Source organism: Tyto alba, unplaced genomic scaffold, assembly GCF_018691265.1.
Source record: "Tyto alba isolate M040663 unplaced genomic scaffold, T.alba_DEE_v4.0 Super-Scaffold_2, whole genome shotgun sequence".
Classification (NCBI taxonomy): Eukaryota; Metazoa; Chordata; class Aves; order Strigiformes; family Tytonidae; genus Tyto; species Tyto alba.
The window spans coordinates 78,499,661-78,643,839 of record NW_024881282.1 but is presented as its reverse complement, the minus strand read 5'-3'; the positions used below and the strand labels follow the sequence as shown (position 1 = coordinate 78,643,839).

Here is a 144,179-nt window from a genome sequence, read left to right as displayed (position 1 = left end):
GCAGGCTACAGTCACAATTGTTTTTTAAAGCCAACTCTTCCCATTGCACATTTGCTTTCAGAAATATGCTGTCTGGATATCACATCTAACATTTTGCATTGCCTCACGACACCCTCAGTGAAATGGGTGTGTAATTTAAGTGAACCAGGTCTCCCTCTGGACCTCTGCTGAGGAACTTCTTCCTGTGCAAACGCATGGAAATTAAATGCTTATACCAGGACTGAAGTCACCGCTGTCCTCCCTCTGTTGTGGCCGTGGCTGTAAGGAGGAAAATTTAAGACTTTATGCTTAAATTTGGTTCCTGTGTTAGGTTCACTGTGTCCTTTCCCATCGCTCAACTTCTCTCTTTTCCAGGCTGCTAACTCTATGCACACTGATGAAAAGTTGGCATGCATTAAAGGGGCACTGAAAAAAATATCCCATGGGCTCCCTTCTGACAGTAAGCCCCAGTGGATTGCCCAGATGAGAGAGAGGATACCAGTTTCCTTGGGTTCCCTAATGATAAAGCTTTCCATCTCTGTTCTTTTACACAGGTTATACTGAGACTTAAGGAAGACACAAGTAGGATTTTCCCTGAAATTACAACATCCTTTTTAAATGTACATGTCCAACTATGAAAACAATCTCTACAGTTCATTTAATTCAATATTTTAAGTCCCTTATTAGTCACTTGAATTCTCTGAACAGAGTACTAGGATTAACACTCATATGTCCTATGACACAACACAGCCAGCAACTCTCTTTCACATAAAGCCTAATCCAAATACCACAAGATACGATCACAACATTAACATCATTTTTAAGGGCTTTGTTTTCAGCCGCCAGTGCCCTGCCAAGTCCCACATCATCTCCCTTTGCTTTTCTGATTTGGGAAAGATCATCTTGCCAGTTCCTCGAGGGTTGCACAAGACTTGAGCTGAATTTGGTGAGATTTTATTCTCCTCTGGTGCATCAGAGAAGCTGAAGAACCAGAGCCAAACAACTTCTTTAAGTGAGAGATTACCTCTATGATTCAGAGATTGTAGCTGTTTTGTCATGACTGTCTACCTATGTCTGATCTACACACAGAATTACTTAAAAATAACTATTTTGCTTCAGTTCATGTTTTCCTGTGATCAAGAGAAGTAGACACTCTTCCAGTTAGATTTTGCTTTTGGTGGTGTGATTCTTGTGATCTGAGAAACTTTTTGACTCAGCTAGCTCATCCTGCCTGTTTCCACCACTGAGCACATCTTGGGTTTGAGTGGCTGAACTCCCTCACTGGTCCTCTGGAGAGGCTCTTGCCTTCACCCTTTAGCGACCCTAGCCCTGAGCAAGAGGTGCATTCAGAGCATAACTTGGCATTGCTGAGGGTGAGCTACAGGATTCTCCTCTGTTGCATTTACATGTTGAGGGAATGTCCTGGGTTTGAGTGAGTGGTGGGGCTTTTTTTTTTTTTAGCAGGGGAGAGGGCTACAGCAGTTCCTCCTGTGAGAAGCTTCTCAGAGCTCTTCTGGCTCCAAGTCAGACACACCTCTGGCCAGGGCCAAGACAATCAGCTGCACTTCTGCAATAATATATTTAAGAAGGGACCTGGAAGGAGGAGTCAGACTTGTGAGGAGGAGTTGCATCAGCTGTGTGAACACTAAGGTCAGTGGAGGAACGGAGGAAGAAAGGAGGGGGGGAGGTGTGCCGGAACAGAGACCTCCCTGTATCTTGTGTGAGACAACAGGGCAGCCCCCCCTGCCACCCATGAAGATCTACAGTGGAGCAGACACTGATATACAGACTGTGGGGAGCCCCACACAACAAATTAAAGTGGCTGCACCCAAAGGCAGCCAAGATCCTGTGGGAAGAATTAGTCTCCGCTGTTGTAGTTCAACACTGGGAGGATTGCAGCATGCGGGGGTGTCCCACACAGGAGCAGCTCAGGAAACGCTGCAGCCCATGGGAGGGACTCCAGTTGGGGAAAAGTTGTGGAGGACTGTCTCCTGTGAGAGGCAGACCTCGCTGGAACAGGAGGAAGAAGTTTCAGAAGTTCCCCCCTCAAAGATGGAAAAAGTGGCAGCACAGACTGCACCCCCCATTCCCTGCCCCCTGTGCTGCTGGGGGAGGAGGTAGAGATATCGGGAGCAGAGCTGAGCCTGGGAAAAAGGGAGGGATAGGGGCGAAGGTGTTTTCAAGATGTGGTAATGTTTCTCACTGTCCTACTCTGTTTGTTAAGTGTTGTTGTTAGTGTCTGTAATAAATTTATGTTCTTTTTTTCTTCCCCTAACAAGCCTGCCTTTTGTCTGTGACCATAATGGGTGAGTCATCCCTCACTGTCCTTATCTCAAATCCTAAGTCTTTTGCTTTATTTTCTCCTCAGCACTGTGGGTGAAGGGGAGAATGAGCAGCTGCATGGTGCTCTGTTGCCCTCTGAGCTCAAACCATGACAGGGAATCAGGAATTGCAAAATACAACCACTTCCTTTTTCAATTGCTTCTCCCTGTAGATTTATTCTTCCTTTGGTAACAGGCCAGGAATTCCTATATGTGAAACAGAACAATAATCCTGCTGTCACTAATTTACTGTCACAGCTCATATTAAATTAAGCTCTGTGCTTCGAGTCTTGGCACGTGGGTGTTCAAGCCACAGACTGAGTTTTCCATGCTATCTTCTCTGTCTAAGCACTGTTATCTGCATAAAAGAGATGCACCACACCAACGTTCAGATATGGCATCCAATTTACTGTCTATAGGCAATTATAGCAAGTACAAGACAGAGGACAAATTTGAACTAGATCATTTTAATGTGACTAGCATTTGAAGATTCATCAATACAATTTACCTCCTGGAAAGCTTCACAGAATTCCCTGAGGAATCTGTCTGGATGAATTAACGTAGGAAAAAAGCTATCTTCAGGCTATTGATCAATCATCCAGTCCTGTATTTCTCTGTCAAGTTATGTTTTGGCTGCAATTTTCAGGACACTAAAGAGAAAGGTCATTGCAAAACATCGTCTTTTTCAAGCTGCTATTTCACCTTCCTACTTTTCAATCCCTCATTTGAAATCCAGGAGGCATTCTCCACTGAATGAAAAATATACTTGAGCCACAATGGCCCATTAGTAGAACAAGAATGTGGGGCTGGCTAAGACATTTTGGAAAAAAATTTTCACTGAAAATTGGAATTTTATTAAAACATACTGTTTTCAGTATGCTAAGAGAATTTCCTTTGGCTGTGGCAACCTCAGGTCAGAGCCTGCTGGGAAACAGAAGCGCTAGTGTTAGGGGCTTGTCCCTGCAAGTGTAGTATGGAAGTGATCCTTTCCTAAACTTCCATAAGAAATACTCCACTTAATATTAATTATTAAACATTAATTAGGTAATGGAGCAATGCTCTGCAGTCTCTAGGGCACTTTTTACACTTGGCAAAACAAAATCTAGAAGTACTTTTTAGCAGGTCACTTAAACCCCAGGAAAATCCCTGCCTACAAGGAGATGGCAGGGTCTTCTCTCATATCTGTCTCCCAAAACAAATTACAAAGCCTCCCACAAAAAAACATGGATGGGTTGTGCCCAGGCAGGAGATAATAATTCGGATGCAGCTGGAACCAGCTTGTGAGCTACATCACAAAAGCTTGAGGAAACATTTTTTTTCTGTGTTTCTTACAGTCAGAAGTTGGATTTTGTTGATGAATAACTAGCAAATGTGAGCCAAAACTTAGTGAGAAACAGTATACTTGGATACTTCAGGGAACAACATGAGTTACAGATAAGAGTAGGTAACAAAAGGGGCATCATAGCTCTGGAAACCATGTTTCTGACAAGTTCTCATAGCTATTTCATTTATTTCCATGCAGCATTTTAAATTTTCTATGCTTTTTTACTTCTCTTCATGTGTGGTTTTCTGGTGAACATAGGAGAAGGTGAGAGATGTCAAACTGATGCTGACAGGGATACAATCCTATATTTATCTTTAACTGGCTATAGTCTCCCTGCTCCCTACCCATCCTTACTCAGAGAAAAATCCCACCGCCATTTTCCAAGTAAGGCATGCATTTTTGGACCAGAAATAGCATTGAGAGTGATCACCTCCTTCCACTGCCCTCTCATGATGCTTCATGGCAATGTGGGTGACAAACAGGTACTGGTGTCTCTGCACCATGAGGCTCTTCGTTACGTGTCAAAAAAGTGCCAGAAGCAGTGGAATTTGTCTCATTAAATGCAGGTATCCATAGTGTGGAGCCAATCATTTGGGTGGTTTAGCTCATGAAGAGAAAGACACTTTTGGAACAGCCTAATAAAGATAAAATAGACCAGGTGACTTACAATAAAGATGCCTACTTTTTTCCTTTGGTTTTAACAGGAGCTCCAAGGATGACTAGCTCTGATGGAAGCAGCTATACTGAAGACAACTAGAGTAAGAGGATACTAATCATATTCCTCTTCATAGTAATTTGAGATGAATCATAGTTTTCTCCTCTCCCATCAAATACCTGTGACTTACCTGAGCTCAGTTTGAACAGTGGCTTAGGAAAAGATTGGTATTTAAAGTTAAGTCACCTTTGTTGTGGGATGTGCTGAGTCTGTGTGTGTGGCAGGGGTTTTGATAGCAGAGGAGGAGGTTACAGTGGTGGGTCCTGTGAAAAGCTTCTTGAAGCTCCCCCTGCTCCAAGTCAGACCCACCTCTGGCCAAGGCCAAGCCAATTAGTGATGGTGGCTGCACATCTGTGATAACATATTTAAGAAGGGGAACCTGGGAGGAGGAATTGGCATTGTGAGGAGGAGTTGCCATATGTATGTGAACACCAAAGTCAGTGGAAGAATGGAAGAGGAAGAGAGGGAAGTGCACCAGTGCAGAGACTTCCCTTTATCTCATGGTGAGACAGCAGGGACCATCCCCCCATGCCACCTATGGAGGTTCACTGTGGAGCAGATGCTGATCTGTGACATGTGGGGCACCCCACACTGGAGCAGGTGACTGCGCCCAAAGGATGCCAGGACTCTGTGAGGAGAAGAAGCCCTCACTGTCATGGTTCAACACTGGGAGGATTGCAACATGTGGGGGTGTCCCATGCCGGAGCAACTCAGGAAGGGCTGCATCCCATGGGAAGGACTTATGTCAGGGAAAGTTTGTGGAGGACTGTCTTCTGTGAGAGGGGAACAATGAGGGAGCAGGGGAAGAATGCGAGAAGTTCCCCCAACCCTGAGAAGGAAGAAGTGGCAGGACTGACCATAACCCCCATTCTCTGCACCCCTGTGTCATTGCAGGGAGGAGGTAGAGAAACTAGGAGCAAAGCTGAGCCTGGGAAGAAGGGAGGTATGGAGGAAGATGTTTCTAAGATGTGGTAATGCTTCTCACTGTCGTACTCTGTCTGCTAAGTGGTTAGTGTCTGTTTAAATTTATGTACTTTTTCTTCCCCTAATGACTCTGACTTGTGCCTGTGACCGTAATGGGTAAGCCATCCCTTCCTGTCTTTATCTCACTTCCTAAGCCTTTTGCTTTATTTTCTCCTTCCTAGAGCTGGAGAAGAGGGGGGAGTGAGGAGTTTTGTGGTGCTCAGTTGCCCTCTGAACTCAAACCATGACATGGGAACATTTTGAGGAAAGGATGTGGGAAAAGATGTGGAAGCCCTCTCCTCTGTTCATTCCTCTCTATTGAATATTTAATTCCTCAAATAGGGGAGGTAGCAGCTGGGGTAATAGCAATTGTCAACAGAGAACTGCACTCGGGTTCAGGCAACTCACTGGAAAAGGCCTTGGGAGTAAAGTAAGAACTTGGCAGGAGCACATATGGTTGTTATGTCTGACTGCTGGCACATGGCCCTTTGCAGACCTCTAACAACGGCTGAAGTAGGACAGCAGGAGGTCTGTCTGGACTTCTCTGATATCAGCAAATTAGGACTCTTGTTTTGATGCTCTGAAGCTGCTCCTGTTCTGTCACCCAGTCATAGCACATCAGAGAGAAGCTGAGATTTGAGATTTTTTTTCTTAACCCATCATGGTGTATTAGAAATCAGTATCAGACAAAATGAAATGGGGAAGGAAACATTATAAAACAGATAGGATCATGAAAGATTTGGGCAGGTCTCTATATAGTTGGCACTCTGCAGGTTCTTTCAAAGCCCACGTCGTCTTTCAGGAGCAATAAGTTTCAAGACATAAATTTGGATTTGAAATCATGGTCCAGCACATTACTAAAGCAGATTTTCTACCTTCTGACAGTTAATCTTATTTATGTCAAAAGGCTTGGAAGTTTGTTTTACTTCCATTTTGCGAGTCTGCTTCTAATCTGCTGCCATAGTTATTGTAGCTATTTACAACAAACAAAATATTCCAGTCCTTTCTCAAAGCATGTCCATTAAATTCCAGTTTTATCTTTAAAAATGTTTTAATAATCAAAACAATTCTGTGTAGCACTGCCAGTGTCTCAAAGTCTGAAAACAACATTTCCATAGCAAAGGTCCCCAGTTGCCCCAGTAACAAAACCATAAAGTGCAAACAGTAAAACTGAATTTGGCTAACTTTCTCAGCCACTGTGAAATACGACATAATTTGCAAGTGTGACTGAAAAGACATGTGAAGAATCAGATATTTTGTGTGCAGAATTCTCCATATTTGTACAGGTATATTGCAGCGGGCTCGGCATCACTCAGTGAGATGAAAACCTGAATCCCAAGTAAGCTGCGAGAGTCTATTGCTGATCTCATGGACAAAGATTTCATCCTTCACTGGTGCATGTAAATGCATTACTGAAGGCTTTAGCAGAGACATGTGCACCACATCTATTTTTATAAACACACCACAACTATATTGCAAGTGAGCTCAAAAGGTGGCATCTTCTGAAAGAGGACAGGTCTGTGTGTGAAATATGTGTTATCCATACTTTTTTACAAATCAAGATAAGACTTAATCTTTAAACTGTAGCTTGGAAAACACTGAGAATACCTTAATCTTTAATAATCTAGACTTGGTTAATTTTGAAAATGGCAATAGGTGCCTTTGAAATACCAAAATGTTATAAGTCCTGATTAACCTTGTTCCTTTCCTCATGTCTTAAAGGGTACTGGCTCTCTTTGCATCCACAAAGACCAATCCAATACCCATAAGAGTCCTTCCCAAAAAAGGTAGTCTTTTTACTGACTTTGTGAGAGGTTTGAAAAGCCCTAGTAATTTTAATAGCTACTTTTACAGGTCTCTGAGTAAAATAATCCTCTCCTCTATCTTCTTCCCAGCCTTGCCCTCGTTTCAACTGATGCAGCCCAAAGCAACCACAGTTTAGGATAGTGCTGGGGACAGAGCAGCTCCCTGTGTTCTGGCTGCCTTCATAGAACGTTATGAAAGATAAGTTTCCTCAAGTCAGGATACAGCAATTTTCATCTCAGTGTGCTATAAAGAAGAGGTCAAAGTAATTGTAGTAACCTGCTCCACAAGTGAAAATCTTGTGCCATCATGAATGTTGTTTCATCATCTTCTCCAGAGTACCACTGCTATATCATCTCTGTACTGAATTGGTCACTAGCTGGCATTTACTTAAAAAAAAAAAAATTAACAAAATCAAAGCTATAAGATCTTGCTGATACGTTTGCCTGTTTGGGAAGTGTCTTTCTGTAAAAGACAGGAACCCACTCTCACGCTGACTCATGACCACCTTCATATTTGGTGTTTACATTCTCGAGGCAATCATCAGAAAACATGTTGAAAAATGGACTCCATAGAAAAGGACAAAGATCTCTCTACAAAATTATCTGGGTTAAAATTATCAGCCTCAAAACTGCATGATTTATTTCCAAGCTACTGTGCCAGCTCTCAGCCTGGAGACATAAATATTTTATACTTTTAATTTAATAACTTCCCGTGCACTGCATTGACATAATACTCCATCTCTCTGTAGGCTCAGTATTAGCAACGGTAGCAGAATCATTAATTAATACTTCCAAATAAGATTTAATTTATATTTTTGTGCCTTTGGAATGAATAAATAAATGTTTCTCATTATTATTACCTTATTATTATTAATCTTGTCTCTTAATATAATTTACTACATAATTAACAATGTCATATCTTCTTAAAGGCATTCATTTATTAAAATTATTATCTTTGGGTCAAAATTCTGAAAAAACATGGAAAAGAGCTATTATAGCACAAGTAAAAATTAAATAAGGGACAAGAAGCTTTTCAGCTTCTGGAAATGCTCCTGAAATGCAATAAATTCATTATATCTCTAACAAGTTCACAATTAGTGGTCCCTGAAAGTGAAGATTTTGAGAACTGTGAGACCCAAAGAATGAAATTATGATGAAATATCTGTACAAACAGGAAACATTCTGGTTCCCCTTCTGGTTATTTTTATTCTCAAAGAAATAATTACATCCCCAGAGATGTTTTCTTAAATGCTCTTATGCAGATGGTCTCATCACTTTCTTCTTTCCTTTAACAGAAGTAATGGTTGGAAGAAATGCAAAAGGCAATAAAACTGAGCTTCAATAAAGGATCTTATGTAGTACATGAGCTTTATGTGGAAGAATCTTGAAGATGGATCATCAGTGTAGTAATAAACATACATCCGTTTCTTCATTGTTCCATTGTGTAAAAGTGGATGCTGACTTGTGGAGAGCTTGTGTTTTAACTTGTAAAACTGGATTATGTAATGGATGGGCATTAGGACACTACAAACAAAGCGTGAAAGCAGAAAATTAACCACCATGGAAGCAAATCTTAAGTGGGAACAACTTCCATAAATGACTGCAAGATGAGGTACTGCAAAAGAAAATATGTAGGCAATATTCCATGAATCACATGCTGGTTTTATGCAAACAGTTCGTAAAAAGACTAAATTAGATTTGAGGGCATGCAGCTCATTCTTCTCCCCAAATCTGTGAACTAGTCTGCACGAGATTAGGGTGGGCTGAGGAAACCCCTCAGAAATGCTGGAGCGTATGGCCATCATGTTGTTTGAGAACACTTGTGGGGTTTAAGGATATGGCACACCTTAAGAAACCCGGAGTCGACTAGTGGGATTTCTACAAAGCCTATCTTTTCACTTTGCCCAGCCCCAATAATTTCTAAGAGAAGAGTGTCCTGGCATGAGGAGACCCAGAGAGCAGAGAAAGGCCACCATGGTGAGGAAGGCCCTGCCAGGGACTGGCTAGGAGGGATGTGGCTTACATGTGCTCTCCTGAGGGACCACAACATGTAAGACAAGCATCTACCTCTGCCGGAGGGATGAAGGTTCAGTGACTTCTACCATCATCTTTCTCAGAAGAGCTTCTTGTTCACCGACAGCCATAAAAAGCAATCCCTAACATTAGTTCACAGCAGTTTGAGTGGTTTTGGGGGCAGAAGATTGAAACATACTCCTGACTTAGCAGCTACTGTCAGAGAGGAGGTTCCCTCTGTGCTTCTGTGTGTAGATGGTGGTAGTCAACAAGGCAGGTGCTTCTAGGACTTGTCAAAGTGTGTTTGTCTGCATGGAACAGGAACACTGCCAAAGGGACACAGCTGTACTGTTAAAAATGTGAAGACCTAGGAGTTCATGATGGCAAATGCTTTGTGAATGATGCTTGTAGTCAAAGACACCCTGATCTCCCTTCTGAGCCTAAAGCTGGGCTGCTTTCACGAGTGGCATGTATGTAATAATGAACAGATACTCAAAAATTCCCATGAAGTGCCTTTCAGTGAACTCCATCCCTGAGGTTTTGGCAGGACACTGAACCTATACGCTCATCCCTCAATGTCAGAGCCTGCTGTTCCCTGTGATTTCTGCTTAGTCACAGCAACTTTGCTTTCAGATTATTCCCGTAGCTTTCTGGTGGGTATGGAGGGGGCCAAGGTGTATTTTGTTACGGGACTGTGTCACCAGCTCGTACTGTTAGGATAAACTCCCTCAAACTAGAGTCAGATGATGTACAGAGTGAGTAGGAATACAAAAGACTTGAGTCAGTGTTTGTCACAGTTATTGGTTACAGGCAAGCAGTGAATCTCATAAGATTTAAACCACAAAAATATGTCTAAGCATTAGACATTGAGCACCAGAAATAGCAATAACAATAAGCTGAAATCATGAATGTGGAGTAATAATTCAGCTGTATTAACACTTCAGGCAAATAAAAAAATGTAAGTAAAGTGATAATTAAGAATAATTGACTTTTTGTGTCTGCCAGAAGAGAGTTGTTTTGCAGTATATGATTTTTATGAATAAATTCTGGACTTTTCCTGTGCCCTCAAGGACCTTGTCCAAAATGTCACACATTTTTCTTCTGATTCCACAATAAAACTGATGGAAACCATGTGTATAAATTGGATTCACTGGAGAAAGTCACACCGATTTGCAGTTCTGGATTTGTCCCTTAAATTGGACAAACTGTTTCACTAGCTTTTCAGCCCCACTTCCTGTCACTCATATTTCAGGGTTTGTGACTTCACTTTTAATTTTTTATAATGAAAATGCCCTGGCTCTTATGAACATAGAAAAGGGCCTAGAAACTCAGAAGACAAATCAAAATGTGTAGTGAGCTGAGAAGTACTGGTATCACACAGAGTCTTCAATGTGTGATTTCATATAAATAAGCTATGTCTGTGGACACCTTATTTTCTGTACCTGTTTTTATTTTCATATAAGTAAGCTATGTCTGTGGACACCTTTATTTTCTGTCCCTCTGATGGACACTTATGAAATCCTACTGATGGAGCCAGAAGCCTTTAGTCCTTCAGTTACTGCAGAGACCTAAGTAATATTTTGAGAGAGACAAGTAAGTTGTGTATCATCTGAGCTATTTTGAAGTAGGCAATTTCTTTTGCAGTTATGCCTCTATTTGAGTGCTTCCTACCTGCCTATCCATTTGTACAGGTCCCTTTTCAACCAGCCACACTGTTGAGCACCTTGTCCATGTAACAAAACACTCTAACCAAATGGGTTCAGTGCATTTCTTCAAGGAATTTGCAAGTCCCATAGTGGGCCTTCTGCACTTTAGGGGGCAACAGACCTCTGAGAGAGCCCGCATCTATATTTAGACTCATAGCCTTCAGGAAACCATCATGTCTGTGCCATTTCTGCATATTTTCTGTTTTAGAAACTATTTTTTTCTTTATGAGCAATGATACCAAAGGTTAAGAACATGAATATTTGTAGCTAACATATCCATTTTATTTTCATGCTTTTGTCAAAGGTTTCCTGCTTGCGGTTCCAGCATGGTATAATGCTTTCTGGTATTATCTATGTACCGAACAATAGCTGCAGGGACAAGCCCTTTTACAGAGGGACCTATTTATTCGATAGCTTTAAACATATGAAGCAAAAACACCTGCTCTAAAATTAAAACTTCTTTTCTTCAGGCACTGGTTTCTTGAGAGGTAAATGAAGTCAAGAAGATGATGTAGTGTGTGTGAATTTAACAAGGCAGAACCTGGCAGAATAACTCATCAAGCCTGAATCACTGAGTGCTGCCATATCTTTGGCCTGGATACAAACTTTACATGAAAGAAAATCAAGGGATTTTTCTACAAAAAAACCCACAACAGTGTATTTAAAAATAGGCCAGCATGCCATGTGCAATTCATAATGCTTATCACCTTAAGTATTCCTCAGGACTTGACCCTTAAATGTGAAAGGAAGAAAAAACTCTATTGGGAAAGAAAAGAACCTATACCTGATGCATTTTCCTAACCTTCAATTTTAGCCTTATCCCCACATCACATCAGTGCATAATGCTAAAAAATACAGGGATACACTGAAAGGCCGGAATTCTTGGAGGTAAAAGGGATATCAAATAATTATTTAAAAAAAAAAAAAAAAAAAAGTAAATTTTTATTGTGATGAACACGTAAACATAACTGTTTGTCTTTTATCAGTGTTGTGAAAACAGGGGAAATGTGCTTTCTCTGAATTAGTAGGTATCTAGACAGTCCTGAGGTTAACAAATAAGAAGTTGCAGACAGAATGAATGAGCTTATGAAAGGTAAGCTAAAGTGTAATTTCTCCATTTTATACCATTGCTGTTCCTTTTCTGTGGGTACTCAGATGACTGTGATTTTTGTACATACTCATGTTTGAGAAGGGTTTTTTGCTCATACAACTATGAATAATCATGTTTTAAAAATCTGTTCAGAGAGCATATGCTGTCCAGATACTTTACATATGACTCATGAAGAGTACTAAGGACACAACTGAAGATTCCAAATTGAATACAGAAAACATAGGAAGTAATCGTAATAAGGTAAAGACACAAAGAACCTTCTTACTGTGTACACAATATTAGATAATCTTAATTATATAATCCTATGGTATTTTTTCCCACAGATGTTCCAGATACCCATGTTACAAGAGCTCAAAATGCCCTTGTTTTGTTTTATCATAAATTTATTTCTGCTTAGGGCAATTTTTTGTTTTGTAGTTGAGATTCTCTGTATTTCTGAAATACATTTGCAAGAAGAAGGTTACAGCCCTCACTATATAGACCAATCCAGAATAATCCGTTGAAGAATCTGTGTTCTTATTTTATAAGTGGAAACGTCCATTTGTCGCAACAGTCTGTCAGCTAACCCTGTATCCCGTGGGTTTGCAGAGGAGGACCCATGACATCTGCACAGCGTTCAGGAATGAAGACACAAAACCTTCTCCCTGGCCACAGTGGGATGGGGGCCAGGCCAGAGCTCAGCCCTTTGGGAGCCCTCAGGAGCCCGCATGCGGGACCAGATGATCTCGCCTGCTTTCTGTAAAAAGTGGCCAAGCTTTTCCTTTTGAGCTTTGCACACAGGAAGGAGTGTTTTAAACATTTATTTATGGTATGTAAACAGTGGAACAGAAGCAGTTCTTCACAGCAGAACATGTGATTTCAGTTCAGAATGAAACTAACTGATTTCCAAAATAACACATCCACTAAGGCTTTTTGATACCAACTAGGGTAATTTTTTTACTTGCATGCAGTTAGGATATAAATCCTGAGCCATATAAATGTTTAAAAGTGCTGTCAGCCCAAGGGAGGGCTAACAAAAGTCTGCTTGGTGACAAGAGATATATCTTAATCTCAATTTGTTTTATAGGTGCTGTTGAAATGTGTAAGACTTTGTTCAGATCCAATAAACAGAAAGATACAATTCAGACTTCTGCCATAGTTTCTAAAGATTTACAACAAATGAATCTTTTGCCAAAGGTAATTCTTCTTGAAAAAACTCTAGTAGTTTAATGGAGAAAAAAAAAATAGTAGAATGCTTATTTTGTATGCTTCAAGAGGTCAAATGTCTGCTGCTATTTGTGTGTGGAGGTTGGGGGGGTGTAGGCAGTTTTCAGTACATCCTGTTTTATTCAGATATGAGATCAAAAGGAGAGAAAATTTAAGCACTGTGTATCATATGACTAGTTCAGGAGGAACACATATTGTAAATTATTTTATTAAAATAAAATAATTCATATTTCTATTGTCCATATGAGATAATCTCTCTGCTGAAATAAGGTCAAAACCTGTCCCTTTCCCTTTCCTTCCAGGAAAACGTGGTGTCAGTTTAAAGAAGAGAAAATGGAGAGAGAAAAGTTAAATGATTTGCCCAAGGTCACACAAAAAAGCTAGTAGTGGAATCAGAAATGGAACCTACATTATCTGATTCCCTGAGACATTTAGGTACAAATGTGTTCATTTTTCCTATATTTTACTTTTTTCTCCTCTTTTGTGTTTGATATTTCAGGCAGCGTATTTCTACGGCTTTTCTTTGTTAATCCTCAGAAACTTTATAAAGTCACAATAACAAGACACACACCATATCAAATATCTGCCATGTAAGAAATAATAGCTGCTCTCACACAGAGCCCAGAGTTAGGCAAGAATAAATGGGCACCATGTCCAGTGATTAGCTATTTTCTGCCATTTGATGTAATCTATAGTTCAGCTGTATAGCTGAAGGCTAATTGGTAATCAAGCCTCAAAACTTTAAATACAAATAATGGCAACACAACTTTTTTTGTTGCTGTTTCAAAATCTTTAGTACTTATAGGGTGGGGTTTTTTCCCTCTTGTGGCTTTTCAGCAGACAATCAGCTAACTGGATTTGTTAGAAGCAGCCAGTCTCAAACAGCTCCCAGACCACTAAGTATAAAGGAATGGGAAAAGCTCATAGCTACATGAGACAAGAAAAAGGGACCTCAGTTTTAATCTTATCTTTCAAACCTTTCAACATGACAGGCAGTGTGACAGTCTCATTGACCTAAGTGTACAAATGAATGCAACAGCGGAACTCGCTTATAATTCGGCATGGCAATTAAGGATGCACTTGGGAGCTTTGCTGAGCTGTGACTGTTTAGCTCAGGTATTTGGAGCCCTTTGCAGCAGGATGGCCCAAATTGTCCTGCCTGTTGCCAGTGAGTGCAGTGAACTGGAAAGGAAGAGGTGCATTGCATGCTCAGGCAGGCAGATGCCCCATGTTGCAAAGTCCAACATGGGATGGTCTTCAGTATGAGACCTCACCAGAGGACCTGCTGTAGCCAGTGGAGAGCATCTGGCCCCCCAAACTCTGTGACACATAATGGGTGTTAAAAGCCTGATCAAAATCTCAGCCAAAGCAGGACTCCTACCAGCTCCTGTAGGATTCATAAACTCTGTAGCTTTCCTCAACCAAAGAGGATCTGGGCACCATAAGTTTAGTAGGTCTGGTCTAGAAATACAAAATGAAAGCCTCAAAAAGAGCATTGAAAATCTGTATGGTATAGGAGTAATTCTTGACTTATCTTCCATGCTTCTGATTTGCTCCTTAAAAATTAAAAATCCATAATACCGACTAAAAGAACCATTATTTAGACATTTGTAGGTGTATCACTTTCCACATGCTTAATAAAATGAAGCCTGCTGCACAGACGAAACATTTTTTATGAGTGTTTCAGCATATTATATTCCACCTTGGTGTTTATATAAGGTATAAACCACCTTGAGGTTTCCCTCAAGATAGAGATTGATTTCAATATTTCGTCTCCACAGAGCAGTGCTATTTCAATTTGTGATTTATGTATAATTGCAGTTTGCCTGAATTATACTGTAATTACAGCCTAGAACCTAGAACTCTGCATCCATTTCAACTTTCTGGGATTTTTTATTGTTAAGTTTTAATTTCTAAATTTTCAGGTTCATTTACTCTGAGTAGAAAAACAGATGGAGCTTTCCGAAGCTATGTGTGTGATTTAGGTCATAATGGAAAAATATGTCAACTTTATCAGAAGTTCTTCTCAGATCTTACAACAAAACATGGCAAGCTGATTTCTTTGCTCTCTTTAAAACATAAATTGTCTTGGTTTATTTTAATACAGACAAACAAAGACCTTGTACTTTATATAGGGTGCTTCATCCTTGCAATCTCAGAGCACTTTATAAATAGATAGGAGACATCAAAGAAGGAAAAGAGTGCTCAAGGGCAGAAGCATCACACCATGGCTCTTATTAAGGTAGTAAACCATCCTTTACTTAAAGGGACCGTCCTTATATCTTTTATTTGTTAATAGGGTTATTGTGTCCTCCAATTTAACTCTTATGTCTTGGGAGAAGGAGGAAGGCTGAATCAATCATTGAATCCCTCACACAGCAGAAGAAAATTATTTGTCTTGATTAATCTGCTTTTCATTGTAGAATTCCACCTTGAGAGTCTTTTAACAAACAAACAAAAAAAATCACTAACAAAAACTTCTCTTTCCCCACTAAAACAAATCACCAGGTCTCAGCCAAAGTCTATTCTGAAATATAGATTCAAGATGGAGATTTTGCAAGCTGTAGGTCCGAGCAGGATTTGGTATCTGATATTTTCCCTATGTTTAGCTACCAGGTTAAATGAAATTCATACTTCTAGATTATTAACTTTATCCCAGTCCAAGAAAAATCTAATATTCCTCAATAATAAAGTGAAATCTGAGTATTATGTAATAGTTTTACATTCAAAACATGCTTTTCTGAATAACTTCTCTGCTGAAAAGCAAACTCCTATCACTAAGAGACATGGTACTGTGCTGCTCACCAGCACACACCCGTTAAAACAGCTGCAAAGAAAGTCTTAAAGATAAGATAGCAGAGGAGTGTTGATATGCACTTTGTAATTACCCTCATTGGAACATGATCTAAATTACACAGCATCAACATCTTTATTCCTGCAAAACTTCACTGGTTGTCCAGTATCCATGTGTAACTAAGACTGTTGACCGTCAAAAATCTATGTATCAAAAAATCTGTTCTTTAAATAAACTAAATTCTGTCTATTTTAAGTGATTGCTTTCCATAAAACTTCACATCAAATGATAGGCTGTACTCTTATAATTCAGAAATGCTGGTGTGGTGCTTTGTGGGAACATCAGTTTGGACTACTCCTGTTTCTGGTGCCACCAGGGTCAGACCTCTCCTGCTGTAGAAGGGCAGGATGTCAGGAGCTGGAAGTGTGGTGGGGAGGGTTTCATCCTTTATACAAACCATGGTCATGGGCTGCCTCTAACTCTCAGAGAACCATGTAGCATTTTCTAATCAAAATTTTCCACTTTTCAATCAAAATATATTGTTATGGCTGCAAGGTCAGTGGAGTTTTCTTTCTTTTCCAGTCACAGTTTTAGTCAAAAGAGAAGGAAGTGGTAGATGAAACTAGCCTGATCATTCTGGTGATTATCTTCTGTGCTGAATAATTTTATCAGGATCATCAAATTTCCGTGAAACCTGTGTTTATGCTTGTTGTGCTGATGTTAACAAAAACACTGGCCACAAACAGACGTGTGGGTAGAGAAGAGAGGTTTCTGAACTGCACTCAGAAATTGCTTAGCTCAGAGCAGTGACATTCTTACTGAAAGTTGATCTCAACATTTGCCAGATGTGCCACGTATGAGGAGGCTTTTTCTGGCTTCTTGTGGGGTGCCCTGGAGGATGGACGCTCTGGCAGAAGAGAGATTTCCGCCTCCATTGCAGGGAGCTTTGTGCTCAGCAGCTCCTTTCCGAAGCAGGGGCTGTGGAGCTGCTGCATGTCTTGGGGTGGTCATCCTTATTCTGCCAGACATATTATGCTTGTTCAGCCATGGGACACTTCAAGACACTTTAAAAAACAAAAACAAAAACAAAAACAAAAACAAAAACAAAAACAAAAACAAAAACAAACAAAAACAAAAACAAAAACAAAAACAAAAACAAAAACAAAAACAAAAACAAAAACAAAAACAAAAACAAAAACAAAAACAAAAACAAAAACAAACAATTCCTTGAAAATCATCTAACCGCAAAAGTTAAGAAAATAGGTTTTTAAGAAGTCTGATCAGATTTACACTTAAGCTACTGCATTAGGAAGAAAGTAAATATTTGTGGCCACATCTGAAAAATGCATGACAGTCCCATAATCTGGTTGCCAAGCCTGAATGGCAGCTTTTCAGTGCCTGGCCCTTTTGCTGCCTCTGCTAACAGCTGATGAGGGCTCTCTCAGAGCAAATATTTGAGGCTTAGCAAGAATATGCTGCTCTCCCTTCGCTTCCTGGATGACATGTTTGCTCTGAATGAGCTCTTGGAGCATCAGGGTAGTATGCAAACCTCTCGGGATAAGATCTCATCCAGGATCTATGCAGGATCCAGTGACTACTTCCTTGAATGCTTAAGAAAGTGGGAGGGTTTTTTCTGCTAGACAAGTTTATCTAGCTGACATATCTGGTTACTAATTCTATTATGAAGATAAACAAAACTATTCACCCTGCAGGCTATTCTTTTCACTATTAGAAGTGAGGAACTCAAATATACCAGATAAGAGGACAAAGTGGAGGAAAGACAAGGTAATAAATTATAGCAAGGACACAATACTGAGTTTTATTAACAGTGATCTCAATTAAAAAAAAAAAAAAAAAAACAACCAAACCATGTGTGACCCTGAACTCTAAGCAGAGGCACTTATCAAAGGCTATGCAAGGAATCTCGAGTTTATGTCAGAGCACTTCAGTAACAGTCATCAGTGAAATCTAATCAATAGTTGCCTTCTGAGTAATACAGGTTAATGACTTGGTCTGTCAGCCATGCAGGGTCTCACGTAGCATTATATGGGTTGGCAAGGGCTGTTGTGTTTGGTTTTTTTTTTTAATAACTCTTGTAACTTACATATTATGAATATAATTATCTACTCTACTGCATCGAAAGATGTGTCATGATTTTCACTGACAAATTAAATGTAATGAGATTTGCCAGTGGGAATCCCGAACCATCTTTTTAGTACAGTAGAATGCATATCTATATTTCAATAATAGCACTTATCATCGCCTGCTTCAGGATAGTTTATTCACACACATTCCAGCAACATTAGTGTTAAAAATCAATAGGCAGAATCTGAAGATTTGTAAAGAACATTTGAAAGATAAGTAGTTTCAAACCTGGGTGGTGGCACGGTCTTGCAACCATCACATTTTCATATAGGCCTATTTATAGACCTTACCCATGGGTGGCATGGAGCAGCTTAGACCTGCTAACAGAAACAGGGCTGCACAAATGGATTTAGAGGAGAAAAGAGAGGTATTGTTCTTTTACTAATAAAAAATCCTGACTAAAACTGCCAATCCAAGCTTTTGAATTCCACTACATTTTTAAATAAGGGCATATTTATCCTGTCTGGGGAGCCCGGGATAGGGATTTCTGAAGGAAGTCTCAGCAAGCTGGGGCATCGGAGCAGCCCTGGTTGCAGAGGCCACAAAAGCCTTTTGGTTACGTGAATGAAGAGTTGCACCAGAGCTGTTCCACCAGAGTCCAGTGTTGCAGCAGGGCTGAGGGGACTAACGAGGCTGACATGTAGCTCCAGGGCCAGCTGGGGCACAGGAAGCTTGGGCTGTTTTCAGAAATCACTGTATGATACAGACAGACCCCAACTGTTAAAATTGCTACTATTTTGAGTTGTCTTGGTTAACCTGTCCTTACAAGACTGTTACAGATGTTAATAACTTTACCAAATGTTACCCAAACGAACAAAGTATCATAGGGGTCTTACTGTGATGGTGGTCTGTTTTCTGATTTCAGGAAATAATTATATTTAGCACATAGGACTTAATCGCCACAATTCAGAAACTTCAATCTGAATGTGAAAAGTACCAATTAAGTTATCAGATTGATTAAGACAAGGCTGAAAGCATAAGCCTTCAGCTCCATCCTGCTCACCTAATCCAAGCAATGATTTCACTAAAGCCTGTGGTTCAGCTCAGGAGAAGGAAAAATGGAGCCGTGTCTCAAACCCTACAGGGCTGGAGGAGTGTGACGTTGCAAACACTGGAGTCTGGCTTATAGGGTCCCACTGGAGCAATTGGGTTTTAATACTATAGTTCATCACCAACTTCACTTGAGATTTGAGATCTGACCAATACTGAACCCTTCTATTTTACTCAGCAGAGTTCAGCTTAACAGGGGGAATTCTAACAGGCCCATTAAAAATAGGAAAAAAAGCAGAACTTGAAGTCTCATGACCTTAAGCCAAATAATCTTGTGACATTTAATGCATCTAGAAAGAATAGCATGTGGAAACATGTGATTAGGGATAGAACAAAACGAGGAAGAGTGGAAAGGAAGAAAGAGGGAGACAGGCGAGCAGAGAGGCAGAAATTTATGCAGACACAGTGGGCAACCCAGCTGTCAGGACACCTGGGCTGGGATGTGGAGTCTGCATCCTGTCTGCCTCATTCAGAAGGAAAAAAAAAAAAAAAAAACATAAAGCCTTTCCCACCAAGCACTAATTAGAAGACATCCTCAGATTTCATTTAAGTTTGGTCTTTATTTTCTACAGAGTAAGCTCAGTATCAGTATTCTTAAAATGGGGAAAAAAAGAACAAGGCTTTCTGCTTGTAAAAGTCTCATGATTTTAATCTAACCCATTTTATCTTTTTAGCATTTATGTTAACTATACTAGGAGTTGAGTTAACTATACGAAAATATGTAATGGCAAGACTCATTGTTGAATCATTACATGTGCTATAATGTGCAACCCAGCAGATTTTGCATTATTTCAGTGAATTTAGCTCTGTTGATTGCAAGGATTCACCTTCCTTGACAAATTTAGCTTGGAACACTGCCCAGCTTTCAGGCTGTAATTAAAAGCAGGAGCAGCAGGTCTATGATTTCTAGTTTTATTATAAACAAATTCAGTAATTGCATTTTGAAACAGAAGACAAGGCTACAAAATGTTCTTAATGTGTCATTGCTGGGTTTACTGCTGTCATTCACTGTGGTCTCTGCAGAAAATATCTGAAATTATACTGCTTGGTATCCATGAAAATTGTATGTATTTCTTCATAACCACAAAAATTGTTTAACATCCAGTGCCTAATTTTATATTTACTCTCTGGTGTTTACTGTATGTTGTGAAGACATCCCCTCCTCCCCTTTTATAAATGAAAACATGGCTTTGCACAGAAATCACTAAGTTTGATGCTTATATTGGTTCTTACTCAACTAACATCTTCTAAATTTTAACACCCTCCTTTATCTTGCTGCATGATTTTCTGTTTGTGCTTTCAATAAGGTAAAATATCTTTCATGTAGGGAATTCATTCCTAGTGAGGTAGGTTCTTCAAGGGACTGGTGTAGAGAAACAAATCTCCCAGGCTCAGTGCTGACCTTTGGGTTTGCAGGTGTGGAGCCCTGAGTTTATATACTGACAAATTAGGAAAGCAAAGAATTTAAGAGGAAAGCTTTTATTTTTTGTAATGGGGATTCTTGCAAGTGATTGAAGCACTGAGACAGTTCTTTGTAAACTGGTAGAGCCTTATCTGCAACAAGCACAATTTGAGCTCAACTCATGGTAGGCTTATTATTGCCGTTACTTTTACTATTCTGCTAAGCTACCAATGGACAAAGAGGATAAACTTAATCACACTGATCTAGCAAAACAATCAAATAATTTAAAGTAGATGCTGATTGTAGATAAGTAAAATAGAGTGTTTTTTGCTGCGGTGTGAATAAGAGCAGCTGGGAGCTCTGGCATCTGCCAACCAGACACTGAGGGCAGCCAAAAACCAGTGAGTACTGAAAGCACCAGGTCCATGACCTCGATGGCTTAAAAAGTATGCTGGCCAGAAAGTCTCCAGGCTTTGCTGCAGAGTGTCTGTATATAATTGCTTGAAGAATACATACTGTAAATTCAGTTTCTAAGCACAGAGTATGCGAAGCTTTCCTTGAAGTACTTATTATTACTCATAATTCCCACGCAAATCAAGTGAAACATGGGGCCTCATTTCCCATAATATCCATTTAATCATGCCTACCTTTTCCATTTCGTCCATTACAGAGCTTTTATTCTTTAGCTGCATAAACTGTGGTAGAAATTTCTTTTCTAAAGGACCTTTTTTCTAAAAATGGTTTGAAGCTTTTTGCAGTTTGTCAGTACCTGATTTTGCTTGTGCTTAAAATCTGACAAGTAGCTTACTTTTCTGCATTATTATTTATCTTTGGTTTTGAGCAGACTGACAAGTATATACTGATGGCAGACCTAGTTATAAAAAGCTAAATTATTCTTTTTTTCCTGTTTCATTTTTTGAAATTTCTGGAAATCATCTGTCATTCAAAGTTGTTAGAAAGGAAAAATATTCTATCTGGAATTATTTTAGCCTTCTGTTTTAAGAAGAAAATCGAGATATTAACTGTATGTAATGAATAAAGGATATGACTGAAGTCTATTAGGGAAAAGTGAGTCTAGGCCAAGTCACTGTCAAAGTGACTTGTAGGCAAGGCTTGGGATTTAAATCCTGAGTTTAATCAGTGAAAATTTAGTGAAATATATTGGAGGAGTGGCAATGAAAAGTCTTACCCATGGCTTCAGGATATGTATTTAAAATTAAGAACTACTGGCCAAGAGTAAGAATTCTGTTGATATATCTATGCTGCCTCACTGTATGATTGTCAACACTGCAAAACCTTGGTTGAAACGCAACAAGTAGCAAGGTTAAATATTACAGTGACCAGGAAAGGAGAAGATGCTAGGAGAAGGAAGGCAGAAGTAGAAAGCAGGATAATCGTATGCTGCTGAACATTGCTCAGTCATGAGCTCAGAGCAATGGCCTTTTTCCTGACAGAAAGGAGTAAAGGTTAAGTACCAACTGTGCCTCAGCCAGCACGGGCTTTTCAGTGTGATGCAGTTGCTAAGCTCTCCACAATAGTCATTCAAACACATGCATTTAGAAAGCAACATGAATCATACTGGAATAATGATAACTGAAGAGACATAAGGAATAAAACAAGCAGTCAAAACTCTGTGAGGCGACCTTAAACTTCGTTTGGGAAAGAAAAAAAAAAAAAAAAAAAACATCCACCCTCAAGTTTCTAAAAATAGTCACAGAAAAGTACTGCTTCAGATGCAGAGAAACACTTCGCTTCCTCAGGCCTGTGTAAGAGGATGCCTGCTGATAAAACACACTCAGGTTGCAAGAGGACAGATACATTTGACTTTGTACATCAAGAATTTCATGGTTGCATTTGTAAGGCTCATAGATGATACAAGCTCTGAAGTCATGCTTTCATCTAGTGGAGCTGTACGGCATCATTTACAGTCCAGGGGAAAAGAGTCAGAGAAAACATCTCTCTTTTTCAATAATGCCTTTTATGTTCAAGCCAGTCTGTGGCTTGAGCTAAATCTGCTGTGAATATTTTGTATATTTTTTCCTGGTAAGACAAGCTGGTCTGTGAGAGACCTTGCTGGTTAGGAAAACAATACAGAGCTATCTCCCAGCAAGAGTTCAATCAGCTCAGAAACTCACAGCTGATTTAAAAGGAGGGACATAAAAGCAGGAGGTAAAGTTCAGAGCAGCAAAGCATAGTAAGAGGTGAACGGGACAGGATGAAACATAATAGATGAATGAATGACACAAGACGTTGGAATCCACTCTGATAATGGCAGCCAAAGCAGGACACCCTGCATGAGTCAGGGAAGCCAGCTCAGTGCTGCTGTTGGGTTGCACATTTGTTGTGTGATGTAGAATTCAATCCCTTGAAACATTGACATTCAGGACATTCTTCTGTCAGGAAACTTTGGGATTAATGGGTTTGACCAGGATTCTCAGGAGTAACTGACATGTAAGAAGAGGCTGAAAATGGCAAGCATCAAAAGTGACTCTTGCCATTTTTCCTTCCACCTTACCTGGGGTTTTATACTGAACAGAAGCTGTTAGAAGCTGTGGAAGTCCTACAGAAACCCTGAGTAAAAGCAATATCCCATAGCAGAGTATCGTGGTTTGATCCTGGTCAGCAGCCAACCACCACGCAGCCACTCTCTCTCTATTCTCTTCTGGCAATAAGAAGGGACAGAGAGCCAGGCTTGGGGTTCGAGATAGGACTGGGATGGGGAAAAAATTACCCTTTATGGTCATGAGCAAAAAGCAGACTTGTTAGGAGAAGAAAAAAAGAGAACATATATTTATTACAGACACTAACAACACTTAACAGAATAGGACAGTGAGAAGCATTGCCACATCTTGAGAACACTTTCCCCCCACCCCTCCCTTCTTTCCGGGCTCAGTTCTGCTCCCAATATCTCTACCTCCTCTCCCAGTGGCGCAGGGGCAGGGAATAGGGGGTGCAGTCAGTGCTCCCACCTTCTTCCATCTTCAGGGGGGGGAGTTTCTGGAACTTCTTCCCCCTGCTCCATCGTGGTCTCTCTCTCACAGGAGGCAGTCCTCCACAAACTTTCTCCAACATGAGTTCCTCCCATGGGCTGCAGCGTTCCCCACACTGATCCGTCGTTTTTCACCAACTTTCTCCAACTGGATTCCCTCCCACAGCTGCAGCCCTTTCCGAGCTGCTCCTGCGTGGGACACCCCCACATGCTGCAATCCTCCCAGCACTGAATTACAGCAGCGGGGATACCTTTTCCCACAAGACCCCGGCCTTCTTCGGGCACAGAACCTTGATTATTTCAGGCGGAAACCACAGGCCATAAATCAGTGTCTGCTCCACTGTAGATCCTCATGGGTGGCAGGGGGCGCCGCCCTGCCGTCTCATCACAGGATACAGGGGGGTCTCTGCTCTGTCACACCTCCCCCCTCCTTTCTTCCTCCATTCCTCCACTGACCTTGGTGTTCATGCAGCTGCAGCAACTCCTCCTCACAAGTCCCACTGCACGTCACCACGTCCCTTCTTAAATATATTATTGCAGAGGCGCAGCTGATTGGCTCAGTTTTCCAAACAGAAGTGGAGCTGTCTTGGAGCTCGGGGAGCTTCAAGAAGCTCCTCACAGGGGGCCGCCCCTATAGCCCCCTCCCCTGCCACCAAAAAAAAAACCTACCACTCACTCAACCCAGGACACAGATTGGAAGATGCATTCACAATTTTTGCGTCTTCCCCCTCCAGAGAAGCTGGGTGGAAGCACTGCCTTATAAGGTCTAACAAAGGAGAGGTCTGGAGGAAAGATCTTTGAAAAGTATTTTTAAGTAATATAACTAAAAATATGTCTGTTGAAACCAGTGTGCAAAATCTGTGGCGAATTTATTTTGCTGAATTTGCCCAATAGGATAATCTTAGTCAAGATGAAACTTCTGAGACAAGCATATTTTTGATACCTGATAATTTTGACTTTTTTCCCCCCATGGAAAAAAATTAAGAGAGTTCCATAAACCTGTGAAAAATTTACTTTATCAGCAGCTCATCAGGAAAAGAGTAGAGCAGAAAAGTGAAAATCAAAGTGATAGAAGACATCAGACTTATAGCCCAGATGACCTAGTACTCCTATTAAGTAATTTCAGTACTGGTCTCAAGGAGTGCCATCCATGGAAGAGGATTTATTATTTTCTCAGCTAAATATGACAGTATAATAAGCATTATACAGATTAAAGAGTAAGGATCAGACTAAAACACAGATTTCAGATGTTACACATGCATTTTTAGGGCTGTGCAGAAGGACAGTGACATTCAGTAGTATTCTCTGAGGACATAGACCTCAGAGAAAACAAATAAATGCATTGAAATTAGTTTGAAAGATGCTAACAGCAGAATTATTTGTTTGTTTGCATACCAAAGTCCAAGGATTTTATCTAATAGTTCCTGCAGTTGGTGTGTAGATCCTGAAGGCATGAGAAAATACATGAGAGCTGTGGCTTCAAATATAAACAACACATGCAGATTAAACCTTCCTGCTCACTAGAAAAATTATGGAGAAGCTCCCAAATCCTAAAACAGGCTATAGCGTTTGGGACCATTCTGTCAAACTTGGTGCTGTTTTTATTAGAGTGGAAATGCTAAGAGAATCACTCATGATACCTATGTTTGTGTGAAATAAGTGCTGCATTTCATTACAGTTATTTTAATCATAAGCCTGCACACTGATGAAGCATTAAACATAGAAAGGCAATTGCATATTCATTCACTACAGATAAGGAAGATAGGAATGGTGGCACCCATATATTCTCTGCAAAAAAGTGGGCATCTACCCACTTTTGAAAATGTTTAAATTCAGGCGTTTCCTGTACCCAACTAAATATTTTCATGAAAATTATGGGAACACCTGAGACACCCATGTTCCTGTTGAATTTGGTGAAAAACAGCAGATCAAAAAATATTTGTGAGAGAGGAAAGGGGGAAAGGCAGATCGTACAAACAAACTGAATCATCACACATCTACTACTTAGAAAAACAGGTCAAAAATTGTAAATCTGCTGTCTTAGTCCTCACCACAAAGCCATTCAGTGTTGACTCCCTTGTTTTCTAATACTCCTTAAAGTTAAGAACAGGATTTACAGTCCTAAGGGGGATTCTTAACATTTCATAAACTTTTCTACATCTCTATTCCCCTTTGATAGAAGTTTAATACTGTTTTTCCCAGATTTCTAACACTTTGAAATGCTTCCTAATTCCAAAGAGCCACTATGGAATAATTCCTCTGCCGCCATGCATGGTCTGCTTAGCATCAAGTGGGAAAAAACAGAAAGAAACAAGCAAAGGGATAAAGGTGAAAGAAAGGAAAATGAAAATGGGAAAAAAAGACTGATAGAGGAGAATGACGTGAAAGAGTAGACAGAAGAATTACAGCATTTAGACTGTTTCAGAACTGCTTTAGGCTGTCAGAAAAAAAAAAAAAAAAAAAAAAAAAAAAAAAAGATAATGTTTTAAAGTAATTTCTAATTTTATGCCCCTATGAAAGCTGGGAATCAATGTGAAAATTTTCAGTGCTTTGAGTCTTAGGTCTCAAGTACTTATTCCTACTCCAGAACAACTTCCAGTAGACCATAAGTAAGTGATGCACTTCTGTTAAATCTAATATATATTATGTACCTCATATTTCTTTGAGAAGCAATAGCAGAAAGTGAGGAGATCAAGTGGCTGGGCTGCAGATGTAGCAACTTGGGTTCAATAGGCAGAGCAGAGACTGTATCTGGAAATCTCTTTTGGTTTGTTTGCTTATTTTATTAGAAATGTTCTGTGAATCTTTAGCAATTCATTAGGGACACTGGTTTTAATTAAGAGGTTTATAGAATTAAAGAAAACAGTATTTTCTACATGTAAAATCTAATTCTATTATAAAATGAGTGGAGGAGCATGGTCACATCCCTATTGAACTGTACTGGAGTGTTCCATGTGCAAATCCTCCAGGTTTTCAGAACATGAGATGAAATTCAAAGCAAAGTCATGCAGTGGCCAAGAAACTTACTCTATTTAGGGTTATCCAACTACACCCCAATTTTAAGTCACTAACCCGATCTTGTTTTTTTTTTTTTAAAACTCAGGGGAGGGAAAAATAGACAGGCAATCAACAGAGAACTGTCTGTCTGTATGACCAGAACTGATTGAGCTAAAAATTGTCCTAATCAAAAGTAAACTGCAATATACTGACTACATGAACCTTAGTACTGTGATAATTGAATGAGTAAGGAAAGTGTATGGAGGTTGTGGCCAACCTCTAAATGAAACTGAAATGAACTTCATATGGATTAACTGACAGTGCAGCTAAACCTTCATGTTATCTACTCCCATCTCTGAACACACAGCCGAACAGAAGAAGCTTATGTTTTCTCTTTCATAAGCTCCAGGTCTTAGCCTCAACTGCCATGTCTAACAGGCAGGAATAGAGGAACTTGTGATGTTCATTCATATGGTCTGAGAGATCCTATCAGCAAAGAGAGGGATGGATCTGTGCCTACTTTGAAGCCTGATCTCACCCTGTGACTCACATAATTTTCCTCTAAACTAAGGTCAACTTAACCCTCTTTGTGCATAAGCTTTCAAATGCCATGGACCTGGAACAGCCAAAAAGGGTGGAAATCAGATCAGCTTTTAGCATACTTCAGACTAGGAAATATATGCATATTTCAATAAAGAATATTCCATCTAGCAAAAATGAAAATTTAAGATTTAAGGGCACGTCCAAAGAAATAAAAATAGTACACTGAAAATCAACTTTGTGTAGCATCGCCTCTCAAGTTTCTACATTTTACCATCCCCAGCAACAAAATGTCCACTCAGTTTTTGCAACAAGTACACAGAGACATTGACATCTTAGAAACATTTAAGTAACTTATAAACAAAGCAGAAGTTGATGAGTAATATGTTTCATAGATACCAACAACAGTATCTTTGTTCTCTTCTGTGAGGAATACCTTATTTGAAAGAATACATTTGCAGCTTTGCATTAGTGTAGCCCTAGTGATTACAGAAACACACAAGTAGCCATTTGGTACCATGCAGAAGGTTTGCTCAGGAGAGATACTGGAGCATCACTAGCGTATCTGGGGCAGGAGGAGCGGGGGCATGGAGAAGGAGAATTTAGGCTTCCACAAAAAGTACTATTCCACTTTGTCAATGCTGTAGGTTTTCCTTCACTGTAGGAAGCAGGAAAAGAACAAGGTGCCAAAATGGAACCTAAATATGAGTGTGAGTATAATTTTCACTGAAAACAGTATCAAATTCCAACAGCTGTATAACTTTAACCAACAATAATACAGTATACTCCAGGCAACTCATGGGTCTGTAACAGTTTATATCTGCTAAAACATTGGCCTTTGAGTCTCAGACCTCATTCTGGTGGATGTCTACATATCACTCTGACACCCCATTCCCAAATATTAATTATTCTGGTCTTGTCCTTTTTATACCACATGCACCAATTATTTACACATTTTACACCTTACTTGCACAGTGGAGGTTAGAGATTTTTTAGGAGAGAATAAAGAGATATTTCTTTGGGTGTTTTTTTTTTTTTCTATATTTAGTGAAATATATAAATGCAAAAAAGAATTAAATCCTACTCCTGCTTCCAGCTGCAGACATTAAACTTGTTGCATTGTCTCTCTTGACACAAAAGTTGGTTTATATGCACTAGTTTATTTTTCCAAGCTTATTTTAAAAAGGAAAAAATAGCTGAACCATGATGAAACCTGGGAAATTTGTTGGCATTGAGAATTTCTGTTTACCAAGCCGAAGAAGAACTATGTGCCTTGTGGGACTTCAAAACAAGTCAGCTACATTAGAGAAAGGAAGGTCACATTCAAGTATTTCCCTTATAGGAATTCCTACACAGAAGAAAACTAGAATCAATCCAAAGCTTTGAGATTTAATTTTTTTTCAGCTGTGGGATTGGAAGTTGTCATGAAGCATTAACACTAAGCAGGAAATAACTAAGCAGCCTTGTTTCTGCAGGGTCAGGGATTGTTTTTCCCAGCCAGAAGTTTTGGCTGGTGTCACTCCCCAACTCAGATGAAGAAGGAGCTGCTTGTGAAGACAAGCACTTTGGCAAAAAAAAAAAAAATTTAGAAGTGCACTAAATCCAGAAATCGATTACTGCTACGTATACCAAGTGCCTCACCATATATAGGATGAGCTGTGTGATGATCTAGTTACTGCTTCATTCACTCCTTTTAATTAACATGTTCACATTTTTTAGCAGCACAGAAGGGAGAAAAGAGGGCAGGAAAGGGCAAGAATCTGTAAATGGCATCCTCAGTTTTATTTGCCAGCATCTTCCCAATGCAGTTTGTCAGCTTTGGCTCCATGTCATATGTTGGCTAATTGTCAGGTCTTTGGACATGCATTAAATCAGAAATTTAGATGGTAATTATGGTTAATATGAAAATATATCTAGATAACATAATGATACAGGGCCAGACCCTGTAGACATGATTGTTCTGTATAAAAATTGCCTGTAAGACTGGAAGAAGTCCTAAATAAAGAGTCAGGTTTTACTATCCTGAAATCAATGGGACAGAAATGATGCATTTTGGAATAATATAATATAATAAGTTGGGGTGGGAGGTGAAACATGACAACAAATAATCCTCTAATATCTTTGTGGTCATTAATAGATGATTGATAGCAGATGTGGTGATACTCACATGATTAAATAGATTCCAGAACTTAGTGAGAACATGGATTACTTCAGTTAGTAAATAATTGCTGAGCTGCGGTGCACCACGTTTCCTCCCTTTACTTTCTACTCATTCCAAGTACTGTGTTTTAAAATCAATAAACAGCAATCTTTTTTGATGTTTCACCATGTTTGTAATACTTGTTTGCTGCTGGTGAGTTACTTAATGGTCCTGATTCTGTCCTTGATATCATCACGTAATTGCTTACTACTGAGCAACATTGAAAATATGATCAAAACTGATAAAAACCTAGATGAGTTTAGTTTATGGTTAGAGGATGGTTCGTTGTTTAGAGGGGTTACCTTCCTCAGGCAAGAAATACAAGTGGAATGGAGAGTAAAGGCATCAGATCCTGAAGTGGGGCATCAGCTCTGACGTGTAGTAGGTGAGCTCCATCTTAGCATCATGTTAGTGCTGCTGTGAACTCCCCACATAAATGCCCCATACTGCCTCCAGCTTAGATACCCTTCTGTTCACACCAGAAACTTTTAGCTCTTCCTACAAACACCTTGTGAGTCAAGCTACAGGACCTCAGTGTGCTCAGTATCCAATGGCATTAACAATATTTCAAAAGAAACCCAGAAATACCATTCCTGACAGCTGCACCAAAGTACATAGCTCAAGGGCAGTGCTGCTAGTTGATTGTAAATATTGAAAGCTGAAGATGTTTTCTGGAGGCAAACATATTTTGAGGGCATTTAGATCTACATTCATTTCCAAATTCGGGATAAAAGAAACAGGACCAGTGTAGCAATTAATTATTTAAGTTAATTATACATAAAATTTCTCATCAAGTGACCATAAATATAAAAAGTCTGATTTACAAAAAAAGTTTCAATAATGTCCATTCAAGAAAGATTATCTTCTTTTACATTTATACTGAAAGCAAAATTCAGATATTGAACATAGTAACTTTTCTATACACCACTTATTCGCAAGCACTTTTAAATTACCATGAAGAGTAAATTATCCTTTTCCATTTTCCTCCCCAACAACCACCTGAAGATGACACATAAGGTGAAAGGATCTTCTCAATAATTACTGAATAATTTACAACCAAATAAATTTGTAGACATCACCAATTTAATAACCAACCAAGAGGTGACAGTATAAAAAGATTTGTGGAGGTAACCTCATACCTGAGAGTGGTCAATGACATATTAAATTAAAGATCTCTCTCTTGTGTAAGCCAACTAAAAGCCTAAGGAAAGGATTTATTAACTCATTCATCATTAAACCCAGCATTTTCTCAATGCACTAGAATTACTGGAAAGTTCATATAGCCAAATATGAAAGGGGTCAAAGTATTCCAGTCTCGTAAATGAGGTTATGACCGTCCTCCTCTTTTTGCAGACAGATGCCCTAAGAATTAGGTTTCCTGTGATCCTTTCTGCTGTCTCAGCCCTACAAATGCTTGTAAATTACAGCAAAAATACTATTGAAATGACTGCAGAATTTGTCACCAGCACAGTAGCAGTATTTGTCATCACAAGAAGACAGACATATACATTCCCAAATTGTGAGTAACATGGGAATACAAATGGTCTGACACAGCTTCCACTACAGTGACTGGCAACAGCTCTAATAACTAACTATATAGAGGAAAAAAAAAAAAAAAAAAAAGATGTTTGATGAGCTGATATTTGACAATATTTCCATTTTTAGGTTGTGGTCAAGCATAAAAATGTCAGTATAGTTTAAGGAAAAAGTGATCTTGCTATAGAAGATGATAACTCCTACTGGTCTTGGTAAGAGTTGGGTCAGCTTATACTAAGCTCAGACTGGTGCAAACTGTGCATTTCCAGATGCCTCCTTTGTAAAATTATTGTATATTTCATTATCTTAGGATATTCATTATTGCTATAATTTTTATTAAAACTCATTATGTTACAGTAGATCCTTATTTGTGAAAATGGACGATTGATTTCAGTTAGCATGTTTGTACATGTGGTGGTTTTAAGTCTGCCCCATGGAACAAATAGAGGAACCTTTTGGAAACGTCCTTGACAGATGCCTGGCATAGTTTTTTTGACATTCCCAGAAAGTGCATTTAAGTAAGATGATCAGCTTGTGCACATCCCTATTTGAAACCTTTTTTCTCTCATGTATTTTAGGAAGGTGGGATAGCCACAGGGTCACTGAGGTGGGAATTTGAAGTGCTGAATGTAGTTGGAGGCCCCGAAGAAAGCAGAGGGCACAGTTCAAGAAGGGGAATTGCTGCTGTGATGCCTCTGAACAGTGCAATTTGAGGTAGACACCTCAGAGGGTGAGGTCCTGTGAAGGTATGATCAGCTCCTTAGTCTGAAACTCATGCATTGTAGCATGACCTAAAGCCAACTGAAAACAGACTTTAAAGTGGGTCCTTTTTTGTAATGTAAGGACATATCATACAATTTTAAGCAAATTTCCTCTGTTTCATATGTAAACAACAGCTGCTAAACAAACAGAGCCTTCTAAGAACTATTTGTTTCCAAGTTTCCCAGTTTAGAATTAATTTTTCTGGGAAATAGTTATAATGTCACAGCCAAAACATTTTTGCCCCATGATACTTATTTTGAAAAATGAAAACCAAGTTACAGCTTTAAGAGGCAATGAGCACATCAACTACTTAACAATTTGTTCTTGGCAGGATCTGACCATGTCCCAATACCCTACAAGATTAATGTTTTTATAAAGGAAAAATGCAGTATTCAGCAGGGAAATAGATTATTACTGGCTGGAGTGCAAAGCAGAACATTGCTTCCTCTGTTCACTTCTAGCACAGTATCTCTCCTTGAAACTCGGCTATCCCACCTCTTCAAGAAACCTGCATCGCAGGCACCCCTTTGAACAGCAGATATTCCAATTGCCATCTTGGAAAAACCTTTATAGGAAGGATTCTGCACAGTTTTACTTGTGAACTGTATTGTAGGCTCCCTGTGCAGGACAGAGGAAAATGTGCATCTTTGCCTTCTATCAGCTCAGCTCACTCAACCATTACTTCAGGACTTTGACCCTTCCCACATGCTGGCTATCAGAGCCAAAGCAAGCATGGACGAGTAAGGTTTTCACGCTCTGCCAAGTTTGACGATGTGTCTTTTCTCCATGGGAAGAATGATAGCAATTCACAGAACAGACAAATGAAGGGACTTAATAAGGCAACTCCTGGATCTGGTCCCACTTCTCTCTGTTGCTGGATAGTCCATGTCAGTGGCTTTCCAGCATCCCTCCTCCCTAGTTGGGTCACCACTCCGGCAGCAAGACCTGATGCAAATCCTATTATATGTCAGGACGATGTATACGGGGTGAGAGACTCTGTCTCTGCACTGAAGCACAGGGTACCAGACAGAAATTCATCAGGTCTACTCTGCTGCAGTGCAGGCTGTGGACCACAAGCAGTCCTCTTATAACTTTGCAGATTACCTTGATCCAGGGTCATAGTGTGGGAACCATTATTCAAGATGTTAAGCAATAAAATAGTAGGTTAAAAAAAAAAAGAAAAAAAAAAAAATCTCATTCCACATATACTACCATAAGGCATTACCTTCTGCTGCAGTGCTGCCCCAGCAGATAATATTGAGCCTATGGCTCCCTCCTGGGAAATTAAATCAAGTAATTGATCAATACACATCAGATTTTTTGTCACAGGTTAAGAATTTGTTACAATTATTTCATTAGTTTACATTTATACAGAGAGAAAGATGAGAAGATCATTTTCCATCTGTACTTCAAGTACAGAGAAAGGAAAGCAAAGACATTTTAATATGTTTCTGGATTTATTTACATTTTAAAATTCACCCAGAGTAAAATTTCCATGACCCTGCTTCAGACCTCCCTAGACTGATGCACCGCAGACCACTAACCCCTGCAATAGAAACGCTAGTTTCATGGAGATGAACCAAAGCAGTGTTAGCCCCTTGCTGATCAGATAACTGAAGAGAAGTATTTTGAGGCAGAGTTACGTAGACAGATAAAGTGCCCAGTAGGGAATACACAGAAAGATTTGGAAGTGCTTAGATTAAGACAGCTTGACTTTATCTACAAGATAGGGTAAAGTAATTACAGCCGAGGTTTTAAACCTGTTCACAACAAGTAAGGTACTTACTATTGATTACAAGAAAATCAAACTGGACCTTGCACACGCTGATGGTAAGAGTGACAAGGAACAGGTATTTCTGTGAGCTGCCCATTTAACACACAGACGCTTGTCACGTCAGTATCAAAACTGCCTCATTTTTCAAACTATGGGGTTATCTCTGCTTAATATACTTCATATTGATAAAATGGTTACTGTTCATACACACTTGCACTTGCAGTATCTACAGGAATGGTATCAGGAATAAAATCCACCAAGAGTACAGATAAGGTTAGTTAACCTTGAAGGTTATTGCCCTCTCAGAGTGAGAAACATCTGACTATCTTCAAAATATTTTCTTTTTTTTTAATATTAAACATGGACAGAGTAGTACCAAAACTGTGTTGAATGGTAAAAAGCCACACTTTAGAAACAGCAGCACTATCATACTTCTAAACAGAGATTTATGTGACCTCTGTCTATGCTGTGCAAGAAAGGGTTGTTAAGATGGCAAGGCTGGATTTTCAACAGCCTTCAGGCTACAGTCTGTGCTGCAGTTTATGTCCATCATTCAGCAGCAAGAAATATCGAGAGGAATTAATAATGAAGTAGAGGGCTGTGGTTGCCCTTAGGTCTTCCAGGAAATGTGCTCGGGAGCAGAATTTGCACTGAAGCTCTCAATATACTTTGGACGTATTTCATGAAAGCTCTACTGATCCATGCCAGAGTGACAGCAATGTCTCTTCTTATTTCAGTTTTGGACAGTCATTCCCTATGAAAGATGTCAGCAAGGCATAATTCTACATAGCAGAATGTTGTCTTTTCTTGGGACACCTAGATCTTCCCTGGTTTCTGATGTTTTCCACTTCTAAGAATGCCAGAAATTCCCTAAAAATCTTAGTTAAAGGGGGTTTTAATTTTTCTGGTTCTACAGAAATATTAAAAACCCCATGGTCCCTACAAAGAATAAGGGAAGATCTGTGCATATCTGTGGTGATGCCACTGAAATCACTGAAGTTGACGTGTGTTTGTGGACCACATGTTCCTTTTGTTTTATAGCATTGCCAATTAAAAAACCTTGGCTAAACTTAATTAATCTCCTTCTTAATTCTAGAAATACAAGACTTAATTGACGCAGGAAAAAATATCATGAAGAATCGTATTTTACAACATATTCTCTAATGCTTCTTTAATAAGCAATTTTTTTTTCAGTTTGTGGTTTTCATTTCCTCACAAAAACCCTGGCAGAACAGATCTTCTCAATCAAATGCATTATTGGCCCTGCTCCACTTTCCCATTAACTGTGAATCATAAGCTAGCACTGAAAAATAAACTTGATTTGCTTTAAGTAGAAAGAGAACAGAAAATAAAAGTAGCTGAAATATTTCAGGTGCTGAAAAAGGTGGCTGAAAAATTGAATTTTAATCCTGAGTAAGTGATCTGGAGCACAGCTAGTGCATGTTCCTAAATATCACGGTGCTTGCTGTGCAAAGGCTTTCTGCTCCTAGTTTAATGCATATGACAGCTCCACTGATGGGCCCTCCTAGGTGTCTAATGCTGTGCTTTGGATTTAATGCTCCAAACAGTTTGAAATAAAAAAAAAAAAAAAAAAATAAAAAAAAAAAGCTTTCCCTTAAGTGTTAATTATAAGGCTCTCAGGAGTTAATTGATTACAGCCTCCCATTCTTCATTATCCAAGGCATTACACCTGTAGCTCTAACTGCAGTGCTTATGACTCTATCCAACAGATAGCTGCCTGCCCCAAGCTCCAGGGAAGCTCTGCCTGTACCCAAAAGTACTTATGTCATGTACTACAAAACGACAATGAGCAGAGAGCTGCTAACTCCTCAGTGAGCTGAGGACAAACAGACCCTGAAGTAAAGCAAAGTCCAGCTTGTGGAGAGGAAGGAGGAGGCAAGCTCAAGGGTGCAGACTTTGAAAGGTGACAGCCAGACAGGTACACTCACTTCCCTACCAGCAGGGTTAAAGCTGTGCAGGAAGCAATCAGGGTGTAATGAAAACATGAAAACAAGTTTACCCAACATATTCTAGGTGGACACAGCATATTACATGATGAAAAAATAGCCTTATGTTTATGAATATTTAACAACTATCTCTAACAAGCCCCTCTGAGATGATGGGTATATCAGTTTAGCTGTGGCACAGACATGAAATTTGGTGAACAGGCTCTTTCCATGAAGGAGAGCAGACAACACACTGCCCCTATATAAAGTATAAATACATCTTGAAAGAATGTCTCCTGTTTGTTCTACTGACACTGCTACAGCCACTGGAGGTACTAGAGTAGTAACCATATGAAAACAGGAGAAAAATTTATCTTCCTGGGCCACTTTAACATGCGCTTAAACAGATGGGCTTTATTTAGGGCTTTGAAGTCCTAAAACGAACATCCAAATCAAAGACATCTAGCACAGGCAGAGGAGCAGAAGGTTATTGACTCAGACAAATTGTGCTTGACAAGCAGGGGGCTGAATGCTACAGCAGCTGCTGTTTCAGAATGGGTTTTATCAAACTTACAAGATCAGATTCACCCCCACACAAGCAGTGCAGGTGTACACAAGAGAGGCGTGTGCTTTTGGGTTGAGCTGTTTGAGTTAACACAGTGTTTTCCACTTTCAGTGAGACCCAGTATATGCAGGAAGCAGAAACGGCAACACCTCTTGCATCCTTACAACTCTTAATAAAGCCCACTGAAGAGAAAGGTGACCTTTCCTATCCCACAAACTTCAACTTTCCTCAGCTCCGGCAGAGCTAGCAAAACATGGGCAATAGCAACACAGTCTGAACCACTGGGAATTTCTGTGGTTTTCTGGTTATTATTATTTTTGTTATCTTGTGGCTGTTTTCATTCATCCTTAAATATAACATGGAGGTTTGCCCAATTACCATTAGCCAAAATTTCATTGACTCAAAAAAGGGCAAGTTCCAACCCGAGACAGAAAAATGACCAAAATATGACAGGAAAAGACATAAATGTAGCAGATAAAAGGGAAAATAATCATGTCCTAATTTTAAGTTGCAGCTTTTACCTTATCTACTACTCCTCCTTCCTCTCAGTGTTTGTTGAGCAATGTAACTAAATCATGTATTTAAGTTTATAAAAGTCCCTTCCTTCTGCAGACAGTGGCAACTTCTCTGCGACAATTCAGAGTAAACAATTTAAAAGATACTTTAGCTGGTATTTGTAATAGGAATGTTCATATAGAAAAATTAACATAATTTTAAAGGAAAAAATTAGTAACTTGTGGTAGCCTGAGGGCAGAAGGAACAGACATGATGTTATTGCATGCTTTATGCCCATGCAATATTAATGCAATCGCCATGACAACTGTGACATCCTCTGAAATTATACACCTTTACAATTACAGAACATCTTCTGAAGGAAAAACACATCTGCAGCTAGCAGAAAGGCTGCTGTAATCTAAAATCTACCTCCTGTTTTTGTAAGAATTCAAATATTTCTTCAACAATTCTTTCTTCTAAAGGCTATGATGCTAAAACAGTTTCTAATTTGAGTATGGCGTAAGCTTAACCATGGCTGTCTTCTTTTTTTCCATAGTGAAAACTAAATATGTGCTTTAAATTTACACAATTATTGTTGTTTGAAGGCAACTAGTCATACAAGAAAAAAAAAAAAAAAGTCTGCATGAAAAAGCTGACTAAAGTCTTACAAAAATTAAAAGGTTCAATATATCACAATCAGTCATGGCTATATCCACCAGCCACCTTGCTTAATCAGGAGCTAAGACAGGATGCATCATTTACATTTCTATAGTGTTAGTACAGTGTTTTCAGTGAACAAATAATCTGAATCGCATTAAGAATACGGGAAACTATATGATCTGGGGGCCTGAATATCAGTCATCAAGTAATTGCTCAGTAAAGTAATGTAAAGGCCACCAGACACTGTGTCATGAGAATGTTGTCCTTTTCATAATGTATTCAGAAAAATCAAAATGACGTAAGCAGACTTTAGTAACGATGTCTCACTTCTAGCAAAATGCCTCATGTGGATTACATACACTGCAGTCCTCTTCTTTTTATAGTCTCATTACAATTCCTTTCAAATTGAAACCAGGCTATGATTCAAGTGCCCATTCCTCCACTCTTTTCCATATGAAGTGAAAGCACCCGGTACCCCAGGTTTTTTAGAAAGAAAACAGAGACTTATGAAACAAGAAATAGTGAAAAGCAAGTGATTGGTGTCCTGCCCCCAGGATAAACTGGGGTGGAGGTTCAAGGTACTTACTTTTATTGTCCTGTTAATGAGGGAAGATGCAATGGATGGTGTTGAAGGGATATCAGATTCACTTTGTGCAATAGCTGATAGTTCTTATCCAACAAAAATAAGTTAAGAGAATTTAAAAGTTTCCATGTCCCTGTTTATCTTCATAAACTGCAGATACAGAAGAAAATAAGACAAAGAGAGGATCCCTTGGTCCATTGAAATAGAGTTCAAAAGTCTAAATCCTTTCACTGGGTGAGAGACTGGTTTTAGACTTTTCTGTAGTGTTTGTCTTCACCATGTCCTGGTTGGACACCCACAGACCTTTACCTTTATTCCCACCTGCTCAGCCTGTTTTATAAACTACTCCAGCATAAACACAGTGTATTCAGAACTTACACTAAAACGCACTGATGTTAATCATAAAAGACACTCTAACACATTGACAAAGTAATCCTGCATGTCTTGTGAACAAAGTTAAAACCATATGAGATAGGCTCTATGCAACTATGTGACCCTAGTTAGGGGAATACAGAAAACACTGCCTTTCAATAAATTCCTGCTGTCACGGGGCTTACAGCAGATGTGAAATTGGCCCAATGAAACAAATTCTTGAACACAACATAGGTCTTTTCCTGACAGTGTCTGACTAATGCAGTATGGGGTAGGAGATGCTAAGGAGAGAGGGGGAACCTTGGAGAGAGATACTCGCCATATGGCTCAAACCTCTGCATGCTTTGCCACAGTAAGAGTAGCACCATAGCGTAAGTGATCAACTATAGTCTAAGCGTAAAGGAAAGCAACAGTCTTGCACTTTCTGGTAACAAATTATAAAACCAGCATAACTAACCAAGAAATGTAGAACAGTCCAAATGCTTCTTGCTACAATTCTTCCCCCCAAAAAAACTATATAAATAAAAAAGTCAAAGTAAATTAAATCTGAAAATCCTTAGGACACATTTTATCCTACATTTTGTTAAAATATTATATAGGTGTATATGTCAAAAGGACCTGGAGAAGTTGTATAACCACTTTCTTTGGAAAATACTATAATCTGTGAAATATCAGATTTATGCAAAGCTCAGTTCCAGTGACACCATGATTTTATTTATGACACTAACTTCTGTGATTATGCTCGCAGGAATCATCAACACTGTAATAAATATTAGATCATTTTGTTCTTGAATATGCATTTATGTACCTTAACTAAAATGAAACCACTTCTGAAGCAGGAGAACAAACAGAAGATACTTTTAGTGTGTATTTCAGCCAAGCCTGCTCAAACTTGTAGGAGCATCTAAAGCAAATGTTCCTAAATCTTGACGTCTCTATGGAGCAAATCAGGCTACAGCCCCATCTGAAGGATTGAGAGATCACAGTGGGCAACCCCCTAACTCACAACTCCCCACAGCACTCAAAACCCCCTTCTGGAATCCTGACACAAACACCAGGCTTCAGTCATTAAATCATGCCTCTCCAACTTACAGTTTACCCTGGAACTTTTTCCATTATTATCATTTGGATTATCATAACATCAGGAAACACCATGAAGAACAGGATCAATAGTACTTCAAAAACATACAACAAGATGCACACCATAATCTTGAGGAAATTCTATAGCCTCAGCACAAAGCAAGAGTCAAGAGATTAAACATTCTGGCATAAAAGAGCAATGAAACAATATTGGTCAGCATGCCTAGCAAGGATCCCAGCATGCCAGTGGGCTAACTATTAGGAATTAAGCCAGTGGAACTGCTCTGATTTACTAGGAAAACATCCTGTCAAGTTTCTGTTATGCTTAACTGCTGCTTCATATTTAATTATAAAAATCTTAAACCAGCACAAAAGCCTGCAGCAACAAAGTCAGCGCCTGCTGTGCACCCACTGTCTGCAGTGACAGAGCATGATGGACAGCCCCAGACTTTGGGGGGTCTAAGGACTAAAGCAGCCCCTCAGCAACCAAAAATACTGGCTTCTTCATGCATCACAACCTTTGTTGCAAGAATACTTTCCCACTGTGCCGATTTCCATCACTGGAAAATAATTATTGTCATCGAGACTGATCCTGTTTTCATTTACTTCAGTGGGAGGAAAAACACTACAAGAAAGGAATTATGGGGCCGGAATTTTAATCCTAACCCATCTTTTGGGAAAACTGAAGCACAAACTCCCCAGATTTTTCCAGCTTTGCCCTCTGGATGGGCAGAGCCTGGTACCCCAGCCCAGGGATTTGCTCCAGGACTCTACCAGGGATCAGACTGCAGCATGCACAAGTGCCAGGGCCACCCACGGCACCGCTCCCAGGAGCCCAGGCAGCACTGACACAGGCACATCATGTCCTCGCCACACAGATGTTGAGGAAATAAACACATACAGCAGGCAGAAATCCTTCTTTTCAGGGGTGGGGGGGGTGGGGGTGGGGAGAGGTGGGAAGCATGACAACAACCTGGTGTATGACAACAACCTGATATATAAGCAAGAGCTCATGGTTGGTTGGGGAGAGAGCTGGACAGTTTCCTCGAGGACTCAAATTCACCCCTGGATTTGTGTTTTTGGAGCACAGAAAAAAAATCTAGAATGATATTTTTGTCTCCTGGACAAATGCAGTGAGTCTATTTCAGCAAATTGCTGTCATTAAATGCATCTGAAAGCAGCTGTAAGTAGGGGAAAAACCAAAGATAGTCATACATAAAATCACACTGCCAGAACTACGACAAGTGTAATTAATATTTTAGAGGAGGTTGGAAGAAACTTATAATAATGCTAAATTATGAAATAACCAAGTCAGAAGATATTTTTCTTTCTGCCTTCCGCTGCTGAAGATTAATTCCCAAAATGCAAGTCGCAAAGGATGTTCCCTCCCCTCTTCAGTCCCCATCCTCTCCCAAAAGAAGGAAAAAAAAAAGGCTTCCAGTTTTCTGTGCAGAAAGAGTCTGAGATCAAAGGAGATTAACTTAATAGTATTAAGGGGGTCCAACCCAGAATATCACTTGTAACTTGTTCATTTTATTTCCAGCCTCCCCTTCAGGTGTTTATCACTTTTTCCATATGTTTCAAGAGAGGCTCTCTATGATTTCTGAAAATCAGACGTGCTAAAATCATGCTAAAAATACTTCAATTGCAAAATACGATGCTTCATAAAATACCAGAAGCCCAGAAATAATTCACAGGGAAGCTTTCAAAATGCTTCAAGAACAATTTTGTATAAAATTACATGCTGAATCATAAAAACCCTAGGAGAGAGAGGACTCTCCAAAGACATTTAAAGCTAACTGAAACTTTTTGTACATTAACATTTAGAAATTTGGAGAAAAGGGAGGAAAAACATTGAAGGCATTTTAAAATATACTTTCTAATACATAGAGGTCTCTGAGTGGATGTTCACATATCCAGTTCATATCTTTAATTTATACATTTTCAGATAAAAGTGAGAAATTTCACGTAGGTTTTTAAGGAACTTGTAACACATGCTACCAGAGTAAACACAATAATAACAGGTTGTTAGGGTGTCACCACTTGTCTGCAGAGCCAGGTAAGATGACTCTGTGCTACTCCGATGACATTGTAAAGTAAAGCATATTAACTGAAAGCACCTTGAAAGTTGACTTTGCATTTACCCTTGACTGGGAGCACACACATGGTTAATCCTGTAGCTCAGCTGACAGTGGTAACTTATGTTAGACAAGCTGCTCCAGTGACTACATGTGGATGTGTGAAAGGCCAGTTTCTATTCTGTCTCAACCAATTTCTTGACTCATTGTTATTTTGCAAAAATACCCAGTACTTCGGTTTCTGACTAATTCCCTAAATCATAATCTGTATGCTTTAACACGTTAATTCCTCAATGTCTTTGGAGCAAGCTACATTTTTCACCTGAAATTAAGATTGAAATCCAGTAGTAGATTTTAGTTATCAAGTCACATGTATTTTGCAACATAATTTCACAAAGCCAGGAAGAGGTCTAGTGTTCCTCCTCCTGAAGCAGGGCAGTGAGGCAATATTACAAATGATCTTGTAAAATACACTTCAACGTGCTATGTTTAAACTGCTCCAGAGCCAGCTCTGATAGATATTGCAAAACCAAGAAAATCATGTGCCAAGAAAGATTTCTGGCAGGCAAGAAACCAAGATCCATTAAACCCACTGTAGATTGTATTTTTTTCAATCATTTATTCCTGACTCAGTAATAATACTCTCTCCACTGCTTTTCTTCTGCTGCATGTTATTTTAAATGACAACACATAAACAGTATTGTACTGCAAGACTCAATATGATAACAGATTTTCAGCCAAATTCTTGGCTTATGGGACCTACTAAATATGCAATTACTTAGTGTAACCAGACCAAATTACCTGGCTGAGCAACTTGGCTCTCCACGTATTTAAAAGACCCACAATGATGAGCATAAAGTTCAAATTTGTAATTTTAATCACTTGCTACAGAATACACCAGTAATTCTGCACAATCGTATATACCTCCCCAGGAAGCAAGCTGTCAGTATCATGAACACATTTAAATAGTGTTTCTGAAATCAAGTTGATTTAAACCGAAGAAAAATATAACAACTCACTAGCCTTCACTACCGGCCACCTGTGTGTTAGCATTGCAGAATGACTTTTTCCCTTCAGCCTTTCTAGGTGGGAAACTCCAAACTTCCCACTCCAAACTTTCTACATGTAGCCGGTAACAGATATTACAATGCCAAGCAAATGCACATTACCAAAAGACTTCTCAGTGTTTGTTTCTGATAACTCTACTGCCATCCATACTGTTATTCAGCTAAATCATCTACAGTGGGCTTCTGTAATTCATAATAAAGCACAACAATAACAGGATTGTCTGTGGATAATCATCAGTGAGAACTGCTGGCAGAATGGCACAAGAAAAGAGTCTCCAATATGTTAAATCCATCTTGGAGGAGCCCAAAAAGAGGGGAAGTGCAGACCCATGGCCCTGGGATGCTTTCAGAGCACCCTACCATGCTGCAGGAAACATCCTTCCTCAACTTTCCAAAGCTCTGACATGCCCAGGTAGGGCCACCCAGCAGGGCCAAAGACAGCCTGTTGTCCTCTTACAGCAATTCTGTTTGTTGGAGGCAGTTCTGTTTGTTGGAGACTGTCTACATAATAAAAAACCCAGAAAGGCAGAAAGGATTGGATTCCACCCCCTAGCCCACCAGACTCCTCTGGTGGACTCACTTCCACAAAGCAAAGGATGAGGGCACAAAATACCACCAACATTATGGAGGTCGCTTGGCTTATTGCAAGAACCTGTATTGTTCCAGGAGCATCGATAGGAACAGTATGGTTAGATCTACAGGACAACCTTTGTTGTTTGTAACTCTCTCACTCATCTTCAGTACCATTTCTCTAGCCTCCAGCAAAGTGAGAGGTTCCATATCCCACACTGTTGCTTTGAAGAATTTTTAAAATAGATGTTGCTTTACAGGTGTGTGGATTACTCAAAGCAGAAAGGAAGTCTGTCATGAATAAATACATCAGATAAGAACAAAAAAAGAAAAACAAAAAACTTCAATTTCCTTTGTTGTTTTCTTTGGTGCAATTGTACCATTTTGCTTCTGCCACGTTTGTTGTTGCAGTGAAATAGAATATTGATTGGACAAATCAGAAAGAAAGCATTCACAAAAGCCTGAAACATCAAAATTGGTAAGTAAACCACGACATATGCCAATTTTGGGGAACATCTAATCTAGAATATTCCAAAGAGCATTTGATCTTTGCTTTTTTTCCCACTCATCCACAGAAATAAGCAGCTGCAAATCTAGGTTTGTAAAAATAAGTGATCAGTTACTCAAATAAAAAGATGTTAACCTTAGAAATTGTTTCATGTCTCTAATTGTTGACTGCATGGTAAATATTTGCTTAGAGCATTTACTTTTACATTGTTAGAGTATAAGTCCTACTGATAATGTACTCTACCTGCTTTATACTACCCCAAAGATGAAAAGCAGATATAAACTCTGTGGAAAAAACTTGATTATGCTTGCTTTGTATGCACAGAATGAAATAAAGCAGCAAGAATACACTAGTCAGTGTAGACATAAAAATATCTCTCCACTGGTAATAGACAATTTGCGTTCCTAAAATGCTCAGTTTTAAATGGAAAATGTGTCTCTTGACTACTGGTGTAATTTCCTTCTTTCCTATAATATTGAGATATGTCTTAAAAACTACATATTCTGATAGTAGTCAATGTGTTTCAAAGGTCACTTATATCACATTTCCAAATCTGTTGTCAATTGAGCTTAAACATCAGGGAAATGATTCTTGTAATGGCTTTGTCTGTTCAGTGTCTATTTCTCTCTACTTCCTGAAGGAAATCAAATCATGAGGAATATTTAAGTCCCTGGTCAGATATGTGAATGTTTCATAAGCAACTTCTGTATTTATTTTTCTACAAGAAAAAGGATTCACCACCTCTGAATTATTCTGCTTATATAGCGTTACACTGAAAGCATACAAGAGTCAATTCAAGTCTCCTGAAAAAAGTAAGTAGGTTCAACATCAAGACTCAAAGTTGTTTATTGGAGAACAAAGGTATCCCTGTGTACCTTGGTTTTTAGACTGAAATCCATTAAACTTGTTCATTATGAATATTTTAATGATTTGAACATTATTTGTTGTACTTTGAACTGCAGATACATATTAAAAAGGTTTTAGAAGGCCATTTCCTCATTTTATTCTCACCTCCCTTACTGTTACACATTGTAACTCAAAGAGACTGTCAGGCATATATACAGCAAACCTAGGTAGTACACACAAAATCTGTATGTTATTCAGCTGTTTTCTTTACAGCTTGTAGCACTTCTTAATGGAACTGTCTGTGTACTACCTCAGAAGATCAAAAAGCATCGGTAGGTACAAGAGCTGTCTACTGGTTGTCTTTCCCTCTCTGCTAGATCATCTCTATTTTCTCAGGAAATAGAGGATGAAAAGTTCTCAAAATTCTGTCTGTGATTTGGTATATTCATCTTTCAAAAAACATAACAGTTCATAGATCTTAGTAATAATTATTACTGCAGTTTTGAGGTTTAGCTAGAATCCCCCTTTAATGAAAGTCCTACAAGATTGTAAAAGGTTTTGGGGTTTTTTAATTACTCTTGAGATTAAAAAAAAAAAACATATTTTATTCCTCTCCCAACAGATAAATTATTTCATATTGCTTTCAAGATAGTGCTGTCTTTAGGAAACAGAAGACCACCCGCTTGCATTGTTCAAACAACAGAAATATGTTGTTGGGATCCCTTCTTGCTGGACTTTGGTTGTGATGACTATTTAGTTACATGATTCAGTCATGTAATATCCCCCTTTGGACTCATCTGAAAACAGCAATATAATATTTGAAGGACAGAATTATAAGCAAACCTACCTGAAGATAGTAAGGATGCCTGTCAGTGAAGAGCACATGTATTTACATCACCCTTGAAAGTAGCTGAAAATATTAGGCTGCAAAGAGTGAAGAAAGTTAAATGCTCATTTGCTTTTGACACTCAGAGCCAATGTAGCTTAATAAACAAGATGAATAGAGTTGGTGTTAGACATCCAGAAGCTCTTAGAGTCCTAGTGTTAGGCAGAAGAAAGTCAGAGCTTCATTGCCTACTCCTTTTAAAGTCATAAAGGAAATAATATTGCATAAAATGACACCTAATCATATTCAACATGGCAAGACACAGATAACATCATGAATAGCACAAGTAACCAAAATACAAAATGTAGATGTAAGCCCTCCTAAAGAGGGAGTCATACACATATAGGTACTTCAGGTTTTGGCTTTTTGCCCTGCAAACTTGCCATTATCTACAGGATTTTTCTCTTTTGAGTAGAACAGTGACAGCCCTTAATATTTGAACATATTATTTTTGCCTATGGATGATGGATTCACCCTATGTGGTAAGAACATATAGCACCCATGTGGAATGTATGGAATGCATTGAAATAGAATTCTGAAAACAGGACAATCTTTCTGATTTTAACAGTAGGCTGATGCGTTACCTCAGTGACTCTTTTCACTTTCCTGTTCAGTTTCCCACTCATAGGAAGAGAATAACTGTATTGACTTTTTGGAATAAAGCACCTTGAATGAATATTAATATATTCATAAGAATAAATTCTGTAACGCTGCACTATGAATATTTTCTGTAACATAAGAATTGTAACTTATTTATTTATAATGAACTTAAGGATGCCATTCATATGAATGTTGATGAAATGTTTTCACTAAGGTAAAACACTTCACAAAAGTGTTAAAAAGCACGATGCAAATGTGGCTGAAAATTATTAATGCAATGAGGACAATCCCTCCTCTTAGTGCTATTGTAATCATGAAAAACAAAATCTTCCAACTCTAACAAAAATTTCTATCACTTGAAAAAAGGAAGCGAGATAAAACATGGGATTCTTCAGCACTGAAATTTAATCACTTCTGAGATTAGATTCCTGCTAGGAGCCTAGTATGTTGCCATTAACACATTAAATAGACTTAACCACCGGGGGAGCGGGGACGGGGCGGGGGGGAGGAACAAAAAACAAACAACAGAAAATATACCCCAAACCAGGAAAAGTAAGAAAACTCAATGAAAATTGGAATACAGGTTATAATTGCAAATCTTTCTCCTAACATAAAAATACTGTTTTTTTTATGTTAAGATGGCTGTTAAAGTGAACCACTTCAAATAGGTTCATGAGTTACAAGTTTCACTTGAAACCAATAGATTTAGCTTGAGTCAAGTTACTTCAAAAGAAAGTTTTCATCTGCTAAAACCATTATCACTGTTTTCTAGACAATAGGAGTGTACTTAATTGAACAGACCTTGCCCTTCCTTTACTGGGACAATAACTCCCAATTGGGAGTAAATTTTCTTCTTCTTTTTGTTGTTGTTTGGTTGGTTTTGTCATTTTTAAGCAACAAATTCTCATAGCCCAAATCAAGTGTTAACTTCTGTCACTCACATTACCACATGATTTCATTAACTGGAGAAATGAAGGGAATAAGGACCTGCAAAACCACCATTTCAGTAACTGTATTGGCATAAGGAACACAATATTAAATACATGAGTTTTATCACTGGTTTTATCACTTAAGGAAAACGTTTATATGAATTTATATACTTTTTTCCAAGATGACAATAGGTGCCCCAGAAGAAAGCTCAAATGACCCTGCCTTCCTATTCTTAACTGCATATTGGCTCAGCCAGCTAGCTAACCAGAGATCATTTCATTTAAGCATAGAATTGTGGAACAAAGAAAATTACTACTTTTGTTCTCTTGACCCAACCCTTGTTTTAGAAAGGCAACATCATTACCAAGCACTAGTAGACTGAAATAAGACTGAGCTGATTTCCTGTTACTTTGCGTACCTCCCTTAAAGATGCGTTTTACAGTCCGTGTTCACAGCCTTTCAGGAAGAGGATGCTTATTTTTATCAACATCCTTGAATGTTTCTACCAGTGAGCAGCTCTATAAGTAAACAATACAATTACTAAATCTCATTGATCCAACTGTTTTTTTGTTACCAAAGAACAAAGTTAAATAGACTGCAGTGGTGGATTTATAGCATGTAATCAAGCACCAAAGACTGGAAAGAACAATATAGTCATCTTATATTATTTTTTAAAAATTTAACATTTTAATTAAAAAAAAAAAACACACCCAAAAAAAGAAAAAAAAAAAAAAAAAAAAAAAAACCAAACCTCAAAGTGAGGTCACAGCTTGTTTTTCCAAACAGAATGATTCACATCTACAGTTATGAAAACATTACAAAATTCAGACCATCCAATCGAGTCCTGTGGTAGAGATACAGATCAACTTCAAAAGATGTGAATTTGGAAATCTCCAGCAGCAAACCTTCCCTTTTTATTTTCTTCCTTGCTAACAGCATGGTTTTGCCATATTACCTGCCATAAAATTCCTGACAGGAATTCTACACCATTTCACTGGATTTTTCTTCACCCCAGTCCATTCTAAAACAATATTTCTTGAATCAAGACAAGGACAAAAGTTGCAGATCCTCAGGTTTGCTGTTTTGGCATCTCAGAGTATCAGAATCCACATCTACGTGGTATCTTTCCTAGTATTTAGGAAATTCCAAGTATTCTATAACTGTACAGACTCACTACCCTTGATGGTGCTAAGAACATAGAAGGCCTTAATTACAACATCTTCACCCACCCTTCTGCCTCAACCATAACCAACTCAACCCCAGATCCTTTACGGTAAGACAAAATGCAGAAGCAGCCCTGCTGCATTACTTTGCTTTGATTGTGCTTGCTTGGGGCAGGAGGAAATGCCAACACAAGCTGCATACTGTGGACATATGGTATGTTCTGAAAGCAAGTAGCTGTTGGCACCTAGGAGATGGGCATCACAAAACATGTATCATCCAGTACGGAAGAAGCCCTGATTACTATTCCACTCCCCTTTTCCTTGTCCTCCACGCTCCACATTCTTCCACAAGACCACTCCAAGATCCTAAGGCTGCTTGTCCTCTATCAGGAAAACCTGTCCGTGATAAGGATCTCAAATGTTGACCTCCTCAGGAGAAGGAACATCAGCAGATTTCCCTGCAGTGCCCACTCCAGGTATTTTGCCACCAAGAAGAGCAGCAGATGACATAGTCTCAGTCCCAGATCTGCTGAGAAGCATCAAGACTAAGAGCAACTCTCAGAAGAAAAGAATGTTTCCCCAAAGGATGATGTGGCTATTGTGGTTAATGGTGGGGCAAATCCTTGCAACAGTGCAAAGGGATTGATCCAATCCCTCTAGACCAGGTAATGAGGGAAAAACAGGGATGGGCCATTAGTTTCAAACCCTTCTCACAGCAGACCCAGATCAATGGTCTCAAGGAAGTTTGGTTTTCTTTTTTTTTTTTTTTTTGTTTGTTTGTTTGTTTGTGTTTGGTTGTTTTTTTTTTTTTTTTTTTTTTTGGTTGGTGTTGGTTTTTTTGTTTTTGTTTTTTTTTTTAATGATCATCACACTGAAGATTCTTACCAAAAACTGTTTTTGAGGTCCCGGTAAGCTATGTACAGATATGGGCAACAGCGTGTGTCTTCAGACTAAAACAGTTCCTCACCATGAATACATCTGAGAATTTAGCCTTATCTGTTCCCAGGCTGGCACACACAATTCAGTGTGGGCCATGCAGCAGTAGTTTGAGTGTCAAAATGTTGCAAACGAGAAGGAACAGAAAAACAGTTTGCCTCATGTGCTGCAACCAAAGGAAGGTCATGGATACCAAGAAAAGAGCAGTTCCTTGATCATGTTCTCTAATCTGAGCCTCCAACCCAGAAGATGCCATGGCAGGGCGCTTCTCTGGCCCCAGAGAAATAGTGGGTGCCCAGGAAGCAGCTGCCCTGGCAGAGGCCAAGTAGTTGCCACCAAGACAGTTGGCAATCTATTCCCAGTCTCCTCCCCACACACAGGCTGGCTGGATCCTTACCAAAATTGTAAAAATAAACCTTAAAAATTTGTTTGTTTCAATGTTTTTTTGGGAGCCTTTTCTGCTCCTACTCCTCTCCCAAACAGAAAGCTTTTGCCAAGAAGGCAGCCCACATAGAAGAGCTGATACAGAAATCCAAGCTGCTAGACAGGAAAGATTATGGAGGAACACTTTATCTCTATAAATAAAAGGCTGGCAGCAATAAGGAGGAATGCTCAGAAGCCTATAGAGGTTTGGTGGTAGCTAAAGAGCAGCCTTCCAGCATACATGCCCGAGAGTTTTTCACAAAAATGTTCCTAGCCCTGTAGAGTAGGTATGACCCTTATGAGGATTAATGGTCTGAATAAAAAGCAACATACTGCTTATGCTTTGTATTATACAAGTATCCTTGTAAGTGCCCTTATACAGTATAGGGCATTTTGTGCATATAGCATGTTTTCTCTATGGAGAAAAGATCAGTGCTTTAGGCAGGGAAACAGGAACAATACTGATGAGTGCAATGTCTAGTTGTGCTAGAAGGGAATCATGGACATTAGGAGAAAGGCTGCCTGGGACAAGGCTGAGCCTGCTGACCCCTGCCCTGCCGAAGAATTCACTCGGGTATGCCACAGCTCACAGCTCTCTGTTCCCTGCACAGTGATTTCAAACATTTTGCACTACTGGGAGAATGGCTGTCCCACAGCATTCTTCTCCTCAGTGAGACGGCAGAAAGCACACTGCATGTAAACACTAAGGAGTTAGGACCCTCTCAAAGCAAGTGCATGTGCCTCTTGGTCTCCTGGTAGAGCTGAATGGTAATGAAGAGTGTGGAATAATATACTGGTACCCTGGAGGATGAGGTTTTATTTGAGAAGAAATGCATCTTCAGTGGAAAAAGGCTGATGTATAAAGCCAATTTGTGATGTAAGCTGTTGCTGCAGACTCACAAAACCACTGATCTTCCACAATGGTATACAGGGCCTGTAAAATGGCAGAATGATAATTATTAGTTGACACAATCATAATTGTATTATGAAAGCTGTGTACAGGGATGTGTACTCCTTTTCAGTTGAGAGATCTGTGATAACACCACCAATACTGATTAACCTCAGGTATGCAACCATTATGGACCAAACTACACTCAAGGTGAAATATAGTATCACAAGCTTAGGCCACCAGCAGATGGTCACCTTACTTTAAATTGATTCCTCACTGACCAATGCAAGGGAAAGATTTCCAAGATCCAGAGGGCAATGGCAAGGCTCTGTTCCAGAGGAATGTGTTCCCAGGAGACTGTATGTCCCTTCAGCAGAAATAAGAGCACTGGGCATGGCAACTGTAGACAGGTTGCTGCCTGCTTCTATACCAGTGATACAGGGGCTGAGCATCTGTGCATAGACTCTTACATACAGTGAATAGCATAAGGTGTGTCTACATTAGATTTAGTTTTCATCAGGAATGTGCTTCCAAAGCAGATTTCCTACTCGTCTTCACTGGTTTCCACAGTGGACAAGTTCTGCAACATCTGAAATGGATGTGCACCTATCACGTTCCAGCTGCTAAGGGGCACTTGGTCCAAAAGAGCAGTAACACCCCCTGAAACGCAGAGAGCTTGGGCACTGCATCCTTAGCAACAGGCACTTTACTTGAACAAATCTGCTTCGATCGGTCTGCGCTGCTTGCTAACAGGTACAGCCAACGTGCGTGTGAGACGAGTGACCCACGAGCACAGGTAACAGTAGAGACACAGTCCTGAAGAAGTAACAGCTTGTGCTGCAGTTGAACCATGGAACAGCCCAGGGAGGCCACTGTAGAGCACAGCAAGAGAGAACAATATTGTCACAAGTCAATCTGCAACACCCAGAGGAAGGACTTAACTGCATTCCCTGATAACGCCTATTAAAGTTAGCATAGACACAACTTTCCTCAGCTTCTTTCTATACTCAAGGCGTGTTTGTGGTGTTCTGTTTTTTCTGTAATGGTTATAAAAAGCACATCAGGCTGGAACAGGTCTGGTGATTTCAGTTTCAGCTACAAACTGGTTTTAGTATCAATTTTTATGAATCCTTGAAAAGAGGTTGTTTTACTCTAATAGAAGTGCTGACAGATCATATAGCAAACAGTGTTAGTCCCTAACATTTACTTACAACTGGATTTGAGAAGTACACAAAATGTGAAGAGAAGCTGTGAAATATATTTCCAAGAAGTTAATTTCACTCTGAAGTCAGCTATTTTTTACATCAGAGAAAACATGAATAAACAGACTAAGATAAGGTTCAAGTAAACATGCTTTCTAAAAGGACATAAACATACATTTTCCAAGAAAAAGGTTATATACTCAGTTTCTAATGTAGTGTTTTACTCTGTCTCTTTGGAACGTTTAGACTACTTTTCTAACCTGTACCTTCAAAGAAGGGCTTGGTACTTTTTCAGGCCATAAGGATACTTAAGTATGAAATAAATTGTCTGTATTCAGACAATCACTGCAGCCCAGAGAACTAGACCTCAGAAATGACTGAGGGATAATAGTGCAGTTTTGGAGACATCCTAGAGAGTAAAGCAGACTATGATTATCTCATATTCACTTGTTCTGCCACAGACTTCACATGCAACTTAGAACCAGAAACTTACTATAATGAATTAGGTATGCCAGGAAATTGTCTTTAATTCTACTGAAGCCAGTTTTGGCCTTTGTTTTCAGTAATAGAGTAATACCCCGTGTTGCGGAAACTCTCAAATAAACTAATAAAGAATTAAAAATAAAACTTATTTTTAAACACTCTGCAAACATACAAACAGCAGGTTCAAATGTCCATGAGAGGAGAACAAACTATCACCACACAAACTTCTAGGGTTTAACAACAACCCAAAACTCTCTCTATCGATTTAACGACAATCCAAAACGCTCGCTCACTCACCTAATAAAAGGTAAGGACTCTCAACCTCGAGGAACATCTTAGGGCAGTATCCCAACCCATAGGAACCCCGAGGAGTTTCCTCGGGCGGTGTCCCAACCCAGGGGCAGAGTCCCTACCTGCAGCACGCTGCTCCTGGCAGGACGAGCTCAAAATGACCCCCCCCAGGGACTCCATCTATACTCGAGCCAAATCTGACCTGTGGTCAGTACCAGCCCCCCTTGGCTGAGGGCCCCAACCACCACTAAACCCTGAAAACAAGGGGACAGGAGAAGTTCAACAGCCAGGAAGCCACATTTTCATTGGGCAGGTGCACCTGCCACACCCCGTGTTATTTCCATCAGTGGAAAAGAACTTCCAGTTTGTTCTCACGGAAAATATCTTAAACACAAGTCAGCACATTACAATATGCACAGGGTCTGTTTTACAGGTACAAGAACCATTCTTGCCTGTACTGTACATGGTATTGTTTATATAAGCATACATAATAAATAAAAAGCAATTAAATTAAGAATAAAAGTGGGATTTAATAGTATATAGTAGAATTATTTACATTCATTAAAACATAGTATTAACACAGGAATTCTTGTTTTTAGTTATTATATGATGCTACTGTTTATGACAGTGTTTGGATCTAATTGCATCAGACTAAACAGAGATGATCTTAAATGCCCGCTGGATGCCAAATGTCTTGCTAAGAAGTACTGCTACTAAGCTATTATGCATCAGAAAACATCCATTAAAAGTTCCACCATGTTGGAAGGTGGTTGTTCACCTGACTTACTAGCCTGCATGGGCCTTTGTGGTCATCACAGGTAAATCAGCTGGCTATCCTCTAACCTTAGTGGAAGCAGAATTCAGTTACGGGGAATGGACAATGTTTAACGCAAAACTCCCATCCATGTTGGCAGTAAAGCAATGAGCAGCACTGTCAGGTACATTTTACTGTTGCATCCTAGTACCAACAACTTCTGCTATTGGCTTGAGAGAAATTCCCTACTTCTGATGCTTTTTGAGGGATGAAGTGTGATAAGTGCAGTGCTTGGGTTTCTTTTTCTAAAGAGGATTCATATCCCTCTCGAGACCAGGGTAGGTAATCCAAGTTTATTTACTGCAGTAAAATCCTATCTGACTGGTAAATTGCGATGACATCCACACACGCTTCAAGCTCCTTCATCTGCAATTCACTTTGTGGGATGACTTCTTATGTGTCCCAAATAATTGTGGATAATTGAATCTTAGCCATGTCTTATTTCCATGAAATACTATTCCAAATAGTTCACCTCAAATGATCATCTATGGAAACAAAGCCAAAAGGATTTTGCATTCTTGGTTACAGCAGGTAATTTGTGTAGGAAATGAGACATCTTCCAATTCAGGACGAGCCTGTACACTTTAAATGGGAAAGATTTAGAAAGTCTGGTTTTGGCAGTCCTCTAAATCCTCTTGTACCATCACTGCTTCATCCCTGATTCAGCATGGCTTCATACTTAGCACCCCACTGCCTTGGATCAGACTGACCAGCTGTGACTACCGCCATTAAAACAGCAGCCAGTCAGGAGTTCTTTTTTTCCCTCCATCAGCAGGGTAACAGTGACCAAGAACTGCACTTTTAGAAGTACCAACCCCAATGCACACACAATATAGTTGATAGTTGTGCACAAAGCACTTAAAAAGACAACACAGCAAATGCTCAGAAACACATGCCAAAACCTCCTTTGATTGTACATATGGCACGGAGAGACAGCCAGAGGCTGCGTGTCCATATGATCATCGTATAGAGACTGTTACAGAAGAGAGATCTATTCGTAAGGATTATATATTGCTTTAAAAGGGCTTATTCTTTATCTTTCCACGTTGTGCTGATCTGATAGTCTCTATCCATCTGCTTCCTCTCCAAAACATTAAAAATAGCATTCACAACAGAGACGTTAAAGTCTTATTTTTCTGCTGTAACAAAACCCACAGCCACTGGCATCCCCAGCTGCTTCCTCTTCCCCCAGATCCACTTACTGCTTTTCCTGTTACCTCCCTCTGCTACTAAAAATCCCCCTAAATCAATGAATTACTTGGCAACTACATTTATTTTAGCCACAGATAAGTAACTAGAGGGAAAAAAAAATGGTAAGTAGAAAGGAACACTGGTTCATAGCTTCATTAAACTACTCAGCTTTTCCCAAAGTGTTTCATGAGCTAATGGCCCAAGTTAGGCTACAGAGAGATTTCAGGCAGCCTACACTAAAATGTAATTTGAAAAAGCACTCAAGCCTTCAAGTGGAGTCCTAAAACAGAAAAAGATAACATGCATGACATTTCTAAACTGTGGAGGAAACATTTAATCATTGTGGTCCACAATAATCATTACATTACCAAGAATGTAAGTACCTCTGTTGGGTTTTTTTTCTCAATATTTTTAGTACAGATGTAATGCTACAGAACATGGAAAAGAGAGCAGCAACAGAGAAGAATAAATAAATAAAAAAAAAGCAAACAAACAAACAAAAAAATACAGAGGAAAAAAACCCCCTCCTTTAAATTTGACCCATTAAATATTTAAACCCATAATAGGACAATGAGAAGAGAGCTGTAGAAGGATGGTTATTTCAGGCATTTTCCATATATTGCATAAGATCATAGCTCTGGAAGAGAGCTATGTTGCATATATTTTGCAACAAGGAGAGTATGAAATTTTTTCAAAGCATTGCAAACTACCAAGGCCACAAAACTAACCTCCTGCCTCTTGAGCTGAAGAGCCTCCAATGAGCAGCAGCCAGCTGAGATCTAAAGCAAAGGTCCAGCAAGCAAAACTATTCAGATACCCCACAGAAGTATTGAGTTCTGTCATTTGGCTCTTACTCTGCCATTATCTACAGTCTTTAGCATTAGAAGTAAATCCATCTTTGTGACTCAAAATACATTCTGATTATGCTGTTTCATGATTATCATGCTCCATGGTGTGACCTCCATGTTGACAGCAATAAAAAAAAAAAATCTAATGTTAAAAATTAATAGATACAGGAAGGTAAGAGATGGTAGCTTCTCACCATACTTCTCCTGTCATCTTTCTCTCAAAGAATTCAGCACAGAGTCAGAATACAGCACCCCTGGGAAGCTACTTAGAATACAAGTGAAGAGCTGTGTTGAACAATGGCTAACAAATTATCTTATTTTGGTATAATGAAATGCCATAAACATCAGTTTGCTCTGCCTAAAGAACAGTAGCCTGTACAGACACATTAGCTCCACTGTTTTGCCTTCCAGAATACAGCTCATTAGAAAGATCTGTCTTAAAAGTCCAGCTTATACCTCCTGGGCCACTGTCCACATAAGAACATAAAATTCCCCTAAGGAGTTAAGAGAGTTAAAGCAAAGGAGAAAACTGACTTCCTAGGAATCTCTTTCTGAACCCAGTTGCCAAAAATTAACGGATCTAGAGCAGAATTCTGGTTGGCATTGAGGCAAAGAATTGCTTCAGCAGCAGCCTTTTGTCAAAATCAAATCAGGCAAGGGACAAACACCTCACAAGGAAGCTGCATGCCTTCATTCAGAAATTTAAAGTGTTCTGCTAAAGCATTTTGCTGTTAAGTAAACTCCTGCAGTCCTGCTTCACTGATGGCCTTTCCTCGATCTGCTACCTGATTTTTTCCAGAATGAACACAGTATTCTGATTTTTGTCTCTCTTTCCCTGGTCTGATAACATCATGAGTTAATGGAAGCCATCCATTAATTATACTGATCTGACCAGAAACAGTATGGAGGTTTTGGTATTTCAGCTTATGAGAATGTCTTTTTCTGTTTTTTTTTTGTTCTGCCGTTTAAAAAAAAAAAAAAAAAAAAAAAAAAAAAAAAGTGTTTTAAATTGTTTAGTAACCTAAAAACCTCTCAAGTAACTTTTAAGCTTTGGGAATGGAAAATTTTGAAGTTTGTTGAGATGATTCAAACTGATATTTTTTATCAAAACACTCATTTCGTATTCTTTCCCCATCCATCTTACCAAAAGGGAATTTTTTTTTTTAAAAAAAAAAAAAGAAAAAAGCTTTCCACTTTTAAACCCTTTTCACTTATAAATAGCTTTGCAAGATACACAAGGAGAAATGAAAACTGATGCAGGAAAAAATTGCAAGAATGAAAGGACTAAAAAAACACGCATTGCACAGAAAGTCTCATCAGGCTGAATCCATCCAGGTCAACAAAGATACAGCTAAAGGACGATGAGATCAGTCATAAGTGAACTCTAAGTTCTTCCTTTTTACTGGCAGTTCAAAGAAGAATTGATAAATTAATTTCAAATTGAATTAGACATTGTAAACTATTATAAATATGACGGTGTCTGGAAAAAAGGCCCAGAAGGATGATTTTGTTACCATTCACAGGTGGAGAGACATACCTGTAGTCTCACACAACAATAGAGCTGGCTGGGGTACTCCTTCAGGATACAGGTAAAGGAGTTCAGCACCTGTTTTGGTTCAGAACAAGGATCTGAGTAAATGTCTAACTCTAAGATCTTCTATGGAACGTATTTTACTCTGTATGAGATACACACAGTTGCTGCAAAATAATTTGTAGTTAGGATTGTAACTGTGATACATACAGATTCTAGCCCTTCCAGAAATGAGAAGTCAGTATTATGTAAAGTGAAATCAATTTAACAGGACAAGGTAAAAATAACCATTTCAGAGTATTTACCAGGCCATTCATCAGGGCATTTTTCTCAGATTTGAGCAGGCCAAATGTACTTCAAAAATCAGGCTGAGTTTGAACCTTTGTGTCCCAGTTGCCAGCTAAACAGCCTTCCAACTGGACTACAGAAAATACTGTCAGTGCCATCATCCCCTCAGTTCTGTATACAGCATGACAATGAGAAGTGCTATCTACAAAAACCTGGTATAGATCACCTTCAGAAATGAGTTTCTGAAATGATGACGTAATGTTATTATGTGTGTTATTGGAAGAATGCAAGCCTTGGTTACTTAATATGCAACTTTAATTTTGCAAATTATTTCCTTTGTGATCATGTCTTACTTCTTAGATGTACATGTTTCACTCTGTTTTAAATAATCTGAACTACACTGCATTTGCCAAAGGCAAAGAAAACATTCTCATTACCACATGCCAGCTGATAGACGATCACTTGACAAACTGTTTTAACTCACTTGAGATGCTGAACGTTAAAGTGAGGCAAATTACCCATTTTTAACAGAACTGCTCATTGCCTTCTGAAGTCCTTTTGAAAGTGATGAAACAGCTAACTCCTTTTAAAGCTTTCACTGAAAGTTTATGTAAACAGCCCTTCTACAGCAGTCATCACAGTTTGGCCTCAAAGGACCTTAACACTCGTACTCTGGTAGTTTAGGGTCCTCTATCACTGATACTATTTTAATATTTCTTTCTTGAGGATGTCAACTGCCAATCTACTGGATTAAAACACTAAAGCTATCAGGAAGTTCTATCAGTTCTTTGCTGCAATTCCACAGAAGATACAAATGCCTCATTCAGACTCTCTTGCAGCGTATAGAAGCACTGTATTTCAGCACTTGTCTCAGGAAGGTTCTCACAGAGCACTTTGAGTACTCTATTAATCTTCCTTTCACAGATCTACTGGGGAAAAAATGAAGTGAAATGAAATGGCTTGTCCCAAACTCTGCACTGTAATATTTAAAACACTATAAAACTGATTTATAACAGCATTGGGATTTATCTTTCAGATCATCTTTGAGACTCTACAGCACTAAAAATTCTGGTTTTGAAGAAAAAATTAATTCAAAACTAGCAAACTATTACTCTGCAGCTACATTAGCATTTTATTCTTTCTGGCATGGCTTTTAACCAGAGGAAGATAGAACTTCCAAGGGCTGAGAATCTGGATAGGACAAAACGTTTCAAGATTAAGTGTACAATATACCAACAACTTTTTCCTAGCAGCACCCACATACATCATCTCTTCTTGTAAAATTGCACTAAACCCTGAGAGCATTCAAATACAGCCTTAATAGACATCTGAAGAGCAGCTGCCTCCCTCCCCCGCCCCGTCTCTAATCACTCCTCTGGGCAGTGCTCCCTCTCTCCTCTCCAGCAGAATCAGGGTGCCCCTTGCCTATTTCTTTTTGCTGAGTAGCTCATAACCCTTTTCCACAATATTTGTAAGATCAGGCTGCCTGGGCCTTTAATACGCAGACATCTGCCTATGACTTAGTTTCATAGTATTTTTAGAATAGATTTTATGGGGTTTTTATATTGTACAAGAATCACTACATTGCGAGAGAGCATGAGAATTTGTGACTATACCTCAGCATACTTTTTTTCAGAGTAAGACATTATACTTCCTGAGGTAAATTATTACATCTTTATGTGAAAAACTGATGAATTCCTCATTTGTTTTAGTTAACTGATACTTTATTTTGACAAATGGTCAAACTCTTCTGGAAGTATCTTGGTATCTATTTGAAATGTGACTCCCACTCAGCCATTTGTATTGTACCGTCTCAAAGCGCATTCTGATTTTGTAGAAATAAGGACACTTATTTGTAAGAGGTATTTGAGATGTGCTCTGTGTCATACTGTAAGGACTTCTGATCACTGGGTATCACTCTGGAACTATAAGCTACATAATTGAAAAGCTTCACCTGCTCAACTTCCTGGTTTCCTAGACTTTTCTTCATGCTTTTCACTATAAACACATTGTTTTCAAAGTACACTTATTTATTCTCTAATCAGCCTGCATGTTCTTACAGTATTGTAATAATTTTACATTACATACAGACATCTATGTTCTTTATCTGCAAAAAAAATTAAAGATCAGCATATTCTGCAGGATTCAAGGTACCCAATTCCTTAAGATGTCTATATAATAGCACAACCCATGAGTGGGAATGCACAGCGACAACACCTCTTACCAAACTTCTCTATTAGTGGAAGGACAGAAAATGAGAGAGAATAATGAAGTTAGATGGAGCCAGCTAGTTCTGTGAAGCTGCAGCAACTTCCACTGACAGTATATTTGGTCTTAAACATCTTTTGTCCCATTGCAATTAAAACCAGTCAAATTTCAGATAGCACATTCTGATTGGTACATCCTGCCATACATACATCTTTTTTCTGTAACAGCTGCTCTCCAACTCCTTTCAGAATCGAGGCATTGCATTACAGAAGTACAGTTCTACTATAGATTTCTACTATATATTTCTCTACTGTGGGCTCAACTTTTTCCCTTCCTAAAATCCGGAAGGGAGTGTAACCAAAAACGGTACAGCATCACTCTATCCCATATGGATCTCAATCCATTCACTGCACTTTAAAAAAATCATCTGAATTATGCCACAGTCCAAGCAAATTATTACTAAAATAAAACTGCTCAATAACCCTGATTTCTGCCGTGTCAGATAACAGCCAGAAAGTCTTCCCACTACCACAAAAAACCAAACACATGCAAAGCAAACCAACCAGAAACGTGTCTGGAACCATAACAAACTTTGAAAAGCACTGCTAAATATGCTGTGGATAAAAAGCACTTTAACTGAGCCATTTTTAAATACAGCATATTTTCATTACTTGTAAACATAACTGATCGAAATTCTGATCCTAGTTTCCTCTATGTCTAGGCAGCTTCTTTGCAAGAACTCCACAGACAGAGCTGGAAATGGCTTTCTTGCATCTAAGCAACCGAAATTGATATTCCTGTTCTTCAGAGTCAAAAACCCCTACATTTTTGCAAAAACTACAGGCACTGATATAGCTAATGACTAGTAATTAAGTTACGCTTAACAGTCTCATCTTCCTTATTCATAGCCTGTGAGCATACTCTCTCACAGGATGAGCTGCTTTCAGCCTCTTGTTGCACCTTCTACACTTTTTTTCAAAATGAAATAGTCAAGAATTTGAAGTTACATTATTGGCATTACTCTTTGACCCACAGGCTCTTAGTTATTAATATGAAATCTAACAACATCAAGAGACATCCACACAGTAGGATAGCTAGCATCTTGGTAGGGTTTCCTTTTTGCTTGATTTGGAACACAAACTTGCCTTTTCTTTTTCTCCAGTTCTAAAGAGATAGTAACCATCATTCTGATCAGCATGCATGATTGATCTCTTTTGCTCCCTAAGGTTTTATGTAGAATTTAAATCATGAGGATGCTAATCGTGTACATGAAAACAGAAGTTGCAACCCAGCAAATGCTACACTGTTCCCATGCTATGATCCTGGACCCTGTTTTACTTACAAAGAAGTTACTACATTTAACATTAAGCTTCCTCTTAATACAATAGGTAGCATCTTGAAGTTAAATACCAGGTTTTCCAAGCCACACTTCCTCACAGTTAAACCCCTTAAAAATAACTACATGTTTAGCGATGGCTGCATTTTACGGAGAGACTTCAACTACAGACAATATGTTTGCAAGACCACAGGGGATGAAGAAGCCCCCATAAGGTTATAATTCCCTACAGATAATTTAGAGTATTTAAAATAATCTGAAGGAATATCTAAGGTAGTAGAGGGAACTTCCTTATGTAGTGCTAGAAAAAACAGTTTGCTTGGTTATTTTGCATAAAGAAGTGAGGAATGGAGAACTGGAAGAGAACAGAGGCTCAGATTGCTGAGACACAAGGCAATCATCAGACAGTGGAGGACCTGAAAGATTTTCTCCATTTTCAGCAGTGCTGTGGCTGAGAAGCAGACTCCTCCTGACAGAGCAGAGTGGAGCCTTACCACAACTGAAGTAAAATCTAGGTGTGTGGATCCCACCACTATTGCACGCAAATCCTCTTGCAGCTTTTCCTAGAGCAATGGCCTAGGCTGACAACATTCATCTCGGGACAAAGACTGATCAACCAGTACAGAGCATCTATAAGAAAACATACCTGCTGTCCACTCTTCAAGTCAGGAAGTACAAGCTTATCTGCCTGGACAAGCAAGCAAAAGTATTTCAATTTAGTTCTGTGTTAAGATAAAAATACTTCAGGAAATACCAGCTATGAAATTCCAAAAATTCTCCAATTGAAGGTATTGGGAACAATGGTAAAGTAAAAATATTTATTAATTAATCAATAATCATCAATTTATGCTCATTTTCATTTTACTTTTTCATGCATAATATTTTTTAATTTACTGTGGACTTCATATCTTCTAATTTTTACTACCTAGTTATTTCCACAGGATGGATGCAAAAAGATTTCCCTCAGCACATTTAATGAAAAACATTTCTTTCAAGCAAGGCACAAAATTTAGATTTATTTATGTAAGTTGATTAATCCCAATTTTTGTTTTACATTAAGTACAAAAACCAACTTGAACGTAGGTGTAAATACAATTTCCACAAAGTAGTTCAATGAGATTTAAAATCAGTTATGTATCCAGAACTGTAAAACACAATTAAAAGCAGCCCAGGATATACAGATTGCTTCCCATAAACTGTTGAAAAAGCTCATAACGTATGAACATATTTAACAACCTCCAGTAATACGTTATCTCCTTTCTAACCTTTCATTTGAAGCCCATTTAGCAATTCTCTACCTAACAAAGGAAGTATTAAAGAATGAAAAGTGCAGATAAGTTTTACTCAAGCTGAGGCCTAAGTGAAATGCATACACACTCAAAAATTAAATAACAAAACAATGACTTAAATATTTGGTTGAACATTGCTAAGAACATAAATGCAAAGATAATATAGGAAAGTAGCAACAGGTTCAAAGACTTATTTAATTCTCACAGAACTTACGGTGTACTGTAGCTGCCTGAAATATTTTAACAATTCTAGAAAATCATATTTCCAAGTTTGGTATGTTTGTATTTTCTAGATGACATACATTTAAGACAACCATCCATTAACTTATTTACAAATAGAAGCTTATTCATTTTAAAATCTGTATTAAAAAAATCAGTTTTGGCACTACCCATAAGGCAATGGATGATATGTACCCAAGATAACAAATCACATAATGAAAGCATAACCAAAAGAAAATCATATTCTTTAAACTTATTTAAAGAAACTGTGAGACTAATTATAATTCAAGAGGAAATTGAAGAATCAGAATATGCAAGTCATTAAAACACCCTATCCAAAATACTGAAGGTTCTTTTTATATGCAACAGGAAATTGCTATAATCTGTGAAGCCACTGTGCCCTGTCTTGTGGGAGAACCTAATACTTCTATAGCTACTAAATTATCAAACTAGTTTTATTATCAGAAAAATAGGAAAAAGTTTAAGGAGAACGTGATTTTAGTTCTTAAGTAAGCAAAAAAAAAAAAAAAAATTACTCTGAAGTCCAGCCTTTGTTAACCATCTACTAAAAAAATCACAAAGGTAATTTTCTCATTCACTCCACTGAGTAAAGACAACAGTTTTAAACTTTTTTTTTTATTAATATGATTTTAACAACTTCCTTTTTGCATTTTCATCAGCTTCAATGATAGCTGAACCTTAAAATTCAATTATTCAGTGTTGCCACATTTGCACTGTGAAGACTGCAAGCCCAGATTTCATAAATTGTGGATTTCATTTAAATTTTAAAAATATTTGCATTTATCTTAAATTTATAAAAAGATTTTTTTCAAAACTTAAGGCAAAAAACAAGTTTTATTAGTTATGTTTCTTTAAGTCTGAGCAGGTGTATGAGGCTGTTTAAATATCAAAAAAGCTAATGCCATATACAATATTACCAACAAAAGTAAAGAATAAGGCAGCATGCACCCTTAAGACGAAAAGAAAATTTAATTTTACAACATGTTTAAATAATCCAAAGGCAAAAAGTGTCTGTCTCCTCTAAGACTATCTTCATAAAACATGGAAATTTTAGAGGACATCAAGTTACTAAAATATCCCGTTCAACGTTTATACAAATACATTACTACAATTATAAGTTTACATACAATCAACTGACACCTCAGTGTTAACTAATTACTTAAATTTACAAGACAAACATAAATAAAGCTGTTAAAACAGGCAAGTACAGTACTGATCTATCATTCAGCACAATGTATTTTGTATTTCTTTCTCCTTGAAAAGAATCAGATCAGGATTGTGCGAAGTCATTCTCCAAACCTAGAAATAAAATAAAGGGAATTAGGTATATCTATGGAGGTTTTACACAGCATGGGCCTATTCTAAATGCATAAATCCTGCTTTCAGGTGTGTAATTTACCATTTAACAACCTTTTGTCTGTTCTCAGAAGAGGCCACAGTCTTTAAGGTTATTTTTAATAATGACATCAGTTACAGCATCAAAAACAAACTGCACATTTTTTGTGTCTGTGGCACAAGTGAAGTGAGTGTAGATTTCCTTTGTGTCTTTTCTTTTGTTCAGATCTTCAAACTGACATTGAATGTAAGCAGCTGCTTCTTCATAAGTGTTTGATCCTAGAAGGAGAAAATTGCTCAGTAAGCAGGTTTCAAACTGAAAAAGAACAAGATGCATACTCTATTTTGAAGGAAGTGGTTCTTTGAAAACAGTTAATATAAACCTGAAGATGAGTAATTCCACAGCCATTGCTTTAATATGCTATAAATAAATCTTGAAGGAAACCTTTTGGACACATTTTTAAGAATAGAAACTAAGGACTCAGTTCAATTCCAGCTGCAGGAAGTCCTTCCATTTACTTCCGTGGCAGATGGAGCAAGTCACTAATGACCCAACACTGTTTCCAACATTAAGACATTTTGCTTCCTTCATTCAAGTTATTCACTTGCAATTTTTATGTTTTTGAAAGCTTTGGGGTTTCTCCCAAACTCAATTAAAGACATTCGGCATACATACTTCTAAACTTTTTACCTCCAACATGCTTTTTTCTGTACAATTAAATAGTCTGAAGTCACAATGAAAATGATACATAAAAAGGCTAAGACTTGTTAAAAGAAATCATTCTCTTTTGCCATATATTTCCTGAATAAGACAATTACTTCTAACATGTAGGTACACTCCCTGTTCAAACAAACTCTCATGTATCCTCAGGGATTCCTGATAGTGAAAAAAATTACATCTACGGAGAAAAATAGGAGGACATCAAAAAAAAGAATAAGCTAAATAAATTAGGCTGAAAAGAGTTGCAGCAGTAACATGTAAATGCTATTAGTGGACCAGCATTACTTCACCTAGTTAAAAAGGTGAATCTGACTTAGCACTATTTTATTTGTGATCCATAAAAACAAACCACCCCATCTTAAACTTTATTTCATTTAAATATTTCAGATACCTAGAGTTATTACACTCCTCCTGATCTGTGCATCAAAAATTGGATAATTTAACCAAAAATTACTTGACATCTGCAGCCCCCCCAATACCTGAATATTCAGGGTAGCAAATAGTGAGAGGACTTCTTTTGATTTTTTCTTCAAAAAGATCTTTCTTGTTCAGGAAAAGAATAATAGAAGTGTCTGTGAACCATTTATTATTGCAGATACTGTCAAACAATTTCATGCTTTCGTGCATCCGATTCTGTAATTGGAAAAAAACACCTTGTATTTTATCAGACTTCAATAGTAAAATCGGGATACATAATTTTTGATTACTTACAAATGACCCAGATAAGTTTCAAAACTAAGTTTCTACCATACAGAATCTCATTTTACCCCAGGGAAACAGAGAGGCCAAGACCACAGCAAAGAATATTTTCACAAGTAGGGTTTAAGCAACCACTTTTTTTTTTTCTTTTTTTTCCTTCTCATTTCCAGGTTTAAATGGTTCAATATTATAGAAATTTTGAATGTTCTGCAGTACAGATATTCTAGAAGAGTTGTTGAGTTACTTGAATTTGTCTTATACCGATTAGATCTACTGGAAATTGATAATTAAACTGTGCACCTAGCTGAGATTCCAGCATAAGAAAAACTAGAAGATCGAGTGAGCATCTTAACCTACTGTTTAACTCTAGAAAAACTATCCAACATGTAAATGGCTGAAGTTTGGCTAAAGTACTTAAGTAGTAGTACGCTAGCCATGACTTTCTTTGACTACATTTGACTTGAAAGGTTTTTTTTTTATTTCTCTTTCCTCCCCAAACTATGTTTGTTTTATAAAAAGTTGCAGAACATGAGGAAGAGCACAGAAGCCTATTAATGATTCACACACAATAGACTGGTTTAGACCAGTCAGTAAAAGGCATGCACTCTGTGCATACTGATAGGGGAGCAGTTACACCTTGAAAGAGGAGAAAAGAGTGCACGGGGTTGGAAGGGAGAAGGAAGAGAAACATTTCAGCAACTAAGGAAAGAGATTAGAGAAGCACATTTAGAAAGAAACAAAAAATGAACACTGAGGAAGGAAAACAAAACATGCAGTAAAGTAGAAACAGATGAGTCAAGCAATTTCTTACTATACACTTCTAGCATCCGTAAAGAGACTAAAATGTGGATTACTGACAATCCTTCCTCATTAATTTATGAATCCTTTAAAACATGAAAGAGTGTAGCTGAAAAGACTACTTGTCTTCCAGTATTCCTTCTGAGAATATGAGGAAATACTTTAAAACCTGAAAGCATGAATTCTATCACCATTTCTCTAAGACCTTCTACACCAAACCCATGCATTTTATAAAGCAGTAATACTCCAAAAGATGTATTTACAGCTTTCCTTTAAAACTTATTTAGCTTCTATTCAAGAACTATTCCCTTCTTCAACATTAAGGTACTTGCCATTTCCTCATCTTCAGCCAAGACCAAGTCATAATCACTTAATGCCACACAAAAAATAATTGCTGTAACACCCTCAAAACAATGAATCCACTTCTTCCGCTCTGATCTTTGGCCTCCAACATCAAACATCCTGCAAAACAGAAGTACAAAGCAGGGAATGGACTTTAGAATTTCTAGCTTTCTGAATGTTAACCAATAAATCTGAAAGTATCAGCTGTGTAAGTCTGATCACAAAATTTTTTAAAAGGCATAAAAATCTGCAGTGTTTATTACTATTTAATGTCTCGATATAAAAACCAATTTTAATAAAGCCTTAAAAACTTTCCTATACAACATTTTACAAAACATGAGAAAGTGAGATGAAAGCTAAACAAAACTAATTATTTATAATACTATATTTCATTAATGAACTATAATGTATAATAAAATAAAAATACAGTTAGCTTTACTAAATGTAAATGAGATAAAAGTGCTATTCAACCTTTAGCCCAAATTAATAAAAGTCTAAAATAATAAAATGTAAGATTCTTTAAGCGCAGAGTGGTGTCAGTTTTAATACTTGGAAATAATGCAATAATGAGGAAATTGGATACAAGTAACACTGACTTTATTATTGTTATTTTAGTATTCTGAATATAAATATATATAAAATCTAATTTTCACTTTTTCAAGTTTAATCTGGAATCTCTAAATCCTGGTGAGTTTCAGCTCCTTTTTTTCCTGAACCAAATTTCAACTTCATCTATTTTCAACTGCCCATGTTTAAATGGGATTTTTTTTTTTTAAGAGATGCTAAAATTATTTCCAAAATTCTCTTAAAAGATAAAATAAGCATTACATTACAAGAATTATAATTTTTCCCTCTAATTAATCCTTTTTGGGGAAATGCAGTTACATGGGAAAACTGAGCTATAAAGGTGAGTTGTCTTTCTTTTGAATTCTTTTCAGAAATAGAGCAATAGGAAGAAAACTTATTCCAGAACTCAACAGCAGAGGATCAGCAAATTAGCATGATATGAATGGATTTGCTTTTCTCTGCTATGTAAATGACTTAAATGGTTATTTGCTAACTATTATGGACTACAGCCACTCTGAAAGACAGAGCTTTCCTTAGATCTCATTAGGAACTTCAAGTATTTTGCAAGCCAGATAAATAGCATTCTGATATAATGAACAGTGAAACATGTTGTGGGGAGATGGGACCCAACACCAAATAAAAAAAGCAGACAAACAGTGGTATCCTGAAATTAAATGATATCTACATTTTAGGATCTTCTCACAGATTTTTTTCCACCTGTCTCCTTCCTATCACGGAAAATGAAGTGTGCTGTCTCAAATTCTTGTGATGACTTACATGTTCAAAGCAATGCAAGTATGTCACACATTACTTCTTCCCTTGCTATGTTAGTCATTATTCTATAATGCAAAAGTTTAATTTTTCCTTCTACTTAAAAGCAAATGCAATTACCCCTTTTTAAAAAGGCGAGACTTCTGTCTTCAGGGGGTTTCACAAATAATTTTAACTTTTTTGTGATTTTTTTTTTAGAATTCAGTAGGTATAAAAATGTTCAAATAGGAGGAGGAAGAGAAAAGAGAAAGAAGAGGACAGATCGGTTTCTATATCTCCATCCTCTTTGCTCTAAGTAGTAGAATATCCAGCTCTAACATGAAAACCTTATTTGGGTAAGAATGTCATCCTAACAGGAAGAGAAATCCAGACCAGAACAAAAATTAAGATGCATAGTTACAATTCTTGTAAAGATATTCCAGCATGGTTTAAAATAATTCAGAATTATATTAGAAATAAGGCTATCAGATTAAGGGCTTTTGGTAGATAGTAGGGTATGTAGGGTCGAACAACAACAAATCTAATTCTTTATAGGACATACTAGAATTCCAGACAGAAAAATTAACTGAGAAACTAAACAAGAAGATTAATCCTTTTATTTTTTGTGGACACCAGCTTCTAAAGAACATGAGAAATTAAATGCTTTATACTGATGGCAGTACTGTAGTATCAATCTGCAAGGTTCTTACCTAATTCAATAATATCTTATGGCATCACTCAATGCAAAAATAATACTACTAAGATGGTAACTGAGAGGTATAAGAAAACATGGCACAACTTTCTGTATTAACAAAAAACTGTAATAAAAATAATTAATTCAAAGAACAGCAAAAATAAGTAAAAAAAATAGGTCTGCACATGAGGCAGTCTATGATTTTGACTCGTTCCGACTGTGTTGCTGGCATGTGTCCTGGGAAGGGAAGGAAAATGCGTAAGACAGACAACTTCTAGAACACAGAAGTGCAATTTCCAGTTTGTATTTGCAGATAGTGATCTTAGCCAAAATGTTTGTTTCAATTCAGAACAGCCTCTCTGCCAGTGGTATATTTCACCAGTGATGCTTGTCTCTTTTAGGGGTTGTCTTTCTAACAGTGTACATAACAAACTCCCAGGTCTTTATGCAAGCCATCTTTTTGCACTCATCTTTGAAATTTTTATATACTAAAATCTAGTGCTGGATGAAGTTTTGGCACTGTAGTTTCACAGTGAACACCTCAACAGCAGGTAATAAGAACCTGATGGATTGGTTTATGTAATGAACCATTCTTCTCCATATGATATCAGCACAGAGAAATACAGGCAACTATTGTTGTGTGACAGCTATTTGGCACACAAAATTCTTAAGAAAAGATAAGGCTGCAAGTATCTTTCAGAAAAATAGCCATTCTGAACTAAGTGGCCCTAAAGTTCATAAGCTTTCCATCTGCCCTGTTAGAAGTCATACTGAGACCTGTTAGGTCATAGTCCCAAAAGACTGAGACACTCATAGAAGCTGCTTAATCTGCAGGTAAGTTTTGAGAGAATGATTTGGAGTTCCATCTTCCTCTACAAGATGATGTGCACACAGGGCTGTATACAAACTTATCCCTTAGGCACTTGCCTCAGGTGCTAAAATTCATAGTACTGTGCATCGTTTAACAACTCAGAAGAACCGTATTTTGCTTGTGCAAGGTAACTCAGAATCTACAATGAACTAAAAAGAAGTACAAGGCAGTGCTGAAAGAACTGAAGTATATAACAGCTGAAACTACCCAAACAAACGAAGGTATTAGAGAAATGCTTTAGTGACTTTCCATTATTTAAAGACTTCTTTAATGAGATTACAAGGTGACTATGCCATGTTAAGACAAATCACTTCACTGAACTAAATGCAAAGCATTAAAGACACTTCTCCAATCACCACTTACTAAGGTATTTTACTTCACTATGTGTTAAACGGATGGCTTTCTGAATGGTTTGACTGAAATTGTGGAAATTTAAGGACTTACACAGGGTCTTTTCATTAGCACAGTGTGTCTTTGAAAGCTAGTATTGCCAGATTTGCTATGTTCTGCTTCTTTCAGACTGTTTAAGCAAAGAACATGATTCTAGTACCCAAACAAAATGGGATATGGGCCAAAATGACACCAGATATTTATTATGATTGCTTTCACTTCTTTTTTAAATTTATATAAGTTGTTTGTTCCAGTCCCCAGCATTGCAAAAGACTGAATTTGACAAATAATTTTTTAAGGCAGGGTGCTTACAAAAATATGATACATATCTGGAAAGTCTCTCATATTACACACTTATTAAAAACAACCTGTATTTTTTATTATCCCACTTTCCTGTTTCTGTGGGCTGTAAGATTGCTGGGGGGGGCGGGAAGGGGGGGGGGCAACAACAGATAGATAAAAAAACCTACCAATTTAATATTAGTGTACTACATGACTAGATAAATTGCACTTGAGGGGATTTCAATTACAGTTATTTTTAGAAATCTTAAAGCATTCTGAGTTGTTAGATTTCTTTTTTAATATTGAAAAAACACAGTAAAAATAAGTAGATAGGGAAACGAGTTAGAAGAAAAATGAAGACCCTTCGCTTTCTGATCAAAAAACTGTCAGAAGCATCATAACCTCTAATGAGGTCTTCTACTTGGGTATACTATCGTGCAAGTGACAATGCTCACTGCCTATTTGATGTTCTACAATGGAATAATGCCATCTTAAAAACATTTTGAAGATTACTCCTGTTAGAATTTAAAAATGAAAACTGCATATCCTTACAAGTGTCCTTTACCTTTGGAGATAGCTTCAAGGGGAAGTCTCTGGATATTATCCTACATAAATGCAAGTCAGCCACCTACTCCTACTTAGTTCTCAAATAATTAGTGATGGCTGTACCCATAGGAAGATATTTTATACTTGTATACCTTAGCAGTTAATACCTAAATTGTAGTCATTACTTCTGTCAATGCTAATGTTTTATGATTTTGTACTAAAACCTGAATTTCCATCAAAATTTGTTAATTATCAAAAGAATATTTCTACAAAATAAGGTGTTCTTTGAAAACAGAAGGAGTAAATAATCAGACTCAACTTCTGAAATACGTCTATAGAAACAGGATGAAGATGACTTGATATTTGCATTTTAGGTTGAATCAGTTATCAAAGTTATGCCAAGCACTTTATAGAGAAGGCTGAAATGAGGCTCAGCCTCAAAGAATCTAAATACACATAGCAAAACAGGGAAGATAATGGAAAAAAAAAAATTAAGTACACAATCTTGCACAGCTAGTCATTGTTTATCTACTCTCATTTTGGTATAATCAAGCCTTTTATGCCTTCAGTTCATCCTAAAAGTTCTTTTCCAAGTTATGTAAGAGTTTACTTCTTCAAGCTCTTCCAATAACTCATTTAGCCTATCTCCTAAGGCACCTAAAATTTAAGCATCTACTGTACAGGAGTTTAAATGTACAACTTTACAGCTAAATACTTCCAAAGGTCTTAAAGTTACACATTTTATAGAAGTGTAATCATATGTTCCTAGTAATGGACTTTATAGGACTGTAATCATAGGTTCTTAGAACAGTTGTAATCATCAGTGAACTGGAAGTAGCTAGCTGCATGCAAATTCATTGAGAGTGTAGAAGAATTTAAACCCATCTACAATAGGGAACTGAACAATAAACATTAGAAAGTGAGGGAATGGATAAGCCCTCAGAATACTAAAGACCTCTCAAGGCTTGGCTAAGGACTACTCTCCTCAGGTTTGTGAGAAATTCATTCCCATTTACCAGCTATTATTTTATGGATGAATATGAATTTTGTACACTTAAACCCTAAAACAAGGAAACAAAATGTATTTCTACAGTACTGATGGCCCTGAAGCATCCATATCATAGTACTTGCTATGCATTTACATGAAAAAAATATTTTTCATGAAGATACTAAACAAATATATTGTACAGACATGCTGACAACAATCTCTACACAATCTAAATGCAGATGCAATGAGAATTTTACTGAGTTTTCTTCTCATTCTTCCTGATCAGTAGGAGGTAGAATATTACTACATTTATACTATCCTATGCTTTCACCATTAATGTATTTGGATACAAAATGTTTAGAATATTAACATTATTTTGTAAATCACACACCACAGGAAACAAAACCATATTCTTTCATCACTAAATAAAGTACTACCTTAAAGTACAACACATATTTGAATTCAGTTCCTCAGGAAAATGGATTTACTCTTTCATACAACACCAGCAAACATTTATAAGCCTCCAGATCTCCAAATTAATCTAAAGGGAAGAATCTAATATAAGAACGGCTATTTAACATGGCAGAAAATTTAGTATTTTGAGATTTAGTTTACATATAAAATATCCTTACAAAAAGCTTCCAGTAAAACTAAAGCATTTATTACTTAATATCTGCATATTTACTCTGAGTTATTACAGGAGTTGCACTGAATCCCACATACCTTCAGAAAACTGAGCCAAGCATGAGAAATTTTTTTCAGAAAAAAGAGGGGAGGGGAATCAGTTGTGGATAGACAAACTTGTTAAATTACATCATTGGAAGTCCATCTTCTAGAACTTTACAGAAACCATAACAGACAGATGAGTAGGAAACATGATTTACATACTTAAAATGAAGATCTTTGAAAGTAAAGTGAGTTTCCACTATTCCTGTAGTTTTCACTCTAGTCCTGAGAACATCCTGTTGGGTTGGAATGTAGCTCGTTTGTGCTATCCTGTCCAAGTCATTCAAGTAACTGAAAGTAAAAATATATACTACTTTCAGTTATTCATAAAATAGTAACAAGGTAATTACAAAGAATTACAGAAGGTCTAGGTCCATTCATTATATTGTGCTTGACTTTTATAAAATATCTTTCTCCGAAATAACAAAAAACAAAACCCAAGACATTCCCCTCTATTTTCCAAGGTTTTTTGAAATAAGCTTTAAAGATAGAAAAATGTTTCATCCTAGAGGAAAGCTTATGCAACTGATTCCATTACAAAGCATTCTTTGTTTTGAAATCCCCAAATGCAAACATGGTTCCATGTACATCAATGTTATCTGCACTAACTAGAACACCTTCATCTTTGTAACCTACTAAACGACAAGTTACTTTGAACTATAATCAAAGCCCAAAATTACCCTGGATTTGATAATAGGTATGAAGAGGACAACTCTGTTTTGGCCAGAATTAATGTGTTTAAGAAAATGCTTAATACGTAACAATTAACTTTCTATTGAGAATTTATAATTGCATACATTTTTTACAATAGTGTACTTTCATTGCCAAAATTCTTGCGATGCAGGCCAAGAAGCCAAGTATTTCTAAAAACCATATAGATCTTATTTGTGCTTTTTCCATAGTACATTGGGAAGGCGTTACATTCTTCTTTCAGTGTAACCAGAAGTTAGCAATTTTAAGGATACCATTGTATGGCTAGAACAGTTCTCTTATGAAATTGGAGGCAGAGGTATGTAAAACAACAAAATAGAACAGAAGAGGTTACCAGAGGAAAGAAGTGATCCTCCAAATGAAGTGTTCCATATTGAAGAAAGTTTATACAAGTGTTATCTTTAAGTCACAAGATCTGTCATCATGAGCTCAGCTTGTCGCCATCTACCCTCTGTACCCTTAGAACAATCCCAGCAAACAAGTAACAATCATGCTGGAAGTATCAGTGTTATTTCAATACATTTTGATCCTATTTCTATTCATTCAGCACACTTATAATTATATTTCTCCAGCTGTAGTCTTCTCACAGTTACCTTACCTGCATCTTGTTTATTTATGTACAGTTATTCTAAAAGAACACAAGTACATTATTTTAAGGAAAGTGAAAACCAACTTCAAGCACTACATGTTAATTCAGAACAGTAAAGCCTTAAAAAAATTGACCTATAAGGCCAGTGCTATGCCATTCTTTACCATCTTACCTCTCCCTCAATGGACTCGTTTCCTTGACTGACTTACCATTACTCTCTTCTATCACATATTATTTCTTACACCCTTAATTCCTTACTATTCTAGTTTTTCAATGAAGTACCCTAGCATAGAAGACACATCCTCATTGTCACCTTTGCTCAACATATTTCTAACAGAGACCACTAATTAACAATGAAAATGCAGCAATGTTGAACCACAGGAGAAACTATTATGAACATGAAAGTAGTACCCTTGGTAATACAGATTCACATCACACAATGAAGTTTCCGGGACATATTCAGATACTGAACAGGTACTTGAGTCAAGTTTTTGTAATAAAAATGCTATTAAAGCACCTTAAAAGCAATTTTTGTCTTCCTCAAGTGGATGAAACAACTGGTCAGAACATGATTCCAATTCATAATTATACCACACTTCCTCCTTTCCACCCTTGAAGCCCAGTTGGAGCATTTTGACCCAAGCAGACAAAATAGTTCAGATACTTCTAAATTTTCCATCCACATGAGAGCAAAAGGATGAGACTTCCCTTATATTCCTTTAGCTATTACAAGACAAAAAGAATCTTATATGTCACATAGTACTTACTAGGCAGCAGAGTCATTAAGCTGGTATTCTCTAGATCTGTTGAAACAAGCTTGAACTCCACTGTCTTTCCATAGTCTCTTGATGACTCCAGCAAGCTCTGCAGTCATAAATCCTTCTTCTGCTGATCCAGCTAACACAAAGAGCTGACGAGCATCATCCTTTAGGATGTAAACAGAAAATGGAGAAAAACATTGAGAAAGACAACAAAATATTATCACCTAAGAACTATATTCAGCAAATGAGTTACTTAACCTGGTAAATGTGACCAAACAAAAAAATGTGAAGGAAAACAATTGGTTTTAGTGTTCTGCATAGGATATTAATTCCCACATTTTTCAGCAACAGAAAGACTAGTAAACCATATTTCTCATGAGCTGATAAAGCCTCTTCTGATCTGTTTATATCTTGAACTAAGCGTCTATAAACTGTAGTAACATATTTTGTGCTCAAGTCTAAAGCTAACCTTTATTTGCTTAGCAAATACCACAAAATGACTAGGATGGTTACAATGTATACTAAAACGTTCAGAAATGCAGATGTATACTGATTGACTGAAGAAAGCACATTAATTACTTAAGCTTCAGAAATCAACTTTGAAAGTAACAAATGATCATTTCTTCCCAAATCATGCATCAGGAAATAGAAAAATCCTTCTTAAAACCTTACCAGATAAATCAGTTACAAATATCCATCACCTTAATTATTCTACAGAGACCAAGTTTTCTAGGTAATGCAGTATCAAGCAAATATCAAGAGTTTTAAGAGAGCAAATAATGACTGCCTGTGAGAGTGAGGCTAATGGAATACAGGATGTCCATCCACCAGTCTCCTTTAACAGAATCTGACCAGCTGGATACCTTTGTCCAATTCTGACTGAGGAAACTTAAAAATGTTAGACTTGTATGGCATTGGAAAAAGATAGCAGCTGTGTAGAGAAGAGATCCACATTAGTACTCTCCTGTGGGTAGCTGCTTGATCTTGGTTATTAGCTGTATGTGATCTGATGCCAAGGTATGTCAGCCAGAAAAATCAGCATACTTGTGGCTTGTAACTACTACCCACAGCATGTACTGTTTGTCCAATAGTTAAAAAAAGAGAACAGATGACACTGGAAAGGAGTAAGGAGAAAAGAGAGACTTTGGCACATCAGCTGGGGACTGAAATTATTTAAAGGGGTAAATTAAAAAAAGCAACATATATGGTTATTCTCACAAAACATTAAGTGAAGATACAGGTGCAAATCTGCAGAAAAATCTGGTCCTGTCACGTTTGCTATTCAGATAATAAACTGGAAAAAAGAAACGTTTTCAGGATAAGCACAGAAAGTAGTGATTGTTCTAAAGATATCTGCTGTGGACTTAAATAATCAAAGATTATGACAGCTAACAAGGAAACTGTTTACAGATGGATTAACACTGATACAGCTTGAGAACAAAAAGCTTGCAGTTCAGTCAACTCAAGGCAAACTTGGAGAGATTTATATCTATCTATATGTATACATATGTAGCACATGATCAACAGGTATCTGATATATAGTTCAACAAGTCTTTTGAACGTTACAGTAGTTACAAATCTAAAAATGAGTATTTGTCAACCAAATTAACAGAATACCAATTACTGTACATGTACAGGAGAAATTATGGACAACTAATAAAAATTCAATGGATTGCACTAATAATTAGTTAAAAACCTAGACCAGTAAAGATCAAAGGGTTGGAATAGTCAGATCTCATGAACTGCAGTTCGAGCAATATGCCTGCATAAAAGAAACCTGAATTACAATTCTGGTCTTGAATATTGTTTGAGGATGCAAATGCCAAGGACCTACAACTCACAGAAGTAGCAGAATCTTGAAGAACTAATACATTAAGACACATGATGGAAAGAGCTTAGAAACTGACAATTTTGTCATGCCATTTTATACCTAACAAGGTCTGACTTTTAAAGATACAAAATTTCCTGTTTCAAATAGCTCTAGTCTCTACATGCCCTAAAATGGCGCAGGGGGAGGGGGCGCAGGAGGGGAGAGAGGGGTGGACTACAAAGGAGAGGTGGAACAACAGAATCAATTTCAGCTTTTTAAAAGCCCAAACATTAAAATAACAAGTGGTCTCTGTTACCTCTATCCTCCCTTCTCTATGGATGGCAAGTACTATAGACACCACAAGTGAAGTAGTATGTAATGATCAAGTCCTATTTTCATTATTAACCAATGCTAGATGCTTTCCTTTAATTAGACTGGAATGGGGCAGCTTCCTCTCTAGGTGTTACTATTTTTATACCAGATTCCAGAAATGAGATAATGTAAAGAAACTAATTTACCCATCTCTAGCTAATTACAGCAAATCTCACATTCAGAAAGTGGTCCACAGTCCATTAAAACACATTCACTGAAAGTCTCAAAACACAGTTTCTACTTTAGTACTGAAATGTCCTGAAGGACAAAGGAAGATACATCAGTCTTGAGACTGACCATTACTGAAGCTGCTGGTGTAATCTGTGCTCCCTTGATTCAATAGCTTTAAAAAAGAAGTTCAACTCACTGCTTTATCATTAGTCTGAGCACAGAAATAAGTTTATGATTTTTCAAGCAAACTTACCCCATTTAGAGTAAAACCCTGAGAAATGTAAGGAAAGGAGTCTGAACATAGCAGTTTTCATCAGGAGCTAAAATTTTGAGGTTTTTTTGCTGAAAAATTACAAAATTGGAATGAAATAGAATAAAATGAAAAAGGCTATAATAATTGAGGAGTAACCATACTTTTTTTTTAAAAGTGAGACTGATGTATAACACAAGCTCTGAATTCCTTTTTCCATTTCTGACAACTGGCAAAAATCTAATACTGACATTCCACAGAAGTGTTGCTCTAAAAAAAGGAATCTAGACCACCAAGACCTGCCTACATGCAAAGGGATGGACAGTTATTTTAATATTATCCCTGAGAAAAGTTTGTCTCTTCATTGATATAGCTCTCAAGTCAAGAAACTCAGATGACTTCAAATTGATATCACGTATAAAATAGCTCTCAAAATCATCATTAGTCATTTTATCTGCTAACACCTAAATTTACTCCTCAGTTTTCTCTTACTATGTATTTAGTAACATGAGTCTACCATCTGCCTCTTTCCAACATTAACTGCCAGACTCCAGAGAGGACTCCATTGCACAAATACTGAACTAACATGCGATAAGATACTGTTGCTGCCCTGGAAAACTTTGGCCTTAAAGGAAGACAATAGCAAACATAAAAACAAATGTAGAGAGGAATAACTTGTGAAAATTAAGCTTTTTCTAATTATGTTTACAACTGAAGAGGTTTTAGGTAAATTAACATATATACATAAAATAATTACTATCAAAGAGCAAAATGAAAATTAATTAGTAATTCACTACTGCAAAACAAATGTAGACTTCAGATACAACTCTATGACACACTTTACATAATCTTATGAATGTTTGTCTTCCTTATGACAACCATACATAAAGCATCTCACAAGGTCATTGAAGGTATGCTTTCTAATATTTATAAATTACTTTTTAGGCAATCAGTAACGTCTTGAACATGATACTTTGTCATGAATAAGGAATTTACATACCGTTTCTTATTTTTCAAGACCCTTCTCTCAAACTGTCATTCAACCTTAACATGATGGAAAGAACTTAATTATGACAAAATATCCCTCTGACTACCTTACATACTTGTTTCAATACATGAACGGCAAAACAACATCATCTTTTCTGCAAGACAGCCATAATGTGGCTAGTTCCTTCTTCAAAAACTGCACTAGTGAGCATTCCTTATTTTCACATTTGTTTCTATGGAAAGAAAACAAAACCACACATCCCAAACTAAGTTTCAATGTTATTCAGACTAACAACTTCGGTGATCAGTTTCAGCGCTGCAGCACATAGTGTATTCATGTAACCAGAGGACAAGCAAAAGCACTTAAGCTGAGCATTCTGCAGAGAGCTTCAGAGCATCTAACCCGTTACCCAGATGTGGACGTAATCAGGGTCACCACAGGTAAGAATACAGGGTTAGGACTGGAGAAACAATAAGACAAAGAATCAGTTCTGCAGACCAGCTTCAATAGGTGGAATGGCAAATAGACTCATCAGAGGTTTGTATATGGGACATTAGATGAAATGAGATAGAAAAGGTGCAGAAAAGCTTAGAAAAAGGTCTCCTGTTTCTTGGGAAAAATCCCTAATCCATATGATATAATGAAAAAAATGGGATAGCAGCAGCAGGGCTATACTCATGTCTCTGCTTCGACTTAAATAGAGTTCTTCACACTGGAAATCGGTATGAAACAGATCAACCATAAAAGCTGGAAATGTTTTAGGCACCACTGTGCCTATAACCTAATAGAGAAGTACAGACAGTAGCTAGATGCCTACCTATTTAAGATGTGGTTTATATGGAATGTGAAGATGTCTAACTTAGATGACTTATAGAACTCAACAGTCCACAAGTCCATACAAATAAAGAGACATGACTGCATAGTTTAATGTTTTCCCAGAACTCAGATGTTTAGTTCTCCAAATTTAGATAGAATTTGGGGAATTGTATCTAAACCAAATAGTAGTTGTGAATCAACCCAGTGCTGATTGCTCTGTAGATCACCTTGCCTTGTAAAGGCCAATGGCACTTAGTTTTCAGTCAAACTTTGTATCCGACGAAGAAGATTTCTGAATATCAAAATATTTTTTCAGGAAATAGTAACAGACAATAATTGAAAATGAATGGATATTTCAGCTGTATATCTGTGTGTGTACTTCAATACTCACAGCCCTGGTTGGATCACCAAAGTCTATCTTCAACCTCCCCATTGCTCTAATGATAGCAATAATGGACTGAATGGTGTTACTGTAGACAACAGCTTTGTACTGTTTACATTCTTCTTCTGAATAACCAGCTTCATGGATAATCCTATGGCAAGAAAAAAAAGATAAATTCTCTATTCAAATTACAAAAATATTTCTCTATCATAGTATTTCACCATACTTACTTCATTTGTTTGACAATTGTGCTTTTCCCTGATTCACCAGCTCCTGAAAAATAAATGTGCAAAAATTCATTGAGTAGACTTTTATTAATCTTTGAAAATACATTTAGTTTCTACACTCCAAATACCCACCCAATATAAAAACTTTCAATAGTTTAAAGTATATTCGCTACAAATTAATTTTTAATATCACAATGTAAGTCTCTTAAGCTGGAAGTTTTAAAATCAGCTCTAAAATGTCTTTGCTTTTCTTTTTATCGAAGTGAGCATAATCTTTACAGTCTGCTGGTGTTTCTAATGCAAACAGATGACCAGTTTTTCACCTTCAGAGGGATCTGAAGCTCAATTCCTCTAACTGCCATTTTAATCAACACATAACCAAAACCCTCCTTTATTCTTCATGCTGTATTAATGATCTTCAGTGTTGCAAATGGGCATCTTCAAACTCTTCAAGGTTCTAGTTCTTGCAATCATCTTTTGGTCCTTGTAAAAATAAACCAACATACTCAGACCACTTTTTCTTGGAACAAATTGCATGAGGTTTGCCAGACACGCTGATACCATTCTCAATGCTTAACAGCTAAAAAAACAAAAAAACAAAACAAAACACACAAAACACAAAAAAACCCAGAAACCAAAAAGCATGCTAAGTTAAAATACAAAGCATACAAAAACAACTGGTATGTCTGTCAGCAGTCAGGAAAAATACAAAACAAAACAAAACCAACCAACCAAACAAACAAAAAAAAAAAAACCACCACAGCTTTTGCTGTCTCAACAACCTTAGTTTACTTTACCACCACTTCCTTTAGTCTGCTTCATTCTCTGAAAAAAAATATGGCACTCTTGCTGCTGTGGATCTAATCGCTTTAGATAGCATGCTCCCAGTTGGTCTGACTCGTGCTGAATTCTCCCTCTTTTATTTCCTCTTTCACAATACAGTTTTGTAGAACTGAGTATAATCTTCACACAGTCTACAGGTGTTTCTAATGCAAACAGATCACCAGTTGCCCATTTATAATAGAACCAAAAAAAAATCCTCTCTTCTTTAGAGGTCACTGTGACCATAGGAAGTTACTGATAAAGACTGTATTTATCTTCAAAAAAGGGCAAGAAGGGAAATCAGAGGCATTATGAGACAGCCACACCTTGATCCTCAGACTAACTCTACAGCAAATACTCCTGGAAGTAATTTCCAGGCACATGAACAAAAAGGAGGTGACTGGGAATTGACAGCATGGATTTACAAAGTGCAAACTGTGCCTAACCTGGTAACTTTTTATTAGGAAATAGCTGGGTTTGGGGATGAAGGACAACAAAGGATGTAATTTGACTCTAATGAGGCTTCCAATGACACCTCCCATAGCATCCTTGTATCAAATTGGATAAATACCAACTTCGTGGTATCTGAAAATCTACCTAGACAGCCAGACCTAAAGGCTTGTAGTCAGCAGTTGAAAATCTAACTGGAAGCCAGTTAGAAGAGTCAATCTTCAGGAAATGACACTGGGCTAATACAGTTTAACATCTTCAGTGACCTGAAAGGCAGGATGAAATGTACCCACATCACGTCTGCAGGCAGCAACAACCTGGGAGGCCAGGAAGTGGTTGCAGTGTTGGAGAACAGAGGGTCCACAAGCTAAAGGACTGAGCTGACAATCTCATGACAATAAACAGAGACAAATGTGAAGTCCTGCAAGTGGCACAGAACAACTCGTGCAATAATAGAGAGTTGGGACTACTGGGTCAGGGAACAATTTGCAGAAAACAGCTGTGGGGATCAACAACCTGGAGTCAGTGTAGGCCCTTGGGTCAATGAAGGTCAGCCATTTACTAGGCTGCTGCACTGGGTCTGGCTGGGATGGAGTTAACTTTCTTCACAACAGCCCATACGATGCTGTGCTTTGGATTTGGGGCTAAACTAGTGTTGACAACACATTAGTGTTTTTGCTGTTGCTGAGAAGTACACGCACAGCATCAAGGCTTTTTCTCTTTTCCACCCCATCCCCAACCCTAGTGAGCGGGCTGGGAGTAAGCAAGAGGTAGAGAAGGGACACTGCCAGGACAACTGACCCAAGGGATATTCCATACCACAGGATGTAAAAGCTCAGGGAAAGAAGGGAGGGTAGACATTTGTTGTTATGGTGTTTGTCTAAGCCTTTGGAAGGGTGGTTATGATGAAGGGTCCAGAGAACAAGTCTTATGAGGAGAGGCTGAGGGAACTGAGGTTGTTTAGCCTTGAGAAAAGGAGGCTCGGGGAGACCACCTTATTACTCTCTACAACTAGCTGCAAGGAGGTTGTAGCGAGGTGGGTATCAGTCTCTTCTCCCAAATAACAAGCGATAGGACGAGAGAAAAGGGCCTGAAGTTGTTCCAGAGGTTTAGATTGGGTACTAGGAAAAATTTCTTCATTTAAATGGGTGTCAGGCACTGAACAGGCTGCCCAGAGAAGTGGTAGAGTCACCATCTCCAGAGGTATTTAAAAGACATGTAGATATGGTGTTTAGAGACATGGTTTAGTGGTGGACTTGGCAGTGTTACATTAACAGTGTTAACAGGTTAACAGTGTTAGGTTAACAGACTCCACCACAACAAGTGGTAGACTCTATAATCTTAAAAGACTTTTCCAACCCAAATGATTCTACAATTCTATGATTCTTCTCACTCAACCATTATGCATACTGAAACCCTGCTTTTAGGAAATGGCCAAGCATCTGTCTCCTAACAGGAAGCAAGGAATTAGTTCTTTTTGCTTTGCCTGTGTGTGAAAGCTTTAGTTTTCTCTATTAAAATGTCATTATCTTGACCCATGAGTCTTCTCACCTTCCTTCTCTTTTCTCCTTATCCTGAGGGAGAGAAGAGTGAGCAAGCAGCTGTATGGGTGTTTGGGTTGACCCCAGCCAACAGCTACCACTGCTGCACTGGCAAAACTGCAGTCCACAAGTCAAAAGAAGCTGTTATTCCCCAACAGTCCGTATTCATGATGCTGTATCTGAGTACTGTGTACTCGTTCCCTGCTCAGCACCAAGTAAATGAGATACTGATAAACTAGACGAAAAACAGTAGCTCACTTAGTTGATTAGTGGGCTGGTGCACCAGGAAAAACTACACAGAACTGGGCTTTTTAATCCCGGAAAGACTACCAAGGGGTGGGGGGGAAGGGGGTGGGGCGCAGGGAACCTATCCCCAGGGAAGATGTTAAACTGAAACCAATTGCGTTTAGAGGAAGTAGAAACTCAGCTTTGGAGATCTTCAGGATTCAACTGGCCAAGGCTCTGAACAACCTTGCCTATTATGATGTTAGCCTGGATTTAAGCCAAGGGTGGAGCTAGATGACCTCTAAAGGTTTCTTCCAACTTAAAATATTATTTGATGTCAGTGTAACAGAATACTTCTATACTTTGACTACTGTATAGTGATGCCTTTGGGATATTCCTCCAATTAAATCAAATATATAGCTTCGTGACAGGCTCAACCCAATTTAAGACTGTCTGCCAAACATTGTTCCACCTCCTCTCCAGCACTGCTACTGATGTGGCCAGACTTCCCTTCCTCCAACACACAGGAGACCAAGTGTTAGCACCAACAAACAGGAGTGAGTGTGCTGCAGAATTACGTAGCTAAGGAATAGAGTAGGCTGGTTAACATCAATCTAAGATTGCTTAATGCTGTCTTTACCTAATATCCAAATAAAAGACTGTTTTTTTATAAATCTGCAAGTTTCTTTATAGAGTAGCAATAGTTAGACTCTGAGCTACCATGGAAGTTCAATACTGATATATTAATATAAACAGAAAACAAAGACACCAATACAAAAGTAATTAGTTATTCTGACACCTGAAGAATAAACCAAATTAACTAACACTTAATCTTTAAATACCTAATTATGTACTTAAGCACAAATAGGTGACAAAATTTTAAAGATTACATTTATAAATGAATTTACTATAATTTGCTTTGGGTTGATATTTTTATTCAAACTATTTGAAGAAATTATATACCCCTGCATTCAACAGCAATTTTGGAGATATTAAGAAATATTACTACAGTATTTAATTCCTGTAACCTTGTCAAGTGCTCTGCTACAAATTTGACTGAGCAGGTGAGTGTCAGGGTTAGTCACAGTATCAAAATTTGTAATTTTCTAATACACTTTCTACTAAGTTTTTCCTGACTCAGATATGCATGTTTCTTTATGGTACTGGAATTCACATGTACCAAATACCTAGAATTCTCATAAAGGCCCTCTCAGTAACATAACCACAAACACAATATATATGGAAAAAAACAAAAGTAATTTATTACACAGTACTTATCAACAGTGAGTTCCTGGAAGAAATTTTATTTAATGAAAAATAGAAACAGTTGCAATTGGTTTGGGTTTTTTCTTTAACTGCATACTAAAATGCCTGCAGCTTACCTAGTAATCTTTGCAAAGTATGTAAGCAAATTACACATTGTCTCATACGCTAAGAAGATTCATTACTTTTGCACTCCTGAATGCAGAGCTCAATTTTCTCCTTTATCTCAGTGTGAATAAGTTGCCCATATAGCAAAATGAGAACTAACTCTGGTTTAGAAAGTTTTAGACAGGAGCAAGCAGTATTCATGCGACAGCTGCATATAAAATGTCAGAGCTAGCTGTACTGTCACAACCAAACCCGACCCAAATTTAGACAGACTTGATTGTATATTCCTCATTCATCTAGTAAAGGATGCTATTTATTGCCTACTAAAGTGTGACACTTGATTTCAGCTTCACTACTGCCAATAACTTGAACAGACAGTCTTTATTGGCTCAGTTACTATTTATGTATAACAAAATATTAATAAAAAGACATGACAGTTCTGCTCTGACTAGAAAAAAAAGCAGTGTATCAGTTCTGAATTTGAAAGAATGGTGGGCATTTTTTGTTTGCTTAGTTTTAAATGCAAGTGTAAGATAACTGTTAGGTCATCACTTTGACAAAAGAAAATTGTAATAACTGATGGGTATTTTCAACTCTCTTGCACACTTTGTGTCCTTTATGTGCTCTTCACCAAAAAAAAGAGGGCAATTTTAAAACTTCTACTCACGTAATTTAGTAGGAATATAACTTCAACTAAGTCTAATACTCTTACTACACTGGCTTGCCAGAAAGCAGATGGATCCTTATGCTTCATTATGCAGACTAAGTGTAGAAGCAAAGCATATCCAACTTAATCAGCACAATTTAATATAGGAAATGACAGAACCATATTTTCCCCCACAGTTTCTACCATAATCTGAAAGAATTTCTGCCTCAAAGTTTAGTAATCAAGGCTCTAGCTTCACACGTCAATACTTCCATAGCTAGTATTGGTGCTATCCAAAGCAACTGTTAACCTGGAACCAGCATAAATTATGATAGCACTTGGTGAATTCACACCTAGCACATAAACCCAGACCTATGACTAACCCTGCTACACCACCTATGGAACAGTTAATCTGAATCTCAGCTAAATAAGAGACTAAATTTGTATTATAATTTTTCTTTCAAAGACAACTTTCAACTTTGGAAAGAGAGACAAAAAAATCAAACCATCTTCATGTTCAAAAAACCAACAAAAAAAACCAACAGATCAACCTCACATACAGTACACTGAAGGAACTGAGTAGATCTAGCAAAGCTCAAATAAATTTAAGAAACAGCTAAAGAAATATCTGATTCTCCAGACTGATACTTAGCCAGTTCCACAAGAACTTACTAAAAAATATTAAAAAGACAGACTTAGACATGATCTAAAGGGTCTTTTCCAACCTAAAAGATTCTATGATCCTATGACTTACTACCATGAAATTGTATCAAACATCATTTTAGACAGATTCAATATTCTTTTACCTTCCAAACTGAGCACGCTTATGTTTAAAAAGAATTGAAGTATTTTATAATTTGATTAAAAATAACAGGTCAGCAAAAATGTTACTTTAAACTACTCAGTATCTCATGATTTATTATCCCACACACTGCCTACATAGCAAGCATTCCAGAACTACAAATTTCTAGAACAAATGTTTTATGCACCCAAGCACAGAAACTGCTGTTTGTAAGTGCTGAGATCTTCATATTAACATTTCTAACTTGTGAAGTATTTGCCAATTGCTTACTGAAAAAGCTAATCAAATACCAAAATAAAAAACAATGCAAACTAAGTTCACAGTATCCCTCTTTGGAGGAAACCAACTATCAAGTACAACTCTTAGTAGCATAAATATATTCCTCACAGTGCTAACACAGGAAAAATAGCAGGCTAAATTTCTGGGGAAAAAAAAACTAGATTAAGAGAAGAGTTAGATAAAAACTGAGTAGATTGGGGCTGGCTTCGAACCACTACGTCAGACAAAGAAACAGAACCCACAAACAAGTAGAACAGTCACGTATGTTGCCAGAAAAGAGCTCAATTATACACAGGAATAATTAATATAAAACTTTCAATGGATGCTTGTCATCTTCTTGGACTGTAGAACAGGAGACTTGCACCAGATTAACTTAAACATAGAGACACATGTGAAATTTAAGATAAACACATTGGCTCAAAAATTGTTGGGTTCACCTACTGTAAAGTCATCTCCCCACAACTCACCTACCCAGTCTTCTGTCAGATGTTAGTATTTCACAGTAGAAGGCACAGGATGAATGGTGCATGTTCCTCAGCTGCCACTGGTCACAGCACAGGCTAAACGCCCAGTGATTTCTACTGTTTCTGCCATGGGGCAGGTATTCTCTTAAAAAAGCACATGGCAAGCAGATAGCTTAAATTTATCACCTCATGACACATTACCAGACATGAAACTTAAATTAGAATTCAGGCTGCTAATCATTGTTACTATATCCAAAATACATCAATGCTAGAACAAGAAACACACAGTGGAATCTTGTTGCTACGCATCCACTAGAGATGCTGACCACTAAATGAAATGTACTCTGACATCAGCACCCACACCGCTTTATCTCCCTGCATTTTTTTTTTTCTGTCTTGTGCCCACATCTCACCTTTTTGAAGCTACCCAGCAGTTACACTTCTACCACCATCTTATATTCTTTTACTTCTAGGGTGGCTGTTGCTACTGACAGAGTTCATGTTCCTTTTCCCCTTCCCAACTGTTTTCATAGACAACCAAAGGTTGACAGTACTCACTTATAGTTTGGCATTAGTGTTGAAATTTCCATAGCTACTGGAGTTTGAATGTGCGAGGAAACTTTGAATGAGTTAAGAAGCTGTGTGAATAATACCTAGAAGAAAATATTTCAGTAACTTACCCATGTAGTAATAGAGTATAAATCCCAGATTACATCACTGTTTGAAACCACAGGAGTAACAGATTCTAAAATTATGACATGAACTCAGATAAAGGATCTGAGACAATTCTCAGTTTTAGTAGCAGCATGTTGGCTTAGTTCTACAGAAGCAGCACCATTTAAACCTATATGCCACTGTCTCTAACAAATCAAAAATTAATCACAACTAATTTATTTCTTTCCTAGAGCTTCAGTATTGCTCTTAGATCTTTGAAATCAATAGTATACAACAAAATACCAATGTTTTATATATAAAATATCATTTAAGAAAACTGTTAATATAAAATGTTACCTCATGAAGCAATCACATATTAACTCATGTTAGCATCCTGTGTGTTTATTCAGGTGTACACCTCCAATAAACTGCTTTGTTTCTTAGATACCTAAGTTATTACTACAGCAAAACACATAAGCAAGTGATAAAGACTATTAACTAGTTTAGTATTGAAATAACAAAGTATGGTTTTACATTCAGTATAATCTTTGGAACTCAATGAATTCTAAAAAATAAAGCTTATGGTGAAACAAGCAGAGCACACACTCCATTTTGCAAACCTGAAAGTAACTTTTATTCACATGTTTACAATAATGAACTGAGTTTCCAGCTACTTCAAGTTTTCTACTAGTGCTTAATATCTTTTTATGACAAAGTTTTATGAATTTTTTGCTTCAAATTTGATGCATGTGATAAGTAGACACCTTAGAAGAATTTTATGTGCAATTTTATGTACAACACATTTGAATGAATGCAGCTTTTGAGCAGAAATTACATTTAACTTTTCTTATAGTTAATATTCCTCAACTGTTTCAAATTACTGGCTGTACAGCTACCACTATGTAGTAGGAACCCTTTTATCATTACGTGCATCACTTACAACATAGCCATATTGTGTACCCATTGCCTCACTGTAAAGGAGTACACCAATACAATCCCAAGAATCATATTTCAGAACTCTGTGAAACATTCAAAATGAAATATGGTACCTTGGAATTCAATCTCCTTTAAAGAGACATATCTATTGAGAATGTACAAGAGACCTCTTAAAGAAGAGTATCATTGCCTTATGGAGGGACGGTGCCGCTGTACCTTAAGATCTGAAGCATTTTCTTCAATTAAGATACAGGCGTAGCTTCCTTTGTGTGAGGTGCCAAGCCCAGAAGGACCATGGTAAACTGAGACTCAAAAGTTTGGAAATAAGCCTAACACCTACAGCCAGAAATTAAATAAGGGAATGGATGCACATTTAGAGATGAAAACCACATAGTAATCATGCTTGCTGCCTGACAACTATATGTCACACCACCAACATCTAAAATGTTTGTGGCTCCAGGTTTATCTAACATGTCAATGCTGAAAGCAGCTTGGTAAGATTATCAGTTGACTACTTAAATGTACCCAAGGCCAGCCTCCACACTACTATCCTTTAAAAGATTCAGGAATCTCCTCAAAATTCAAAGCCCAGAAACTTGTTAGTGTTTCTAATGGAACTTCACTAATAGCAAATAACTGGTCTTCTCTTCAAAATTAAAACAGGATTTAATTTTGTTACTTAAAAAAAATTAAAGTGGTTATCTTCTTCAATACATACTAATATGCTCAGAAACAATCACTATGTAATTTGAAATCATGGGAAGAAAGAACACGAAGACCTTCTAGAACAAGAGTTTGAATAGATATATGTATGGCCACACTACACAAGGTAAATGCAGAGTGCTCCAACAGAAAGAACCAACTCCTTTGCTCTTACAATGTTTAAAGACAGTTACTGTCAAATTCTGCTAACAGAATACAGCATGCCTCATCCAGGCCCCCCAAACATATATCTAATAAACCTCTAGAAATCCAGAGTACCCTGACATTTTTCTTGACCGTGTGGTTAGCCTTCATGGCCTTTTGCTGTTCACGGAGTTATAAATATGCTGTGCAAAGGTGGTAGGTTCAGTGACTGAGATACCAGGGAGAACTACTACTACTAAGCAGACTATCATTAATGACAGTCAAAGACACTTTACAAAAAATTCCCCACTGCAGAGGCAGAATTGGAATTCAGAGCATATGTTCATCTCATACGTTCCACTTGCAATTCAGAACAACTCTACTGTTGTATTATCTACAACTGTGACAGATCCAACTGTCCCTGCTACCTCATATTACAATGTAACTGGACAAAGAGTTGGGAAAATCAAAAAGCAAAGTGCGTGCATTCCTATCAAATAGGAAAAAGATCTCTTATGTAAATCTCAACAGATTTTATTCGAAGCTCTACTCATCATGTAACACCATGGCATTATTTGCAAACAACATAAATAGGTACTGTCAAAGTTTATACCAGGGCAAATGCAGTTATACTAAAAGTTAGCCCATTGTTGTAAAAGTAGTGCAATAAGCTTTAGTTCACATAAATTCTCACTCTTCATCCACACCTAACTTACCAAGTGCTTTTCATCTTGTAGCTCAAGAACTAGGATCCACAAAAATAAGGAGAATGAGCATATATTGATAGTTGACCAAAACTGACTACAAAAAGGCCTCTGCCAAAAAACTGAAAGGACTTAAAGTCACACAGATCAAAATGTTAAATGAAAAGATCTAGCTATCCAGACTTATCTTTTTTAAAAGAAAACTTTTTCAGAAATTTTATTTGTATTTGAACAAAAAAAATTCATGTGTATATTCAACCATATTCTTCTGTTACATGCGTTTTCCACACAGAGCTACCTATAAGCATAGTGTTACTTGTGGTTAACAGTACTAAAAGAAAAATATCTCCCTTTTTTTGTTGTTGTTGTTGCTTAAACAGACTTTGTATTTAACTCGTCTCAAATTAAACTGAGAAAGCTTTGAAGTATATAAAAATTTCAACCCATTCAAACAGGCAGTTGTACCCAACAAGACCAGAAGGAATAAGATAAGATACCTACATAAATAGAAGCTTATTAGGCCTCAAACAAGTATGTTGTCAAAGCCTGATCTATTCTAACCCCAAAAGGTCTCCTGTTCCAGAACAGCAGAACAGAGAAATTAATCTAAGTAGTCTCTCATCTAGGAATTAAGTGACAGCCTTTACCAGCAAACACTGAGGCGCTAAAGCCTATTAGAAGGAATCCTTGTCAATGTCTGTAAGAGCTTTAGAAAGCATATAATGGTTTTGCCAAGTTTACTGGATTTAAGGATCAGTAACTGAATCTGCATACAGCTGAGCAATCAACTTACAAAAGACATCAAGAAATATTTAATGCATCAAGAATACAGAAAACACTTAAATGAGACTTAGCTGCCTATTTTCAGTCCATCCTTGTAGAGCAAACTGCTGGTAGATTCTGAAATCAATGAGCATTCAAAATAACATTTAATTAAATAAAATCTATAAAAACTCAGGACAATTGTCTTGTTTACTCTGAATTTTGTTATTGCAAGACATTTATCTCCAGTCATAGCAGGTTTTAAAACTGCATTCTAATACTACATTCATACTGTATTCTGTTTATAGTATTAGTAAAACTTTATTGTTTTAACTGGAGACTAATGTCTCCATTTTCCTCTATACTATTTGGACACTAAGCTGGCAGTTATGCTTCTTGTTTGCTACCATTTTGCATTCTTCAAAGTGCTAAGTAGAAGAAGATTCTTTCTAGTCAAGCCCACGACCTATAAATTAGAATAGCGTAAGGTAACATAGGTCTGAGACTCCTTGAACTCTGAATGAAGACAAACTCCTACCTCCATTTTCTGATCAAGTGCCCTAACCAACACACTCCTTGAGAAAGACTGGCACTATCTCCTATTCCAGCAATGAGGTTTTAAAATAAGTGGGTTTAGAATAGCTTAACATGTCTACCAACGGGATTCTCGAGCACAATTTCACATTATTTCTAATCCAATTCTACAGTACACTGTGACATAAATACAGAAATTGAAAGACTACTGAGCACCCATTTTCCCCTCGACCCGCTGCTATGCATTTCTAGTACATCATTTGCATTAGGCATGTATCTCTGCTCCTCATCATGCTTTTATTCAGGTCCTCACCAGACCATTATGAAATACCAGTTAAACTGACCACTTTAGCAGCAAACTAAATCCAAACAGGACAGCCAATGTGACTATTAAACCAACACAAAACTGAATTAAGCATTTAAATGTGCCAGGGAGAGGGCAAAACCATTCAGTCTGATTCTGCAAGAAAACTCTCCTTTTCAGCAACACAGAGCTGCTAGAATGGCTCAAATGCTTATTAGACAATATGTACTCATTTCCAGCATTCTTCTATGGAAGTAAAAAGTAGGCAAGAATCTCGAGTTTTACTGCAAACTATTAAAAAATACCCAGAGACTCACAACCTCACTATAATTGTGATGGGTAACAACTCCTATTATGAGCCAAGCAACTTACAACAGATTCATCCGTGTAAAAAACCCCAACATATAGTAGTATGCAAGAAATTATTTTATCAAATTTGCAAAGGGAATATGGGACACAGGTAATCATTTGATTCCAATAGTATTTTCATTTCAAGAAACAGACCATATTAAATTCTGGAAGATGTTAAGAATTATAAACCTGCTTCAACGGGAGTTTTCATTACAGTACATTGATTTCTTCTTTAAAAGCAATCTGTTTAGAGCAATGATTGTAAAGACTTCCTGTCCATTCTTGTTGCCTAGATACTGTTATATTTCACTAAAGATTTAATCAGGTACCTTTGCTAAGTATATTATGCACTTCAAATGCAATATTACATTTCTAAAAAGCACACTGAAAAAGTAATGAGGTAAAGTTTATTTCATAAATTGAAACATTGTATATTCAAATGGTGTTGATTCCTTTAAATAAGTAGCTTTACAAAAAGTATTTTCTAATTCTGATATCAATTTATATAGGTACATATAATATTGCTGATTACATGCATCTCTAAACATAAATACACAGTGACCATTTATTAAGTTGATACCTAAACATATAAGAAATTGTGTTATTCAGAGCTTCAATGATCCTTCAACTACCAAAGCCAGGAAAGGAAAGCAATTTATTTGCCTATCATATTTTTAACAATAAATCTCTTATTTAAAGAATTGGGTCTTAAATATTCTATGTCAATTACCTCCATCAGTTGAAATCCTGAAAGATTAATATCATGAGAATTTTTTTAAAATTACACAGAAGTACGGTTTTCAAGGAAGGGTCTAGCCATCAATTAAACCAAAATGAAGCAGAAAGTCAAAATTTTACCTGAACAGATAACATACTTCCAAATCAAGGGATAATGCAAATGGATATCTGCAACAGCGACACTAAGTGATTGTTTGGCCATTTTTCTGGGACAGCATAAACAGACACATGATACTTTATCTCCTGTTACATATTTAAGCTATAGATAGTTCCAGAGATTTTGAAGCTCACTCCACAGCTTTGCAAATTCCAAGGGCAAAGCCACGATGATGGGAAACATCTTCCAAATTCCCACCTCTAATGCTTCTTACAGCTACACTGTGAAAGGGTTATGAGCAGTCACAGACATGGATAATTGGTCTGTGACATATCATTCCTTCATTTCCCATCCTGATTCTCAATAAAGAAATCTTATTTTGTCTTGTCTGCTCCTACTTAATGGACAAGGAGAACAAAACATGTTTAGCATTAAGAAGAGATGAGTTCAAATCTTTTATTGCAAAAGCATGCATACATTCCTAGTACACAAAAAGTACACTTTTTTTGTCTTAATTACCTCATAAATTTCAGTATCTTAATTATCCTTCTGCTCAGAAATGTCACTAAACTGAGCCACTTCAAAAACTACATTTTTCTGAATAGTGCACTCAAACTTCTTGCTCTCAAGTTCAAAGTTCTGATATTTCCAACTGCTCTCTGTATACCTTACCAATATAAATATTCTTTGGATACAGAATCTCTCAGGTGAAGCCAACTAAGTTCCATTTACAGAATAACAAAACAGTAATTTACACAAAGCCTAAGGTAACAGTAGGAAACTGAGCAACAAGGGCAATAAATAGAACAGCTGACCTCACTAAAGCTGGACAATGACTAAGACAACCTCAGAATAGCAAGTTTTCATCAATACAGGTTCTCCTATGCACATCTTGAAAAAAACCTTAATAGCTAATTATCAAGTCAGTTCAGATCTTTATTTCATCGTTTCCATGGCAGAAAAACTTCACACCTAACAGAACATCTTAAATATCTCTTTTCTACTTCCAGATTTTTACCTTGACATTTCCCAGATAGCATATTACAAGAAACACTGAAGACATCCATCAAGCTCAGCAGCAAAACTGACTTCAGAGTTTCATGCCCTCTGAAGTTCAACTCATGGCTTGGTTACAAAATATTTAGCCAGACTTTAGGATGTGCTGACTACTCAATTCTTCCTTCTCAGAGGACCAAAACAACTAAAAGGTAAAATGTGGCAAAGGAACAATCCACTTTGGCGATATGATTATATAAATCAGCACAGCCTAACTCTTTATAGCACAAAGCCCAAGTTCAAGTTGTGCCAACACAACTATGCAAGGAGCTATACTATTAACTTTAGCTCTGAAGTAAGTTAAAAATAACCTCACAAAAGGAGGTTATCTTAAATACATGATCATTTCAGTAATATAATCTATAGGACTGAAGTAAACTGCCATATCAGCACAATGATGACACAATAAACTGTGCTGCCAGAAAAAGTAGGAAAAAAACTAATTAAGACAGTGTTTTACCGAACTTACATATAGTCTTGAGGCATCACTGATGCTGGAAGTGAACAGCTTACCAAAAAGTACCTTATCAGAGCTTTTTTGGTCTATAATTCAGGAGGCAGGGTGGGAGATAAAAGAAGCTTTACATTGTTTTAAAAAGACAACTTGAAAGAAAATACTTTAAGCTTAAAATATTTTCTAACTGCTAAAATAAAATATTAAAAAAAAGCTTTAATTCCTGACACAAAAGATAAGTTAAAGTCATTGTTACATATCCATAACTACTTTTTAATCAAGAGACAAAAAAAAAAAAATCAAAGTCACCATTACTGGTATCCTGACATAGTACAACACGTACAGTTTCTTCTTAGCCCTTTCTGAAACAACATGTACTGAAGTAAAATTTTTCCTAAGAACGTTAAAGAATTAAAATCATAATACAATCATAAATGGTGAATTTATAAATAAACTTGCAAAATGAAGATGTAAAATAATAATGCAACAGATGACCTGAAATCACTAAAGATAATTTGTATCGTGGTGAAGTCTATACACACATTAAAGACCAATATGATGATGATGTAAATTATGACAACAACATTCAAATAGAAAGAGACAAGCATAAAAGAACCCAAACTGCAATTATACAGACACAACCATAGCTGAATGACTGTGTTTTCTGTACATCCATGGGCATCCTTTCAAAAAGCAAGAGTGATTATTACACTATGGGAATCTAGCAATTTTGACTTCGGTCTTTGAAATTATTGTTAAATTTAATACAAAGGCTTGAGGATTTAATTGACTTAACTACAAAGTCAGATATAAAAGTCCACATAAATAACGTCCTGATTGCCAGAGTCCAACTATACAATACTAAAATTCAAGAGAGGTCCTAGTTCAGAACTCCTGCTAAATTTAAGCAGACAGGCAGAAAGTTGGAGGGGTGGGAGGGGGGGAGAATGGGGAAGGGAGAAAGGCAAGACCAACAAGCAAAAAAAAAAACCAAACCAAACCTAAACATTAAACGCTTCTTTTAGATATCACAAAATAGATTTTAAATAAGAGGTGAACTTTGTAATTATCTATAGATAGTTGTCTCCGAAGGTGAGACAGGAAATACTTTGTCAGAAATGTTTTAGACTAGGTTGGGAAAACTTATAAATATGAGGTCAATATCTCTGAAATGTGCAATACTTGTTTGTGAGAATAAGGCTTTTTTGAGAGCTCCCAGAAGTTCAGACTTCTAAAGTCTTTTTTATCTGCAAGTGTGGAGAACGAGAATACTCTGGAGGAAAGGCAAGAGAACTACTGGTATAAACAGCATATATATTTTTTTATTCCAATGTGCAGTCAGGTCTAGAGAAAGGCAGGTATTGGCAAGGACTGCAAAGACCGTGCTGTTGAAAAGATGAGTCTGCAGTGGGAATCAGTTGACTGAGCAGACAGAAAGATGCAGGTCTGTAACAAAAAAGCAGACAGGGAAAGATGCCCAAGATGCGAAGATTTAGAAGAACAACTGAATAGAATTGTTCTAGTTACGGCCTTAAGGAACGGGGAGAACTGAACTGAAAAAGATTAAGAGCACTACTCTGTCTTTAAGTTAAAAAACAGGCATCTTTAGGAATGCGACATACCAATATTCCAGTATGAATCACAAGGACCTATTCAGGAATGGAAATGTGTCTCTTTTGGTCATGAGTATAAAGGTATGCACTGAACTTAAATCTACAAACGTGATTATCCATAAAGAGGACTGATAATTACTGCTATCAGATATATGGTCTGTGACCTCCTAGATGCCAGGATCTACCCCTGAAGAATTTTTAAGACATATCTATTGCCTTTTTCATTCAAGATACTAAGAATCTGAACACTGAATTTGCTATATTAGGTGAAAAATGTGACAATCCACAAGACAAAGCTAATCCTATAAAGTCATGCTGCCAGTTTTAATGTATTCTTAAAACTTGATGAGTTAACCTCATAGCAGAAGGCTTTCTACTAAATGAGGTACTGCCTGTTCTGAAGTTGGCATAAATTCAGTCTTATGTGCTTTAGCTAATTCAACAGAAACCTACTTGCAAATCCACACCTGATCTGGATCACATGTATATTTATGCAGCACACAGATCGGTCACACAGAACCACCATCTTCCAACATGAGTAGAACTACATTAATTCTGCAAGCATCACTGGTATTTTTATTTGCTGAACGCTGAAAGTTAAGATGAGGAACCACAGAAAAGAAAAACAACTTGGGTCTACTGCTGTCCCTCCTTGGAAGCCAGCCAAAATATACATTGCTTTTCAAAAATCTCGCTTATAGATAATGTCATATACTGAAGGTAAGAAACAACAACAAGAAGAAAATACAATAAACCAAAACATTACTTCAAACAATTAGGAAACAGAAGTTTAGGAACTGTCAACCCAACACACATTTATTAAAGTGCTTAAGAAAAAGTACTTTTGTATGTTAATTTTTTAGTGTTTGACAATATACTAGACTGCACTTGTATTTTTTGTTTAGTTGCCATGAAATGTAAGAATTTTTGTCACACATAGATTAAAAATAATTTTAAATTAAAGCTCATTTATTTAATGATTTGAAAAAATAAAATCATCCAATTCCACGTATAAACAAGCATTTTCCACTTGGCTTACAAACTATATGCTCACATATAACTTCTAATAATGAGGATGGCTCTCAGCAATATTTCATAAAAGGTTCTCCTGCTGTTGGGATAGCAAGTTGAAGTGCATAGAATTACAAGGTTAAAATATTGTTATACATGGATAAAGTTCAAAATCCAGTATTTTTATTCCAAATGACCTGCAGTCAAATTTGTACAAAATGATGCACCTATTTGCAGATATGATGAAAGAAGTAAAATAATCCACGACAATAACATTTTGCACAGCTTAAATATGTCTGCGTCTTCCTAGAAACAGGACAATGAAATCTAAATCTAACATGGATCAGTGATATTGTTCACAAAGTCATGGTTTAGGTACAGCAATGTCACATCTCTCACTTGTAATTAAATCACTACAATTTTCTGTTTTAGAAAAACCATTTGAAAAGCATATAATGGAATAAATTAAATTTAAAGGCTAGAAACAGACCGATTTTATAAACACATCTTCCCTCAACTGAGCATTCTAGCTCAAGCTTCAGTAGGATTCTCTAATCACCACACAAAACTATAGTTTTTATAGAAGCTAGAATAAATCTCTTATTGGCTCAATAGCTATACAGCTACATGCTTTTTCTACATAAGCAAAGTATTTCAGATGCCTTTCACACATTGTATTATCCTGGCAGCAGACCACAATTTGTACTTTTCCTTTTATTTCAGTATCTTTTTAACAGAACAAGCCCATAAATAGATGTAGGAGTACAACCGAGTAGATGATAAACTATGACATATGGGCTGAACAAGCAATTAGGAAAGTGAGCAGTGAGAAGAAAGTGACTAGTGGAAGTACCTTTAAATAGTTTTGACATCAGATAAGGCATTCATGTAACATTTAAGATACCTGACACAATTGCAAGGAGAAGTAACAGAAAAACTTTCATTCCAAGATGTGTGAAAGACACGAAAGCATTCATGGGTGTATATGCAAAACCTCATTCTGAATTCAGTAAACATTTAGGCAATTTTTGTTTAAATAATGATTCAAACACTGGTCCTAAAAAGTTAGCCTGCTAGTTTTTACACCTCTCTTTAATAGGCAAGAGGAAAATATTAAAACAACTGAGCTACAGCTCAGAACGCTATGAGAAAACAAATGTATCTGAGCATTTGTTCCATATCCTAAGATTTCATGAGATTTCAACAGAAAAGCATACTTCCCTCAAAAGCTTTTCTGTATTAGAAACACAGAATTTATACAATTTAAAAATAAAAGTTCATAAGACTTTGTACATAAGAGCACTAAACAACTGAAAATAGGGAAAAAAAATAATTTAAGTTTAAAGCATCTTTCTATAGATGTGAACTTGATGCATATCCACATAACAATGAAAGATATGAAGATGATTGCCAAACTACACGTATTAGAAATTCCATACAGAACAGCAAAATACTGAAAAATCATTTTAAATGGCTTTCCAGAAGACATACAAAGCATTACTTTGCCACCTCTGAAAAAGACAGTAACATCTTCTGCAGTATTGTTATTGATTGTACACAGGATAACCTTTCCACGCAACAATCTGAGGATTACAAAGGTGTACAGGACTAGGCACAGTACCAACCAAAAGCCTAACACTTTCCAGAAAACAAACCAAAAAGAAAAGCTTTAATTGTTTCTCTCACGAGTGAAATTTTAAATCTATTAAACACATATTAGGATGTTTTCTCCATATTAAGTATGCTTCATCTCTTAATCTACACATTGAAGCGCTTCAGTCTCCTGTACCTTTCTGGAGCTACTTTAGAATTTAGCAACAGAAAAGTTATTTAAGAGCTCTACTACAATGTTTCTAGTGAATAGAGCATTGTAGATGAGCAATCTAGAAAAATCAATGTTGAGGGGAGTGAGAAATTTGGGAGTCTTTGAAAAAGTTTGTCTGAAACTGTAGTTCTGGGATGGGAAGGGCAGCATGAGGAAAGTTGCCGCTTAACAGCTATTTAACTCCTCATTAGAAGGATCCAGCCTGGTTTAGCTGCACAGCATATACTGCAAAACTCCCTACAACATTAACACAATGCAAATCTTGCAGCATTCAGCTGTCAGCAAGCTGTACAGTAGCTTCAGTCCTGTACAAAGGTATTCCCAATTAAATCCCTCACTCTCTCTTTTCTTCTAACTTTTAAAAATGTTATTTTATTGATCTTTACACACAAGCATATCACTTAAAATACACAAAAAAGCTGTCTTCCAGCACTTGTGTGCAAAACTCAAGAATACATGATAGTGTATTATGCGAGTCACTATATTATACATTTAGAACTTCATCAAGGTTGAAATTCCCATTGTAAGATTTCAGCAACATAAGCAACTTCCACAACAATAACACCATGCAAAAAGTTAAATGGTGCTTTTCCTTGTGTTCCCCTGATGCCTTCTGCACTTCATTCTTACAGCAAGAATTTGGGAGAAGTTTGCGTCTACAAGAGCCATTAAGAACAAACGTCTTCCAACCTAAAATTTCCTTCCTCCGAGCAGAGGTATGCAGAATCCACGTCAAAAGTTTGGGATGTTATTCTCTTCATATGGAAGTTAGGGCCCACTCTAAAGAAGGGCCCCGGGACAAGCTACGCCATGCCCTTACCCAGCACGGCCCTGCCTTCAATCCCAAAAGTCGAGGCACCCACCTACCTTAACAGGCTGCTGTGCCTCCCCTTACCCCAAACGTTTAAGGGTCATGAGCACACACCCCGCCACGGCAGAGCGGCGCTCCCTCAGCCCCGTTATCCGGGGAGAGCATCCCTATCCCACCACCCAACCGCCTTCCCAGCCCGAGAAGCCGGGCCCTCTCCCCCACCGCCCGCGGATGCCACATTAGCTGCGAGCTGGCTCGGCGGGCACCCGCCCCGCCCTCGCCGAGGCAGGGCCCTCACCCCGGGGCTGGGGGGGAGCGGACACCCCACCTCGAGGATCTGGGGGAGAAGGAATTACCTCAGGGGGACGCTCACCTCGCGGGAGCCCTTACCTAAGAGAAGCAGCTTGACCTCCCTGGCCGCCTTCTCGCCATCCTCCCGCAGGTTCCTGTCGATCATCTTGCTCCTCTCCACCGCTGCCTTGTCCTCGGCGCTCAGCGTGCAGCCCATTTTGGGAAGGGGGCTGTTTTACTTCGCGGGGGGGGGGGGGGGGGAAGAGAAGCACGGGAGCGGTGGGGTTTCGCGCCCGGGGCCGCCGGAGAGGCGCTGAGGAGGGAGGGGGAGTGAGTGCCTCCCCTCCCTCTTCCTCCTTCTCCCCCCCCCCCAGCAACGCAACGGCGGCGTAGGCACCGCACGCCGAGTTTACCTCACACGCAAAACAAACGGAGAGGAAGAAAGGGGGGAGTGAGGGGGGAGGCTTGCCTGAAGCCGTCCCCAGGGGGACGCGGAGCGGGAGAAGGCTGAGGGCTGTTACCGGGGCCCGCCGCCGCCGGCCGAGGGGCTGCTGCTCCCGCGGCACCGGGACCGGCACCGCCCCTCTCGGGGCGCTCGGCCGCGCGCACCGCCCACACGGCGGCGCGAGGGTGGGGGGGGGAAGGAGAGTGGGAGCGGACGCGCGCACGGCGGGAAGGAAAAAGGCAGCGCGGCTGCGCGTGCGCGGGGCACCAACGAACTAACGCGTGAAAGGGGGTTTAAAAAACGGGCGCGGGGCGATGGGCGGGGCTCGCCCTCACCGTTGAGGTTTCGAATTTAAACGGTTCCGTGCGGGAGGTTCCAGTCCTGCTGGGGGGGTGGGGGGAGGCGCTGGGCTGTGCCTTGTCGACGCCCGCGGAGGCGTTTCCAGGGGCAGAGCCTGCCTGAGGTGCGGCGGGGGAGAACTCTCTACGTGGGCGCTGCTGCGGTCGCTGTCGGTTGCCGGCGTGGCTCCCCCCAAACCTGCCTTGTGCTCGCTTCCCGCCGCCTCGGGATTCAGCCCGCGCAGACGCTTGTGGGCAGCAGGGCCGCCTTCCCCTCAGGAGGGGCCTGGGGCAGCAGCGGGGCTTCCTGCTCTTGAAACTCACTAGTCAACATCATTTTCCCCCCACGAAAAGAAAGCCACACGAAAACGACCTCCCACCCTACGGCTCGACCCTACCCAGTCAACTTTCTCTTCATGTTCGTGGTGCACTTTCTCAGAGCTCGAGTGTAGGGCTATCTGCACATACACATCCTATCGATGGGTTGTTTTGTTGCTCGCTTCTTTTGTTCCTTAATATAAAACCCCTAAGGAAGCTATATGCAATGTCTCCAACTCTTTCCCCACCATGCACATGTTGAGCTGTTTGGATTACAAAAGAAAGATCCTATTACCTTATAATAGGATCACGGAGAAATTCAGATTGGAAAGGACCTCAGCAGATTAGCCGGTCCAACCTCCTGCTCAAAGCAGGGTCAGCTGAGCCTCTGTGTGACTTTTGTATCCACCACCCCACCCCCCCAACTTGTGAACACGGTCAGTTTCAAAGTAGGTTTCACAGAAATTCTTAGATGAAACAGCCTCCACATGAGAAAAAAAAAAAAAAAAAAAAAAAAACACAAACCAAACAAACAAACAAAAAAAATGAAAACCAAACCCCACCATTGTGAATCTTAGGAAAAGTTTTAGTCAAAATGCAAGACACAAATTTGCTAAGAGGCAAATCTGTTGCATGAAGGTTCATCCTTCCAGTAAGTCCTTAGGATTTCTTGTTTCTATAGGACTTCAAGAATTTCTGCCCTCAGAATGAGCTCGAAAAGAGCAGAATTTTACAGTACAGGAGGTGTTTTAGCATTTGAGTACAAAGACTTTAAGTCAGACTCAGCTATTACTATACTTGGTAAATTAGTAAATTAAAAGACTTTTCCTATAATACTTTGATGTGTATCACATGTTCAATTTTTATTAGATGTGTTGGATTTTCTTATTAACAGGGGTCTTTGAATGATGATGCCAAATAAACCATAAGTAATGATGTAAAATGAAGTAGATAATGCTCAATTAAACTGTGACTTAAATAATTGAAACATTTTCTGGTTGGTAAGCATGCACTCCACGCTAGCAAAGTATGGTATAAAATCCTTAAACTTCGAACAACATTAACTCTTAAGACTTTGTAAGACCTCTGGGACTTCATAAGACCTCTGAGACATTTTATTTTGCCGTCTTCATTGTGCTACTGCTATGGAGGATGGCTGGGCCGCTGAGAGGTGTGTGACTTGCTTCTCTGCCACCAGCTATTTGCCTCCTGAGTGGTTAATGCACGCAGGCCATTTTGTGTTCTGTTGTGCAGACTTCCAGACTGCTACCATGAGATAAGAGATTTTACAAAACAGTTCAGCTCACATAGGGCAACCTAGACTTGCTTTAGGGTTCCTGGTATCTCCTGTGACAAAGTGGCAGAGGTAGTGATGTAGACTGCCGCTCAGGAAAGAATGGAGTGAGGCAAGAGGAAAATTAATAAGCTTAGGGATAGTTTTCTGGTTTGGAAAGAAAGAATAAAGAATGATTTCTGAAATAAACAGCACGTGGTTTGTATATTGCCAACTGAAAGTGTGCAGATTAAGGGATAAGAAAGTAGTAAACAGAGATTATGGTAGATGGAAATAATGTGATAATGAGAGAGGTAGATGTTATAAGGATGGAGATACTACAAGTAGGACACCCCAACTTGGCATGGATTTTGTTTCATTTAATCATGTACCTAGCATTTTTGTACTTTTGACTAGGAATGTCTGCTACAGTTCTCTCAGTGCCCTTTTGCCCTTTTAATACAGTCATTACACTCATGAGTACGAAGAGTAAAATAGACACTAGTTCTGTTTCTTTTTATTACCCTGTAGCAGGAAAAGAGATCTGTATAATATCTGCTTTTTTACACATTTAGATAGTCTTAAATATAAACAGCTTTAATTATCCTTTTAGTCCTATTTATCTTAAAAACACTTTCTTTCATAATTAGGGACTTTTCTACTACCTTTTTGTTATTACAACCCTGTGGATAAGGTGTACCTTTTTGTATGTGAACGACATTACCAAAAGTGGGGCTACTCCCGAAGATCAGCTTGCACATGTTTTCTCTGACATGCATGTTACTTGTGCTGAAATTTGTGGCCAATTTGTATTGATTTTTGTTTTTAGAGGAGTAGAAGAAATACTCATTACAGATTACATATGATTCACCAATATTATTTCCTTATGCAGTCTCTTTGAAATAAAAGATCTGTTAAGCTGTGTTCACCAGTCAGTTGTTTAGTTCTACTTATGGAACAATGGCCCAGGTGATAATTTATTAGATTCTAGGGTTACTTCACATGAATAGAAGCTCTCAGGATCATGGAATAAGTCATACTCTTTTTCCAGTGCCCCAGATGGCTGAAGAATGATTGTGCTAACTCTCTTGTGGCCAGGAAACTCCCAATATTCAGAACAAAGTTTGTCAGTGCAGTGCTTTATAACAGATAATGTCTTACATGATGTTAAATTGTAGAGCAGTGGAGACCTGCATCTGTATCTGAAGCTAGCATATATCTGTACATGGTATCTTAAAGTATTTTCTTATAATCTAAAATATTCTACTGCATTATAAACTGTAGTTAAGTAGTTAAATATAGTCTGTATTTGGGCAGTACAGCATCTATCAGTTTTATTCCAAAATATCAGGAATGTATTTGCTCTAAACACGTCGATTAGAGTTGCTTCACATCGTTATGGTTATATGAGATAGTGTAGATAGTTAGAATAGTTAGAATTATACAGTTTTTCCCTTCATCAGACAAGTTGGGAGATTGCTCTGAAGCTCTGTATGTATGTTTTGTGGCCTCATTCCTGAGAGAGGATTATTTCAAGAGATTTTATTGTTTTGCTTGCTTTAGGAACAAATAGCTGTTGTTTGGTATGACCTCCTTTTGAGTCCCCATCACCTGCTCTTGGGCTCATTTTTGTGTAAGATTATCCTTTGCTGCTACTGCATGGGCTTAATAGTTAGAATTTCTTGTGTTTGGTATGGAATATATAGTGGGGATAATGATCAACCTTCTGTTTTGATGTTTTTCAGATTTTAATCTAAATTATCTGATTCAGCTACCTTATTTGCTCTCATCTTTAGACACAGTATGCAAAATCGTATATGAGAAATTGAATGCAACTGTTATGAAAGAAATAGAGGAAACTGGTCAAGAATTTGAATTCCTATCTTTGGAAAAGTGAATAGACCAAGGTAAAATGCTTTCTGAATAAATCATATGACTATATGCATAATTATAACTCAATGGCTAAACTAAGCTAAAATTTTATCTAATTTATTTAATGTCTCTTTGTGCTAAGAAAAGAAAATGTTCCCAAGATTCAGTGCATAGTACCTTTTTCCATAATAGTGCTTCACTTTTAAAGTGTGTATATTGCAGTTTTGCCTTTAGCCAGCTTCTTGACTTTTTTTACAATTCTAGTAACCCCAATTTTTTTCTAGATTAACTAGGGGCCTCCCATGTGATGTGTGGTCCCATGTGGCACTATATGTAAATTATCACCAACAGCAAGAAGCTGTATTATGCTATTTGAAATTTAAACAGATGGAAAAATGGTAAAACAGACATCAAAGCAAATAGGAATCTACTACATGAATTATATGTCAAACGCCCCTCTGCCCCATTGCTGAACCTTCTCCTAGAAAAATATATGCAGTCCACCTTCAGGAACCTCTGGATTACACTGTATGCATACACAAGATGATTCTCCTTTCACATCAGTGTGATTAACTAATCCACTGAAGTGGATACTTTAGATGTTAATTAGCTATGATAATGTCCCTGTTCAGCGATGTCACTAATGACAGAGCAGACCTCAGATGTCACATACAACACCTCTGTGAAGGGCCTTTCTGACTAAGAGATTTTGTATACTTAAATCAAAATTAATTTTTTCTTGGAACCACAGAACAAGATGAGTTTTAAAATTTCCCAATGCTGTAGCTGAGCAATACTGAATTGATTAAGCTATAATTCGGTAGCATGCTAACACCTATAGTGCTTGTTAATACAGATGCAAGTAATTATTATCAGTGCCTTGGGTTATTTAATTATTATCAGTGCCAAGGTGTATATTGTGCAAGGATAGTGCTGTTGAGCGGGAGAGGAGATGTGTGCCACATAGGCCAGTGAGTGCTGTGCATGACCTGGTACTCACTGCTGCCCTGAAATACACAGTGAGGACTCTGTTAATTTTAATGAAGTGCTAATTACACTAATGTTGGAGGAGAATCAGCTTTGTGTATGCATACAGTGTAATCCAGAGGTCTTTGAGGGTGGACTGCATATATTTTTCTAGGAGAAGGCTCAGCAATGGGGCAGAGGGGAATTTAACATTTAATTCATATTTTGTTAACCTTTACAAAAGATCGGGTTTCCAACAAGTTGTGCAAGTCTGTAAAGTGATGATTTCAGTGTTCTAAACACTGCAGATAAGTCCTCTCCTAAAATATATAATATAGACTATTATGTATAGAATATAGAATATAATAGAGCCAGAAGCAAATGTTCAGCAAGGCAGATTTCTTTTTGTGCCGTCTGCATGTTTTTGAAATATCATCTTGTTAGATTTAATTCTTAATAGTTATGTCAAAAGAAGGTACATAATCTACTATCTGTTCTAACCCTGAGCTGCAAATGAACTGATCATGATAAGGACTTTATAGAATAAATAAACAAAAGAACAACTCATTGAAAAATTGAGCATGTTATTAATAAATATTATATTAATTTATAAGAGAGACACACACACAGATACACATTTATTTCCATAGTGCTAAGAGGCCAGCACAAAATCCTGTAGAACTTCAGAATATAATGCCTTTAGTATACCTATAGCAGAAATTAATTATACATAAAATAAACCACAAAAAAATCAGGTAAACATGTAATATTATGAAATACATGCCTCTTCGGAATGTGGTCTAGGCAGTTATATTATTCTTTGTTCCTTTGTAGTTATAGATAAATTGAAATTATTTCACAATAAGTGTGAAAACACTGTGAAATACTAAGTTGTGTTTGTAAATATTATTGCATATAAGTAAATATTAGATACATAAATATATGTATTCATGTGCATTTGTCACATCAGCAAAAATGATAGAGTAAATATAATTCTATTTGTGTAAAGCTTTAGTAAATCTTTTCTTTTTTTGTAATGACCATTTCAGTTTTGAATTGTAGGAAGTAAACATCAGTGTATATGCAAAAATATCCACCAGCATCATGTTTACTCTTATGATGATAGGTCATCATAACTTGGTGGTTTTTAAATGAATTTAAGATAAGCATCTTTATTCAAGATCTGTAAAAGTGTAATGAGTGAAACAGCTATGCAAGTTGTTATACTAAATGAGATATTCAGGAAAATTACTGCAGAAATGTTCAGTTTTTCTCTCACATAAGCACAGTGTAATTATAAGAAAATATAAAAACTTTTTGAATGTCATATCTAGTGTCTTCACATGTACTCTGAAAGGCAGCTCTTATGAGTAGGTATCCTGAATAGTCTGTTTTCTTTCTCTGCATTTGAAAATTGCGTTGGGACATTACTTATTGTGATAAATAGATTCTCTAAAGTATTAATGCAAGGTTTTAATTCCTAGTTGCAAATATACTACAAAACCAGCAACCATTTTGCTGACAAAACGTATCAACAAACCAAAGAATAGGACTGATTAATTACGGAGATTCAGAGACTTTTTCAATAATTGCAAATTTAAAATAAATTGTAAGTGAAGCCTATTGATTGAATGGAATAGATTATTACCATGTTATCCAATAAATATTATTTGTGTTCTTGCAGAGAAAAGTACGTGATATTTACATGTAAATGAAAATAATTTTTTGATAAGTGGTCCTTTTTTTTTTTTTTTGCAAATGTGGGGGTTATGATGGTAGTCTTTTGATTTTAGAATGTTGAACAACTGTGAGTACTGATCAATAAATGCCAAGTAAAATAACTTTCAAATGTTTATCAAAGTGGATTTGTCCTTCTCTTCCCCAGGCATGATGCGTGCAGTCTGATACTAGAACTTGGGATTTTATTACTATGACTCTGTAGGATTCTCTTGATTACAGAAGATGGAGAAGAAACAAAGTCATAAAACTGCCTACCTCCTTTTAATTATTGTTATGGAGCAGCAACATGAAGCAGGTCTGAAGGAAGGCCTTTGCCATGGTTTTATGTTTATATGTATGCTGAATCTTTAAAATTCTCCTGTTCTCAGTCATGAAGGTCCCAGATTCAATCCAGAATTATACTTACATCTATGCTTGCTTTTACTCTTAGCTTGTAATTAGCTTTGAATTCCGCTGCTTCTGAACAAGGGGTTGTGTGCCCTAAAGCTTGTCTTTTTTTCTTTAGCTATACCAGCTGATCTAAACAAACCAACAAACTTTAGTTTTAAGCAGTTTATTAAAAGAAATAAAGTTCATGGTTCAAATCCTGGGTATACTGAAGTCAATGGAAATGTTACCATCACTATTACAGTTATTGTACTGCAGTACATCCAGAATTTCTCTTTTGGAACTGCTTGAATGCTTCATGTGTGTAAGTGCATTCATGATCTACAGCCAGGTTGCTCAATATCTTTCAAAATTCTTATGTAGTTAGACAGATTATGCTGACACTTACTGTGTTGCAAAAACATTGTTTCTACTGGGTAAATGAAGAAAGTAATTGTAACTTTTTTGTCTAAAATCTGATCCTGGGTGATTTGAGAAGAAAGATATTCTCACAGTTTAGGCCTTGAAATCTTAACATCTAAGTTTATTTTCATCTTCATTCAAAATTTTGTGTTTCTGTGGACTGAGTAATTTTCTCATTTAAGTTTCTCCTTAAATTGCCTAAAAAAAAGCAGAACACTTCCTGTCATCACAGAGATGTGGATAAATATGCAGGATGTTCTCTAATGCAGTGGCAAAATAGGTTGTATTTTGTTGATTTATATGAAATTAATAATTTCTCAGAGCAAAACAGGTATTAGCCTTATTATAGGAAATAGTGGTTTCTAATGCTTCTTGCTTCATCTTCTGAAAAGGAACAAGTAAACCGAGCACATAGTTGGTTATATTTCAGTGCTCCTTTATTTGCCCTGGCATTTGCTTCACTTTCATATAAATTATTCCAAGTTGCCAGGGTAATGCTATTCATTCTATTGTTTGTTTACATGTTCAGTGTCCTTAAAGTCTGTCCTTAAATGGGCTGCTACTTTTTTTTCAAGTACACTGTTTCACTTCTCTCAATAACTATGCAGAATACAGAAAATCAATACTTGCACAGTTATTAATTTTTAATTTTTGTCATTAATTTAATACCATCACAATATTTAGCTGAATAATACATTATGTCTAATGGTCCCTGGCATTATAAATTACATTTTGAATATCATCTTCCCTTTGAAAGCTAAGAAGTTTTGCCCTGCAGTATTCTGTTGATCTGTTTAAATCTCAAAAAAAAAAAAAAAAAAAAATTATGTGTACCAGAGGAGGATTCTGACAGAAGGCTTTTTTCCTTGCATAAAGTTTGTATAATCTATTGTGCTAACAGAATAAAATCAAGTAACACAAACAATGTTTTTCATAAAAATGCAATGTTGAAACTGGCATAAAATCTATTTGTAAAATAACGAGAAAATATTTTCAGTAATATTTTGTCTTAAAAATGTTATGTCTAGCAGTAGAAATGATATATATTATCTAAATACTGTCCGTATTATTAATGCCAAATTCTAGATCCACTGTAAGGAAAGAAGAACACTGCCATTAATATCCATAAAACTTGGTTGCAATTTTGGGTTACACAGTTTTGAAGAAGGTGGTAAAATAACCTAGAAATAAAACCTTGCTTAACAAAATAATTTCTTCTCCTCTTCAGTATGCAAGTATAATTCTGTCACAAGATCACCTGATTCAATAATCTGGCAAATTATTCTATGCAGTTATTCCGTCATGGTGAGTTTTGGCTAGTGTACCTAGGCTTTATTCCCAAGAAAGTAGATGCTGTTTTCAGCTTCTCTCATGAGAGGCACTTGGAAGATCCAGTAATTTCCCTAACTGACGCAAAACTATAAAACTGAGTTGTGAGCCTTTTATGCAAGAATTTGAGGCACCCAGATTAAGAAAACTATCTATTGATAAAATCATCTAAGGGAACAAAAACAGGAAATGTTTTTAGTTGAGAAAGAGCTATCAGGAGTTTAAACAGGAAAGACTGAATACTGTTTGTTACTGCCGAATGCTAATGCTGTGTGCAGAAGGACCATGGCCCTGACGATTAGAGCTTTAACAGAAATGCAGTCCAAGGCCAGGTGATCCAGGTCAGCAGTGCAGGGTGGTCCACAAGGTACTTCGCTGGTTAAAAAAGCTGAAAATTGAATTAGAGACAAGGGAGTCAGCTGTCCAACTATCCCCTAAACTAGTAGGACCAAGATGCAATCAAGAATTATGATCAGAAAAAGATCTAGGGCATTCTAGAGAAACCAAAGTATTACAGCTAGGGCCAGAGAAGTCGGGGCCAAGCTGCGAAACCCAGACAAGCAGCAGGCTCCAGCCGGCACAGAGGAGCACGGCACAGACCCAGGGATCGGGAGCTGGTCACCAGTGGAGGTGCGAGCAGGTACGGTGCTGGCACACAGGACACGTCATTATTCGCGGGCCTGAAAGCCTTGGAAAAAAGGAAGATGTGGCAATGGTTTAAATGCCATCGTTGATAGTGTGCTTTACGGCGTGACTCAGGCCCTGCACTCCCCACGCGTGGGGCACGGCAGGTAGGCTGTGGGCTCACAGCGCTGCACATCACCGGAAAGCTGGGAGGCTGGCAGGGTTCACTGCTTGCTGTGGCGTGTCCGCTGAGAAACCCTCACAGTCCTCAGCAGCTCCTGTGCTGATGGGTAACAGTTTGGATGTCAGTGAATCGCTGCAGTTCACAAGTTTCCACTTCCGGAGGCTCACAGCTCTCCCTCCCTCCCTCCCTCCCTCCCTCCCTCCCTCCCTCCCTCCCTTTCCCATGGGTGGGCTCAGCTGCAGCCTGCGGCTCTGGTTTCAGAGCAGACCTGCAAGCAAAGAGCAGTTTTCCCCCAGAGCTGTGTCTTAGAGTGAAACCAGATAGGCAGTGAGCAAAACAGTTTGGAATCCACAAACTGCATTTTTACAAAAACAAAACAACCGAAAAAACCCCAAACCACTAACAAAAAAAAATCTCCAAAATCTTATAATATTCTCATAAATCATAAACTGACCCATTTGGTGGGTTTTCTTCATCTTAAATAAGCCTTTTATCTGGTTAAACTACACTTCCTTCGCATGCTGAAGCAAAGTAAGACTAAGTCCCATCACAACACTTGGGTTTGCTAAGCAAAGTTGGCATGAGTTTGGGCTATATTGTGCTTTTTCATTTCCACAGATATTCTGAAGTATGCTCAATTAATATATAAACAGTAGGTTTCTACAACAAGTTTCCGTTCCTACAGAAACGGATCTGATGTTATTATATTATTTATTAAAAAGTAGTAATGAGATGATACATATAGAAATATGATATTTGAAAAATATGATATTAAAATTGAAATAGTGCTGCTGAGATATCCTCTGCTATAATAGGCTGGCCAGTTGGAGTCAAATAATAGAAAACAGATATACAATTAATTTCCTTATAAATTAAAAAGTAGGAATAAAATCAATTCTAATCAACATTTTACTAAATTTTATTTTCCAAAAATAAAACTTTTTTTTTTTGATGAAAACCTGTAAGGTTTTTCACTAAGTATTCCATGACATTCAGATTGAAAATACAGTGATATGTTTTATCCATGTTTCAGACCTTAGAGGGATTTAAGAAAAGTGAGCTGGCAGATTTTTAAAATATATATAAAATTTTGCATTTTTGTCATTTGTGACATTTATGTAAATATTATGTCCAGATCTTCACCGATGGATGGGATTTGTAGAAGGGTTCTGCAGAAAACAAGACTCATTTCTGTTCTGTTCAACACTGTGGTTGCTAACTTTTAATTAATTATCATACCATACCTGATAAAGCTTGCATATGACACACAGGCCAACAAAACATTAAGTAATGATGAGACTAAGGCAGTTATACAGAGTGAACTAGAATGATTGTAGTGCTGTACCCTGGGGGGAAAAGAAAAAAAATATAAAAAAAAATATAGCTAAACAAAGAATATGTGTATGAAGAGGCAATTTTACCTCTTCTTGAAGTTTTAATGAGACCAATATTGAAATACTACTTACAGAGCTAATGTGGATGCACCAAAATAAGGAAGTTGAAAATCTACAGTCAACATACAAGTCATCATAAGAATGCTCAGGGAGAATTCTCTACTAGAAAGGATGAGGAATGTGAACAGCAACAGGCAGAGGTGGCTGCATGTGTCTCGCAGTGGCTTGAACGGTCTCTTCAGAAAATATTGCACCATTGAAACTTTCAGTTGACAAGTACATAATTTAAGGGTCGGTGATAGAGGGAAAATCAAACTAGATAATCTGTTTTTTATACTTCCTTAATGTCTGTATACCTATAATAAATTAATTTAGCTGTGAACTGTAGCAAATCTCTTCTAATTAGATATTACAAATTGCCTCAATGTGATCTTGAGAAATATCCCACAAGTGAAGCTGATTCCCAAAACAGCATGATTGTCCCTTAGTTAAACTAAAGCTGTGTAACTTGCCACAAATAGCTGTGATATAGAATTATGTAATTTGAATAAAAGGAACCTTTTAATTAATTCTGAAACATGGTGGAGATACCTGGCAACTTTCATGTTCCTTTGAACTCCTTTTTAGCTCGTTGCTAGCCTAACAAGTGCTAGGCCTTGCATTATAGTTCAAAGCCTGGTTTATGCTACTGATCCAAAATCACCTAGCAGCCATTAGAAGAGAGAAGTATGGGCACGTAAGTATATAGTACGTTTGTCTACCAGGATCACCAAGCCTTTTACTGCATCTGGTTGCTGAATTTTGATCCTTACTTAGTAATGTTTCAGATCTTGGTGACTGGAAGAAAAGGAGATGGTGTTGGCATTAAAGAATCACCTTTGTAGTTATACTATTGTGCGGAGTAGTCTGACTCTTCAGTCCCTCATCTGACATCTAAACAGGGTAGTATATGTAATTGGTAAATATGACAATGAGAACTGGAGAGAGAATGGATAGTGCTCTCTGTTTATGGTGTTATGGGTGAACATGGGATGCGAATATGTGGCTCAACCATGGAGATTACAGAGATGAAGAACACCATGACCAGCACTGATAGCGAGTTGATTTTACACAGGGAATGCCCACACTGTGCAGTGGTCTGGAGCATGGCAATTTCTGAGCTAACAGGGCCATGCAAGAAAAACACTTGGCGTTACCGTGCTTAAAGGAGGGGTTTTTGAGGTTGGGCGTACTGCAGTACCTGCCTGAACTGCTGAATCGGTGCCCCAGCTCCTCTGGCTCCTCAGCACGGCTTGAAAGTGTCTGTGTGACCTGGACATCCTCTACTAGTTCTCACAGTACAAAACAGTAATGAAGGTTCATAGCTTGCTATGCCCTATTTAAGGTCATAATAAGAGAGCAAACAACGGAGATTTCAGGAACAATAAAGGTATCATAGAAACATGGCGGTTTTCTCAGGAATAGGTGTTGTAGTACTGACTTGGGCACACCAGCCTAGCCTATCCAAATATAAATGTTATTTTTCACACCAATTTTTTTCATTTGAATTTCCTCTTTATATATGTGTATATATTGTTTATTCACAAGCATGTTACAGCTTCTAGTGGGTTGAAGCAGGCAGTGGGATATCTCTCTATTCATACATTTCTGCTTTTTAATAGGTTCTATTCAGAGCAAGACAAAAGCCTGATTGAATGCTGGGAGAAATTTTGTATCGTCGAGTCATTTAAATGTGAACTAGGACATTCTCTGGACAATTACATAAAAATGGGAAGTGACCCTCTGTACAATAGTTGCTTTCAACATGATCCAAGGCCAAGTCAGGCTTTTGACAGTTACATAATGCAGATGGGTCATGATCAGCCAACACAGAAATGTTCGGCATTGTGCAAAACGAGAATCACATTTAGCAAAGTTGAAATAAAAATAAATAAATAAAAAAAAGCAAACAGGCAAAAAAGCTTTTATTTTCAGTATGTTGATCAACTTTCTAGTTAATAATGTTCAAATTCTGAAATACTTATTTGTAGTCTGAAAGCTAAGTGCCAATAGGAAGATTAGAAAAAGCTGAAATAAGAAATCTGGGAGGTCTTCAAACTTTGACACACCTGTTTTCAAAAACTTCTGTAATATATTTTAAATGGTTTATGAAACTACAGATTAGTGGTTGTATATGCTATTAATCTATATGAAAGACATGTATTTTTATTTGGAAATATTTCACTATGCCTCTAAAGTAGATATAAAGTAATTTAGTTACAGAACTGAATTCCAGAATTCACAAATCCAAATAATTTAGCTCACTGCTAGCATCATGCCACCTCTGTTTTTCTTCCTGACTTTTTAACTGAAAAAAATGTTGCTTAGTACTATGTGTTAATGCTTATTTACTCTTTCTTATGCTAAAACAGTAATTTCACAGAAAAATATCAACAGTATATATGAAAAAATACACTTGCATCAGTAAACACCACATTGCAGCAGTGTGAATTTTCTCTTCTCCCAATGGTAAAAAGATCTTAAACTACATGGAGTTGTGGCATTTCAGTGTACTTAACTTATATTGTAAAAGCCAAAGGATTTACAAAGAGTTATATGTATCTGTCTATATATATAAAAATAAAGTAGACTAAAAGCCTTTTTTTATAAATATATATATATAAATCTGCTGAAAGGAAGCTATAGCACAATCTTCTTTACTATCTCTACTATTATTTTTTCACTGTATCCTAAAGAGAAATCTTGATATTAAGGATAATTTTTGGACTTCACTTCCATGATAAGACCAAGAATGTTAATTACCAACATACTGGAATTGTAATATCATTTCAAATTAATTACCCTTTTGTGATGTCCCTTCTTTGAGAATAGCTGGCCTCCAATGTTCCTCAGTAAATATTCCAAAATACTCTAATAGACAATCATGTGAAAAAAAAAAAAAAATCAATGAGGAAACATTTGTAATTGAAGCTAGTTTATGTTTTCTTTAAACAAACTGGTGTTGCAAATATTAATATCTTGATTTTGTGTGACTAAAGACAATATTTTATTATTTACTCTGATCTTTTTTTTCTTCCTCCTTAAACCTTCTTATATCCACAAAAATACTTTGTAGTAATGAAGAAGTTGTATTAAAACCAAGATTTCCATATCTGCCCTTGGGTTTCTGCTTTTAATATGTATTAACTGAATTACAGTGGTGAATTTTATCAAGAATCGGGTTTTTTTAAACTATATCATAAAATAAGGCCTCTATTACTTGTCATGCAGTCTTTTCTGCTTCAATGCTAGCTAGTTTTGGTTACTAATTTTTGTCAAGATATGTGCTGTCAATCTGTGGAACACGTATACAAAAGGCTGAATCTGAGAAGAGTGAAAATCAAGTTTGATTCAAAACAATACTGAACATTGAACAAGTGTTTGATAAGAAATATCAGTGCCTGTTACCAACATAACTGTCCTGAATTTAATACTAATTAATCTCTTGTGGCTGTTTTTTTGTCAGAACTTTTGTTCCAAAGCCTAGTTAGGTAGGGAATTATTCCAAAATATCTCCATCTCTTAACACAATAAATATGCAGAAATTTAAACTTTAACTCTTCCATCTATTAAATAACAGTAAAGATAAACCATTACTTGATGATCTTCTTAAAGGTGGCTTGTTTCCAAACCCTCTTTCTGCTCTTCCAAGTTTAATTCCTCCTCATAGGCTCTTGTATGCATAGACTACTAGGGAAACAACATTAATAAATAGAGCTACATCTTTTTGCAGAACCCCGTACGTTGTTCTTAACTGAACCAGTGCATCATCTCTGCATATCAGTGTAGAATTGTGGAACGACAGGTCCTTGACAGTAGGAAATGTATTCATTATGAAAGTATTATTGAATCTGTTCATTGTCAAAGACATATAAAGAAGTCATAAAATAATTAAGCACTGGTTGACAACAAATCATGAAGATCCTGACAGATTAATCATTCCTTCTTTAATTTTGTTTAATATACTAATTGATTAATGAAGACCTTTCCAGCTATAATATACCAAAATCTCATCAAATTTCATAGAAATTATGCAATAATTAACTGAAAGATACAAATATAAAAACAAGGTTTCCTCCAAACTGTCGTACTATTCAACAGAAAGGATATAAAGATCTTATTTAGACCCTTATCTTGATCTCGCTGAATTTATAATTAATACTTAAAGAATTTAAGTGAACTTCAGATAATGCTCTTGCTGCACAGAGTATCTGATAGTGGACTTTATTTACCTCAAGGCAAAGCAAAAGTGCGAGCTTACAAATATTTAATCCTTTCCTTTTAGTTTGGATGAATGAACCAGTATAGAACTTGAGAAATAAGTATAGTGTTTAATAACACAGTACTTGTGGTGGGTTGACCTTGGCTGGATGCTAGGTGCCCACCAAAGCCACTCTATAAATCCCCTTTTCAGCTGGACAGGGGAGAGAAAATATAACAAAAGGCTCGTGGGTTGAGAGAAGGACGGGGAGAGATCACTCACCAATTACCGTCTTGGCAAAACAGACTCAACTTGGGAAAAGTAAATTTATTGCCAATCAAAACAAAATAAGATAATGAGAAATAAAATAAAACTTAAAACACCTTCCCCCCACCCCTCCCTCCTTCCCAGGTTTAACTTCACTCACAAATTCTCTACCTCCTGCCCCATGAGTGGCGCAAGGATGCAGGCAATGGAGGTTGTGGTCAGTTCATCACACGTATCTGCTGCTTCTTCTTCCTCAGGGGGAGGAATCCCCACACTTTTCCCCTGCTCCAGCATGGGATCCCTCCCACAGGAGACAGTCCTCCATGAACTTCTCCAACATGAGTCCTTCCCATGGGCTGCAGCTCTCCACAAACTGCTCCAGCGTGGGTCCCTTCCACGGGGTACAGTCCTTCAGGAACAGACTGCTCCAGCGTGGGTCACCTGCAGGGTCACCAGTCCTGCCAGCAAACCTGCTCCAGCATGGGCTCCTCTCTCCACGGGTCCACAGGTCCTGCCAGGAGCCTGCTCCAGCATGAGCTTCCCACGGGGTCACAGCCTCCTTTGGGGGCATTCAGTTGCTCCAGCGTGGGGTCCTCCACGGGCTGCAGGTGGAGATCTGCTCCACCATGGACCTCCACGGGCTGCAGGGCACAGCCTGCCTCACCATGGTCTTCACCACGGGCTGCACGGGAATCTCTGCTCCGGCACCTGGAGCACCTCCTCCCCCTCCTCCTTTACTGACCTTGGTGCCTGCAGAGTTGTTTCTCTCACATATTCTCACTCCTCTCTCCAGCTATAGTTACTGTTGTGCATTTTTCCCCCCCTTTCTTAAATACATTATCCCAGAGGGGCTACCATCATCACTGATGGGTTTGGCCTTGGCCAGCAGAGGGTCTGTCTTGGAGCAGCTGGTATTGGCTCTGTCAGACATAGGAGAAGCTTCTAGCAGCTTCTTACAGAAGCCACCCCTGTAGCCCCCCTGCTACCAAAATCTTGCCACACAAACCCAATACAAAGTACCCTTTGTTGTGTTTTTCTAAAGTAGGTCTTACAATGCTGGCCAAGTTTCACTTCAGGTGATCAGTTTCCATTTAAATTTCCCCTGTCATTCTTCCTATTTGGAAATTGTTATACTTCACTGACCTTTTTTGGGGTATAACTGGCTTTCTCCATATTAAATTTAACTACCTTTTCTATCAATTTTCTGTCTGTCAACCCTCTTTGGTTTGGTTACTCTACCCCATTATTGTATATAAAGCTGTCTGTCCCTACTGTCATGTTTCTAAATAATGTTTAGTTAAGGCTCATGCTAGACAGCAAACTATCCAAGATATAGCCTAAAGCTCACTGTGTTCTAAAGAACTATCTGACTTAATTTACCCTATAAATAATAATTCAAAATAAAAAGGACTCATGGTTACATAGGTATCAATACTATGTTTCAGATGCTATCTAGCAATATTGCAATCAGGGTTAGAGGTGTACATTACTCAGTTCTTTATAGTAAGTTCTAAATGTAGGGCACCATTTTTGTTAGTACACAAAGACTGAACATGGAAGCAGAAACTTGGATGAAGCAGAAAGAGAACATCCAGTCCCTTGGATGACATTCTTAACATACACGCATGTATTCTTTCTCATAAGTATGGGATTAGTTGTGAATGATTCAAGGAAAAAGATGCATACTAACTGTTGTCAGCTGTGGAAAGTGAACTTTCTTGATATTAACAATGCTGGTTTGTTGTAAAAAAGAAAGCAAGAGTGATAGAAGAGATATGTCAAAGGTTTGTGGGAGAAAGAGTCCTATTCACCTGTTATCTTGGGAGTTTAACCAAGTGATTTCCCTGCACACTATGGGAAGGATAATTTGTAAAGGCCTCTTAAGACTTGTAGTGTAAATGTAAAATTACTTGAGGAGAGCAGCCTGATGAGAAGAACACGGTATTATTAAGTTCATATTGTTAATGATTATAAAATGTGAGCAAAGCTAATGTTAAAGTAAGTCAAGTTAAATGAAAATTTGCAAATGGTTGATGAAACATGAATATGGAAAAAATAACACACACAGTGATGCTATCCAAAAGTCTCAGAAATGCCATATCCCCTGCTGTTTGCACTCCTGAAAGCATTCAAATGACACCTTGCATCTAAAATCACAATTACCAAGCCTTTTCTTTTTCTTCTGTGCTGAGGAGAAGAGAGAGATTGCTATGGAGACAATATACAGCTGATAGCTGGAGGGTAGGTGGAATAAATTCAATAAATAAACAGTCACAGCTGAAAAGGAATGAGGGATGACAACCAAGCCTGACAAAAAGGTTCTGATTTTATACTCAAAATTTGAAAAGGATGTAAAAATCAAATACTGTCACTAAAAACTGATAAAGCCATTGAATCCATCAGGGAGAAACATCAGGAGATGATCTACTGTTCAAAATGAGAAGCTAACAGACAATCGTAGGAGCTTTTACTAAACTTTCCAGCTGTTTCTATGGCTTTGAACTGGTCATTTATATTATTGCACTCTCTGAGCATCAGATTAGTATGGAATTCCTCAAGGTTGTCAGTCTGGGCATAGTGTGAACACTTGTCCTCTCTATTTATCCAGTTTATTTCTTCCTGTGCTCTTAAAAACAGCAAGAAGCTCGGCTGGTATGACAAGCCAACTCCAAGGGATACAATCAAGCAATTTTACAAATTACCCGCTGATTTTAAAAAGCAATTATATGTCTGAGAAAGGTCATTAAATAATTCATAGTATGATAAGTGACATAGAGTTACATTAATGGAAACACTTAACACTGTTACCATGGTTATTGTGAAGAACATACCCAAAAGGGTCCAGTGCTGTTGACTGCCACTATCGATTCCAGAAAACTTCATTAGTTCTGCTTCTCATCAAGTTATGAAATACTGGAGAAATGCCTGTCATTGTTCTTCTGTCAATTAGAATTAAATATAACAAAAGTATAATCTGGTTTTTGTTACTGTATCTCTGTTCTGTATATAGCTCCTGCCCACAGCATATTATTCACTATTGATCAACAGAAATATTTTAATGGTGGGAAAGGAAAACTCTGACTGTGTTCGTTACCTTCTGATAGCCTTTCTGTGTAGTTGGTCTGGCTTCACATCTTTTATTGCAGAGCCAGATCATAAATATTTTTCTTTAGTGACTTTTATTATTTCAGTCAGATGGTTTTTAATCATTAACTCGTGCAGTTTTATTCTGCCTTTCCCCAGATTCATGACCTGATTCTGATTCTGTCACTGGCCATCTCTCACGTCCCAGGAAAGGAGGAGGATCTTTTTTGGTAGGGGTGGGAGAAGGAGGAGGATGGAAAAGCTGAAGAATTGTTGGATTTTTCACGCTAGAGTCTCAAATTCTGCACAGTTTTCTGTCCTAGTTATTCATCCAAACTGTAGCTAATCAGCATGACAACTTTGTTGATTTTGAGTGTTATTTGCAAGAAATTTGCTTTGTCCTTTTTCTTAACATATAGCCTGACTTGTCTGAGTTCACTTGAGTTTTTCATTACTCTTCTGTAAAATAATACAAATGTTCTATTAGTTTGCAAATACAGCTGGCAGATCTATGGTTAGAAGACTGTGTACAAGTCATTTTTCTTCCTGTTGTCATCTAGTATACTTCTAATCAAACATGGCTGGCAGCAAACTGTAGCAGTTGAGAAGATGACATACATTAACTTTTGCTCCTCCTACTGCAGTTGCAATAACCTACTGCAAAGAAAATGTGACTGCTGAGGGCAGTAATACGCTGACATGACTAGATCCAACAAATACTATTTACCAAAGAAACTCATGAGCTCTTCACTTTAGTTGCTGTTATAATTGGTGGAAGAGAGCAAGTGGGTGTGCTAGTTTATAAAGAAAGAAATAGGAGAGATCATAACTGAGAAGCCTGGGCTCACTGCTAACACATCTTCATTTTAATGCAAAAATTATCAAGAGTAGCTATATTACTCAAAGTTTCTTTTACAACATATTGACAAGTAATGAATGTGAACATGCATTGTAGAATTTTGTATGTAGAGAAATATAAGGAATCCTTGAATTCTCCCAGGATAATAGAAGCTAGATGTGCACTGTTCTGTGAACACTGATGTGCAATAGTGCTACCACTGTTCTCTGACTACCACCTATCTATCGCAGTTTGCACTTTCTTTCTCTCTGACCTCTACTCCTGGGTGGCCCACTAGATGTTGCAGCAGCACATGGCTGATGTTGAGTTACTTGACCCATTCTTGGTACTGTAGGAGTCCAAAGAGAGCACCATGGAGCTGGCCACGTGTTAACCTTCTCTTCACCTAGAGTGGCTTTACGGTGTGTGCTAGCATCTGTGCTGCCACAGTGGTTGAAGGTAGATCAGCTACATCGAAACGGTGCTCCCATCACTAAGTAAGATTTTTTTCTTCTTCTCATTTTAGCTGTCCAGAAATTAGGTATCTAATCTAAGCAATTTATCTAGTCGGTGTTACCTCCATATAAGTAACGGGAAAGATAGAAATCTCTAAAAGACAATTTGTCTCCTATTGTATTCAACCATTTGGGGATTAGATGAGTCACTCCTTAGATTTATCAGTCCCTCTACACTGATTATAAAGGAAATCTAAATGACTAGCCTAGATTATGCCACTTTTCAGACTATAAAATCTTGGAGACAGGAATCCCACCTAACCTGAGTGACAGGGAAATCTGTTGAAAAAGTACTACAGTGAGGGAAGCTGAAATATAGGACTGCTTAGAAGCTAACAAGTGAAACAATAGAAGTAGTAAAACAACGGATCTACATTTCACTGTAGTATTGTAAATGAGTTTGTAATGTAATGAAGCTTTGTTACAAAATGCCATACTATACCCCAGAAGTAGAGACATTACCTTGTGTGTTGAAATACTTGTGTTTCCACTGGGAAAAAAAAAACAACAACACACACAAAAAAAAACCCAAAAAAACAACAACAAAAAAACCAAATACCTGAAAATGAACTAATGTCACAGTATTTTATAGTTTTATTTATATGTAGTCATAATGTTCTAAAATATTTTAATGGTGTCAGGCTATGGATGCCAATGTCTAGGCACAATAACTCTGTGAGCAAATTATCAACTGCACAAATAAACAAAATTCCACTGGTCTAAGTACAGCAATACTGATTTATACCAACTGTGATTTTGAAGCTATGTATTTTGATGGAAAGCTTTTAGAAAAATAATTTCATAATATAAAAAATGTAAAAAGAAATCTGAAAACAGAAATAATCCATTCCATTTAACTGAGATGAAACACAATTGCATCTCTTCTTCTTATGTGCATTCTTACTTACAGTGCATAGTAAACTCTCAAATGGAAACAACTGGGATATTGTGTAGCTTCTAACAGTGGCTGACACTAGTTCAAATAGATGATCTTGACTGCATGCCCAAATTAAAGTTTCAGCTTTATAATCTATCAGATGTTGTGTTTCTTCTGTGAATTTAGTGCTTACATGAATCATATATAGATATGGTTTTTAAATTAAGAACATATAGTCTTTATTTTGTTGTGGGTACATTGTTCAATCTTGTGGCCCCACAGGGAGGACAAGGAGTTCTCAAGGAAATGAATGTAGTGCTGGTTGAACCTCACTGCTCATCTGAAATAGCATGAAAACTATTCATACAGCTGGAGTAGCTCATTTAATCCCATGTTTTCATCTCTAAGATCAGTATTAACTGCCAGGGCTTAGAGCAGGAGGCATGATCGAATCCTGAGACTCCCCAGATGAGGCTCTGTGAACTCTCTAGGTCTGCACCAGCACTGTGGCAATGTACAGACTGCAGCTGGAGGGTGGCCAGGGATCAGGCTTTTGGGTTTTGTATGAATGCATGTGAATGCATAGGTCTGTGATTTCAGGGAGTATCAACTCCACAAGAAAACGATGGAAATAAAGTAAAATTCAATATGCTCAATGTATCTGTCTCTGGATGTTTTAAAGTTTGTATCAGATCTGTATCTTTTTACCAGAAGTGTGAGAGGTGCCTAGTCTGGAATTCTACCAAAAGTAGAATGTAAAATTCAAGACTGCTACACTTTCTGTTCTTGTGCATTATGCTTATAGGTCACTGACTTCCTCTAGAAACATAAAATCGTTTGGTCAAATGAATCACGTTTGTCAAGCTCTATAAAAAACCTAATTTGCTCAAAGCAATTCTAATTAGTACAGAAGTGTGTGAATAGATAAATTGTTCTGATAGTTTTCATCCTAAGTATCTGAGTTAACATTATTCTTTTGATAATGGTCCCCATCAGTCACAAGGATGAGGAATCCAAACATCTCACTGTAACATGCTGCAGCCCAAACACCTTCACAAAAACTGTGTGGACAAGGTGTGGCCTGAAAGGTGTGTTGAATTTACAGTAAACTGACATGATCAGCAAATGGTTCTGCATGTGACCTTGCTGTTTGGGACAATCCGACAGCTGTCATACCTGTGTTTTCTATCAGTTTTGTAAGAAAAAACCTGTGGTACATCTAAGTATAAATCTGACTTATTTTAAATGAATAAATACTAACTCCTGTTGGAATACTCACTCCAAAATAACTATCAAATGGAGCATTATCACTTCTTCTGACATTTCAATTTTTGAAAGCATTCAACTGTTTAATAAAACACTAAGGAACAATATTTTGTCTTCACATGCAGTGTTAGATTGGCTATATGCATTTAGTTATAAACATGAGTATAGCTATTAAAATGATTCATTGCGATAATTCACACTATGAGTCACTTTCAGACAGCATGGGAAGTCTGTACTAGCTGATGTGCTATTAGAAGGGCAACCAGGTTGTCCACTATTGTGCTGAAGTGTGATGCATTATGGCATACACAAAATGCAGCACAGGTTAAGAGGAAGCTTTTAGGCTGATGTGAACTGGATTATTCCTGGGTCTCAGCTCTGATGCTTACTGAGTTTGTGACTTTGAAATTCTTTCATACTCTCCCTGACCAGCTCTGTACTAACTGATTTTGCTCAAAAGTGCCTATAGTTGCTGTCAGCTTGACAGCTCCAGTTTTGCAGCAAGAGTTGGAACCTTGTCACCTCCGAGACTCCGATGACCACTGGCAGCTAAATCATACCTGGCTTCTGTAGACCTGCTCTGACAGAGGGCTAAAACTCAGACAACTTCTACAAAGATCATCTAGTGATAACCATGATGTGTTGTATCGGGCAGTGAAGGGCCCAGAGTATATCAGAACCACTGTTTTCTGTTTTTAATATAATTTCACTGTAATGCATGTGTAGTTCTTCTGGCTCCAAGAGGTCAGCTGATGTTATGTCAGGTGTTAAATAAGAATGAAACCTGCATTTTCAGTCTCCAGCCTTTATAAAGATATGGCCTGATTGAGATTAGAAGAAATAGAAAAAATATCAGGCTAAGTCATAATTTAGTGAATATTATTTTTAGGAAGGTCAGTATTTTATTTCATTTACATTTTTATATTCCAGACATTTCTAAAAACCAATGTTTTATTCAGCATGCCCACTCAAGGGAGAACAGACTCTCCATTAACATGTCCTAATTAAGAGGGTTTTCTACTAGATTACAGATGTGACTTTTTATCCTAATTCTGTACGGTAATACTGACTGATTTAGCTCTGCATTTGTCTGTGCAGTCTTTACTGCACTCATTCCCTTGATTTTTTGTAGTGTGAGTACTCCATAAACAACATCAGTTCCTCTGTTCCTGGGACACAGCCTACCTGGGGCTAGTTAAGTTTTATCAATGTTTGGGTAGTTTCCCAGTTTGCTTCTCAGAAACCTACTGGTAGAAATATACTGGCAAGTGTGGCAGATATGCTGAAAATAATTTACCTACGATGCCACAATCATGTAAGCTCTGTCTTGGAAAGAATTTTGGATGTATATTGAATTTGAACCACGAACTCCATAACATTGCTTGTATTTCTGCAGAAATTATGTGCATTTATCAAACCAGAAATTAAATGTTACTCATCTGTGTCCTGTCCTCTGACTTTTCTTCCCAAGAAGACCAAATATGTGTCTTTCTTCTCTTCTTTGAAATTAAATCCAGAAACATAAGAAAAAACAAACAAACAAATAAACAAACAAACAAACAAAAACAAACAAACAAACAAACAAACAAACAAAAAAACCAAACATAAAAGAATTGCCAAGTGTTACCTTTGGATTAATGTTTTGTTCAAAATGGTCTGTTAATGAGGGTTTCCTCAAATTAAAATGAGGACAGTGTACCATAGCTGCTGGTTAGTAACAGAACATACAGCCTCAGTCCAATATACAGTTCCCACTCCAAAACAGCAACTATTTTCTATTGTAAATAGAAAGTTAATCTTCCTATTAAGACTATAATTATGTAATCAAATATTAGTTTAAAATTTTATTATGAGACATTCATAATATAAACCAAAGGCACAGATATCAGCCAACAATTTAATTATGATATTGTAGTTAGAATATGCCAAATTATGATCTTTCAATAATTAATTTGAATCAGTATGTGCAGAAGAAGTATTTACAAGTGGGATTTTTTTTTTTCCCATTTTTCAGCCAGTTCATCTTGATTTCATATTCCTGATTTTCAGAGCTTACACTTGTTCATCCATTAATGACCTGGTTTCATGACTTCATGAAATATATGTGGGATGTGACCCAGATATATGTCCACAGGGCCAGTAGGAAGTCACTGGGAAGGCTGTGGTGCAGAGATGAGGGTGTTTCTTGTGGAATGCCCATTGGGACCACAGCATATTTAGAGCATACTCTTCATTTTATTTTCTCGTTTGAGCACACCAGGTTGATTTGACAGGGTACAGCAGAATGGAAATCATTTAGACAGTATATCAGAGGGTTTTTGCTGTCTGAGTCTGAAGTTGCATTTGGGACTGGGCCTGGTTAGTACCAGCTGCCACATGCCCGACATGTCACCAACAATATTAACTATTAAATATTAAATATTAACTTCTTGGGGAATGAAAAAGTTCAGAGGCAAAGAAAACTGTGCTTGTTCTCTGTTTGATTTGTGACAGTTTTAGCACAGTCTTCCCTGTTACTCTTCAGTCTATAGGTCTGTTAAATCCCAGTATTTCTTTAGAAAGCCAGGTGATCTTCAACTAAGTCAGGTTTATAAGGACAAATTTAGTTTGTGGAACAGATAAAGGAGCTATTCAAGACCAGTACAGTCTGAGAGGAAGAAAACAGACAAATGTGAAGTGGACAGGGCACATTGTAAAGGACTAGATGGGAACATATTGGCTGGACACCAGGCTGCAGAGAAAAAGTTATTCCATCATCACAGCAACTAAAAGCCAAGAAAGAGTATTAAGCAGTGGTAAGTCCCGTGGCCTTAACAGTATTCAAAGATGTCCCACAATGCTTTTTTTCATTAGAGTTTTGGATTAGATATTAACTGGTTTATTACCTTCCTGCAGCGTAGTGTTTGCACTCTTTGTACTTTACAGGCCTGTTTCTGTGGAGTGCTGGATGCTTAAGGGTCCATGGAGGTGAGGCTGCTCAGCAGCAAAAAGCAAAGCATCCCATCCCAGTTTGTAGATGAAACCTGCATTATCTATCTGGTAGTACCAAAACTTTTTATATTTTGTTTCACAGCATCTTTAACACCTCTGCCTACAAACATAATCTGACTCTTCTCTCCATCTCACCTGTTTCATATTTGCATGATTCTATTGAGGTCAGAGTGGTTCCTATTTTATACTGTGCAAGGTGAGACAAAATGTAGGAAAGGTGAGTAGTCCACAAGCCTATGGCTGTGAATGATTAGTTATCTATCTCATCAAACTTGTTATGTCAAATGGAAATAAAACTGGAAATTGGGTTACTGACTTCTGACAAAGACTAGCTACACAGTAAGAGAAATCCTATCAGTAACAGTGTGAAGTAAGGCTGCAGACCGATGGTAGTTGTCCAGCAAATGGAAACACACTGCAGCATTACAATGCACTATTTATTTCTAACCATCACTGTTTTGGCAAGCAAGTTTTCTAAAAACAGCGTCAGTGAACCCAGATCCTGGCGTTATTACATTGAAAACACCATTTTGCCACCTAGTGGTGGACTCTGTTTTTATGTTTTATGTTCCATATATCTTCCCAAACTTGAAACTTCTTACTGTGCTGTGAACTCTATATTGTTCAGACAGACAATTCCTCTTCAAAGGCATATAGTAATTTTCTAGAAAAGTAGCTATGTGTTCAATGTAAACTGAAAATTTGTTGAGATGAACTAAACAACTCATTTCAGTATTGCCTGGCTCGGAAAGTTTCTTAATGTTCAACATTTTGTTTATTTATTTTTGAGACTCATTGGACTGCAGGAACGAGGCCAGAGGTGCATTGGTGCATTGATGCATTGCACCTAATTTGAGGGAGATAGGGAGCTGCTCTACAGCCCAGCAATAAACCCTAAATCGCTAAAAGAAGACCTTGCAAAACCATACACTAAGTCTGGGATTTTGTGCATGGAGACACTCCCATCTGGGATATATTTAGTTATAACAAAGCTGTCTTTTGTTTAGCGTCTCAGAAACAGCTGTGTTTTGTGCATAAGCCAGAGAACGAAACCAAGAAAAAAAATGAAGGTGTATTCTTTTAGTCAATATAATTTTATTTTGATGTTTTCTGCTTGTGGGGTTGCATGGAAGGAACACATTTCCTGAGCGGCTTGCCAAGCATTTTTTTTCATTTAAACCTCTGATATATATGCCAAAACTCCAATGACCTTTCCTCTTATTGTAATGGTTGTCTTACTGGAGAGGGTTAGCTAAGTATTGCTGGTGAAATTATACCTTCCCAAGAACAGTATGGTGATGGCAAAAAAAAGAAACATATAGAATGGAAAGCCATTCAAGACCTAAGATGCTAAGGAAATTATATACGCTTTTTCCCAATAAAACAGCCTGTTTCTAGGTTTTCTCAGTCAGTGGCACCACTGTGGGAACTGATGAGAAGTCAGAAGGTATTGTGTAAAGAGGGTAGTGATGACAGTCTCAACGTGTGCACTCGTGCACAGCTGGGGAGGGGCTAAGGGCACCCTTAGAAAAGGTGAACTCAGGTGTGTCGGGGCCATCTGGTGAGCGAGGAGGACCTGGTGAGCACGGACGGAACTACACACTAACATTCAGTCCTTTTTTTGGTTTGCCTGGTTATTCATTCACAGCATGGCATTGTTGTGCATATTCCCTTAAAGATAGAATGACTAGGGCTTCCAAATGAAAGCAAATGGCTGATCGCCAACTCCCATAAAAACCCATCTAAAGTGGCAAAGCTTTCTCCAGAAAGCTAAGGTGAAATTCAGAGGTCAAGAAGGCATAATCCAGACTTGGATGTGAATTGACACAGGATATGCTAATTTTTATCAACTTCCTGGATACATTTTGTAAGATCCTCAGAAAACTATTTTAAATCATGTTGACAAGTATGAAGACTAAAGAGAATTTATTGTTCAACTTTTCCTATCTCTCCTCTCTCCCCAAAATTAAAGAATTACACTTATAAATAAAGTCAAAGTTAGACCCGATTTTATTAATAACTGACCTCATACAAAAATATTTATTTCATTGATGTTTTAACTTTAGTAAGATTAATGCAGATTTGTAGAAGTTCCCAGTAAGGATGTTTACACTATGCTTCTTCAAATGAACTATTTCATTACACTTATAAACTGTTAAACAATGGTTTCTTCCTTGTACTTATGTCAGATCATTTACCAATTGACCAGTGACTTTACTGTGGATTTGAATCAGGTTGTCATGATATAGAAAACTGCAACCATGGCCCATATTTCTGTCAGCTTCACCTCTTTGGTAAACAGGTGCTATTTGGTTTGGGTGAGAGAACTGAGATATTTCTGAACTGACTTTAATGATTCATCTGTGCAAATTGTTTTTCAGCAAATTATAGGATCATAGGATAATTCAGGTGGGAAGACACCTCACGAAGTCTCTAGTTTAAACTCCTACTCCAAGCAGGGTCAGCTATGGGGTCAGTCCACTTTGATCGGGGATTTGTCCAGTCAGGTCTTGAAACCCTCCCAGAACGGACATGGAAACAATCACTGTGCAACTTCCGTTACTGCTTGATGGTCCTCCCTGAACACTCTGACTGAGCACAGACACCTGGGGAGACCTTGTCAGTAAAGACTGAGGCAGAGGAAACACTGAGTACCTCAGCCTAACCCATATCTGCTGTCACTAAATCACCATCCCATTCAGCAATGGTCCCACATTTCCTTTGCTCAGCCTTGTAATACTGTACTGCTACTAATGTAGCAGAAGGACCTCTTCCTTGTTCCACTTGATATTCCTTGCAAGTCTCAATTGCAGATGAGCTTTGGCTTTTCCAACACCATCCCGGTATTCCTGGGCTATGTTTCTTCCTCTTCTAAAAGCTGCCTTTTTGCACTGAAGCTCCATCACAAGTTCTCAGGTCAGCCAAGCCAGTCTCCTGATTTGTCTTCTTGTGAATCTTATAGATAGGGATAATATTTCAGTTATCCCCATAGACTAGAATTACAGACTAGAAAAGTCGATATATCTCTATATAGCTATAGACTTTTTCAGTGATTTGTTTGTAGAATGTTGTCTCTTGATTTTGGTATTACTAAGTAGAGAAAACTGACTGTCCTTTTCATAAGACATGAGCTTTCTATTGCTGAATTGCTGAAATAGATGTTCCTTCAAGAATCTAGGAAAATTACCATGGTTAAGACTGTTCAAAAGGGAAATTATATGTTTCCATTGTAGCTCACATCTTTTATTGGATCTTAAACCTCAGGTTGCATGCAATACAAAGTAGTTCTCAAAGAAATCCCAAACTCCTCCTGACTTAACACATCATGTTTTCTGTCTTAAAGTAGAGTTTTCAGTGGGAATAATTTGTTACAAATTAATTCTATGATTTCATAACACCTCTGCAGTGCCATTTAGTAGTGTCTTGGCTTCCCATTAACTACATTAGTGAGTGGGATTTTTTTTACAACAGTATTTGTTCTCAGTATTTTAACTCATTTCTGTAATTGCCTCTGCTGTTAAAATGGCCACATTGTCAAGTCTAGCAAAAATGTCACAAACATTCATTGTCTGCACAAACAGAATGAATTCTCAGCTATAAAATCCCAGTTGATTATACAGCCTTGAATGAAACATTATACTTCTTGTTTTGCATTATTATTACAATTTTCTTTTATGTTCTGTTCTGAAATATTCAGGGCAGCTTTTTTATTTTTTCAGTATTTATACAGAATATTTGATGTGAATTCCAAGTTCTGAAATGAACATATATGTCTGTAAGTTGTAAGTTTAGAAAACCATATGGCAAAATGTTATCAAGCCAACAAGCGTGTCTTAGCAGAGAACAACATACACATTCTTCTGGAAAATATTAATTTCGTATGAGTATATGGGGTATATGAAAGATGTAAGGTATGAGGTATAAAAAAAAAGCGTTTTGCATCTACAAAACTTTGTGCAAAAATGCATACTGATGCAGCCAGAAATAACAGGTGAATAAAGTCCTTAATTTTTCCCTGGTAAATCTCTGTCTATGTAAGGCTACAAACAGACTTCACAATCAGTTAATAATTATTTTCATGATTAGGAAGCAGTCTGAATTGTGTAAAAGTGTAGAATGGTGCTCTCTACCCAGAAGGAGGAGAAAAGTTTAGCTATGACTCTGTGTGTATGACACCTATAAATGTAACCAAGGATGTGTGCATCTTGCCTGCCCTCTTTGCAAGCACACAAAAAGAATGCAGTGACAAGGGAACAAAATTCAGTGCCAATCACTTTTTGTTACACATAGGTCATCTGTTGATCTAAAATTAAACAAAATTGGTGCTCCGTGATTTCCAGAAGAGCAGTAACCAGCTGGGCTTATCTCAAAACTGTCTGGATGGAGGAGATGAGAAATTCTTGTGCAGAGATAAAGGATCGGTGAGATAAACAACCTGCCTGTGAGAATACTTAGAGAACCCTATGCAAGGAGAAGCAAGCAGGAAAAGTTTGCTTTCCCTTCAGGGAAGAAATGACCACACTTGCTTCAGGAGCAACTTTTACCTCATCCTCTGCTATCAGGATGCCAGTAGCGATTTCATTTTTAGTAATGTGAATAAAATTTAACTTTAAAGACCTATTGTGTTCCAGGATTCAGCAATAATAATGTCTTCTTCTTTTAGGTGAGGGACTCCTGAGATAGTTGGTGATAAACTGTAGCTTCCCTCACAGATCCACTGAACTCAGGTATAAAGTCCTAGGGCTTAGACACCTACCCTTGGCCACCCTTCCATCCCCACCCTCTGGACCGTGGACTCTGCACCCTCTAACTCCTGCATAATGTTGGGCTGCTCACTGAGGCACTGAGCTTGTGCTTAGACTCTCCATGTCTCAGCTCTCAGCTTTATGGCATGGTGACCTAATTAAAGTAGATGCCTTCACCTGTAGTGAAATAAAAAGGTAAAAAAGGGGCTCAGGCCTGCTTGTAGGTTTCTTCCATTAATCACCTTCTATTCTTGGTATAGGTTGTCACTCTGGACTTCAGTCCTTCTTAAAATCTGATTATCCTTCTTTTTTCTTATTTTAGTCCTCTGTCATCAAACTCATCATTCCGGTAAGAGTAGTAGTTTTAAAGAATCAGTTTTAGTTTGAAAGACATTTTTATAGCAGGATATCTTTATTTTAATGGCCATCTTTCTAACACCCAGCAACCTTGAAAAAAGTTGCCTTTGCCTTCTGTGCTTTAAAATTAGTAATTTTTCATGAGTAGAACTGCCTATGAATTCTTAATATGCAAGCTTTATGAAAAACCAGCTTAAAAAGCTGAGTAGCAGAGAATACTAAGAAAGACTGGATTATGCTGAATAAGGAAATACAGTCAGAAGCCGAAGAATTTTTTTCTGCATTGAAAGTCTCAAGCTGTGACAAAGTTAGACATTATATGGCCTGTTTGTTCATCCTCTGCACAACACTTTTCCAAACATCACATCTGCAGTTCCGGATTCACTCTGCAGTTACTAGAGGCAGCATAGGATTGCTATAAATAGACAAAGCAGAAAATGTTTGGAATCTAGCAGCTCCTTTTGAATGAGAAAGCACCAGTCCAAAGCTGTAGCTAGAATCTTGGCACTCTTTGTTAGTGTACACTAAATCCAACTTCCAAGAAGGAAGAAAGTAACCCAAAATCTTCTCACCCAACAGTTTTAAAGTAGGCATCTGTAGCAAGTACCTGTATTTCAGCCCTCACACTGTCTCCTGCTTGCTCATATCAGAGCAAAGTGAGCTGAGCCCCTGCAACCCTGAACTTAAAATGCCTCTGAGCTCTGTCTTGCCTATATAACAGCCATATAGATGATGAGGTGAACAAGGATCACTGTACATATGTTTTATATTTAAAAGCTTTCCACAATTACTTGCTTGGAAGCCCATCCTCCTTCTAATAAACTAATAGACAATTTAATATAAATGCTATCTCAGAAGAAATGTGTATTTACTAATGTTTAAGTGTTTCTGTATGCATGCAGAACTATCAGTTTATGTGGCATTACTTTCCTTACTCAATCAATCCCCAGAGCTTTGAAATCTCACAGCAAAACAAGGATAACAATATTTTGGAGATATGTTGAGTTACGGAAAAAAAGAAGAAATCACCAGAGCAGAAAAGTTGGTAACTTCTGAAACACTTTAAATTTGTTTGTTTGTTTGTTTGTGGCTTGTGGCTTTTAAATTAACTTGATGGAGAAAAACAAAAAAAAAAAAATAAACCCCCTTCTGGTTACAGGAGTGAGGTGCAGCATGGGAAGTTCAGTTGGTTCATTCTGTTGTGGGGAGATAGAAAAAAGGGAAGTCTGACAGTTCAGAAGAATTCCTCCTTAATTGCAAAGTACAAATCTTACTATAAATGATGACCTATTTTTATCACCATGTATATATATAATATGTATATAACAAGTCTTTATATTATACTCACAGACATGTCTTATAAAACCACTTACCTTCTCACACAAGGGTTTCACAGATACACCACAATGAAGGACCTTCATCTTTCAAAATACTCCATTCCCTTTAGTATAATACATGAATAAAATTCAGTTTTCTTTTTTTTTATTTGCCAAACTGAGCACAATCCACCCCCAGTCAAAACACTGATTTGATCAATTACATGGGTATTCAGAAGTTAAAAATGTTGGGGAGGAGTTACTTTGATTGAAGATAATCTCATAAAGAAGTGTTAACTGTGCTTAAAAGTGAGTTCAGAAATAGGCATAAGTAAGATTTTCTATTTCATGCAAAAAAATGTAGTAAGGGAGGAAACATCCAATAAGTTTTTAACACCTTTTGTATTTTATGAGATTTATTTTGAGACTGAGACATAAAGTATCAGTCTTTGGGGACTTACCCTCTTTCATGTGTTTAGTTTAGCAACAGTCATATTTAGAAGCAGAATATTTTTCTCCCCTGTTGTCCTTTAGTGACAGCTGTAAATGTTTATTTGCAGAGGCATATAAATATAGATAACTGTCTGAAATTGCATAATAAAAAGAAAACAGAAACTGGGGACCCCCTCATTCAGCAAGGAAGAAATGGGGCCAATGAACCACTTTTTCTTGGCACTCTAGATGTCTGTCCAGCCCTGCGGGTAGACAGCATGTATCTCTGTTTCACATTGTCCGAGTCCTTCCAAAGTACCCTCAAAAAATTGCAAAAGGTTTCTTTTTGCCTCCTGTCATCAGCTGCACACAGACCCCACCAGTTATGGTGGCTAATCTGTCTCAAAACTTGTCAAACAGATGTCAGAAGAGAGTGTTTCCCTATTTAATTTGAAAAGGAAACTACTTTCAAATAAAATACGTTAGCTGCACCGGAACACCAAAGCAGCTTCCTCAGAGTAGTCTGAACATTTGAATTGAAACTTTCTGTGGTGAATTTGGAGTCCATCTTTGCTCTGTCATTTGTTCCTTTCTGTTATTTGCCATTATCTCAGGTCTGGGTTGCTGAGCTGTCAATGAAATGGGCAGATTCAAGAGGCAATTGGGCTCTACACACTACTGTGGCACTGGAAAGCCTGCAAATGTTAGAATCCTCAGGCTTCATGGCATCCTGGCACTGCCTTATAGCTGTCAACACAATTCTGCATCTCTGGATAATTTTGATGTTTGTGGACTCATATTTCTACCCTGATAAATGAAAATGGTCTCCTTGCTATTCACATGGGATACAACAGTGTTGACATAATTATTCTGTATACACTGCACTGGAATGCGCAGATGAGATTTTGTGATTTCGAGTAGCTTAGAATATTTATTCAACAGTGCAAACATTAACAGCCTTTATGAAGTTCTGCCTCAGGATCAATTGCAGTATGTCAGCTGACTCAGAAATGCAGGATTGTAATGGCATGTTGTAAAACAGAAAAAATCCTACCCATTAGCTTATTTGCATATTTAGAGAATATTGATCCTAAATCCTTTTAATTACAATTGAGATAACAAGGTAGATGTTTAAAGGGCTATTTTCCATGAAAATACACTCCAGATTAAATTTAGGATGCAGTAAACTCCAAAGAAAGTCCTTAGACCCAGAATTGTTAAGATCAATAAACACTTGAGGTCTTTAAGGTATGTGTCATTCTTTCCTCCCAAAATCTGAAAAATATTGTGTAACTCAGAGAGTTAGAGGTGTGTTTAGGATTAGCTGTTGAAAACTATTTTGTAAAATAAAGATATGAATGTAGGCTGATACAGAATAAATCCACTGTGCATGCATTGAAAACAATCTGCAAAAGATCCAATATTGTTTACTTCCACGGTTGTAGACTCTGTTCTGTATGTACTGCTGTGCACTTCAGTGTGATAACCAACCCTCTCCCAATAGCACCCCAAGCAATCAGGATAACATATGTCAAGTATGACTAGAGTTTCTCAGCCAGGAACCCCATTGTGGAAGACAGACATCGTTCATGGACATAAATAAAGCAGCATACTTGTGCTAAAAATCTTGCAATAAGGAATCATTGAGAAAATCAGTTAAATTCCCTCTACTCACCATGAGGTTCCGCTTTGCTGCAACACCTGCTGAGCATTAAGGTCTGAGCAGTTCTTCTGAAACTGGTCACTCCTTCCTACCTCTGTGCTTTCCCTTCTCTGATGCTGGCACAGATTGGCCAAGGTGATCTGTTTTATGGAATGGATTCAGGTTTCCAGGTTAAAACTAGCTTCATTTTTTTTTTTTTTTTTTTTTTTTTTTTTTTCAGTTCCAACCCTGGTAGTTTCTGATCTGGCCGAAAAACACAAGGAGAGGGGAAAGGAAGTGAAAGGACTGAAACAAATTGCCGGTAGTTCAAGAAAGGCTAGAGCACCTCTTCTGCAGCAGTGTTTTCTCATGGAAATACAAGGACAGCTACTTGTGTTGGCTTTTTGTAGACAAGGGAGAGAGATGGGCACTTCTAGAAAGTGGTTTTAAGATTCCTTAACAAAGGGTATCTACTAATGCTGGTCATCTTTGAAGGTGCCTATCTTTCTCTACTGACTAAAGAAAAATCACGGGGAACTAATTTAGAATACACAGCTAATTTATAGACTTCTGGAGTAGGTGATTTAAACCTCCCTACAGGAAGGTATTAATGTTCATAGTGGTGCTTTGATTTCTCTGTACTATACGCTCACAAAATCCGTGATCATTTCTGTAGGGGTTAAGGACATGTCCTGTTTCTTTTCCTGCCATATGTGTCACAGTCAGTAGTCAATCTCTAATCTTCTGTTGATTTGTAAAACAAGGATTTAGATTTGAAAAATTATTTCTACATCTATTTAATCTGTCTTTGCATCTATTTTTTTTTGTGTTATTGATGCATTTTGTTATTTGAAATCTGTGAGAAACTTCTTGAAGCTCCCCTGGCTCCAGGTCGGACCAGCCTCTGGCCAAGGCCAAACCAATTAGTGACAGTGGCTGTGCCTCTGTGATAACGTATTTAAGAAGGGGAACCTGGAGGAGGAGTTGTGAAGGAAATATTTCTGCAAACACAGAGGTCAGTTGAAGAAAGGAGGAAGAGGAGGAGGAGGGGGAGGCGTGCCAAAGCAGAGATTCCCCTGCAGCCCTTGGTGAAGACCATGGTGAGGCAGGCTGTGCCCCTGTGGCCTATGGAAGTCAACAGTGGAGCAGATACCCACCTGCAGCCCGTGGAGGACCCCACACCAGAGCAGCTGTCTGCACCTGAAGAAAGTCAGGACTCTGAGGGAAGCCCACGCTGGAGTAGTCTGTTGTTGGGAGGACTGAAACACGTGGCAGGGACCCACGCTGGAGCAGTTCCGGAAGAGCTGCAGTCCTGTGGGAAGGACTCATGTTGGAGAAGTTTGTGAAGGGCTGTCTCCCATGAGAGGGACCCCACTCTGGAGCAGGGGAAGACTGTGAAGAGTCCTCCCCCTGTGCAGGAAGGAGTGGCAGAGACAATGTGTGATGAACTGACCACAATCCCCATCCCCTGCCTCCCTGTGCCTCCGAACAGGGAGGAGGTAGAGAAATTGGGAGCAAAGCTGAGCCCAGGAAGAAGGGGGGTGGGGGGTGGGGAGAGGTGTTTTTAAAATGTGGTTGTGTTGCTCACTGTGCTACTCTGTTTGATTGGTAAATTAGTGGTGGTGGTGATAGTGTTCAAGTTAAGTTGATGTTCTTTTTCTGCCCCTAAGGAATCTGTCTTTTGCAGGTGACCATAATGGGTGAGTTATCCCGCCCTGTCCTTGTCTCAATTCCTGAGCCTTTTGTTTTATTTTCTCCTCCCCTTCCCTGAGGTGGAAGGAGTGACCAAGCAGCAGCATGGTGCTCAGTAGCCCTCTGGCCTCAAAACATGACACCTGCCTCCAAAACCTGTCAAACTGCCTCATTTCTTGGATAATATGCAGTTCTATTACACAAATGATACATTACATAAATGACACCCAGCAAGCTCAAGCATGACTTGTCCAAATTTTGAAGAGAGAATCACCAGAGCAGGCTTGTCGCCTAAACAGCATCTCTCTTGTATCACTAGTTGAATGCAGATTTTGTATGACCAGACTGTAGGGCTCTGGTTGTACTATCTGGATGGACATCCCACCTGTGAGGGGATGTCTCTGCTCAGCATCCAAGATCTGAACACTGACTGATGACTTTTCTCAGCCCTGAGGTGCTCAGCATGTTTCCTTTGGGCTAACCTCATCTCTAAGATGAGCTTGCCTTGTGCCCCTATAGCCAATGCAAAGAAATGGACACTCCTGGTTGTTATTCATCTCAGCCCAGAGCAGCTTCTTGAAAAAGGTCAAGAAAATTTCTGGCTCTACCTTCCTTCTGGGAAGCATAAATTTCTCTCCATTGACTATAAAGGGAAATAAGAGTTACTGCCGCTTGACCCTCCCTCTATTAGCTCCCTCCAGACACAGCCTCATTTCAGGACCATATGTAAGAAGATCTGTAAATTCTTTTAAACTTGCTCTCAGCATAGGACTTGTTGTCCACAGGTTACAACATGAAGGATTTAACTTTCATAAACCATATAATAAACTGAATTTTGTGGACTGCCAAAGCTTTTCATAAAACACCAGCAGGTGTCAGAACCTGAGAGCTTCTTTAAGAAACACTGGGGAGATTAACTCCACATCACCTTCAGCTGATGTCTCCAGCCATGGACTTCAGATAACTAATATGGCTTCTCATTATAGGCAGCAGGGTTAATAGGTTGGAATACAAAACTAAGTCACTTTTTGCTGTTCCTGCCAGCAAGCATTCTCTCTGATAAAGCAGAGAATGACAAATCAACATACTAGTTGCTAGAGAGCTGCAAATAAACTTTGCTCCTTAGACTTCTGGCTGAATTAGGAAATTAAAGTTTCTTTAGCCACTTTCATGTCCTGAAAACAACTTAAAATGTCCTCTTACAAGTCAGTCTCCTAAGTGTTCTCAAAATTTATCATTGAACTCAATTGCAAAATATGAGAAAATATTTCGTTGACCTATAATCTTACAAAATTGAACTGAAGTGATTTTACAGGTATTATTTTAACTGTTTTTAAAAAATGTATTATAGAGTCTTGTTTTAGACTTTTTGGTTTAGTTTCTCTCAAGAATATTTTTTTCTATTTAAAAGTATTAAATAAATATTAGAATTTTGTTTTTTCATATTTTATAAAAACGATTCAGCCTTTAAAATGCTGTAATCACTTTTCACAAAAGATGTGCAAAAATAATAATAATGCACAGCCTACTTCCAGTTAAAAACACTGACTGTTGCGAGTTGATGTCAGGAACACTCATAGGGCATTGATTGTGCCCTACTTCTATTTTCTATTAAAAAAAGAGCAACAAATAAAAAAAAGTTTCTGTATTTTAAACTATGTGTGGTTATGGGCTGCTGAGTATTAAGACTTCCTATTGTTGCCGCTAGATAGCAGTGTATGTCTTCTGAGTTTAGAATACATATTTCTTACCCAGCTAACCTATAGAATTTGCTTCTGATTTATTAGTATTTATTTAAATTCCTCTTGAAAGGTGATGCAGGATTTGTGGAAAGAACTATAGTATAGCATATGCTAAATATATAAGGTAATATTAGCTGCTATTTGGTAATTTTTGTTGAAAAAGATAAGCTGCAGAGTAGAAAGGATGAAGAAGGTGTAGACCTTGTGATGTTCCATTTATGCAGACTCACAGAAAACTGTTTGGTTAAAATGGAGTTCCTTTGATTTATATTAGTATAGTGGGAGCAAAAATGTGTCCCACAGTCTATGAACTCCTGAGCATCCTAAGAAAGTAGAAGGGAAAAAAAATATGTACCTATTATAGGTTGAAGGAGAACAAGGTTGTCTATATTTGTCTGCTCTATTTATTGCTATATTCCTTCGAAAATGTACTGCTTCAGTCAGCACTGTGGTAGTCAAAGGATATAAGAGCAATGCGCTTAAAGATGAGTCACCCTCAGTCCATTATGACACGCTGAATAACCTGATTTAATTTACTTCAGTAGTTCGCTCTCTCAGTTCCTAGAAGTATTTTGAAGTATACCATTCTCTGTTTAATGCAAATGGAAGTTAAAAATGCAGTCAGCTAATAGGTGACTCAGGTCTGCTTTCCCCCTGCCCATCTCTGCTAAAATAAAACTGAAGTTCTTGTTAATGCAAAGTTAAGAGGCTCTGCGTTCCAGAGCTTTACTCAAACAAGTTATCACTCTGATGTAAAGTGGGCTGTGATTCAAAGATTATACATTTCTGATAACACCATTAAAAAAGAAAAAAAAAAAAAACTACAGAAAAAATGAACACTGACACTATTACAAGAAGACATTGCTGAACAGATGGGCAAGCTTCTGGCAGGAGGACTTTAGAATCTAGCATCAGTGACTTGGCTGCAGGGAGAGAGAGAAAAGAGGATAAAGGAGAAGGAAATAAGATAAACAGATGCTCAAACTTCAGCAGAATCCTAACCAGCTCAAAGCAGCAAATAAAACTGCCTTCTCTATTACTTTAGAGAAAAAACATGGAGTTTATTATTAGGTGTCTCCCTTTGTTGGTGTACTCAGGGGTTCAAAGGACTTTAATAAATTTAAATATTTTAATATGAGGATAAATATAAATATTTGGCAAATTTTCATTGTGTGTTTATCACGGTTTTTTGGTTTTATCGGTCCAAAACAATGTTCTTTAGTGATACATAAGCCTGAAGCCAAGTCACGACTGGCTCTCAAGACTGACTGATCTGATGTAAGGATATTGTTTAAACAGAAACATCAAGATATATAATGAAAAACTTTTCAATTTTAGAGAGAAACTGAGCAAAAAAAACATTGCTCCAACTAGTCTTGTCCTTCTAGGGAAAAATGGCACCCTGCAAGGGCAGAATTGTAGTCTCTTCCATCTGTTGCCTTGAGTTTTCTAAGGATTCTTCTGAGGGAAGCCATTTATTCCTTTCCAGGGATTTTCTACCGCTCTTCTTTGCCTTTGGTGATGTAAACACTATATACCTCCCCCCAACACACACCCTCCACTCTCAGTTGTCCATGGGATCAGCTGGAGGAGGTACCTGGGTGCATAACCTGCCACCGTCACTATGGATGGAAACCTTCCCCCTTGAGCAGGGAAACAGGGAAACCACAAGTAGCAGTTGAAATCTGTATTTCTAAAAGAAGTGTTGAGAATTTGGCTAAAGCACTCTGCAATACAAATGTAAATTTATGCTTTGTGTCCAGGTCCTTGTAATTTCTCACCATTTCAGAATAAGGATTCCACTGCAGTCAAATTTTCATTTTTGTCTGATGATGACCTAGTGCTGTTGGAATGAAGCTGATATGTCAAATGAGAAGCAGGAACACAGCTTCCACTGCTGACTGCAGTGCTTCTATCCATATCTTAATCATATGGTCTCTGAAATGTTTCTCTTAATTTCCCTTGTGGCCAGCTCTTTTGAAGTTTTAATATGTAACCTGTTGCCATCTATTCAAATAGCTCTTTTTTTCCTATTTTCTCTTTTTCTGTGGTCTTTGGAACATTATATTTCTTAGTTCTGTCCCTTTTAATCTCTTGAAATATTAATGAAAAGTATTCTTATAAATCTGTTCTTTCATCATACCTATGGTATGCAACAAACATATATAGTTTATCTAGGTCAGGTAATCTACTTAAATATTGCACTAAATGAACAGATAAATGTAAACTTCAGTCAGGTCATTTATTTAATCTCAGAATGCTATGTACTATACTGTATTGTATCTAGAGGTGGTCAAAATGAGTGAAAATTATGTCAATTACAATTTCTTTAATTTTTCAAGGATTTTGATTTTTCAGTGGTTTTGTTTTGTTTGTTGTTGGATTTTTTTTTATTTTTTTTTTTTTTTAATAGGAAAACAGTATAGGTCTGTACCTATTATCAAAGGCAAAAGAATTAAGAAAGAAGAAAAAGAAAGTAAGAAGTTACATCTTTTGCAATAATTTCTGCAAATTCAGATCTTCTTGTATCGGCACAGTCAATCACTTCTAGCATCAGAGGATCTATGGGGTAAGACTGGTCTATGTTCGCTCTCCATATCTGAAATTAGCTGAGCAGAGATTCACACTAGCCGCTTAACTGAGGCCAAACAAAAGCACTGGAGTCACATCAGAAAGAAAGAGAAGAAAGGAAGAAAGAAGAGATGGTATTTATATGGCTGTGAAACTGGAGATGGGGACTGACTGCACTTTCTGTCTTGTTTCCCTTTAGAAAATCTTACCTTAATAAGCTTTTTTTTTATTGACCAACAGATCTTTAACACAGTAACAATAGCTCAGGGATACTGGGGAAAAGAAGGTCAATGTGTGCCTTCTTATTCCAATCTGAATATATTGATAGGATTATTTTATAGAACCACCCAACTAAATAGACAGCAAAGTGGCCTTTGGGTGTGAAAATGATAAAATGAATTCTGGGAAGGATTTATACACACTGGAAAGTCATGCATCTTCCAGTCAGACCAATAAGCTGAGTCTGAAGCTGCATTCTAGCTATACAGAATTAAACAAATCAGTAAAAAATAACAACTCTAAGTATCTACCTGGTATTGCTGAACAGACACTTTCAGGGAAACATGAAAGTTTATAATTTCAGGGCAAATCTTAGCCACTGCAGTTTGGGGATTTTTTTATGTTGTCACCAATCATAAGAAATCAAATTGTATATAAACTCAATTTAAAATATGTTAATGAGATTTGGAAGAAATTAGGAACATTACATAGGTTGTGCATTGCTATGTTTTCACCCATTACTTGACCAAATTTTCCCAGAAATCTCCATTGCCCTGCCTGTGATGGAGCTCCCAAGATTTGACATCTCTGTGGTGTTTTCCCTAAACCCTGACAAAATGAAGAGTTCTGGGCCTGCGGGCACTGAGGTAGCAGCTTGTTTTGGGGAAGGAACAAGGAGCGTTTGCCCCCTGCCTGCCTTTAATACTGCCTTTTGCAGATCTCAGGTTGACATGTAAAAAGTTGTCATGGCTGCATGGTTAGATGGATGCCTCTGCTCAAAGGTGTTATCAAGGTCAGTGGACCAGTCCTTGCTAATACAGAAACATTTAATGTGTTGACAGTGCTGCTTGTGGTATCTCTAAGCAGTAGCCAGCTCTAACAGAGGCAAAGGAAATTTCCCTTCCTGGAATTAGTATTTTCTTGGGAGAGCAGCACAAGTCTGGTTTGAGTCAGAGCTTTATGATGTTTCTAGCCTTGTAGCAAAAGCCTTCCATAAAAGTCAGATCCTGAAACACTTAGTTAGAAACAGATGGGTACATCAGGCTGTGCTTTGTGAACCCAGGAGGGAAATGGGGCAGGAAGATTGGTAAGGAGCTGGAAGTTATGCTTCATATTTCCTCATGCTCTTTTCTTCCTGGTAAAGGATCTGAATTGGTAGTGCTATGATAATAAAATTAATTTGCATCATCTGAACTTTCTCCAGTTATTTCATAGATTACTCAATAAAAGAACAAATCTGACCATGGTATGAGGTACTTAATGGGCCAGTAATGAACTGATATCCAAGCAAGTAGAAGCTGGAACACACCAGAATATTGAAATAAAAACTCACACACAAAAAGGAGGGGATAATCTTCATTTTCAGGCTTAGAATATGCATTTCTCTTATTTCTTCAAAGTAATTTACAAATTTTAGGTTTGGAAACATTACGTTTTTAGAACCGATTAATATTTTTCTTTCTTTCTTTCCCATCTTCCTATATTCTCTCTTGACCCTCTCCCTGTCTCACTAGAGGGGGAGATAGGTTGAGGGGAGAGAGAAAGGACACATAGAGGAAGAAATAAGCAATTACTATTAATTTTCACATTTAATTAAAACAGAAAATGCTTTTTTCTTTTTTTCTTTTTTTTTTTTTTTTTTTTTACGTTATTATTTTTTCACAGTTTTCTGCTATAAAGAAGCAAAACTAAACATTTACTGAGTCTGGCTGGAATCTTCTTTTGTTATAAGATTTTCTTTGTCCTTTTTTTATTACATGTCAACTTTATAAATATAGTGTTTATAGCTTCAGCACTATGTTATTAAATAGTCATGTCTTACTGGCTACTATGAATTTCTGTGTGAAAAGTAAATGAGGCTGGAATATTAAGTCTAATAACATTTATCACTGATCTTGATCAACTCTTCTGATAAAAATTTTAGTCACTTTAATTCATTGAGGACTAAGATAACCAGGTAATTACAGTGAATTACAAAATAAATCAAACCATAGCTTTCTCTCAAAAATACCCCAAGTATTATCTTTTCACCACATCATTAATAGTTTCAGCTTCTGTCTTTAAGAATAAAGTTAGTATTGACTGGCTGACAAAGCAAGAGATAGTAACAGTATTTTATGCTTTTTACTAAACCTGTTGGAGAAAGTCTGATAAAACATTTTCACAAAAGAATTGCTTGGTCAAAACAGAATTTGTAAGTTCTTATATTCCAGTTTCAACCTAAAATCTTTTCTTCTCCAAAACAAAACTCAACTCCAAAGAAGGCTAGAAGGAGAAAAGTAAGCAAGAGCAAAAAGTTAAAGCTAGCCTGATAGGTGGTGCACATGAAAGCAACTGAAGATGCAAGGCGGGATCCAGCTCTGGATTCTGATGTATCGCACCGAGCGTGTACTTGCAGCTGCCCATGTGTGAGCAGGGCACTCGCAATCTGGTCCGCCCAGTGGAAGCTGGAAAGCCATTCACCTTCCCTTGAAGTTGACTCTGCTCAATTGACCAAATATATGTGAGACAGCCCTGAGTATGAGAACACTTGAGATGTGTGTGTAATCAAGTTTTGAAAGTCCAAGTTATCTACATCCCAAGGAACATATGAAGATTTGTCCTTCAAGCTCTGCTGAAATTCTTTCACCTTTTACTTCAGGAAGGTATGGAAATAAGAAAGAGAGGGAAGGTGCTATAAAAATATTAACAATGTATGCTATAGTATATTAGTAAATGCTTCAGTACACTGCCAGCATATTTAGAAACAATAAAATTCGAATGCCCTGAAGAGGACATGAACCTTGCTCTCATCCATGCTTGATTTCATAAAAGGAGATAAGTGCTCTTGCCACACCATAAAATATATTCTGGTACTCCATCGGCAAGATCATTCATAATCGTAAGTTGTCTCACAAATTTAAAAAAAAATGAACCCCATCCGCTATAAAAAAGAGGTTGCAAATGGCTTTATTTCATTACATTGATGACAGAATAAGGAATAGACTGTCTTCATATAATTAAGAATCTGCAAATAAAAAGACTCAGGTCAGTGCTGCTTTAGGATTACATCTAGAGGAGGCTGCTGAGGTCATTGATTTTATTTTTAGCTACTAACACATTTGTTTCAACTACAGAACCCGCTCCTCAAAAGAACTCCAAGAACAAACATTCTTATTCATTGCTTTTGTTTTTAAAAATAAAAGCAGAAAGCCTTGAAGATTAAGCTACTTATCAACACTTCCAGGGCTATGTTCTCCTTTTTTGCATGACCTGTCTAGCTGGAGCCTCAAAATCAATTAACTAAAAGGTCTTCATCACCTCTGGAATTCCACTTATTCACATCGGTAATTACAGAAGGTCTCCATGAAGCAGTGGTTTCTCAAAGAGTTAATTGAAATGCAGGAACAGCTTAATACTGATTCAGCAGACTTAGCTCTAAACTTCAAAGGAATTGTGATTTACCATTTTGTTCTTTATTTGTCTATTTAAATGAATCATGTTGCTCAAAGGCAAGGGAAATGAAATGTCAGAGGCTTCAGAGTCATTCCAGCATAAATGTTAAGATACATTAGTCCTGTGAGATACAAATTCTGAATTTCTATTTTATTTTTATATCTTTTATAAAATATTTATTTCACAAGATATTTATTTCATTTATCTTTCCTGGCAAACATAGAATTTACCCTCCAAATCTCTGAACTGTACATCACATCTAGGTTTATTAATTTTAAATACACTAGCATAGAAAAATACCACCAGAATCTGGTTCAAGTTTTACAAAGGTAATATAAAGTTTATCAGATCTGTAGTTTACTTACTCTGTAGATGGAGCAGGCTGCCCAGCAATCCTAGCGCAATTCACAACTTCAAATAGATACCTACTACAGCTTTAGACATCCTGACATTTGGCAGCAATTTATCTCAACACATATGAAATTAATCTGTGTAATACCTGCACTGTGCACTTGTGTTTTGTTCCCTAGATGGGCAAAGACATAAGCCCAGAAAGGGGGATTTAAGGGATGCTAGCGCATTTGTGTCCATGTATGCTGCCTCCATTCTCCACCTGAAAGAGTGAATGATAGGAAGGTGAGACTTGCCAGAGACCTTATCCAGCTTCCTAGCTCTTCCTGACAGGGCAAGTGTAATATCAAAGCTGTGAATTCCTGGGCAACATTCTCTGAGATGGGCTTGATCTCCAGCACTCACCAGCTAGTCACTAGCTAGGTGTGTATCCTTCTGCTCAGAAGGGAGAGAACTTCTTCTGCCTGTGGTGTCCAGAAATGACTTGTGCAAACTGGCTTGCATAGACGTGGTTTCCCTGGTGTGCTGCCATGGTGAACGGCATTTACATCAATATCCAGAAGCCACCCAGGGAGATCCGCAGCAAAGGACGTGCACTAGGAACCAATGCCTGTCTGCAGTGGCCAGTCCCCCACCTTTGCAGAGACCTCTGCCAGGTTCTCACAGCCTCTCCTCGATGATCATGGGTGGTTCCAGTCTGGCTTCAGCTGTTGCTTTGCTGTGGTCAGCAGAGTGGCTGAATCCTCCATGAGACAGCCTCTGCAGCTTTCTTCTCCATCCATAGCATCCTGGGTCACTCCAGGAAGCAGGGATATGCTCCATGGGTGACACTGTTGCTGGACAGAGACAGTGAACTTCAGCAGTGGCCATCTGAAGCTACAAAACTGAGCTTTCTACAACTCTTAATGATTTCTGATCACCAGTAATGCCTCATGCTATGGACTACATCATTCCCTTTGTCCCATATCTCATGCTTCTCAGTTGTTTGCCCATGTCTGGCCATAAGTAAGCCCCTCTGTGTCTACGTAAATCTGTTTATGTCTGTGAAATACTTACAGAATTACTGCTGCTGCTTCAGATCCAGACATGACTCTGCTTCCTTCTTTTCCCTGTCACTGGTTCAGAGGGTCTACTACTGGGAACGATCCTCATGCTACTTGTCCTGCATCATCATGCACAAAAAAATCTTTTCCATTGTGTCTGCCTGGCACTGTCTGAGCAACAAACGATTGTTGTCATCCAGTCCACAAGGGACATCTCAGCCACACATAGACATCTATCACATGTCTGTGTTATGGTGGCTCTTCAGGACATGCCATCTAACATGTGCTACGAGTCACTTGCTCCTTCCTTGTCATAGCTTTGAAGGCTGATGGGCAACTGTGTCCTCTGGTATGTGGGACCATGCCTGCAATGGGAGGGGAGGATCTGGAGAGGACAGTTTCTGGCCAGCACCATCATTATGCTGAAAATGTATAGCTGTGTGCCAGGAGGGTTTGTCAGCACTGAGGGTCAGGGGAGTTGGAAAGAAAAGCAATGTGGTGGGTTTTTGCTTGCCCTCCAAGCTGGCACAGCCCCCCCCTGCAGTCACCCCCACAGCTGACCTTCCTGTTGGTGATGGCATGTGGTGGAAGAGAAGTACAGGTGAACTTAAAAGGCCAAGGGAAGGGAGATCAAATAATCTCAGCCTTTTTCACCTCTGGTTCCAGGGAAAGAAAGGGAAAGAGGAGATGCTGTCCTTCACCCCAGGAGTGGGCATCTGGGGTTCAGTGAGTCACTTAAAGAGGAGCTATACATAACCCCATAGACTTCCCGGGCTCTAACGTACAGGGCAGTTGCACTGCTAAGGAATACTTTGGCATTCTTACCTGTTATCCTCTGAAATGGTGGGAGAATTAAGAGAATTTAGTAGCTGTGTGTGTCTCCTCTCCTTCTTTTCCTTTAGCCTGCTCCGTCCTGTAGCACACCCCAGTGACCCCCTTGTTTGGTTGGGTAAGCCAGTGTGTCTTTCCACCAAACACATGAACCACCCTGACAGTTGCGACCAGAAGCTGCATTGCCCCATGCAGAAACATGTGCAAACTTGCTTTCTCAGACTGACTACAGGGGCTGGGGCCCCATATTAGAAGGATTAGAAGTATTAGAAGGATGGCTCCGACATGATAGGGTGGGAGGCAGATCTACCTCATCTTGCAGAAATGATAGAAGCCGCTCTAACTAAATAGAGTGTCTCTATGTCTTGCTGAGGTCTGTTACAAAATGGTTCTCTGTCCCCCAGTAAAGAGTGAGCTCTGAAGGATTCAC

The 144,179-nt window shown here is 37.9% G+C and overlaps 1 protein-coding gene across 2 annotated transcripts; it reads right to left on the bottom strand.

Moving 5' to 3' along the window:
• Positions 1-61,115: 61,115 nt before the first annotated feature.
• Positions 61,116-98,760, bottom strand: GNAI1 (G protein subunit alpha i1). Of its 2 annotated transcripts, none has more exons than XM_042792886.1 (9): positions 98,123-98,760; positions 78,440-78,482; positions 78,219-78,360; positions 73,427-73,584; positions 71,522-71,650; positions 65,536-65,665; positions 64,186-64,339; positions 63,061-63,264; positions 61,116-62,949 (listed from the first exon to the last, which is right to left on the bottom strand). In XM_042792886.1, the coding sequence occupies exons 1-8, from the start codon at positions 98,238-98,240 to the stop codon at positions 63,074-63,076; spliced, it is 1,065 nt and encodes a 354-aa protein (XP_042648820.1). In that variant the 5' UTR covers positions 98,241-98,760; the 3' UTR covers positions 61,116-62,949; positions 63,061-63,073. The 2 variants fall into 2 exon arrangements, with proteins under 2 accessions (XP_042648820.1, XP_042648819.1); XM_042792885.1 differs by having other exon boundaries at positions 63,050-63,264; positions 98,123-98,759.
• Between the last annotated feature and the right edge of the window lie 45,419 nt (positions 98,761-144,179).

What these genes read in the sequence shown, in the direction of transcription:
- GNAI1 (XM_042792886.1), bottom strand. Translation starts at nt 98,240, where the DNA reads ATGGGCTGCACGCTGAGCGCCGAGGACAAGGCAGCGGTGGAGAGGAGC. An exon ending in CTTAATGACTCTGCTGCCTA is followed by an intron (nt 71,651 to 73,426) that starts GTAAGTACTATG and finishes TTTTACTTTCAG; the next exon opens with TTACTTGAATGACTTGGACA. An exon ending in TGGCTGAAGATGAGGAAATG is followed by an intron (nt 64,340 to 65,535) that starts GCAAGTACCTTA and finishes TTCCAATTACAG; the next exon opens with AATCGGATGCACGAAAGCAT.